The sequence below is a fragment of the Antedon bifida genome, chromosome 2, assembly GCF_963402885.1.
Source record: "Antedon bifida chromosome 2, ecAntBifi1.1, whole genome shotgun sequence".
Lineage (NCBI taxonomy): Eukaryota > Metazoa > Echinodermata > Crinoidea > Comatulida > Antedonidae > Antedon > Antedon bifida.
The window spans coordinates 14,091,785-14,235,963 of record NC_136227.1 but is presented as its reverse complement, the minus strand read 5'-3'; the positions used below and the strand labels follow the sequence as shown (position 1 = coordinate 14,235,963).

The window sequence follows — 144,179 nt, the reverse complement described above, 5'->3', positions numbered from 1 at the left end:
CCTGACTCTGCTTCGTTTTAATTAATTTTGTTTTAATTAATACAAAATAAAATTTAATTAATACAGTTTATGCAACAGTCTGAAGTTGAACACGTCTTTATTTGTTTAGCGTATTGTAAGGATCGACGTCAACCACAAAAAAAATGCAGTTAGGCCTATACAATAAATCGTAATACCGTGTTATACCGTAGTTCATAATGCTAAGTTATATTTCTATACATTATGAATTAATATTAGTTATTAAGGATGTTAATCATACTCCGCTAGTTAGTTAGTTTGTTCTGTTAGTGAACAAATAAATTACAATAACTGAATAATGTAGGCTAGGCCTATATCACAACAATTAAATAAATTTAAACTTCGTTCAAACACTTTACTACTTGGAAAAATTACAAATAAGTGGAACATTGATAATCTAAATGATAAGTGTAAGGTTTGTGGGTCAGGTGAAGAAGATGTTAAAAATTTCCTGTTTATTTGTAGTATTAAGTTACATTGTATTAGAATTGAAGAATTGCAAACACTTTAACGTAATCTTATTGCAATGAATACTTGTGTAGATACTTGGGTTAATTTTATTTTTGGTGACCTATCTATGTCCTAGGAAGCACGTTATTTCATAAAAATAATTCTCACGATATTTATGCTGTGTTTGACAGTTATTGTAAAATGTACACAAGCCGTGCTTGGAAACTAAGAAATGCAATTGTATTACAACTTTGAACTGTTTTATTTTAAAAAAGTGTTTTCTTTTCCATTGATGTTGCAACATTAGTAGTTGTATTAGTGTAGTTTTAGTTTGAAAATAAGTTTTGGAATTAGCGTCGAGTCAAATTTTATGTCATTATCTCAAATATGTTTTATTTTAATTTCAGTTTTTATTTTCCATTGTTTTTGAATTAAATTTTGTAATTGGTATGGACGCACCATCTACGCATGTGTGCCACTGTTCAAAAAGTGTTGTTTCAAATAAATATTATTATTATTATTATTAAATACACACGCGTAGAGCTCCTCACCAAAGGTAGATATAAGATCTTTGCTCCTCACCGATTAAAAAGGGGGATTTCCCTTTCTCATTTAGCAAGTCTAAAGAGTATCCAAAGATATTTTTTTGTAGTTTGTAAATAGACAATGTCCGTGTTCTGTCATATGCCTCGGTCCTACGACCTCTCCATAGAAATTTTTATTTTAATCGAATGTTTCTTTCACCGATGTCTTATATTAGGCATAAGCCGGTAAACAAAATGATCAAGGTTATTGCTTAAAACCTCGGTAATGCAAGGCAGTAAGTTCATTCTTATCTTTTTGAAGGAATCATGTAGCACTCAGAAGAATTGCAGCAATTGGTCTATCTGAAAACCATTAAAAGTAGGCGCATAACATATACAGTGATAGGCTTATCACATGTTTTAAACATAAAACATGAAGAATGAAAAAAAATATTCCGTCTCTATAAACTTAAGGACAAGAAATTTAAATCGTTTGATTTACAATCGATAGTATATTGAAACACACTGTAATGTCCTACCTTGTTTTTCTTTTTCAATTAGTCTATTAAAATTATAAGCTATAAAAATGTTACTGTTTTGTTATGACCTTTTATTATCAATGAAAACATAGAAAGGTTCCAATCTATTATAGTTACCATGAAATCATTAAAAGTATTAAATATCTAGGCCTAAATCTAATATCGAAATAAACTTGTTGATTTCTTAATATTGCAATTTTCTTTTATTTCATTAAATCACAATATCGTGAGCTATATTGAATTTTATAAATATTTCTATTTTTAATTTGCACATTTTGTATGTCTGTATATATAGGCCCCTATTAATGATAATTTAATTATCTTCTTCTATTCATATTTTCCGCAATTAGTCAATTTTCGTGTATATAATAGTTTCTGACAATTAATGATTATATTTTATGTGTTGCAATCTTTAGCTTCTTTTGTGGTATTTTCATTTTTTTTCAATAAATTAATGATTAGGCCTACATATTATGTTATGCTATTTTTATAGCTTAAAGCCCCCTTCCCTACGTTTTTTAGATCTAATTTAAGATCACAAACTATATTTAATGTAAAAATAATACTATATGGTCCTATTGCGATAACTTTTTTCGTCTTTAAACGGTTAAAAATGTGAAAAATAAGTCGATTCTAATAATTATAGCGGCCCGCTATAAATCCCAAAATGCATTGCGCGCGGATTGATATTTTTGTTTTTCACCTGTAATTCGCCCACTTTTCGATCGATCGTGAGGCCAAAACAAATGGAAGACTCCTAACTTTTCAGCGAAAATACCGGGTTTTCCCCAATTTGTATCAACGGAGTCTGGCAAAAATAGAATCCAGACAATTAATGCAGCAACTATACGACTTCAGGCTAGGTATATAGCTAGCGTACGATGTTCGTACGTTACCGATGTTTACCAGCTAGGCCTACAAAACTAAGCCTAGCTAGGCTAGGCCTAAGGCCGTCCACGAGAGGTCGATCGCCGCGAGCTACTTAGGTAGTGCATTGTTTCTCACTTTTTATCATAATTTACCATAAAACCGTACATTTAAGACAAGGAATGACATGGTTTAATGTTTTTAAAGTAATATATATGTATTATTTTTACAAAACGTCACAAATTGTAGGGAAGGGGGCTTTAATATTGTGCAATATTGAATTTGAATTTTATAAATATTTCTATTTATCTGGAAATTTTTGTTGAATATGTATTTTGAGCTTATTAAACTCCACATAAGTTTGACTCTGATGTGTTTGTTTTTATATACCGTACAGTAGGTCTTTGCTGAAAAAAACGTTAGAACCAAAAAGTCTACCTTGGTACATGGAACAATACTTTACTTTTAGTGTCTAATCGGGACAAAATAATTATCTAATTTCATTTAAAGGAATGTGAATAAGAATGTGTTTTAATACTAGGATTTACATATTTCTAAAACCTTTACTCTAATATTTTAGTAGGAGGCAATGTCAATCATTTCTCTATGACGTCACATCAAAATCATCTGAATTATATCTGGGAGATTGGATTGGATGAAAATGCTAATAATACCAGTAGATGTATGAGTAGTGTACAACAAATATATATATTATACATAATATTCCATTGCAAGACGTTGTTGTAAGAAAACAATCCATGTTTGATACGAATTTTATGAATATGAAGATACGACTCCATCATAAAATAATGAGACAGGAATGTGGCAGGCCGATACCACGCAATAGACAATTCAAGTCTAAAGTTGATTTTTCATTTTACAATTCTCATGATGGCAATTATAATGGCCACAGATTACATCGTGTTTGACTGTAGGCCTATTCATTCGCTCTGTGTTCATTTTTACAATTTCCAGTTGTAACGCCAAAGTTCCTGTATTCGAGAGCCATGGCAATTTCAAGAGCGTATGTATACAGTTCGGTAAGGACGTAGGTTTTTATAGGACGTATTTAGAGTTTTTAGTTTAGTTTTTTTTTCGTATTCGTATTAAGGACTTTTCAGTAAATCTTTTTCTCAATGCTTTAGAAAGTGGGTTCATACTTTCCATACTAAATTGTACCAGCAATTGAAAACCAATAGGCATACTAATTAAGTTGAGTTAGATAATTATGTATTGATGATTAGGCTAAAGCGAATTTAGGTTAAAGATTTGCCCCGAATATAGGTGCTTTTATATGTAAGCGTGCTTCGATGGTTCAAATACATACTTCCTTTAGGTTATCTTTAGGCCTACACATTGAAATGTGTGCGGTGAGTTCTGGCTGGGAAATGACAATATACATGAGATGACGTCATCTGGAAAGTACAACCTTCGAATTGGTATATAGTGTAGGCTGGTATGTCGTTTATATGAATGTCGTGTATATTTTTTGTTAAAAGCAAACTTTGACTTTATTTTATATCTTGATAATATAAGGAATGAAAAAAAATATGTTGCCATTTTTTCAAAAGACATTTAAAGGACCAAATTCAAGATGGCTGCCAACATTCAAATAACCCTATTAAAAATCAGAATATCACCAATAATACAAATTATGAATGTGGAACAAGTCCGTTTTGATGGTATTACTGTACCCATTATGCAATCATAACTATGTAAAGCGATAATCTGTCGGCCATCTTGGATTTCAAAATGGCCGCCACTAAAAATTAAATTCTTTAAATACTTTTTTTTAAATATGTGTGCATAAATTGTTGTTTGTACACAATGTTTTAAAATTGTCACTTCTCACAGGATTGTCTAAATATAAGGCTGTCTAAAGTTGTCAATGTTCTCTATATAACAGATATATAATACCCCACTATGACTCTTAAATTAAATAATCATTCAAAATTGGAGTTGCAAAAGTATGGAACAACTTACCAATTTATATCAAATATTCAACAACAATTACGTCTAACTAGGAAATGTAAACGATGGTTCTCGGAATGATAAAGACTCGGGTAAAAAGGTTTTAGAAGGACGTTCTCCTTGTACGTTTTCTGTCGGTCACCATTATTGAAAATGCTTGACATTCGAAAAACTAAACCTACTCTGTTTCACAGTGTCTTAGATGATTAATAACATTTTAAAGTATAGTATTTATTGTTTGGTAAGGCCCTTATAGGGCGGAGGTGGGGAGGCAGAGTTCATTTGAGGGAGATGCTTACTCGAGGGATTTTTTAGTTTAATAATATCGTAACATTTATAATCAAATAAAAAATAATGACAAATGCTTGGTAAATTGTAGTTAACAGTGTGATGAATTCTATTAAAAATAGTAAAATTGTGTTATTATAAATATAATACAATATTGTGTGTATAAATGTGGATGGGCGTTTATTAGATAGTTGGGTAGGTGGGTGTAGGCGATTATTATTCAAAGTGATGTTTTATTGGGGAGGCGTTTATTCAAATAAAAACCATCTCATAATACATTATTTAATTTAAACATCTTTTGAAACTAACTTCCGCGACAGTGTAGGCCGTTTCGGCCCAAGAAGGAAGATGTTTTAGATGGCTTGCAATATGGGCCCTAATGGGACACAGATAGCCTACAGTTATTCCTGCCAGCTTACTCAATAAAACTCGGCTATCGGGATTTTATTTTTTTTACTACTGTACCTTCACACGCACGGTCCGATCCGAAAATAAACAAAAAACTAAAATGGCTATAGCCACTAACGACCAACTTAACTGAAACCAGGTAGATGCAAGGTGAACCTGTGAACTCATCGTGAACCTGGAAATTACTTTGACCGCGTACAATTGAAATTGAGTTCAAAATCTACCGATGAAATCAGAAAAGTTTTAATATATTCCTAAGATAGAAATATGGAACAATATCGTAATTGTGAAAACTGTTTTACATTTCGCGGTACATCTGGGATAGGCCTAGTTCAGGTAGGTATCCAAGGCAGAGATTTGTTCCAAAGTTTTTCCATTGTGCTCGCCTATGTCAGAATTAACCATAATTTATATATAGATTCTAAATTACAGATCTCATTTCTTTTCATGAAACTGAAACTTGACAGGAGACAGGACCACAATATAAAACAAGTGCATTTATACCTTATTGTGAAATCCTGTATAAATATGATGTTAAATAATAAATGCGTTATTGCTATGTAATTCAATGTCTGAACCTTCAGGGCCATAGTCACCAGTATGGTTGGTAAGTTTTCAACCTGTCAACTTTTGGCAGAAGCTTGAAGGCAATACAGATACAGCTCATTCACAAGATTCATAGGCAGCATTAACTCCTACTACTCATCTTCTACAATCTCAACCGATTTCATTAGATATGTACCACCTACAGATAGACCACCATTATACACTGGTTTGATGAGTGCACATGGTTGTGGTTTAAAAACTCATGTACTAGGGAAAGACAAGAATGCCTAGTAAATCTTGCCTGAGATGAGTGGAGGTGGACAGAGATGACATCAAGAAGCAATTATTATGTCAACCCGGTGAACTATATGGCTTTTGGACATGTAGCATTGTGAAAATAGTGTTGAGGCCAGTGCTTTTGTTGAAACTGAACTTGTATTACCTATACAATCAGTGACACAAATATCTTAAATGGAAAACATCTTTAAAGGACAGACGCACACTAATTCTGCTTTCTCTCTACAACTTGCTTCTACAAATGCAGACATAGAAAGAGATTCTAAGTGAAGTATCATTTTGTTTGAAAGAGGCTGATCATAAAGATATTAACTTGAATACAGAGAGTCGACGAAATCTAAATGATGTGGTTAAACTATATCCCTATATATGTCCGAGAAGACACAAGAAAACGATATCTGCACACATGGAAAGTACACACGCTTTTATCAAATATTTCTTCGCTCATGACCACCTGAACTACGACCGGTTACTTCCGCTCAACAGATTACGGAAACAAATTACAGATATTGGAGTTTATGAGAGGACATGTATGTGTGGGACTTGCTGGATTTACATCAATTGATCAGGGTCATTGAGCATGGTATCATTGGAATAACATAAATTAATGATTTCATCAGAGCTGGAAAATCTAGTTGATGAGTTTGAAAGCCAACATTTAAAGAGAGATAATATCCCGATTAATGAAGAATGCTACAATTCGCACAAAGGTGTTTGTTGGCCATGGCATGATGATGAAATTGGCCAGAAAATGTTTGAGGCATTTGTAAAAGTCTTGTAGAAGGCAAGCTGTCTATATGGGATTCTAAGATAAGACGAACATTGGCAAAACATATATATGACGGTGAATACAGGTGACAAACTTATCGAAGTAAAAGAGGACTCCTATAGAGATTATTTGGCGGTGAAATGAGGTATTGCAGTACTTTTGCCAATTTGTTTCTGAACAAGCTTGTTGGGATTGCAGATCAGTCTGAAGTTGAAGTTTGATGGATACAGTAGTAGAAAACGAAGGAAGGTCAACTTACTGTATCGCATTCAAGATTAGAAATATTTCATTGAAGGAATTTGGCAGAGTTAGTTGTCATTTAACTGAAGAAGTTTATGAGATGTTTTAATATGAAGAAGTGTACTGTCAGTAGCCTACTATAGACCTCCTGATGGTCAACATTTTGTGTTAATCACCATGTTGTTGTCATAAGCATATCATTTTGTGTATTTCAATCTAATTTTATAACTTACACACGTTTTAATAATAATAATAAATCAACGTCATAACTTGCACATGTTTTAATAAGAAATTTAATCCATTTTAAAAAAATGGCGGCCATTTTGAAATTCAAAATGTCAGAATACTAATGAATATAGGTTTATAATAAATCTTATATAGCAGAGAACCCATATGAAAATATTATTCATAATGGGTGTTACTTTGTCCAATATGGTACATTTATTGGATATTTTACGTATTGGCGGCCATCTTGGATTTGACACCCTTAAGCTTTTTTAAAAAAATGGCAACATATTTTTTTCATTACTTTACATCCTAAAGACACTAAATCAGCTGGAATTTTGCTTTTAACAAAAAAATGACACGAAATTACATAGTGGCCTACATCAATAACTTTCTCCCTCTCTATAACCGGCTGCAGGTATACCTTTGTCATTATTTCTTTTTCATAACATAATAATTGGTATCAATTCTGTTATCAAATTGCAATGACACTAGGATTAGTCAGTTTAATCGTGTTCATTTTTTTAATTGATTTTGTATGATTGTAAGCATTATTCTGCATAACTTGTCGTATCATTATAAAAGATTCAATACTATACTGTTTTTTCTCTTTATGGGCTATACGATTGAAGTTATTTTCAACATTCAAATCTGTATGTTTAAATGAATAACTCGATGGGTAAAATTGATAAATTATAGGCTTGATAACAAGTAAAGAGCACTAGCATTCATTCAGATAGTTGTTAAGAATTGATTTATTTATCAAACCAGTTCTTTCTATCTTATGAATGAACTTCGTTATCTCAGATACAGATAAACAAATACTTTATTTAGAAAACTGACATAAGTTACATTTTCAAAGAGCACGTTTGATAAATACAATAAAATCAGCACAACATCCTTCTTTTTTAAATTTTAGGAAAACATCCTTGCTGTATTGATTTATACTCCCGCAATTTATGAACATGGTAGATAGTGTGATTTCTGTTATTATTAGATATTGTATGCTATCTAATCATAACACAGTAAACCGAACAAGTAATTGATAACAATGCTCGTATTGATTGATAGATATTAAGCTTTTTTTTAAAGCCGTTATCATTCTTACAACTAATATGATGCGTGCGCTTTTTTAAAACCATATTTTATTAAAAATAGAAACTACGAACGAATATTATATATTTGCCGGTGGTAAATATTATGAATTTTATGCTTTGCAGTAGGGTTGATGATAGGTTATAACAGTGCGAGGCATCGTTTTGAATCAACCACAAACAAATGCGAGGCATCATTATCCTTTATCAAAAGTGCGATGCAGAGGAGGAAATCAAAGAAATTGATGATGTAGACTAGGCCTAGTACGTGGACAATAATGAAAATCGCTCGTTCTACTAAAGAAATATTGTATGAATACAGCAATAATTATTATAATAATAATAATGTTGATTGTCGGACGATCGAGTCCAGACGATTGGTAATCACAACATATGCTCCGAAATGGCAGAGAGAAGTCTGTGCGTTGCTAAAAACCACGTGCCTCGTACTTTTGGAAATGATGAAATGATGTGCGTGGCATCATTTCATCAATCATCATATTCTATGCCTAAAATCACACTTTCGCAGCCTCACACTTTTTCTTTATATATGTGAACTTTATTCAATCAATCATACATTTGTTATAATGGTAACCATAATAAGATATAATATTACAGTAGATTTTTACAAAAAACAAAACCAATATAAATATTAATTATAAAATATATATAATGATTATTTACAGTAATGATAATAATAAAAATTAATTGTTTATATTGACTATTATTGGAAACAGAAGTTGAATAATAAAATACTGAAAAGTTTAATTAGAGGTTTACAATCAATGGAAAAGATGAAAACATATAATATTGTAAGTATTAAAAGTAGCAGATAGTGGTTTAGTAAGATTACTGTATATTGGCAACGGCCTACAGATGAACATGGTTATAAGCAAAAAATATATATCGATTGATTGAATCGGGCATCACTATAAGCAAAGCTTTAAAATGTGATGTCCTATGTAACAATTAAAAATTGGAAAAAATTAAATAAATAAATAAAATTACAATAAAAACAATAACAATAGGTAAATACATATGTAAACAATAGGGACAATAAGCAATAATCATAAATGATAGTTGAATAAAAAAAAAATATTATTATACATTTAATAACAATTTCAAATATATGACTAGAATAGATCATTCATTAAAAAAAAATCGATAATGATAAATATTTTGTTCATAATACGTTGTGATTTTTGGTATTAGAATATTTTTTGAGGAGATAAGTATGAATTGTTTTTTTAAATAGTCCTATACTCTTGATTTCTCTTACTGAGTTTTCAAGGCTATTCCATGTCTTGATACCCCTATAGCATATACTCTGTTGTCCTATTTTGGTTCTGTTTAGTACAGTGGTATAGTTTTTTTTATTCCTGGTATCATAATTATGTGTTGATTCAATTGTTTGAAAGTAAGTGTCAAACGTAATTGGGAGCTGTTTATTATGAAATTGGAAAAGTAGTATTGCCATATTTTTTTCATAAAGATCGAATATATTTAATGTGTTGGTTTGTATAAATAGCGGTTGGGAAGGATGTTGATAGTGGACTTTGCATATAATTCGTAGTGCTTTTTTCTGGAGGATGTGAAGTCGGTTTAATTTACTTGGTCCGAAGGAGCCCCATACTACTATTTCATACGTTAAATGGGGAAGGATTATAGATTTATAAATTTGCAATAGAGTCATATATGGTAAAAAATACTTTAATTTATTCAGAATTTCTATTATCTTTGAAACTTTGTTTGCAATGCCATCAATATGAGTACAAAAGGACAAAGATTTGTGGTGTTATTTACGTATAGTTGCATGTCTGTGAAGTCGGTTAAATTCTGGCGCCCACTAAAGATTATATATTTAGTTTTATTTGTATTGATTGAGAGTTTGTTAGCTCTAAACCAAGTGGTTAGTGGTTGTAATTCGCAGTTTAGTATATTACATGCAACTATGGGGTCATTATGTTTGAGGAATATGTTTGTATCATCCGCGAATAGAATAAGTTCGACAACTTTGCTTACAAAAAATATGTCATTGATAAATAACAAAAATAGCAATGGGCCAATGATAGATCCCTGTGGAACACCAACTTTTACTTCTCTTTTTTTTTATTTGTGTGATTCAATAGTAACATATAGTACTGAGTTCTTTGGTCTAGGTAACTCCTAAACCAGTCTAACACAATACCACGTATGCCATAGCATTCCATTTTATTGATTAGTATTCTATGATCGATCGTATCGAAAGCTTTCGACAGATTTAGGAAAACACCTGTAATTAATGAGTTGTTATCAATTGCTGATGTTATTTTTTCTAGTGTGTGTAGTAGAGCATGTGCAGTTGAATGTTTTTGTCGGAATACATATTGAGATTGATTTATTATGTTGTATTTATTAAGGTATGAAATGGTTTGGTCGTAGACAACTCTTTCATATATTTTAGAAAGACATGGTAAGATTGATATGGGTCGATAATTATTAAGGTTTTGCCTATCGCCACTTTTAAATACAGGTACTTTTTTGGCACATTTTAGTTCATCAGGGAATCGGCCAGTGGCGAGTGAAACGTTTATTAAGTGTGAAATAGGTTTTGTAAGGTAGACGGAATTTTACTTGATATAGTGAGCACTGATATCATCGTGACCTGGTGTTTTATCTGTTTCTAATTTATTAATGTATGTCATTATTTCGTATTCTGTTGTGGGCCTGAAATACATAGAATTAAGTCAAATATGACGTTGGATCAATGGCAGGGTTGTTATCATGATTAATTTTGTCAGCTAATTGTTTCCCAATATTAATAAAGTAAGAATTGAATGCATCGGATTTTGTTTCTGGGTTAGTGTATGTCTCTGTCCCATGCTTTAGGTTTGATGGCAGTTTGGATTTTTTCTTCCTACCTAAAAGTTGATTAATGGCATTCCACGTTTCTTTCATATTGTTTTTATTTTTTTCAAATTTATTAAAATAGTATTCTTTTTTTCGTTTTCTAATAATATTGGTAAGTACGTTTCTTTAGTTTGTATATTTAACTTTATTTATGTTTGTCGGTCTACGTTTGTATTTGCTATATAATTTGTTTCTAGTAACAATTGACTTAGCAATTGATTCCGTTATCCAATGAGATTGAAGTTTATTAGCTTTGAGTTTAATCTTTTTATTGGAAAGCATATATTAACTAATGATTGCAGAGTTGTGGAAAATGTTGATATGCTTTGTTTGCGTCATTTGATTCTAGGACATCCTGCCACTGTTGATTTGCAAGTTCATGCTTAAAATGATCAACATTGTACTGTTTATTTTCGCGTTTATAACAGTATACGTTGTAATGATAATGGTGGGTTTCGGATGTGTTTATGCAGAATATTGGAAGGTGGTCGGATATATCCGAATATATGATACCAGTATTTATGTTATTTGTTAGATGGGAATTGTAGAGAATATTATCTATTGTGGAAGCAGAGTTTTCTGTTATTCTTGTGGGCTTATTAATAAGAAAAGTGAAAGACTGAGACTGGATATTGTCAAGGTGGGATTCGATGTTTTTGTCTCTCATGTGTTGGCTAATGTCTAAGTTCATATCGCCAGTAATGTATGCTAGCTTATTTTCTTTGTTAATCATCTGCATGACTATTGACAACTAATCGTTGAAGGTTTGCACATTTGTATCAGGGGGCCTATATATTACTCCGCAAGATATTGTTTTATTTTCTATTTTAACATCAATAAATATAGATTCTCCTTCGGTTAGTATTGAAGTGAGATCATTTCACATCTCGTAACTAAGGGTTTCTGATAGATAGAGAGCAACTCCTCCTCTTCGTCCTACCCTATCTTTATGGATAAATGTATATGTTGGTATTTCGTACAGTGATGTTGTAGAATTTGGAGAAATCCATGTTTTTTCTAGGGCAATAATTGAAAAGGAGTGATTTATTGAATTAATCAGATTCAAAATATCATCGAATTTGTTGACCATGCTACGGCAGTTCAGGCTTAGAATGGAGAAGTGATTGGCATGTATCGAGTTCCTAAAACGTAGATTAAAATCGTTTATCTGGTAATATTTAGTTTCTTCAATATTAATATTATCATTGGGGTTAATGTCATTTAAGTTAAATATCATAATGCAATTTTTTAGTTTAAAAAAAAAGAATGGTCAGAGAAAAGATTTAAAAAAAACAAAAAAAACCCAGTATAATTAAGACTAATTTATCTATAATCAGGTCAACCGAACAATGTGGTTGCTCCGTCATATCGTCGATGAGGTGCCATTTAAAAATAGTTTACATACTGTACTTTTCCACCATGATCATTGGTATGTTTGTATTTAACTGTACTATCTCAATGACATCAAACAGCATAAAGCATTGTGTTTTTGTTCTTAAAACATTTATAGGATAGGGCCAATAAATTCAGTGTGACTACGTAATTGTGAACAAATAATTATAATTATTATTTTGTAGATATAATTTAGTCTACCGCATTTGTATTCCAGATTAGGCCTAATGGGAATAAATATTTATTGCATTTCCCTGTTTTATTTATTTATTTATTCATTCAATATATCGTAATCGCAGCACCAGGCTGAATTAAAACAATATTAACATGATAATGTACACATCAAAAGGACAAAAATCTAAAAATTTACAAATACTGTATAAAAATATAAAGGTTCAAAATTCAAGAATCTATAAGAAATATAGGCCTAAAAAATAGAAAATTTACAAAAACACAAACACGTGAGGAGAAATAGCACATGACGACCAATAAAACAAGAATCATTTGTCATTAAGGAGTTTGGCGAGAAAGGGTATAGCACTTTTGACATATCTTTCAGTTCGAGCACGGGGGATGAGACATTCGTTGGATTTTCTAAGGAGCATACTGTGAGAATGAGAATTAATAGGAAACCACTCTTTGAAGGAATTGAAATAGACGCTTCTCGTATCAAGGGCTGAAGATTAGAACTTTTAAGTGCGTTAAGATATGTGTCGTACTTAGGTCCTAATATAATCCGAAGCGCTCTTTTTTTAATTCGCTCAATCATGAGAGACTGTTTTATAGTAATACAACTATGCCACGCTGGTGAGGCATACTCGACAATAGGACGAACGTACCCCACATAAACGGACACCAAATCGCAAGCAGAAACTCCAAAACGCTTGAGACGATTAAGCATAATCTACGGCTACTATTAGAAATCATATTGCTAACACGAGCATCCCATCTTAAATTTGCTTGAATAGGGATACCGAGAATTTTTATTTCATGCACAAAATCCAGCAATTTACCACCTATAACTAAGTTTGGAGGATCGGAAGGGTCTTTTTTAAAACAAACTTGCAAGGCTTTACATTTTGATGGATTGAGTTTGAGAAAGTTGTGACTAGCCCAGTTATCTAGATCACAAACGTCAGAATCAACAAAAGTGGGATCACTATCACGACGGACCTCAACGAGACTAATATCGTCAACATACTTAAATTTAGATGATTGGGCGTTTACGGCAGCATCGTTAATAATAACGTTAAAAATAATTGGTCCACACTTAGTGCCCTGAGGGACGCCACAAGAGAGCGTTACCCAACCAGAGAGTTCGGAATGGTAACGAACTCTTTGGCGTCTGTTGGTAAGAAAGTCAACTACCCAGGGCAATATTTCATTCCGAACACCAAGATCAAACAGCTTTTGGATTGCAAGCGTATGATTGACGGAATCGAAAGGCGTGGTGAAGTCAGTCGCAACTAACGTACCGACTGTGTTAGGTTTGTTAGAGCCTTTATAAAGAGAGACAACATCTCAACCAGACAATGAGTTGTTGAGGATCCCTTAATTCCACCACATTGATGATGATCAATTCGGGTGGAGATATCGTTACAGACCCATTGTTTACTGTTAGTAAAAGGATTAACTCCAAAGGCAACATACTGACAAAATGACAATGTTGTGGGTATCAGTGGCTGGATCTCAACGGAGATACGAAAAAAGGCAAAAAGCTAAATCAAAACGATAAAGTAAACAGCCAGAAAAAAAGTGCAACTCAATGTTCCCTGTTTGTATCTTACTCCTGCCTGTCAATCATTTCGATATGACGTCACATCACAATCATGTGATCATCAATTATCTAATAGTGTAGAAACTAGAAAAAAGGCAGTAATCGGACGTGTATATTACGACAGTACGTATTGTCTGGTGGTATAATAACAATGAATTATAGGGAGCAACTTTATATTCAGCAAAAGACATCAGTCAATATATTACTGTACCAATAATGATACTAATAGTTTGTGATTATTGTCTATATATCTTTTCTTACTATAGTCTTTTGTTATAGAATCATAGGTAAAAGATGTCCAGGACATTTTCGAAACTTCTAAGAATGCCAAAATTGGTAAACATTCATTACATCTGTACTGTAATATGAATACTGATGGAGGAGGATGGACGGTAAAGTTTATCAACATGTTTATCAATTGTATACAGTATAGTAAAACACACATTTTTGTTCTGTAGTTCAAATGGGCTTCGTCTGACAACACGATCCGCATTGATACCAAGTGTAACCTCTTTTAATTGTGTTGTGGTACATATTCTTTAAACAGATATAAAAGAAGAGCTAATGTATGTTTAAGTTTTCTTAAAATTTATTTCAAACAGATTGTCAAAAGAGTGTTTATCGGTATTAGTCGATCCAGTAAAAATATGGTTGAACCTAGAACAAATTGCAACAGAATTTTTTTTGTTTTATTTGGTTGATATGGTGAACATGAACATCATATCCAAAGTTTACCAAAATCGGACATCGGGAAGTGGGTCAATTAGCATAAATTCAAAATGGCCGCCATTTGCTATTTTAAAGCCCTGTATCTCCTTAACGGTTGGATTTATACCACCTAAGTGCATTACGAGTAGATATAAATGTGATATTAAACATTCTAATTGGCATATTTAAATATCCATATGACGTACCGATGACGTCATATGATAGTTGTGACGTCATAAATTATGTTATAAATGCTTAAATGACATTATACTATGCGAACAATTTAGAAACTGCAGAAAAACAAGTTTCCTAACATTCTCCTTGTTGAAATGAACATAATTTCCAAAGTTTACCAAAATCGGAAGTCAGGAAGTGTGTTAATTAGCATAAATTCAAAATGGCCGCTATTTACTATATCATTTTGAAGCCCTATATCTTCTTAATAGTGGTTTTAGACCACCAAAGTGCATTGCGAGTAGATATAAATGTGACATTAAACTTTCCAATTAGCACATTTAAATTACCATATGACGTAAATATGACGTCATAAGGTAGTTGTGACGTCATATATTATGTTATAACTGCTTAAATGGCATTATCCCATGCTAAAAAATGTAGAAACTGCAGGAAAACAATTTTCTAACAATTTCCTGTTGAAATGAACATGATATCCTAAGTTCACCAAAATCAGACTTTAAGAAGGGGGTCAATTAGCATAAATTCAAAATGGCTGCTATTTACTATACCATTTTGAAGCCCTGTATCTCCTTAGCGGTTGGGTTTAGACAGCCTATGTGCATTACGAGTAGATATATATGTAAAAACCGTTGAAATCTATCATTAAGTTTCCATTTACAAAATCTTATGAAAATAGTTATTCTACAGAACCGTATAAAAGGTGATCATCAACTGTATTTCCGAAACTGATTTGTACTCAAGCGCACATCTTGTTTTGTGTTTCCTAAAACTACATCTTTTAGAACTTTATCTCTTTAAATTGGTAAAGGAATAAAAAAAATATTGTAATGAGGCGATTGTCTGTGGGTCAGGCTATTCAAACCCATCATTCCAACAAACTCATCTCAATTCCCCAACTGGAAATTGAGATGATACATGAAATGATAGATGTCATACTGTAGTTTTCGGTATAGTCAGCATCTCCATTCTGCTCTTTCAAAGTTGCTATTTCATTGCATCTGTTTGGTGTCGATCAATTATGAGACAACAACTTTTTATGATGTTTTATATAATGTTTATCTTTTGAATGATGTTTCCAAGATTCAATGAGCATATAACGACGACACTTCATCCTAGTGTTAACTAGGATGAAGAACCATCAGTTAAAGATACACATCAACGGAATCCAAAAGGGGTTGTTAAGGTAATAAAGTAATTTTCAAACTTGCCACTACTAATTACAGTATTTAATTTTTCGACAAGACAGTATTCAACTTCCTTGACAGAAAATGTCAGAAAAATGGAATAGAAACTTTGATGGGGATCTATTAAATATCTTACTTTGCCATAATTAAAAAAGCGATTGCGTTTTAAGACAGAAGAAGCAAAAAATAGTGGAATAATTGGTACTTAAAGAAAACATCTTAAGGAGCAAATTTGCAACATCTTTGTAATGCTCTGCACTTGCAAAGAAACAGGGGGATGCATTCTATTCGAAGCAAGAATTACTGTTCGGTCCAAAATTAAAAAAGACATCAGAAAAGCCAATGAAGTAGACTTGCTGTGCCTACATGTATGGTGGAAGTATTTTGACGGCGCCAACATTACATTTTCTATGTATGTACTTTGGATGGGAGACTTACTGTGATCCAACTCCATATTTAGGATGGGGTCGAATTATTAAATCCCAGACTCATTACAGAATTAAGAATCCTGTTTCTTTAAATATAATTGAGATATATGAGATATATATGCAGTTATAAAATGTTGCAGTTGCAGAAAATTAACTGGAATGTTCTATTGCATGTTGTGAAGGGTGGCCGAATAACTTCTGATACCCATGATCTTAACCTGGATGTGGTAAATGTTCTACTATTTTCATGAGATTAAAAACATTTTTTCCTTTCGGTTTCTATATTTTCCCCCTAGAATAATGCCAATTGAGCATTATTGTGACAAAATACATGACGTCATATGTCTTATGACATCATAGGTACGTTATATGGCAATTTAAATATGCTAATTATAAAGTTTAATATCACATTTATATCTACTCGCAATGCACTTAGGTGGTCTATAACCAAGCGTTAAGGAGATATGGAGCTTCAAAATGGTATGATAAATAGCGGCCATTTTGAATGTATGCTAATTAACCCACTTCCTGACGTCCGATTTTGGTAAACTTTGGAAATAATGTTCATTTCAACAAGGAGAATGTCAAGAAACATGTTTTCTTGCAGTTCCTAAATTGTTCGCATAGTATAATGTCATTTAAACAGTTATAACATAATATATGACGTCACAACTACCATATGACGTCATAGGTACGTCATATGGGAATTTAAATATGCTAATTAGAATGTTTAATATCTTATTTATATCTACTCGTAATGCACTTAGGTGGTCTAAATCCAACCGTTAGAGAGATATGAGGCTTCAAAATAGCAAATGGCGGCCATTTTGAATTTATGCTAATTAACCCACTTCCCGGTGTCCGATTTTGGTAAACTTTGGATATGATATTCATTTGAACCATATTTACCAGACAAAAAAAAAAAAAATTCTGTTGCAATTTGTTCTAGGTTCACCCTATTTTTGACTTATCTTTACTGGACTATATAGAGAGTAGTATAAACATGGTTTTGGAAATGTTTGTGGTGGGTTTTGGTTGGGGAATGACAATATACATGAGATGAGGTCATCTGGAAAGTACAACCTTCGAATTGATATGAAAACGGTTTCTGGTGAAGCATACTATACAGTATACGAATCCTTCAGAATCAGGAATGAAAGTGACGACTACACTTTGGAACTTGAAAATAAGGTGAGGTGAGGTAATTAAAATGTTCTGAATATTATGAAGGCGATTGGAGATTATTTTCATTGTCACTTAAATGGAAGGTGTGGTAACTCATTGCAGTGTTTTAAATTTAATTCCACAATATAATAACATATATACAGGATAAAATCAGTGTTATACTGAATAATCTAGACAAAACAATCTGTGATCGTCACACATCAACACGAAGCGTGCAAAGACTAGAAACATTATTCTCCCTTACCATGACAGTAATAAGCGCTTCATAACCCAATTTATCATGTGACTAAAAATGCAATGAACTGAAAGCAGAAAATGTGTTTTATTCAATAATCTATGTATTTACCAATAGGTTATTGCTACAATGACAAATTATAGATAGAATTGGCCATGGTTATTAAAATAAATTAATCTACTTGCTAGAAAACCATTCCGTACTTGTTGTGTTCTATCTGTATCAAACTCAGATCGTCCGGATGAAAGAATATTCTATTTATTATTTACAGCCTGCGTGATATGAATTTTTTTTTATTGTAAATTGATGTAAAATGTATTAATTTATTTTCCACACTTTTTGTGCTGCACCTCATGATTAATTTATCTTAGAGTCCTACGTGAAAACAACAATAACAATTTAACTATTATATTTTCATATAAAAATGTGTCTATTCTGCACTGTTTTATTAGTTCCTGTTATATTGCAATTTAATTAAAACTGCAAGAATAAATTAATTATAAAAACAGGAAAATAATAACACAGCGTGATGTATTGTACAAGATAATAATGATAGCACTACTTAATAAATATTTATTACGCGTGCGTGCCGAAATGTGCGTCAGTAAAATAAATTTGCAAACTGTTCTCATCAAAATCATTGGTTTGTGTTGCTGCAGTAAACCATTCTTAAAGTCATGATGATAATATTCATGTTGATGTAAGTTATAAGAACTCTGAATAAATTACATCTTTACCAATTTGAAGCCATTTTGCATTACATTAACATTATTAACTATGTGTTAGCAGTAATAATCAGATCAGGAGGACAACATTTCGACATGTTTTACGGATTCAATCTGATCATTATCATCGGTATCTTTATACTGCCCTGTATCATTTCAACCACATCAGGTAAGAATGCAAGCAATTGTTAACAGAAATTTGCAGAGGCATCGCAAATAATATTCATTCATTCAGGCTTATCGCCTGACTTTATTTACTTTAGGCTCTGGTCCCTAGTTATTAACAAAATAATAATTACATTGAAAAATAAAGCAATCAAAATAATAATTACATTGAAAAATAAAGCAATTTATGGTCACAAGATAAATGAATTAATTAATTTTGTTCTCTAAGCAAAACATATATCTTAACTTATAAGCATGATATTTAGATAGATTATCAATAATTATTGGATCCTGTGATGACATTAAACGGCAGAATTTAAAAGTATTTGGATTTTCAAAAAATAAAGAAGGTATACATTTTTTTCTGATTCCCTTGTAACGAGAGCAAACCGTAACAAAACGATATTCATCTTCAACTTCATTTATATTACATATTTTACATAGCCTATTGCTGGGCTCTATTCTTTTCCATCTTCCCTTTTCTACCTCTAGTTGAAGTGTGCCCAGTCTTAGATGAGTTTCAAGGGTCTGTAGTAACTATATCCATCTACTCCGAAATTGTTTTTGAACATTTTATAATATCTTAATTTTAAAGAAATATTTATGCTTTCATGAAAGGATTGGCGTTCCATATCGGTTAGCCTTTCTTTTATTTTATTAATTATAACAAAATTTATGAAGGACATTATTTTGTTAAAACCATAATATGTTTCCATAACCAATAGAGCATGACATATGTTTTACATCGCTTACCCAACAATTACTATTATTTTGCGCTTTATGAAGTTGAGATTTACAACATTTCTTCGCATATTTGTCCTCGTTCATATTTACTAGTCTTACCCAATAACGGATTTTAGTTTACTATACATTGTTTTTATAACTTTGATTATTTTACCATTTATACCAGATTTTCTTAGTTTACTTATAAGGAAATCGTGTCTAATAGAATCGAAAGTGCGTTTTAAATCTATAAACGCCATGTACACAGTTCCTTGTTTTTTTAAAAGATATTTGTTAACAATTGTGTCTAAAATAAATATGTTATCAATAGTACGACAATCTTTTCTAAACCCTCCCTGTTCTTGATGTAATATTTATTTTCTTCTGTCCATTTGCTTAATCTATTGCTTAGAATGTATAAAAACACCTGGCCTTGTTAAATATAGGAATAATAATGCTTGTTGCCCATTGTTGGGGAAAATTTCCAGAGGTAAAAATACTATTACGAATTTTCGTAATTGCGCTAATAGCAGCATTTGGCATACAAGTAAAAAATTCGATTGGGAATCCATCAATACCCGGAGCTTTACCCTTTTCTGTGCTTTAATTGCATAAATTACCTCTTCCCGGCTGATTTCTTCATTGTAACAATCGTTCTGTTCGCAATTGTTATCGTTATCGTCTTCTATATTGATTTCTTGTATATTATTTGTTTGATTTTGGAACATTGTTTTGAAGTAATCATGCCATTTTTTAAGTGTAATGTCTGTCAAGTTTTGTTGTCGTTTGGTTTTTAGGGTTTCCCAAAATGTTGTACTGTTATGTTCCTTTATTAACCTGATTCATTTTTTTTGTGATGAATTTTTATATTTATTTTCCTTTAATTTTATAAATTTTTTATAATTCTTTTTCTTTAACAGATATTCATTTAATAGGGTGTTAGTTTTGTATTTTCTATATTTATTAAGAATGCTACAAATAATAATTTGTTTGCATTTTTTTTGTAGTTGTGTTTATTTTTTTGTATTTATGTAAACATATTCTAAAGTTCTATAAAGGTTAATTAGGGCTTCATCAATATCTTTTTTTTCAATATTTTCATTAATATCATCAAGAAATTTGAAAATTTGTTCATCATTCCATTTGTCCTTGGCTTTATTCACCTTTTTTTCGGACCATTGAAATGTTTCATGTGTTTTCCAGATTTCTTTTTTTAAATCGTTCGTAATTTCTTTTTTGTTTTGTTTAGTCTGTAATAAAATTTCAAAATGTAAAGGCATATGGTCGGATTCTATCCTAATATCCACTTTTGGTCTTATTATTTTATCAAAATTAACTGGAAAAGTAATAATGTAGTCAGCAACACTTTTGCAAAATTTTCTAAAAAAGTAAAGCTAAATTCTCTATTTATCCTACCATTTACTATTCTCATCCCTGTTTCTTTACAATGATTTAATAAATTAATTCCATATTCATTGACTATTTGATCTTTATTACTTCTAACACCTATATTACTATCCATTTCATTATCTTCTTTATATATATATCATTATGCCAATTGGGTGGACATTCATCTTCTGTAATAAAATGATTCATTGTACCTGTTCTTCCATTAAAATCTCCCATACATATATATTATTTCCAAACTTTTTTTTGTGATTTGTTAGGTCATTAGAAATAGTTCCAAAAAAATCTTGATTATTTATAGCATGTGTTGCATTAACTGGTGGTCTATATACCACTGCTAAGAATTATGCTTGATAGATAACCAACATATATAATTTGATGTAGGCCTACTGAGAAGTTCTTTAACGTCTAAATTTGTTTTATAATAAATAATAATACCGCCAGTCTTTCTACCCCCTGCTTTATGTCTTATGGGCAATTTACTAATACAGTCATATCCTTCTATATAACAATTTTCTACAGGTCCCGTCCATGTTTCTACTAAACATACAATATCATATTTTTTATTCTGTAAACCGTTCACATTCCAGTGACATATTAGTGATCACACAGTAAAATGAATGTTTGAAATAACCAGAATATCATAAATATATTACATTTTTATATATATCTTATGATTTATATAATTATATATATCTTATGTTATTAATTAATATTATTATGTCAGTTATTTTCCGTCCTCATGATTGGTATACAGTAGGACAGTCTGAATTTTTATCATCTTTTTATCAATTTTTATCATCTTAATCATCTTTACAATTTTTTTATGCCATTATCTATCAATTTATAAATGCAAATCACGAGAAATTAATGCGAACGTATTATTCTTTACACTTGTAATTAATAATCGTCCTTTTTTCTTATTTTTTTTGTAACCAATCAATTTGTTTCTTTTTTTATCTATGTTATGTACTGTAATAAGTGTACTTTAGACGCCCATACCTGCTGTGCAATATGTCACAACACTGCTCCCACTAACTGTTTATCTTCTAACCCTTACAACCCCTACTACTGTTATAAATGCTTAAGCAATCTACTTCCTTTCAACCACATCGATGACGACGAAGAATTCCAACATGAAATAAGCCAACTTAATCATGATCAATCAATTAATTTCTCAAAATTAAAACACCTAAATATTAACCCATTCAAACTAAATAGAACAATTAACAACACTGACGATTATAATGACTATTTAATCAACAACGATGCCTGTGAATACTACTTTAATGATACATTTAATACCAGATTTACTAATGATAACAAATTCAGTATAATACACATGAATTCCCGTAGCCTAACCAAAAATATTGATTCTATAACTGACTATCTTTACACTCTTAATCATAAATTTTCAATAATAGGATTCAGTGAAACCTGGTTCAATAATAACAATGCTCCTCCTCCACTTACTAACATCCAAGGATATACAATGGCCCAATCCGACCGCACAGGAAAGAAAGGCGGAGGAGTTGCCTTGTACATTTCGAATGATCTAAAATTTAAGATCAGACATGATATCAACCTGACATCTAACCAATCATGCGAATCACTTTTTATAGAACTCGATACATCTCCAAAAAACACTATTGTAGGAATCGTTTATAGATCGCCCAACAGCTCAATTCATACATTCAACAACAACCTATCTACCTCAATTGATACCTTGTCTAAAGAGAATAAACATTTGTTCCTTTGTGGAGATTTTAATCTTGATCTTTTAAATTCTTCAACCCACGGACCCACCAATGACTTTCTGAATACAATGTTCGCTGCCTCTCTCTATCCTCTTATTGACAAACCTACAAGAATCACGACCAAATCATCCACCCTCATCGACAACATTTTCACTAACGTAATAAAACACAACATCACTCCAGGAGTTCTTTTCAACGACATAACTGATCACTTTCCTGTATTTCTTCTATTGAACACATCAAACGAACCCACAACCAATGCTAAAGAAAACTTCTACTCAAGAAAAATTAATGCCAAATCAATTGCATCACTAGGAATTGATATAATGACCACTGAATGGAATGAAATATACCAGCATAACTCAGCAAATGAGTCTTTTAAGTTATTTAGTAACAAATTTTCAATCTTATATAACAAAAACATACCTAGAAAAAAGATTAAAATAAACAAACGAAAAATAGCAAAACCATGGATAACAAAAGGAATTATTAAATCCATAAACACTCGAAAAAATATTTAAAATTACCAATATCAAAGAACAAAACAAAGTACATAGACTATAGAAACAAACTAACCAAACTTATAAAAATATCACGTAAACAACACTTCTCAAACAAATTTAACAGCTACAAAGACAACATTAAAAAAACGTGGCAAACAATCAACAACGCACTTGGCAAAAATACAACCAAAAATATATCTAATTTTTTTAATAACAATGACTCAAAAATCACCGACCCCGTTGATATTGCTACCAATTTTAACCGATACTTTGCAGAAATAGGTCCTACGTATGCCTCAAACATTCAATCATCTTCCGGGAGCCATTCTGATTTTCTAAAAGACCCTATTAAAAACTCTATTTTTTTCGCTCCTACTTCTAAAAAAGAAATTATTGACATAACCTCAAAATTCAAAAACGGTAAAAGTCCGGGCCTTGACGACATTTCTCCAAAAGTAGTTAAAGACATTGCACCTCTAATTTCGGAACCGTTAACATACATCTTCAATCTGTGCTTGTCTACCGGAAAATTCCCTACAGCCTTAAAAACTTCTAAAATTATCCCAATTTATAAAAAAGGAAACCCTCACTCTTTTGCAAACTATCGTCCCATCTCTCTTCTATCGTGTTTTTCAAAAATAATCGAACGTCTTATATATAATAGACTTTTTAACTTTTTTTCTTATCACAATATTCTTCAAGACAATCAATATGGCTTCAGACCAAACTACTCCACTGATCTTGCCGTTCTCGATATCTTTAACAAAATCTCCTCTGCCCTCTCTGAACATCATCACACAATCGGCTTATTCCTTGACCTTTCTAAAGCCTTCGACACAATTGATCATTCCATCTTACTATCTAAACTTTATCACTATGGCATTCGTGGGACTCCCTACTCTCTACTCTCTGACTACCTCCAAAACCGAACCCAAATCACATCCTTCAATTCTCACTCCTCGTGCTGCCTTCCTATGACTTGTGGCGTCCCCCAAGGATCTATACTCGGACCTCTCCTTTTCCTCATTTACATCAATGATATCCAACAAGCCTCAAGTTCTTTTTCTTATGTTCTTTTTGCCGACGATTCCAATATTTTCCTCTCTCATCCCGACCTTAACCAATTAATTTCAACTTTTAATTCCGAAATTCATCACGTCTCAAACTGGTTCAAAACTAACAAACTCTCATTAAACATTGATAAAACTAACTTTATTCACTTCTCAAATAGTAAAAAATCTAAAGAAAACCCCATCGAAATATTCATAGGCGATGTTTTAATCAAACAAGTTGATCATACTCAATTCCTTGGAGTGACAATTGACAACAAACTGAACTGGAAGCGTCACATTAATACAATTTCCAACACAATCTCTCGATCTATAGGTATAATAAACAAACTCAAATTCACTTTCCCACAAAACATTTTACTTTCCCTTTATAATACCCTTATCCTGCCACATCTTAATTATTGCAACATTGCTTGGGCTGTGAACTTTGTCCATGAACTAGCACAGAAACAACAAGACTTGACAAACTTTTTAAACTACAAAAAAAGGCGATCCGCATCTGTACCCATTCCCAACACCTCACTCATTCCAAACCCCTTTTCTACAAAGTAAAAACTCTTAACATCTTCGACATAAATAATTTACAGACTGCTTTGTTCATGCACAAATTTAGTAATCAGAAACTTCCTATCACATTTAACCGATTCTTTACAAAAAACAACGAAGTTCACAATTATAACACCCGCAACTCTAATAAATATATCCCAATCAATAACCATTCCACAGCAAGAAACTCAATTAAATCCACTGGCCCTATTTTATGGAATTCTTTTCACACCTCCCTAACTAACCGCTCTTTCGAATCCTTCAAGTTTAGCTACAAATCATCGTTGATATCAAAGTATTCAATCGATCTCCCCTAAGAATTCAGTCGTTATCCTCTAACCCAGTTTTTTAACTCTTGTCCAGCGTCTTCGTCCCTTCTGTCCTTGTTCTGTCACGTGTTTTTGTCCTGTGTCTTGTATGTAGCTTAAATTGTTTATTATTTTTTCTTTATTCTTGTTATTTATTTATTTATTCATATTTTATTTTCATTTATTTATTTATTGACTACTTTTGAAACATTTATTATATATACTTTTTGAATTATTTTTTTTCTCTGGTGGAACTAGCCTTAAAGCCCTCCGGGCTTATTTATGTTTCTCCAGCATAAGTGCATTCTAATTATAAAAAAAAAAAAACACACTGTAATATTATTTCACAATGATGTATCTTATGAAAATAAATTGAATTGAAAAAAAAAAATAGATCATTCCATGCTATCCATTCTAAATACCTTATTTTTCAAACTTTTGCATTCTTCTTACTCATCTCATTCATTTTTGTCTTGGTGAAAAGGGAGGGTATTTTATATTCCTCCCCTGAGTTTATAGCCTCTCTACTCGAACACGAAAACAAACACGAGCTTTATAGAATAATGAAAACTGTCAAAAGTACGTTTTTAATAAATTTTTATCGTCTTTTATTGGCATTTTGTTAATTATTTTATATATTTAAATTACTTTTTTTTAAATGTAAAATAACGAATGCAATGTTTTTATTACTTTTAACATTGTAACATTTAAACGAAAGGAAAAAATATGCTTAAAAAATATAATATTTATAACAGAGTATGATAATAAAAGTGGGACGAACTTACAAAAGACCAAAAAAAAAAAAAAGATTCAGATGAATCCCAAACCAGCCCTTTTGATACGCTCTTAATTTTTGGAAAGTGAAGGTACTACAGGTATCATCTTTCGTATACGCGAAATGGATTATCATTAAATGATTGGTTCTTACTCTAATTAAGATTATAATCCCGAATGATAGTTCAAAATATGCAATGTATTGTGATATCCATGCAAGTAATGCTGTGAAAAAAAACTAGGAGATCATTAAGCGTCCGATATAATGCACTATTAAGTATAAATAATCCATCATGATAATAGGTATATTAGAGGCTGTAATGTGTTTAAATATATAAAATCCCTTTTTTCCATTATAAAAAATAGATATAAATTTGTAAAAATATAATATTCTGCCTCTTTCGTAAAAAAACAAACTAACAAACCGCATAAACTCAAATTTGGCCGTTGCCATGGAAATACATGTGTGAAATAAAAAATACTTCATATTTGATTTCTCTCAACACATATATAACCATGTGCAAAATTTGAAAGAAATCCATTTTTTTGAGTCTGCCACTATTTTTGATATTTCTTTGATTCTTACAGACATGGCTCTTAATCAGTGTAGGTTTCATAGCTTTGTTATTGTGTTTTTCAACGGGCGCTAACGGTGTCTCGCAATTTCTAGTTACTGTATATTTTAAATGATTATTGTTGGCCGTTTTTCATCTCCTCTGCCCCATGGCTATACTAAATTACAATAATTACCATTTATTGTCTTTATGCTTCCTGTTTGTTTTTTTGTTTGTGTGTGTTTTTGTTCTTTTTTTTTTCATTATACACACAATTTTTTACATTTATTGTACCTGGCTTGCCTACCACAAATGTCAATTTGGAGTAATCCAATTGATGTATAACTTCTAGGGCTTTAGCCTCTTTTTTTAGCATTTTTTAAAAATTTGACAAAGTTTTTTTTTTTTCTAAGCAGAAGTATATTTATTATTTATTTTAATTATTTATTTTTGGCAAATGTTAACGTTTTATTTGAAAGAAGAAGTAATAAATGTTACTTGAAATGAAATGAATTTATAAATTACTATTAACTATTAAGAAAACAAATCAAATAGTTTATTCATATCAACGATATTGCAAACTTATTTTACAAGTCTTTATAGAGTATGAAAAAAATTATTTACATGTATGTGTTATTATTAACTTCTTCAAATTGTATTAATCTATTAATCAATTTTTCCTGTTGTAATCTTTTGTGGTCATTTTTAGATTTTATTTTTCTTGTGTTTTATGCACACATTATGTTTGTGAACAAGCTCTATTACAAAAATGATTTTATTATTATTATTATATTATAACTTATATTATCAAGGTTCTATCTTTTATTTTTAAATGAATCCCAAAAGTTTGAGACATGTCAGTCTGTAATAGTTTGATTCTTTCAAAGTTAAAATAAAATATATACTAAAAGGAAAATAATATGTGTTACTAAGTCACATATCCATGGTGATTGTGATGACAGGCCCCGACTCTATACTATACATGATATTACGATACTATCTGAATTCAATATTCAGCCAGTGTGCAAAAACTTCTGAATACTATTTAAGTCGATTATCAATGACTTAAACAATTTAGCATTCCTATAATGCTAATGCCTTTTTAATGTTTATATTATATAATGCTTTTATTTTTATAATTATAGCTGTTTTTAATGTTTTATATACACATTATTATACATGGATAAAAAGGTTAAAGAATACAGGAAAAAGGAAAGAAAAAGGGAGAATTACAATGGAAAAACAATTTAAACAGATTATAAAGATGCAATATTTAGAACAACAACAAATATTGCGGATTGAATTGTGTCTTGTTGTGAATGAATGATTTTTGGTCTTTATTTTGAATATTATATTGAGAAAGATATACAACAATGACAAAAAAATGAGGATTATATTGGATAACAATGATCAAATAGATTATGAAGATTGTAGATTTATGACAACTACTGTATTACATATCACTGATTAACTTATATTAATCATGTCATTGAATGAATGGACAAAAGTGCTGGTTCAAGCCACAAAAGAGAAAAAAGGACAGTGCTAGAACCCTGGTGCAGGCTGGCTGAAGGCGCTTGACCTTTGACAAGATCGCCAAAATTTTAAGTTTTTAACTTTTTTTGCTTTATGTACACGTCAACTAACGATCAAATAACAGTTTTCTCTCATCAAAACTTGTACAAGTTAATTTTGAAAACTACAACCATTTTTCAATATACATACCCATCATACAACGTACATTTCTAGCCTAACAACATTTTCAAAACTTTCTTTTATTTAAAAGTCGAAGATCCATTCTATTGTCGCCACAATCTTCATCAGTACTTCTACGAATGGATGATTAGGTGGGAACACGAACGCTAGTTGATAATACCCAGTACTGTTTTGATCGTACGATTAATCGGGAAACCATCTTACGACATGTATAAGAGAATGACAAAGTTGCATAGTGATTTTCTGTAGTTTGCAAAGCCCTTTTCATTAATTGGGTATGTGTGTTAATAGAGCATTGTCACACATTGCATACAAAAACAAGTCATGATATTATTTTATGCTCACAAAACTGAATTCAGAAGAACATCAAACATATATTTCTAAATAAAACTGAAACAAAATGAATTAGTAGTTTCTATAATTATTAAATAATATGGGATTTACACTACCCATCTGAATATACATATAGTAGGCCTGTTTAAGTGAACAAGTCCTTCAAATTGTGATAATATTCTGAAACTTTGCACAGTTATTCATTAGGGTGTCAAAAATATGAAATGGAAGGGTTGCACAAAATTTGGTCAGGGGAAAGCCGCCATTTTGGATTTCAAAATGGCGGACCCCAAATGTTCACTTTTCAGGTATATCTCTTCTAAAGAGGCACCTAGAGTTCTGATTTTAGGTGCAAATTATATGGTAGTGGGGTCACCAAACATATTGGTATAACTAACATTTTGATTGCATGGCGGCCATGTTGGATTTCAAAATGGCGGACCCCAAAATGTTCACTTTTCAGGTATATCTCTTCTAAAGAGGCACCTAGAGTTCTGATTTTAGGTGCAAATTATATGGTAGTGGGGTCACCAAACATATTGGTATAACTAACATTTTGATTGCCTGGCGGCCATGTTGGATTTCAAAATGGCGGACTTCAAATTTTCACTTTTCAGGTATATCTGCTGAAAAGGCACATAGAGTTCTGAATTTAGGTGCAAATTATATGGTAATGGGGTCACTAAACATATTGGTATTTAAATAAAATTTTGATTGCATGGCGGCCATGTTGGATTTCAAAATGGCGGACTTCAAATTTTCACTTTTCAGGTATATCTCTGCTAAAAAGCCAACTAGAGTTCGGATTTTAGGTGCAAATTATATGGTAATGGGGTCACCAAACATATTGGTATAATTAACATTTTGATTGTATGGTGGCCATTTTGGATTTCAAAATGGCGGACCCCAAATTTTCACTTTTCAGGTATATCTCTTCTAAAAAGGTACACAGAGTTCTGATTTTAGGTGCAAATTATATGGTAATGGGTCACCAAACATATTGGTATTTAACTAACATTTTGATTGCATGGCGGCCATTTTGAATTTCAAAATGGCGAACTCAAAATGTTTCAGTACGGTACATAAACTAATTTTAGGTACAAAGTATAATATGGTATTGAGGTCAACAAACATATTGGTATAACGTCTTTGATTGCATGGCGGCCATTTTGAATGTAGTTCAAACCTTACTGGCTTTACACTATTTGTTTTTGTTTATAATTATATGCATTTAACACGGACACTTATTGTAGTTGACATTTTCCCTGGCAACCACACAGCTCTGTACATCGTAAATCACTCTTTCTGCATTTACAGCGTCCAAGATCACAGTCGGTGTGTCCACAGTAAATTAAAACCTTTGTGACATCTGAAAGTTCCAGCAATGAACTCCAAACTGGACTAAATTTGTTGCTGTCCTTCCTCCATCCCCAGTTCGCTGGGTCTCCTGTTCAACCCTGAAGGCATCTAGACAGTTGTACCACTTCCTGGCTTGTAGAGCAGACCGTTTCACATGTTCTCTTAATGCCGCAGATGTTGGGGGGATATTTTCAATAGTTTACCTTCTTTCCATTAAATGTTCTGCAGTACATAGTTACAACAAACTTTTCTAGATAATCTGTGTCTGTTTCACTAACATATCATACAATGACATCCTCTAGAAAACTGAAGTCATACATGGCATCTTTTTCCAAGTCTCGTTAAATGTAGCTTTACCTTTTCCTTGAACAGATGAAGTTGTATCACAACCGCTAAAGGAATGAAAGAACAAGTAAGCGGCTGATGCATGTGGTCCAAGAAAAGAAGCAATCTCGTGTATTGGGATGTACTTCAAGTGCTTCAAACTCGATCCAAAGCTCGTGGATGCCAGGTATTCTGTGGAAATCTGACAATGCAATAACAACAACATCACTGTCTACAGTCTTGACAAGAATGCGCGGAACAATTTCAGCGGCATGTTTAACATGAACAAACATACGTTCATCTGCCTCTTCTATGTTATATGGCATCAGCGGTTGTATATTTACAGACTGGTTTGTTACAGCTCTGTCTCCCAGAGACCCTACAAACATTCCGTGATTTGTGTCAGCCGCTTACTTGTTCTTTTATTCCTTTAGCGGTTGTGATACAACTTCATCTGTTCAAGGAAAAGGTAAAGCTACATTTAACGAGACTTGGAAAAAGATGCCATGACTCCAGTTTTCGAGAGGATGTCATTGTCTGTAGTGGATGTTAGTGTAACAGACACAGATTATCTATCTGGTGTAACAATGTACTGCAGAACATTTAATGGAAAGAAGGTAAATGATGCAAGACGATATCTTTTTACAACAAGGGGAAAGACTATTGAAAATATCCCCCCAACATCTGCGGCATTAAGAGAACATGTGAAACGGTCTGCTCTACAAGCCAGGAAGTGGTACAACTGTCTAGATGCCTTCAGGGTTGAACTGGACCCAGCGAACCAGGGATGGAGGAAGGACGGCAACAAATTTAGTCCAGTTTGGAGTTCATTGCTGGAACTTTCAGATGTCACAAAGGTTTTAATTCACTGTGGGCACACCGACTGTGATCTTAGACGCTGTAAATGCAGAAAGAGTGATTTACGATGTACAGAGCTGTGTGGTTGCCAGGAAAAATGTGACCTACAATAAGTGTCCGTGTTAAATGCATGTAAATATAAGCATAAACAAATAGTGTAAAGCCAGTACGGTTTGATTTACATTCAAAATGGCCACCATGCAATCAAAGACGTTATACCAATATGTTTGTTGACCTCAATACCATATTATACTTTGTACCTAAAATTATAACTGTAGGTACCGTACTGAAACATTTTGAGTTCGCCATTTTGAAATTCAAAATGGCCGCCATGCAATCAAAATGTTAGTTAGATACCAATATGTTTGGTGACCCATTACCATATAATTTGCACCTAAAATCAGAACTCTGTGTACCTTTTTAGCAGAGATATATCTGAAAAGTGAAAATTTGAAGTCCGCCATTTTGAAATCCAACATGGCCGCCATGCAATCAAAATGTCAGTTATACTGTACCAATATGTTTGGTGACCCCACTACTCCATATAATTTGCACCTAAAATCAGAACTCGAGGTGCCTTTTTAGCAGAGATATACCTGAAAAGTGAAAATTTGGGGTCCGCCATTTTGAAATCCAACATGGCCGCCATGCAATCAAAATGTTAGTTATACCAATATGTTTGGTGACCCCACTACCATATAATTTGCACCTAAAATCAGAACTCTAGGTGCCTCTTTAGAAGAGATATACATGAAAAGTGAACATTTGGGGTCCGCCATTTTGAAATCTAACATGGCCGCCATGCAATCAAAATGTTAGTTATACCAATATGTTTGGTGACCCCACTACCATATAATTTGCACCTAAAATCAGAACTCTAGGTGCCTCTTCAGAAGAGATATACCTGAAAAGTGAACATTTGGGGTCCGCCATTTTGAAATCCAAAATGGCGGCTTTCCCCTCACCAAATTTTGTGCAACCCTTCCATTTCATGTTTTTGACACCCTAATGAATAACTGTGCAAAGTTTCAAAATGTTATCACAATTTGAAGGATTTGCCTAAAATATGCACCTTAACATGCCTACTAAATACACCTTAAAGACCCCTTCCCTGCAATTTTGGACGTTTTTTGGAAAATAATACAATAGTATCACTTTAAAAACATAAAACCATGTCATTCCTTGTCTTAAATGTACATTTTATGGTAAATTATGATAAAAAGTGAGAAACAATGCACTACCTAAGTAGCTCGCGGAGATCGACCTCTCGTGGACGGTCTTAGTAACGTACGAACATCGTACGCTAGCTATATACCTAGCCTGACGTTGTATAGTTGCTGCATTAATTGTCTTTCTATTTTTGCCAGACTCCGTTGATACAAATTGGGGAAAACCCGGTATTTTTGCTGAAAAGTTGGGAGTCTTCCATTTGTTTAGGCCTCACGATCGATCGAAAAGTGGGCGAATTACAGGTGAAAAACAAAAATATCAATCCGCGCGCAATGCATTTTGGGATTTATAGCGGGCCGCTATAATTATTAGATTCGACTTATTTTTCAGATTTTTAACCGTTTAAAGACGAAAAAAGTTATCGCAATAGGACCATATAGTATTATTTTTACATTAAATATAGTTTGTGATCTTAAATTAGATCTAAAAAACGTAGGGAAGGGGGCTTTAATCTGAATACCTTATCCAACATGAATACAGTGTTTAAACAGTGAATAATACTATGCCTTTGTAGATTCATTCCATAACATAGTTTCATTCCATTAAAACTACAATAGTAACATTATCGTATAACCTATATAACCTACCACTTTTTTTAATAGAATAAACCGAATGCTATCATCTCTTTTTTAAACTATTTAATACACAATAACATCTACCCGTCTATGATAGTGCAGCGTGTCAATCACAGCTAAAGACACCAGTTGTACACCTTTTTGTGTCTTATTATCCAATGCCTTCCAACACAAGGCACAAGACCCAAGAAACCACCTATATTATTCTACTTAAGTTTGCTAGATCATCATATAAAAGTGCATTATGATGGGATCAGATTTTATTTTATCCTTTATTAATAATTATAATATTGACAACCATTCTGATGTTTGTTCATGGTTGTGCAGAGCCATGATAAATACAATTGTCACAGATTGAATAAGGTGACAGGGAGAAAATTAATTGAAAACCTTTCTAAATAATATTTCTCTGCTCAAATGCTGGATTATAATGAGTTTTTAATATTAAATGTGTCCATATAATTTATTGTTTGTCAAGTAGGTCTTTTACCACACTGATGTTTAATGTGAAATGGTTAAATGTATTCAGAGTGAGATTTGCCAATGTAAATTATCTTAATTAAAATCATTTACATTAAAAACTTTGAATTGTATTTATATTTTTGTGCTGTTCTTAAAATACAATTGCAGTCTACCAAATCATGGAGCTACAGTATAAAGCTCAATGAGACTAAAAACTGTTAACTTATGATGTACACAGCCTATTTAATACTTAGTTGAAATGCCATTTTAGACATTTTTAACCATTGATTCATTTAGTGCAATTTATAAAACTTCATCAAAAGTTTTACAATGGTCATATGTGTTTTGATTATTTATATTACATATAACATATTAATACCAAAATATATAGAAAGTTACAATATAATAGCGATGAAAAACATCATGTTTGCACAATAAACATTCACTGGGTAAACTTTTTATTATGATCATGATTACATTAAATAATCTAACAATATATATATATTAAAAAATATTTTTAATTATACCACAATTATTAATGGTCATGCTTCTACTGTGCATTGCTAAAGAAGTTTGTTGTATGACATATTATAATCTATTTTTTTAGGATGGAAATTCACCACTATTGGATGCTGCAGCCAATGGTCAAACTGCATGCTGTATGACATTAGTTGATGCTGGTTCTAATGTGAACCAGCAAAACAAAGTAAGTTGTATACACAGTATATCTAGTAATTTCACATAATTATGCATGTATTATTGCATCGTATTGTAAATATCACAGTGTATGCAGGTATTGCACAATACTGTGAGGATTATACTATTTGATGCACCTACCCCCTCACCCTTTCGCTCCATCACTAGGACAGAATAATCTGGATTTTTTTTACCACATTATAATCCAAGTTGATCAGCTACCACCATTCAAGCCTGAATGTTAAATGTTCTTTAGGCCTATATTTGTTATCCTCAAATTAGTTCATTCTATTTGTGTACCACACTCTATGCAAACTTCTTATATCTGTACCTGGCTGGTACCAGACTATTATTGTAGGTATTATTGATTCCACTGTAAATTCACCAACCTATTTATAGAATCTTAAAGCAAAAAGTATATAAAACCATAGAGATATTGAGATAAAACCAAATATTTTATATTTTGATTCAAAAAGATTTGATGTAAAATAGTTTAAAAAGCTGACAAGAAGCTTTTATATAGCATTATAATGAATAAAATTCTAAGCTGAATCAATCATAAAGTATTATAACTGATATCCAAGTATACCATTTTTATCATCTGCAATTTGCAAAGTATATTGAAATTTCACTAAAGAACTATGTCCTTTAAATAAAAAGGTTTTTTCTCTCCAGATATCTTGCTAAATAAATATGCTCTTTTTGTATTCAGTAAATATAATCAATCAATATAATCAATCAAATGATAGATAAGTAATGGTAAACATTCAGTAGGTTTTGATTATATCATTTATAAATCATCCATGTTTCGTAAATGAAATTGGAGAGTTTTTACTAAAGGGTTGTATGTACAATCAAAATATAATATTCACAGTATTAGTACAGCTTGTGCACATTGTTTTTTTTTTCACTTTTTTCAAGAATGGAGACAACGCTCTGCATATAATTGCACAACAAAACCTTACTTATGAAGAGCACAAAAATGCCTTTGTGTTCTTCATAAAGGAAGGACGTATGGACATTTGCAAGAAAGATAAGGTTAGTTTGTTATTAAGTACTGTAATGCAATTATTTTAATAATAAAGTTTAGTTCTATTCTTTTTTTTTTAAAGTTATATAAAATAAAACAAATAGAAACAAAAAGGTTTATTATTATCTGTTGATATCAAGTTTGCGGTATACCATGTATATTAGTTCTGAAAGAAACTGTTGAGTTTCTCGACGTTTCGATCAATATGCTTTGATCGTCCTCAGGAGAACTATCATTGAAAATATTACAGGCTATTTTCTTCTTGTCTGACCCTCAAGCAGTCTATTGCCCATCCACCTTCTCACATGTTCCTGTATATTTTTTTGATGGAATGATTAATTACAGAAATATTAAAATGAATATAGTATATATTTATAGTTATTAACATTTCTTTTTTATTTTTCCATTACAGTATTCACATTGTATTGTTAAATTGTAAATCTAAAAATTGAATGGTTTAAACAGCATGCTTCCATTATTTTTACTTTTAGTCTCATATTTTACTGTAAACTGAAGTATACGTTATATAAATAAATACATATAATATAAATATTGAAACTACATTAAGTATTTGTTCTATATTTCTTTAAATTATAGTTGACATATCATTTGATATTAAATTTATCTTCTCAGTTGCTCATCATTAACATTTATTTCAGTTGCAGGTTATTACTTTTGGACTATTAGTAAGCTACATGATTTAGACCAAAAATGATTTATTTTCAGAGCATGTATTTAATTAGTTTAAATCTAATGGCATGTGTGGTTATTATATGGCTTATGAAATGATTTTGGCCCAAAAAACCCATAAATATTTTATTTCAGCTGATTTCACATCGTGCTTTGGATTAACGTGTCCGGCACCCTGGGAAAAATATCGTGAAAAATGGGTTTAGTGATATTAATGCATAAAATCGCATTGAGTGGAAGTAGATTTAGTCCAGTGGCATATTTTTTCCAAGATATGGCCAATAGTAAAGTTATTGACCTTTGAAATATCTGGAATTTGCATAACTATTATGAAATATATTTGTCATAATTTGATTTTTTTTAATGGCCAGGGTTATTTTACCTATTAGTATTATTTAGTTTGGCTTATCTTTTGGTTTAGTATGTTCTTGCAAATTATGAAATTAAGCTGAATTTTTAAATTTTTTTTAAAAGAGTAGCTGAGGGATGTATCATAACTTATGCTTATAACTAGAATTGCTAATATTGTTATTTTAAATCACAAACACTTTGATTGTCAGAATGGAATGTCTGCATCTGATATCTATAATGAAAATGTGTGCGATAAATACGATGGTGAACAGAAAAAAACAGAAATACTTGCAATTTTGAATGGTAAGTTAAAAAACACATTGTGCCTCAAATAAAACCATGAACTTCTAAAAATAGAATTAATGATCACTTTTTATCCTGTAGTATTTGTAGTCAGTCATATAATCAAACAAATTAAAAAATATGATTTATAAAAAAAAAAGTAGATTGATTCAAATAGCGGCTCATCTCAACACAGTTGGTACAGGGTATGTTCAGACTCGCAGCGTTAGGTTTGTTATCTAACACAAGGCGTACGGTACTTCATGGCATGCCAATGTGTAATATGGTTTCAGTTGTGCATTTTATCCTGTCTTCTATTTTGTGTGCTACTAATTCTGTTATAAATATCTACATGTTGGTCCCAAAGGTAATTTAAAAATATGTTTGTCCTTTATATCCTAAATTATTTCCAATCTGTAATTCTGCACTGAAAAGCTTGATATACACATTCATTTTACTTGTTTAGGTGGACCTTTACCTTACATCGAAATGACATCGTCAGGTATGAATATTCTTCAATTTCAATGCCCCACAATAGGGCTATTGTTTCCAATAAAAAAATGAATTAAAAAATTAATCTTGGTCTATAACATTAGCTATCTTTTATGTTCTATTTGTTATGGAGATTTTGGTATTCACAATATCTATAAATAAACTGGTTGTAAAAGTTACTTAAATATTATTTTACATAAGAAATATAAAAAAGTATTTTTTTTTTAGAAAATAAATAGTTTATCATTATTGAACTATTATTTTATTTACAAATTATAAAACAACTATAGACAAAGTCAACATTTCACAAAATTACATTTGGGTAATTTAGATCTAGAAATTGAGATGGGTAGGTGGAATCAAACAAACAAAATACTAATATTTTAGGATTTATTAGAATATTTTAAAAACAGTATAATATTTATATTTTATTTAGAAATTACAATTAAAGAATTAATATACATTGCCAATAACGCCGACAATAAATGGGAACTAATAGCAGCTAATCTTGGAATGACACAAGAAGATATAAATTCATTTGAACTACCAGATAGAAACATTTCTGAAAGGACTTATGACATGTTGGATGCATGGCAGTATAAGGTTACTAAGAAGTCCATGCGTTCAGAACTTGTTGCAGCACTCAGGAAAGCTGAGGAAAAAGATGTGGCTGATAAAATTGAAAGTAAGTAAATAAAACCGTAAGATAGCCTTCAGAATGAACTCTCTCATTTATAAGGTTCTTAAAGGCTTTGTAACAATATTCTGTGTGTTTATAATAATAAATGAAAAAACTTTTGAATATGCAGAAATGTCTACATCTAAATTTTGGTCGCATTTGTGAGCATCGGCTTATAAGCTTAAGTGTTGGCATATACCTTATTAGTACCACATATTTATCAAACCAATTGTTGCATTTGATGAAAATCAGTCATCTGTTTTTTGTGACGAATTGCTGAAGTATTTTATTCTATATAGAGTATACCTTAATCTTTGTACTCTGCTATTATGACCTTAATTTATTTCAAGTAATGATTGAGGTATTCATAAGACATTCTTAGTGCATATTAAACTGTTCAATTTTATAAAGAGTATTAATTGCTATCCAGTAGTATACAAACAATCAGGAAGTTATACAATAATTATTGTACCTTATATTTTGTTTTTAAGATGTGCATGTTCCAGAGGAGATATTGGCACGAGGACCTGATGCGGTGAAAGCATTTCAAAATGCACTTGAAGAAGGACAAACAGAGTTTAATCAAGGAAGAACTATTTTTGTAGGACTTGAGAATGTTGGAAAAACTTCTACTATCAATTCTCTTTTAAGAAAACAGTAAGCATACTTTATATCAATTACAACTATTACATTTAACCACTGTTACATACAGTTGTTACTGTATAATTACAAGAATAAGACATTTGAAACATTTTTCCTGAATAGTTTCAATTTATTTCACCATAAAATAATATCAAAATACATAGCAAATATTGATGAGAGTGACCATCAAAGTAAAGCTTGTATTCCGGTCACCCATACACATAGCTAGCCAAAATAGCTTAAATATCTTATTTTTATTGGGATCCTCATAATCTAAATATAAATAATCTAAATATCACAATGTAAAAGAGAAAGAATATAGTTGATTAAAATTTACTATTAAAATTGTTTTTAAAGTATTTGGCCCTTTAGTGTTCTTGGTATGTTGAGGGTTTAAAATAAGATTTTAATGCAACGTAAAAACAATGTAATTGCAGTATACCATCAAATTATTTTCTGTTTTATTATTAATGCAAACATTCTTTTATAATTATATAATGTCATTTTGTCATAGGTTTAATCCATTGCATATAATAACAGATGCAATGGTAAAAACAACGGTGTGTACACCAGATGCCAGTAACAAAGAAATGTTGAAAGAAACAACGCAGGATATTTGTAAGTATTCACTTTATTCAGATACATGCTGCAACCAAAATAGATGATTTATTTATATTTTTTAATTTATTTTGCAAAATTGCCAAGTATATCCATAAGCGAATTAATTCACTATCCTTCTTAAAGGTGGAAATCCTGTTCACAAGACCAACATACACAAGATGCTCTACATAACAATAAACAAAGTCTTATTACAAGTCTTTGGGAGTGGAGTTGTAATTTGTCATTAGAAAAAATCCTGACATATGACAGGACTTGAACCCAGGACCCTTGAATTGGTAGCCAAGCACCATAACCACCAAGCCACAACTCCACTCCAAATTTAAAATTCACCCCTGACTCATGCACTGTCATGTCACAACTTGTTTTTTATTTTTTTTACCAAATAATTGTTGTTCTTATATCATGTCATTGTAAATCAATTTAAAAGACACTCTAGGTTTAATATTTGCGTGACAATTTGTGACTAGTTCTTGCACACACTTTGATATTTCATAAATGCATGGAGAAAACCACTACCATATAAACATACACGTTATTTAAATTCAATTTGAGGATAAATTAGTTTTTAAATTATTGCAACAACATCATAAAAATAGTTTCAAAGTATGTAACTGTGTAAGAAATAAAATAATATATACATGATTTTATTAACATTTTTTAATTTAAAAGCTTTAGACATGTATCAGGATGCCGTCACTGATGTCACAGTTAAACAAATGTTGAAAAGTCCACGCCATACAAAAGGATACACACCAAGAGCAGGACCATCAAAGCAGGAAACAAAATCTGGTAAAAGATTTTAATGAAAGTTAATTCAGTAATCTGCTGTAAAATAAATTTAAAAGTATAAATATAAAAGGCACAAAATACCAGTCAATATAAAATTGGTACAAAAGAGATTTTTTTAAATAAATTTAATATAGAAGTGGATAAAAGAGAGGTTTATACAACATTTTGCTGTGATTACTTCTGTGACATTTGAATTCAAATAGAGAATGCAAAAGATACACATATTATAATAATGATGGCAAATTGGATCAGGTTGGAATCGGCAACAAATGATTCATTACACTAAACTTTGTTCTTGCCAAGTTAATTTGATTATAAAGCATAATGATGAATGTTAATACATTATGCTATTTATAACAAGGTAGCATCTTTAATTATATTAACACATTTTTCAGAAAGTAGACCTGAGAAAGAGAAAAACCCCACAGAAGCATTAACATCAAAACAGGAAGCCAAATCTGGTGAAACATCAAAAAGAACAAATCCAATGCCAAGCCCACAAAAAGAGGGTAAATATTTATTTTGAAATGTGTTTGATTTTGCTGTTCATACATATTAATGATATCAGAAATAAAGACTAAAGTGCTAAATATTGAAATGATTAAAGGAGCGGAAATTTAATCATAATCATCAGTGTCTGCTAATGAACATATATTATCTTGCAAGTTACTTTGACAGTTAATATTAATATTTGTATATTGTATGACACTGCTGTGTAATCTATTCAACTTGCAGTACAATGTGGTTAAATAAACTCATCACTAAACTATTGATTGGAAAGGATAAGGTTTAGAATACTTAAATATTGCATTGGAAATACTTTTTCTTTAAATAAAAAAGTTATAGTTGGTAATCACATATGAGACCTAATGCAAGTTGTTGTATGTGTTTTATCACAACAGAACCAGTGTATGAAGAAAAACCAGAAATTCCTAAAGGGTTCAGGAACAAATTTGTAAGCAAACTTCGCTCTGCAAGAGAAGGTGGTGACTCTAAAGTGGATAGCAACAAGTTTGTTATGAATATCTGGGACTTTGGTGGTCAACCAATTTACCATGTGATACAACGGGTAAATTTTATTGGTGTATTTAATTTTTATTAATAGAGATTAGTTTTGCCGTCAATATTCAATATACATGCCTTCTTCTGAGCTTCTGTTAGTTTCAATGTATACTTTGTCTTTTGGCCTTGTTACAATATCAGCACTGAAATCAAAAAGCTTGCTCACTTGATTTGAAGTTAAGAACCTATAATCTTCCTCCAAGGTGGATCTAATATAGTACAATATGTCAGTATCAGATATAAAATACAATTATTATTACAATATTATAAATTATTTTATTCTTCATTTAATTTGAATACAATCAACTTAGTCTCTAGTCTCTGATTACCTTAAACCAAAACCAGAATTGAGGTCAAAAGTTCCAAATTCTGTTTTACCTTTAAAAATACATTTGGAATATCAGAATTTCTGTAAACCCAGACATATTGCCAGCCAAAGGGTGTCCAGTTTTGGGAGACTTTAAGTAAAATAGTATTAATTGATGTAATATAATGTATTATTAGCAGAGAGGGATAGAAAAGAAAGAATGTGATATTAAACATTCATTATTTATTAAACCAATGATTAAGATTGTAAATGTTCCAAGGTGAACATACACTTTGTGAGGAAAACAAAAGTATCAAATAATCAGTTGTGCCAGTATCTGACACATGTGTATAAACAGTTTGTAATATTGACTATTATGATTATGTTTACTAGATATTCATGGTATCTTATGCTGTTGTATGTGTGGTATTCAACCTGAATGAAGGTCTTAATGCCCCAGCTAAAGTTTGTGATCCAACAACTGTAAGTAGATTTTACAAATTTCAAATGTTTATGTAATTGTACATAAATAAAATGTTTCCTTCATGTTATCCTTCACCTTAACACAAACTGTGCAAATAGCAGATGTCTGATATATGATTGTTGTTATTTCCACTTCCATGATAGTGTTGTTAATAGCAGATGCCTGATATATGATTGTTGTTATTTCCACTTCCATGATAGTGTTGTTAATAGCAGATGCCTGATATATGATTGTTGTTATTTCCACTTCCATGATAGTGTTGTTAATAGCAGATGCATGATATATGATTGTTGTTATTTCCACTTCCATGATAGTGTTGTTAATAGCATATGTCTGATATATGATTGTTGTTATTTCCACTTCTATGATAGTGTTGTTAATAGCAGATGCCTGATATATGATTGTTGTTATTTCCACTTCCATGATAGTGTTGTTAATAGCAGATGTCTGATACATGATTGTTGTTATTTCCACTTCCATGATAGTGTTATTAATAGCAGATGTCTGATATATGATTGTTGTTATTTCCACTTCTATGATAGTGTTGTTAATAGCAGATGCCTGATATATGATTGTTGTTATTTCCACTTCCATGATAGTGTTGTTAATAGCAGATGCCTGATATATGATTGTTGTTATTTCCACTTCCATGATAGTGTTGTTAATAGCAGATGCCTGATATATGATTGTTGTTATTTCCACTTCCATGATAGTGTTGTTTTTCTATATAAATTTGTGCTGCAGCTAATAATAATAGATAATTTAGCACAATGTTTCAAACTATAGAACTTTAAGAATTTAAAATGTAAATTTTGTTCATTTTTTTTTTATTTAGGGAAAAATGTATGAACATCGAATGACAAATCTTGACTTCATTCTGTTTTGGATTCGTTCAGTTTTTGTAAACGTAAGAAAAGGGCAAAATAACAAGATAATGCTGATTGGTACACATTATGAGAGCCTTGGTAAAACTGAACAAGAAAGACAACAAAGGGTACATATGTCATCACATTTCCTTTTAAACAGTACAAAATTGTATATTGTCATTAATTCATTGGAAACAATATGTAGTTTCATCTCTAACATTGGCAATCATGTATGATTGTTATATACGTCATGTCATGCGCATACTACTGTACTGTTCTGGCTTATGATTAACTGATTAACTTAACTTAATTTTATTTTTCATTTGGATATAATAAAACAAATAAAAGGGTATACAAATATCTATGATTTAGCACACATTTTGAATTTGTTTTCTTATATTGGCATAATTATATAATGTACACTGGGTAAGTAAATGCGTAACATAACTTAAATGAAACACTTTTTGCACTTTACAAAAGAGGTTGGGGTTGGCTAGGCACACTCTAAATCTTCCCCTGACGTAAGTATAATTCCAATATGATGTTATTTATTTTAGGTAAAAGAAATAGAGAATATACTTTGGAAAGCCCTGGAAGGAAAACCATTTGAGGACATGGTGTATCAAGGAGAGCTCTTTACCATTGAAAACAGTGTCTCATTTGAAAAGAGTGGTGCCTCTAAAATCATCCTCCAAATACAAAAATTAGTCCAGATGATGATTCTTACTTTGCCAATCAAATGGCTACAAGTACTGGTGGAAATACAACAGTTACGAAAAAACAAACTATATCTACCAACATCTGAGGTTAGAATAAATTTCTTTAACAAATTGATTGATGAATGTGTCTTTTAATGTTTAACATCCATTACATTTGAAGCAATAACCCCTGTTTTCTGAGTGTTGCATTGAATGGTGTTAATTAAATTAAAAAAGCAAACTTGTTTCATTACATTTGAAATTGTGTGGGATACAAGTTTGTTATTGATAGTAATATAACAGTAATCCCTGCTTTTTTGTCTGTGTTAATTGACTGTTTATGGTGAATCTTCAACAAATGTTTATCAAACAGGAACGGTGCAGTTTTAGTTTAAGAGTACCAAGTACCAAAACAAAAGGAACATTTTTTGTCCTTTAATAATTATTGAAATAAGTGGTGAACCTTGAGTTTACTGTTGGTTGGGAAAATTTTAGATTTCAAATCTACCCTTGTATGATAAAGTATTATGTCCTATATAAACAACCTTTCAACAACGAAACGAATGATAACATCAACAGAAAACCAGTTTGTAATTAATCAACATTTTTTTTTTCATTATGATATTTATTTACGTTTTAGATTAATGGTTTACTTGCTCGTTGTAAGATAACTGACAGAAAACTGTTTCTTGAGTACTTGCACGACATCGGCGAAATTCTGTTCTACCCAGATGACAAGATCCTCAAAGAAAAAATTGTTATAGATTTGATGGGAGTAGTTGACAAGTTTAAAACAATCATCACAGTTATAGATCCCAGCATTCAGGTTAGCAAACTTCACTCCTTTGAGTGGTGTCAATCATTGGTGAATATCAGACGTAAACATTGTGGTAATTTTTTTTTAGTGTGATGGATTTAGCTCTAAAATCTGCCACACAGAGAACGAAATTATACCTTATTAATTCTATTATATTCTAATATTAAAATATGTATTTGTAAACATATTACTGTAGCACTCTCATTAGGAGAAGACCCAACAAAGTAATTCCTTAATAGAGGTTAGCCATGGTGTTAATCTGCCTCTCATTCATTTCACAAGTAAGTTTTAATAAGGTTTAAGGGAAGACCCAACAAAGTGTCCCCTTAATAGAGGTTAGCCGTGGTGTTAATCTGCCTCTCATTCATTTCACAAGTAAGTTTTAATAAGGTTTAAGGGAAGACCCAACAAAGTGTCCCCTTAATAGAGGTTAGCTGTGGTGTTAATCTGCCTCTCATTCATTTCACAAGTAAGTTTTAATAAGGTTTAAGGGAAGACCCAACAAAGTGTCCCCTTAATAGAGGTTAGCCATGGTGTTAATCTGCCTCTCATTCATTTCACAAGTAAGTTTTAATAAGGTTTAAGAGAAGACCCAACAAAGTGTCCCCTTAATAGAGGTTAGCCATGGTGTTAATCTGCCTCTCATTCATTTCACAAGAAAGTTTTAATAAGGTTTAAGGGAAGACCCAACAAAGTGTCCCCTTAATAGAGGTTAGCCGTGGTGTTAATCTGCCTCTCATTCATTTCACAAGTAAGTTTTAATAAGGTTTAAGGGAAGACCCAACAAAGTGTCCCCTTAATAGAGGTTAGCTGTGGTGTTAATCTGCCTCTCATTCATTTCACAAGTAAGTTTTAATAAGGTTTAAGGGAAGACCCAACAAAGTGTCCCCTTAATAGAGGTTAGCCATGGTGTTAATCTGCCTCTCATTCATTTCACAAGTAAGTTTTAATAAGGTTTAAGGGAAGACTCAACAAAGTGTCCCCTTAATAGAGGTTAACTATGGTGTTAATCTGTCTCTCATTCATTTCACAAGTAAGTTTTAATAAGGTTTAAGGGAAGACTCAACAAAGTGTCCCCTTAATAGAGGTTAGCTATGGTGTTAATCTGCCTCTCATTCATTTCACAAGTAAGTTTTAATAAGGTTTAAGAGAAGACCCAAGAAAGTGTCCCCTTAATAGAGGTTAGCCGTGGTGTTAATCTGCCTCTCATTCATTTCACCAGTAAGTTTGAATAAGGTTTAAGGGAAGACCCACCAAAGTGTCCCCTTAATAGAGGTTAGCTGTGGTGTTAATCTGCCTCTCATTCATTTCACAAGTAAGTTTCAATAAGGTTTTCCCAAAGGAGAGGTTCTACTGACCAGAAGAATAATAATTACTTTGTTGCTTTGACAAATTACACTTTTGTGCTTATATATTTTTTTAGCCATCTCTGAAACAGCTTTGGAGAAATTTAAATGGGGGAAAACTAGATGAAAAACTGTTACAGGAAATATGGAAGGATGAGTCAGATGAGATGATTATTTTCTTTGTGTCTCTCATGCAAACCTTTGGGTTAATGTGTGAAAAAAGGAGTAAAGAGGTACTGTATTTTTATTTTATTTAAAATATTTAGTTCAATTATTTTTTCATATATTCCATTAATACTATTTAAGTTTCATTTTTGTTTCTATAGAATGTTGGACGAACGTTCTATGTTCTTTCACGCCTAAAGCCCCAACGTGATAATACAAAGGCTGTTAAATATGAAGAGAAGCGTGCTATTTCTCTCTTTCATGACTTTGATGGCTACCTACCAGATGATCTCTTCCAACGTGTTGCAACTAAATTTATCGAGGAATTTCAAATGGAAGATGTTGAGCCTACATTGTCTTATGAGCATGTAGAACTGAATGTTGATGGCCATCATCTTGTGGTTCTAAATGTAGCTACCATCAACAATTGCCGTTTGTTCCAGGTAGACTTGACTTGATAATATTTTCATTTTCATTTCATTTCATTTATTTCACTATCATCATCGCAGCCTTAGCTGAATTACAAAGATATTTACATTTTCTCAATATTAAAATTTGTATAAAAGTATAAAACCAATGATAATTATATATAAAAAAGGAGGCAATTTACACAAGAAATACAATACAGGAACATTCAACAAGTTTAGCATTAAAATATTAAAATAGAAAAAAAAACACCAAAAAGGACCAATAAGAATTGCATAGCTGTACTGGGTGATATATAATGATTATTCATTTAGAAGCGAGATAAGGTATGGTATTGCACTTTTTCTATATCTTTCAACTCTGCATTTGGGTTGTTGATACTTTACACGTCTTAGTTTCATGTTACTTACATTCTTCACTGGAAACCATTTTCCAAAATGAATACTTTTTGAACAATTCAGAGCAAACTTATAGCATAGATTATGCCTTCTATCAGATAAAGTGTCTAAAGAAAGATCATTGAGTGCTTGGTCATAACATATGTAGTCATTACACAATATTATTCTGCAAGCCCTTTTTTGGACAGATTCTATCATATCACTTTGTTTCTTAGTGAGACTAGAATGCCATACTGGGACAGCATATTCAACACTTGGTCTTATGTAACTCTTAAATACATCTACAAGATCAAATTTCGGAAGATTGAACTTTCTTAATCTACACAATATATGCAGACGTCTGCTGGCTTTGGATACAATTTCTTTAACATTACGGTCCCATTTGAGGTTGGCTTGTATCCATAAACCTAGTAACTTAGTTTCATTAACGATTTCAATTGTAGCATTACCAATCAAAAGGGGTTCATGTTCATATTGATTTCTTTGAAAGTTAAAATACATAGTTTTACATTTAGTTGGGTTAAGTTTTAGTTTGTTTTCATTAGACCATACATTCAGTAAAGCAACATCATTCTGAATTGAGGAAATTTCATCCTTTTTTACTATCTGTCCTATGCACAAATCATATTTCCAAGTTTTACATGGCGAGTCTTGCATGGCATCATTAATTAGAGCAAGAAAGATCATAGGCCCAAGGAGTGTGCCTTGAGGGACGCCACATGTTAGATTAACACTCATTGATAATGTAGATTTATAGCGTACTTGTTGGGTTCTGTTTGACAAAAAGCTAATTAACCACGGTACAATTTCAGGTCTACAGCCAAGTGTTACTAATTTAGAAACTGCTATTGTGTGGTCAACACAATCGAATGCTTTACTAAAGTCAGTTAAAACTAACTGACCAACAGATTTGGGAATGTTACTACCTTCATAGAACACATTTAGTAGATCAACCAAATTATGGGTTGTAGAAAAGTGTTTACGGCAACCATATTGGTTGTTATCAAGATTTTTCTCGATATCTGTTAAGAGCCATTTTTTAATGAAGCCCTCAGCTACCTTAGCTAGGATACATGTAAGCGAGATTGGTCGAAATTTGTCAACCCTAGTACAACCATTTTCTTTGGGAACCGGAGTAACAATAGCATCCTTCCACATAGTTGGGACATGACCCTCACTGAGGGAGGCATTTAAGATATTAGTCATAGGGATGCTTAGTTCGCATGCAAAATCTCTTATTAATCTGTTAGGCACATTATCAGGGCCCGGGGACTTATTTACTTTAACTTTTCTTAATTGATTGTACATTTCCCATTCTTTTACATTAGGGGGTTTATTGGCAGGTAAATACGTAGGAAGCTTACATAAATCAATACTAGGTCTGCTTTGGGAAGTTATAGCAAAATGGTTGTTTACAAAATTACTTATACCATGATAGTCATCCTGCGGAATATCCTCTACACTAATAAGTGGTTGGGGTTTAGTTTTATTAGCTAACATCTGCACGCCTTGGTGCCATTTATGGGGATTAGTGGCTTTTAAGTTTAATAAGCGTTCATTGTAAAAGTTCATTTTGTCTTTCTTGATCACTTTTTGTACCATATTCCTATAGAATTTCCATTGCAGCGATTTACCATGATTAGTAAAAGCGTGTTGACGTTTCATTATAAGATCCTTTGCTTGTTGCGAAATCCATGGCTTATCAGTTGGATGTATCTTAATGGATTTAACCGGGAAGAATGTGTTGATAGCAGAAGTCAATGACAAATAAAATGATTGCGTTTTTTCGTTTTCTATTATAAAATTGATGCTATAATACTGTTGCTAAAACAAAACATAAATCTAAAAGTTTAATTACCTCTCAGAAAATATCAGTCTCAGATAAAATTATAATAGAAACATTATCATTTTCAGTTAAATTCTCCATTTTAGATATAACATATCAAATTAACAGTAAAATGGAAAGAGACTAAAATAAAGAACAAACGCTTGTACAACCTTTACCTGAACAAAAATTAATATCTTTACAATAAAATTTAATAACAAAAAACATTAAATTTTATTGTAAAGTTATATAGTAAGCGTCTATTAATTCGTAAAAATTATTATAAATATAAATAGAAAACACTAAGCATTACATAGGGCAGACAAAAACATAGGGCAGAATATCGGTGAAAAATATAGCACTTATCTATAGAGATTATAGAATTAGTGGCAATTTATTTCATGAAAATTAAAGAGAAACAATTATAAAACAACTACTACATTAATTTTGATATTGCAGACAACAATAGTTAGAACAGACATCATGAATGCTGCTGGCCTTCCTGAAGATGATGATCCAAAACCTAGCATATGTAAGAAGGTAAGTTAATGTAAAAATAATATTAATGAGTTGGATATGTAGAGTATTAACATTTTTTATTATTAAAGATAATTAAACAATATATAATAATTAATAATTAAAAATTGTTTTGATCATTTATAAAACTTATACATAATGGAAAAGCAAATTTTGAATATTAGAGTACACTTTTTGTTGTACTGTAATGTACACTTAATAAATGTATGTTGTATTTGAATATGTTTTGGTGATCCCATTCTGAAGCATGCTTACATGTTGTCATTCTGCTCCATTTAGTAATTTTTAGTTTGTATAATTATTTTAAATAATAAATACTACTTTTTTTGTGGGTAGCAATATAATCAACCAAATCAAATTATTTTATTTTCTAGGTACTAACTTTTCTTGAAAAAGAATTACACTTTTTGAGTGAGAAGAATGCACATGGTGTTAAAGTAAAGATGTACATCCCTTGTGTGTGTGCTTCAAAAGGTGAACCTACTCATATGCATGTTGTACGCAAATTTGATCAAGATGTGTTGCCATGTGGAAGCAGAGGAATGGAAGTGAAACGTTACCGTAATCTGTTTGGAGACAATGTACTAAAAGGTAGAGAATTTGTGTTTGTATTATCCATCAGTTTCACTGATATAGGTTAAAATTTTAGGATGATGTAAAATAAAAAAAAAACTTTTTTCTCAACCCAAACAAAATGTATGAGGATTCAAGTTAACAATTTTGAAAATAAAGAATATATATATTCTTTATTTAATTAAGTATACTTAATGGATATTATAATAAGACATTTTATTTGCATCATTCATGTAAAAATGAATATTATTTGTTCTATTATATAAATGCCATAAAATGATTGAAGTAAAAAAAACCAAACCTTTTTTAGATTTATATAATAAGTCTGTGCCATCATCATTTGTGATAATCCACAGATTTAAAAAAAATGTTATTGTAAATGTACATCTAGTTTTATACAGTTTTTAAAATGTTGCTTTTCAATTTATTTTTATTTAGCATCTGAATCGAGAGATAGTACAAAACAAAGCATAGCTCTAGATTCTGACAGTGATGGTCATAGCAGTGCACAAGCTTCCACTTCAAGACTTCAAAGATTCACTCATAAAGTGAAGAGATTATTTTCCTCCAAGTACAAGAAGGATAACAAAGGTGCAGTTGATGGTAAAAGATTTATTATGAATATTTGTCATTATCATACACAATGCTAGGTTCAAACCATGCGATAGATTGAATGCAATTGAATTGAATTCACTATACACTATACAGCACAATATATGCCAACAAGTCTACAGTTGATGGTAAAGGATTTATTATAAATGAAAAACTGTTCAGCTGATACAGAAATTATCATTAGTGTATATTTTTGAAGGTCATCATTTTTAAATCAAATTCCTGAATTGCCGAACTAATGCATTCATAATTTACTTTGCTAAATTAAGTGTATGATTATTAGATCTAAAAGAGTAACAATACATAAAATAACAATACAAAACAAGCAATTGTACATCTTGGTTTAACTTTATCACTATTTTGTTTTTATATTGTCATTGTAGCTTCTACCTCAAAAGAAGCTGGTAGACAGAACAACATAGATCCAGAATCTGATACTGACGATACCGATACCGTTGCTAAGGCTCATAAAACATCTTTAAAATTAAAAGTTAAAGGATCTAGTAAACTAAGGAAGATGTCAGATGTCAAGGATAACAAAGGTATCAATTAGGATAAAATAATGATTATGTTTAACCTACTTTTTTAATAGGATTAAAAACACAATTGATTCATAATTTTGCTTTTTGATACAGACTATGTGGATGACCTAACTATTGACAAAGTGTCCAGAGAGATGGATCTTTCCTGCAGACGATTTGGTGTTCGTTTGGGGCTTACATGGTCTAAGGTGAATACTATATTTGATAAAGAACAGACAGATAAAGCTACAGCAAACATGGTAGAACATTGGAGAAGCGGCATTGGTAGTGACCTTAATCAGCAACAAGTATTATGTACTGCACTAAGACAACATGGTCGTAATGATCTTGCTAAGCAGTTTGAGAAATACATTAAGGATGAACTGCCAGAGATTATCAAACATTCAGGTATATTGCATTCATATGTATAGCCTGAATGCCAGCATCATTACTTTTTTCCTATAATTCTCAGAAATCATGAATTCATGAAGTTGATTATGCCATTAATTGGGGCATTTTAAGTGCTTCTAATAAGCATACAGCAATGGTTTTCTGCAATCTATGAAACTGAAATCCCTGGGTTTGAAACATATCAAAATCCTTGATTTTTTAGAGGGTTAGAGTGCTTAATTATATTTAGGAAGGGCAGCTATCTTATAGTTCTTTATAGAAAATAATTAATAATTACTGTAGGCTCATGGATTATTATGATTTCTACCTTAACCTGATAAGAAAAAAATCACTCTTACCGGCAATAAAAATAGAATGTCTATTAAATGTTTTATTGTTTAATAAATTTCCTTCTTATGATATAATTAATCAATAATATATTAATTTTAACAAAGCATTCTCTTGATATTATTTTTATTATTTCACAGCTTGTTTTGATGATCAAGATCTTCTATTCATCTGTGACAACTTAGGTGAAAGTTGGAGAAGACTAGCAGTGCGACTTGGAATCAAATGGGAAAACGTTGGTAAAATTGCAGGCAAAAACAAACATGTAGAAGATGCCATGATGGAAGTTTTGGTTCAATGGAGAAATAGCTGGCAACATGCAGAAGCATATCAACTACCTACAATGATAAAGGCTTTAAAACAACAAGGACGAGTTGATTTAGCTGATAGCCTGTGTACAAGGCATGAATACAAAGATGATGTCAGTTCAGAAGTTCCAGTGTTTACAGACCAATCAGGACAAGGTGGGTAATGATTATTATTTTTAAAAAAATATTATTTGTATACCTGATACTACTGTAGCAATAATCACTATTTTATATTGTCATCAGCAATCATTTAATAAACAAGAAATGTTTAAACATGATTAAGCTTGCTACCAATTTGGCTACCAATCCATGGGTCCTGGGTTCAAGTCCTGTCATATGTCAGGATTTTTTCTAATGACAAATACAACTCCACTCGCAAAGATTTGTAATAAGACTTTGTTTATGTAGAGCATCTTGTGTATATGTTTGTCTTGTGAATGGATTGCCAACTTAAATAATGATAGATATCCTTGGAAATTTGCTTAAATATATAAAAACAAAACAATTTCAGCACCTCAGTGTTTGAAGAAAAACAACCAAATGTATTTTATTTAACGAAGTCAATTAAATGTGTTTTTACAGGATGCTTAACAGACTTGGACTTCCTGATAATTTCTGAGAAGATGACAGAATGGAAGAGTTTTTGCAGGGGTCTTGGTATTGCTGATGTTGAGCTAACACAAAATGAGAGAAAATATTCAATGCTTACTGTAGAAGCAACTATTGAATCACTGGTACAATGGCGATGTAAGCAAGGAAGAGATGTGAACCAACGACAGGAAGTAATAAAAGCCTTGAGAACAGTTGAGAGAATGGATATTGTAGAATTACTAGAAACAGTCTAAAGTGTCTATTGAAAACCTACAGTAGACCATATGAACTGTAGTTGTATGGTAACTCAGTTAAACAATTTATATGAACAATAGGAGATACATAGTTAATAAAGGACAATAAAGAAGATCTATTGAAACAATGTTTTTAGAAGTCTTTAACTATGTCTTAATAGACCAAAGGAATACAAGTACTCTAATATAGGTCACGTACCTGACATGAGATTTCAAGTACGTGAATGACAAAATATTTATATATGTGTGGGTATTTTGTATCTGCTTAAATCTTAAATAAAAAATAATGCCTTTCAAAAAGGCAGTGCTCCAATTTTGGACGTGGAGTAGAACTAATAGACAGTGTAATACTACTGGTTGCTTGAACATGATCAGTCAACAGCCTAGACTCTTCTCAAGTGTGTGGTTACTCAATCTCTGTAACAAAAATAAATGCGCAAAACCAAATTGCAGTATTCAATTGTCTGATGCCACATACAGTGCCATACTGTAGTATATTTATTTGTCATATCACCCACAATGTGCATGTGATTTAAGATGTGTACTCAAAAATCCATACCACATACTGTATTATAACAAAACAATTATCAGCTGCTGTCTATACTAGTGTGTGTGACTGATCAACACGCTTCTGAAAACCTAAAACAGAATGGTCCTTTCTCCCCATTCATCACCAAAATAAGATATTTTTACTAGCCATACAGATGCCTCCAATCACATTCAATATTAGCATGTAGCTTGACTCATTTATGCTATATTGTGATGAAACTGCAATAAGTAATTGACTTTTTTTTGGCTTTTTTTTATATATATACAGTCAGTCATGTCAATGATAGAGATACATTGTCCAAGATGAGTCTTAGCAATTTGTGCGGCTATGGTGGCTATGGTTAGTGTTAGCGCTTGTGGTGTACCCAAAGTTTTACATGGGACATATGTGTAAATAATAACACACTGTATATTAATTAGCAATATACTTGACTGTTAACATTCATAATTGCGCTACATAAATTTAAAACCATTAAAAGTCAAAGATTTAAATGTTTCATGGCATAGCTTTTTTCAATCTTTTTTATTGACTTGACAAAAATTTTAAACTTATCTGGTAACTAATGTACAATTTTGTGGTTTATGCGTTAATCACAATTAAATACATCGAATATATACATTTACTAAAGCCAAATTAGTTGAGTTAGTTACTGCATAAATATATATTTCATATTCTATTTTAATAAATGATATACAATATATATTTTGTTTTGTATTGTATATTTGTTTGTCTATTTTCTTTTAAATCTCAATGCGAGTCACAAGTAAATTCATATAATGCTAAGGTAAATTGGTTTCAATCTTGCAAACATAAATGATTATTATTACATTATTTCTGAATTTAGTAAATGATTGGGCTATTGATTTTTATGCACTTAATTTAGGACAGACTAACTTTTTTCGACAGAAGCCTTACAAATTTGTAGTAATTAGACTTACAAATGTTGATTGATGGCCATATCATCTTTTTTTGATAGTTGACAGACTTGCTAAACAGAACAAAAGGTGCGGAGATGGGATAATTTACTGTATAACAGCAATTATTTTTTACCCCCGGTGTGTCATTTTTCAATAATGGTTGCCCAGGTATGGGACCTTTTTTTCTAAGTATCACTATATCTATAAACATTAAATATTTTGTATTTGAGAACTTATGGCGAAATTACTTTTATTTTGTTTGTGGAAATAATTTTTTTTTTAAATAATTTATATATAAATCTGACCTATTTACCAAAAGAACATAGTTCATACTTTGATACACCACTTGATTATGCAAATTATGTACTTCATTCTCTTGATTGGCATAGATAAAGCCTTGAAATACTATATTGCTATAATAACTGTTTTCCAAGGCTTGAGATGTACTTAACGCTTTTATTTATTAAAACTCATCAAAAAAATATTAAATTGTATTTGATTTTTTGTAAACAAGCCCTATAGGACTAATATTGTCTTGATTGGCATACAATAAAATTACACTATACTGCTGTCATAGTACTTGGCTAATTAAATCTAGGAAAATTTGGAGAAAGAAAAGGAACATTAGAAATGATTTTTAGTTGACATGGCATGACAATGTGTAGTTTTCAAACATTTCACTCTCGATGAAATGACAAGAATCTGAGTAACTGACCTGAACTGACAGGCACACAAAAGGCCATAAGCTCAGTTCCTTTCAGTTTTGTTCTATTCTTTTGGGACTGAAAGGAACTAAGTGCAACTTTAAATCATGTCACGACCAGTATAGCAATGAGTTTGTTGTTTCCATATAAGCTTACCTTTAGGTGTGTTATAATCATAAAGATAGAATATCTTTTTTGGCTTTATTATATCTATTTGTTATATTTAACCATTATGTCAAGAAATAAAATGGTCAAAATGCGGCCATTTAATAATAACAATGTCTAGTACTATAGTAACGTTTTCATGCAAATAGGAATGACGAATACAGAACGGCCAGAACAAACATACAATCTTGACTTACTGTATTTCCAATGGGGTTGGAAAGTTTTTTTAAACTAAGAGAAAAAAAGTAACACAAAGTTTAAATCCGCAAATTAAATCATATTCCTGAGAATAATTTTTATTTACTGAAATTAAATCGTTAGTTTTACATGATTTGTTTATAATAAAATTTAATATTTGGATAATTTCATATTTACTCATGCGTGAACACCAGCTGAAAGACCTCCACAAAGACCCTGAATTCTTACAGTGTAATGGATCTTAAGTTTTGTAATTGTATTATTGTTTGTATTTTGAATACAAATTGGTACGACAGCACACGCATGTAAATTGTGAATTGTGTCAATATTCATTTTTCTTTCAACATATACAGTAGACAATTTGCGGCATTTGACACAACCTTGATACTGGTGGTAGTTCCTGGATTAACATACTTAATCCGGACATAAACTGCATTATAGCCTAACTGGACCATGATACAGCAAACCAAGTAACACAATACCAAAAGCTATATCAACTGCAGGAGTTGTTGCAACTTGCACAAACTTGTTAATGATGGTAGTAGTTCCTTGATTTACAGGCTCCTCTTCAACACGTCTACCATTCTGTTGCTCACTAGCTATTGGTTTATGTGTACCACATTGTTCATTTGAGCTCTTCTTTTGAGATATTTCATCCCCATCTTTTTGTTCAATGTTTACTATTGTATTTCCCTCACTTCTACCACTATTACATTTCAGGTTACCATTTTCATGAAATTGTATTCTATAATTGTTATTTACATTTTCTGGTTCTTCAATTTCATTGATGCTTTTATCGGTAAACTTATCTCTCTTGTCTTGATCTTCAATTCCTTTACTGGTAAACTTATCGCTTTTGTCTTGATCTTCAACTTCTTTGGTGCCATTGCTTGAACTAATCACTGACAGGTTACTGTCATGAGGTTCATTATCCAGTGATACTGCTGACAGTATACCTTCTGTTAATATGCTATTGTTTTGTTGTGATTGTTCATCATTGCATTCTTGCACATCAGAATCAGCAAACTGGTAAAAATAAATGTTAAATTGTATTAAATTGTATCAAGAAAAAAATTATTAGATTAAAAATCATAAACTGAATGTTTATGATTTGAATACGGAGAATATTTCATGAAAATTAACTGATTGACCATTTAATGAGGCGGAACCAAGCACAAGCAATCTCTCAGTAAATGAAATATACTCTATTCAACATTATTAGTTTTATAGCACAGTACATATGATGATGTGTTAATTTAACATCATTAAAGTAAGTACATGTAAATGAGGATGTGTTAGTGATGAAGGAACATACTTCACATTGTAAAGTTTGTTGGTGCAGCGAAGATTGTAAATTGCGAGTTTTAAGTAAAGGCCTACCTCGTCTGAATTCAATTCATTTAATTGTTCATCTAACTTGCGTTGGTGTAAACGAATTGAATATCCAATCATAGCATACTGTATGACACGTGCTGCCTCATGTCGTCTCTTTACATCTTCTCTCACCTTCCAGCCTCTAAAACCTACAACATATCAATTACTAATTAGTGACTTGGCATCATAGCATACTGTATGACACGTGCTGCCTCATGTCGTCTCTTTACATCTTCTCTCACCTTCCAGCCTCTAAAACCTACAACATATCAATTACTAATTAGTGACTCAGCATCATAGCATACTGTATGACATGTGCTGCCTCATGTCGTCTCTTTACATCTTCTCTCACCTTCCAGCCTCTAAAACCTACAACATATCAATTCTAATTAGTGACTCAGCATCATAGCATACTATATGACACGTGCTGCCTCATGTCGTCTCTTTACATCTTCTCTCACCTTCCAGCCTCTAAAACCTACAACATATCAATTCTAATTAGTGACAATTAGTGGCTTGGTTTGGTAACAGCATGATGCCTGCAAGATATTTGTCAAAACACTATTACAATCAATACCTGCTTGAATGATGACCACAGCTGCCTCTTGTTTACTTTTGGTTGCCAGGATCTTCCTCCACCATATCTGTATTACACCAGCACTTAAATTGAATTCCTTCAATCTTGCAACTTCAAGTTTATCCAACTAAATGAAAAATAACGGAATATAATAAATATACAATGATGCAGATTCTTACTTACTTTTTTACACTGACAAGCTAAAAACTAAAAGCTAAAAGTATTATAATTTGGTGCTACAACTTTTTCATAATGTTATAAGATAGGAATTTTACTGATTTTCAATGACTTACACACATTTAACTGGGTAACAATTTTTTAATAAAATGGTATTTATTAAATTGTGTCAAATTGATTGTTCTTTTCTTTTTTATATTTATATACTTTTTTTTAAAAGAAAAATGCCTCAATTTTACATAATTATTTAGTCAATTTTGGTGAATTTCCTATCTTATACTACAAAAATAATTCTGTAGCACTACTTTTAAAAATAAAGGTTTATTTTACGACACTCATTCAGCTCTACTGCAAAGGTTTATATTATACAGATATTGCCGGCTTAGAGGTGAAATATAAAAATTGACATCCCCGAGGGAATGATATTTTTCTCGAGGAACTATATTACATCTGTTATATTAAAATATGTAGCAAAGTGTAAGTAAACTTGGCTGGGTCGGCTATCCTAAGTAATAAGACTGCCTAGTTCACCTTACCTTGGCGAAAAATGACCGTATAAAGTCAAATAATTGCTAATGATTCCTTTGCCATAAAATATTCACTTAAACTAATTAAAATTTAATTTATTCTACTGCAAATATAAAATAATTAAATTATTATTAAACTACTTTTAAGTACCTGTCCCTCTCTTAGGAATATCTTTGTTTTTCCAAACAAAAAGCTTTTCATTTTATTTTCTTTGTCTGCTTCAGCTAAAACCAGATTCGTAATAACAGCACATTTACTTTTTGTATCCAAATCTTTTACATCTTCTGAGTTTGACCTTATTAATAATTCATACCTCTTAAGAAAATCACTGTACAACATTCTATAAGAAAATTGTAGTTATCGTTGAGAATCAAGTATAACAAACAACACACTGGCAAGTGTAGGTGTTCAACATGTACAGTATGCACAGGGATATATATAGTACATATTATAAACATCACAGGCACAGAATAAATTCTAAACCACCTGGTGATATACTGAAATTTAATTAATTTATTTGAAACGATGAAGATGAGGAAATCTGTGAGAATGAGAAAAAGTCTTCCCCACCAAGATTCAAACCCGGAACCTTCTGCTTGATATGCAGATGTCCTAACCATTAGACCACTGGGGCTTTCATGGTATTGTTCAAACTCGATTGGATCGTCGTGGTACGGCGGTACAGCACTAGTCCCTCAGTTGTAGGCACACTCATCAGAGATCAAATTGATACGCCCTCATCTTTCAGTATATGTATTGTAAGTCCTAGAGCAAGCTGTTTAATTGGGATTGTAATAGTAAAAAATACAGGAAAATACAAATTACAACAAATAAGAAGGTTGTAACATGTTTAGTGCAACCTATAAAACAATACAACACAACGATTTTAGTTTTTGCTTAATTATTCAATATCGAAAATGTTTAGCCAAGGTATCAAACGAAAACAAATAGCTGTAAGCTGACCTGGTAGGGAAGCCTGTTGCACTAATCTGAATTGTTTCAAGTGAACTTAACTAACAAGGGTATAAACCAGTCATAGATGGGTACATTGTTAGTATAAAAAGAACACAAAACAATCCCTGTAAGCTGACCTGGTAGGGAAGAAGCCTGTTGCACTGATCTGAATTGTTTCAAGTGAACTTAACTAACAAGGGTATCAACCAGTCATAGATGGGTGCATTGTTAGTATAAAAAGAACACACAACAATAGCTGTCTGACCTGGTAGGGAAGCCTGTTGCACTAATCTGAATTGTTTCAAGAACACCGCAAGCACGTAGTTGATTTATAACATGAACGTTATCAAAGCTGTCTGGTTGACACTCAAGACTTGGTTTGATACAGCGGATGTAGTGAGGTGTTGTTTCATGTAAAGTAGCCATAAGACTGTCCAATGAATTCTAAGATATAAGATACAATTGTTAGATTGTTACCCCGAAGATTACATGTAAAAACTAAATGGTATCAACCAAAATAAGTATAGTAAATACAAAATGGATTGAGGAAATATGTCTGATAATCAAAAAATAAAATATCTTGCATATATTATAAGTTACATTTTCAACAGAAGTAAAAAAAAAATTGGGAAGCAATAATTTGAGTGATCTTGCAGATGTTTATTTGATTTATTTCAGCATCATAAAAACAATTTACAGATAAATTATAATTAATATAATATACAGGAAACAAAATATCGAAACATCAACAATATACAAAAACAGGGATGCTGAGGAAAACCCATAAAAGTCCTTGTTTCCCTGTTTCTCCTCTTTCAAGAAAAAAAATGGTCAAGAAAGCAAAAACAACAACAAAGCAAAAAACCTATCTTACTCCTAAAGCAAGAGCTCGGTCTTGAAGGTATTTTTTTAATTGATGTTCCATACTAAAATTCATCAAGATTCTAAATTAAGTTTGTATGAGTTTCAATTTTCAGGATTCTGTACCTTAAATTTTGATACCACTGTAAAAGTAGTCTTTTTGCCTTTTGTTTTACTTGGACTCTGAAAAAAAAATCATAAAATTAACCTATTTTAGGTTAAACAGAACTATTGACATAACTGACAAGATGGCATTATAAATATCACACATTTATTCGGCATTATTCTTTGTTTAAAAGTTTCATGATGTAACATTGATGAAGACAGAACTTAAAAAGCAATGGTATAGTGTTAGTCACTACATTGTTAGTTTGATGTTAGTATGGTGTTAGTATAGTACTATGGTGTTTAAAAACAAATGACAAGATCAATCACCTGTAAACTGGTAACATTAGCATCAACTAGTTGTTGCACAAACTTCTTGCTGCTCATTCTAAGCAAATCTACAAGTTCTGCTGGAATACCATCCTAAAAACAACAAATGATACACAATAGATTAATTAGTAAATGAACATTCACCTGTGTACACTGCACATTAAATCTAATGAGCAAATATAATGTAATAGCAATATAAGGTTTCCATTTGAAGTATAGGGATGCTCAGAAAAAAAAAGCCCCAACAGGGCAGGAGGGCAAGATGGTAAATTGATTGTTCTTAACTTGATGCAATTGTAATAATGCAGAGGATGTGTGGTTAAATAGGTTGAAACACTCTAGTCGTTTTCTAAATAGAATTGTGTTAGTGAACCAATTCTTATTTTGATATAAAACCAGAGAGATGTAATAAGCCGAAGGCTAGAGCACGTACTCCAGACTGAAAAGTGATTCAAACAGGAGTTTGAACCAACAAGATGGCGGCCGTAAATGTGTTCAAAAACATTATTTAATATAAAAAATAATAATCTAATATAATACATTAAGACAACATAAATTACAACACATATTCTTGTCACAGTAAAGATTTATAAAATTATTGTTAATCGCAATGGAATGAATAATTTCTTGGTAATCTAGCATTTTTTGTATACGAGGATCATATAGAATGCGTTCGCGTTTATACGCTTAACACGCTGCGTTGCGTATTGTTCTCACGCAGATAGGCTCAACACAGGCATATAGCACTGCGTACTGCGTAGGGCATATCTGATTGGTCGATTGCAGCCGCCATCTTGTTGGTTCCCTCTCCATGGAGAATCACCTTTTGAACTGCGATAACATTGTAGTTTGACATCTAGCCTTCGGCTATATAATATAATATTTGTATAAAACAAATATAAACAATTTGACTGCTGACCATTGTTTTTATTAATGACAGGCTAACCTTTAATTTGTTTCTATACACTATGTTGTATTCTAAAGTTGATAGTTAAATTGTCTGGTCCTTCCTCCTTGATCTCACAACAAGTTTTTAACAAATGAGCTAAAATAGTTTAGCAAAAGCTTTTCCCACTTAAGTCTTCTCTTCTTACACAGGTGATAGAGCATTCCCTATAGCTACAAACAGCCATTGATACATTTTCCTGTGGCTTTTATTTTCAGTTATAAGATTATGAGAAATGAGTTTAAACGAAGCAGATGCAGTATCCAATAATTGTAATGCTTTGAGAAACTATTTATGATTTAATGACTATTTCTATCCCCCATTTTTGTGAATGTACTGTAAAACTGGCTTTCAGTTTTAAAAATATTACCTTATTCTTTTCAATTAGACCATCCACTTGGTACGTAACTTTCTCTGCATAGTGATGCACAACAAAAGCTGGTGATGTCACTGACATGCGTGCACGAGATAAGTTTGCACTGCTGATGGTGTCATGAAGAAACTCACAAAATGAACTTGGATCTGAATGTCTGTTTAACTTGCATTGCTATAAACAAGATAAACTTGCAATTAGTTCATAGAAAGTAAATGACATAATAACATGATTGTGATCTTAGATGGACAGTCTCCACTAAGCACAACAACTTGTAGTTTGCAACTGGTTGTGGTGCTACTGTACTTTTACACCTAACTTGAAATCACTGGGCATAAGGTCACTCACCATCACTGATGTGCAGCAGGTGAATATTTTTAAATTGGGGTTAAGCTTGAGGTGCAAAAGTACATCAGCACCAGGTTTTCTAGTGTAAACTAGGCTCAAAAGTCCATTGTTTATCTTCTTACAAACTACAGTTTATTTTTATTGAAAGACAAACTATGGTTTGTAAGACAAACTATGCCTGTCTGGTAAAAATCACTGTTTCTCAAAATGTCAAATTCAAAATAGGAAGGAGTTATTATTTTACGACGTACTGTACTACGATTGAGAAAGGCGAATTCTTAATACATCTTTTTTTACAGAAGTTTATCTTTCAATAAAAAGACTACAGAATACAGGTCTTTTCCAACCATAATTGGCAAAAAACTATGACAAATTATTTTTTGTATTTTGCTGTGGAATAGCAACACTTACTTGATTCATAAGTGCAAATATACTGATGTTGCCTTCAATAATATCAAGACATCTTTTATTGTCAGTAAAGTCTTCAAATTTCCATGGAATTCCCTCAGATTGACAGTCATTCTAGAATAATATAAACATAGCTGTTTAATCAGCAGTATAATTATGTTTATAAATTATCACTGTTAGATAACAAAAGTGAACGATAATTCTCATAAACTTTAATTATTATTGTTATCTTAATTATTTTATATTGTATTATAATTATACTAGTATTTTGATATTATTAAGTTTTTACAAGATTCGTTTGATATAAACTAAAAGAAGTGCCATATTATTTTTCTTCACTTTTTTTAATGAATAAAAGAACTGTTGTTATTACCACTCTTATATGGTGAAAATAAAACACTGTTGCACCAACTGTATATTAGCATACTCTATATATAGAAATAAGTTTGTTGGAATACCTGTTCTGCTTTGAGGAAGTTGTGCACAAAATGTTGCTGAAGCTTCTCATTTGCATAATTTATGCATAATTGCTCCAAACTGTTAAATGAAAAACTTTCAAATCCGTAGACATCCAGTAGACCAATGTAAGACTGCCAACTCCTGGCCATGGTACTGTCATTGATGAATCCAACAAGCCAATCAAAAACTCTGAAACATTAAAACATAAATTTAGTCACAGTCTTCAAAGCTAGTTTTTTTTGTAAAACCAAAGCAGGGTTGAAAACGTTTGCATGTAAACATTTTCTCCTGTTACATACTAACTACATGACAAAGAAAGAAATTAGGCAGAAAGAAGTCAGGCCATGACAGAAAGAGAGATTAGGCAGAAAATAAATGAAATTAAATTGACTATGTATTAGAGTTTGCATGTAATGTATGTATGTTCATTTTATTTTTGTGAATGTTTAAAGGTGTATGTATGATTTGCTGTGGGCAATTCACCTTGGTGCAGCCCAGCATGCATATGGGGAAGCAAATAAAAGTTATTGGATATGTACAACATCTTCTGTTGGTTTGTTTTGAATGTATAACATGTCAGTAAAAAGGCAAATACTGTACAACAAGATCATTTTAAAAAGAGTAAGTAGGTTCCTTTCACTACAAAAAACAAATATTATACTTATAATGTTTGTAAAATACCTGGCATAGAGTAACTTTGCAAGGCAATCTCTCCTTGTGTGACATTCATCTTTTAAGCAAGGTTTCATAAAGACACTCTTTCTACGCTTGTGAGATGCAGTGATTTGTCGGAATGCTAGACATCTAGTTAAGGCATCAACATCAAGACCAAGTAACTGTGCAGCAGCATTAACAGAGGTGTCAACTCCTGATGAAGCAACATCAATAGTACAACAATATGATATATTGAATAATTAGTAAATTATAAAATCTTTCTTTGGTTGAAATATTTTATCAACATTTTTTGAAGATGGAGAAGAATATTAATAAGATTATTTAAGATTTTAAAATGACATAATTATTAATGATATTTTTTAATATATTTTTTGGCCAACCTATCAGAATATTAAGCTATTCCTTATGTCTGTTTTTAGTTATTTCTCATATATTATATTATGGTAGAAATAAAAACAATTTAAAAAATACTAAAAAGATATATAAACTGTTGATAGAATATTTTGAATCATAAATAAACGCCAATTTATTATAAATATAATCTATTAAAACTTAATCAAACTTTAAGCAAACTATAAATACTGTATGCAATCAAAGGTCGCAACTACTTTTAAGCTAAACTATAAATACTGTATGCAATCTTAAAGGTCGCAACTACTTTAAGCTAAACTATAAATACTGTATGCAATCTTAAAGGTCGCAACTACTTTAAGCTAAACTATAAATACTGTATGCAAACTTAAAGGTCGCAACTACTTTAAGCTAAACTATAAATACTGTATGCAATCTTAAAGGTCGCAACTACTTTAAGCTAAACTATAAATACTGTATGCAAACTTAAAGGTCGCAACTACTTTAAGCTAAACTATAAATACTGTATGAAATCTTAAAGGTCACAACTACTTTAAGCTAAACTATAAATACTGTATGCAATCTTAAAGGTCGCAACTACTTTAAGCTAAACTATAAATACTGTATGCAAACTTAAAGGTCGCAACTACTTTAAGATAAACTATAAATACTGTATGCAATCTTAAAGGTCACAACTACTTTAAGCTAAACTATAAATACTGTATGCAATCTTAAAGGTCACAACTACTTTAAGCTAAACTATAAATACTGTATGCTATCTTAAAGGTCACAACTACTTTAAGCTAAACTATAAATACTGTATGCAATCTTAAAGGTCACAACTACTTTAAGCTAAACTATAAATACTGTATGCAATCTTAAAGGTCACAACTACTTTAAGCTAAACTATAAATACTGTATCCGTGAATAAGCGCATTTTGTAGGACTGTTGTAGGTAATAAATAAATAATTTTGTTTGACAAATCCAAAAGAAATTACTCACATTCTTTAGCTTTCGCCATCTTGTCTGATGGCTTGATCACAAGTGATTCCGGAAAGAACACCAAAAAGACACTGAAACGGTCACCGATCGTAAATACACCCGGGCAACTAAAAAGGAATCAACATCCGAAATCCACAAATCCGCCATCACAGACCATGCAGCGCAAGAAAACCACATCATCGATTGGGAGGGGGCCAAAATTCTTGACAGAGACTCTAACCCATTCAAGCGTAGAATCAGAGAGGCAATCCAAATCAGAAGAAGGGGGGCTAACGCAATCAACCGCGACGAAGGGGCTGTATATCTCGATCACGTATACACATCATTGCTACGAAAAAGTATGACGTCACCTAGAAACAATAACAACAGATTTCCAGGAAGTAGCAGTCGACCGGATCACTTGTGATCAAGCCATCAGACAAGATGGCGAAAGCTAAAGAATGTGAGTAATTTCTTTTGGATTTGTCAAACAAAATTATTTATTTATAAATACTGTATGCAATCTTAAAGGTCGCAACTACTTTAAGCTAAACTATAAATACTGTATGCAATCTTAAAGGTCGCAACTACTTTAAGCTAAACTATAAATACTGTATGCAATCTTAAAGGTTGCAACTACTTTAAGCTAAACTATAAATACTGTATGCAATCTTAAAGGTTGCAACTACTTTAAGCTAAACTATAAATACTGTATGCAATCTTAAAGGTCGCAACTACTTTAAGCTAAACTATAAATACTGTATGCAATCTTAAAGGTTGCAACTACTTTAAGCTAAACTATAAATACTGTATGCAATCTTAAAGGTTGCAACTACTTTAAGCTAAACTATAAATACTGTATGCAATCTTAAAGGTCGCAACTACTTTAAGCTAAACTATAAATACTGTATGCAATCTTAAAGGTCGCAACTACTTTAAGCTAAACTATAAATACTGTATGCAATCTTTTTATTGGTATAATACAGAAAATAATTAAACAGCATAACCTTTATATCATTTACCTTGTTTTTCAGAATCAATTTCACATGGTCCAGTAACATCATCATCACTAATAAACTCTACATTTCGAAGATGAAGTATACCACTTAGAACCTACAAATAAACACATTTCAAATTCAATTCAATAATTCAAAAAATAGAATTATAACATTACTATTAGATTTATGTATAAAAAACATCAAAGTCTATTAAAACACTTATTTATATCCTACCAGTTATTTTTTCATTAAAGGCAAACCATAAATTTGTAAAAGTTGTTTTGAATCAATATACTATCATGATTGTAAAAACTAGGTAAAAGTTCACTGATGTTTACTGTCCACATGTGCTGGATTAGTTCAACCAAGGCATCTAAACACATTGCTTTGGTTCAGGTTCTACTAATAATATCACCACTAAGTTTAACCATGTTTTACCAGAGAATTTCACTCTTCCCTGGTAAAACAATGTTTATTAAGTAACCAGTTCTAATTAAGTAAAAGTTTCTTACTTTAAATAATTCTTGTTGCTGTGACCTGCTAAGTCCAACATTAGACATTGCTTGCTTTGTTACTATAAAATCTTGTTTATCTTTTTGATTACATGCATCTTCTGAATGGTTTAGTGGCACATAGTTTAAGTTGTCTGAACTCAATACATTTCCTAGTAACCAGTTCCTCATTTCCCTTTCATTTGCGCCAAACAGCATCTATGATAATTTGAAAGAAGAAATGTTAATGATATTATTAAAAAAACTAATACAGTAATGAGAATAATATAAACTAATAATATATTTCATGCTTTGATAAAATTAGTAGAGTGAGTGCTTTCTTTCGCTATACTACAAAATATTACAAAGTGACAATTTTGTTCCAAGATGTTTAATATCAGTACCAGAAAGATCCTTTTCACATCTGCCTTTATTGATCTCCAGACTTATTACATGTTTTCATATTCACACGCAAACCTTGTGAAATCACGGGAGAAGTATTGTCATTGTACAGTTGTGGGTGCTATCATTAGCGCAACCTCAAGTTTGTGAGAAAAAAAACGTCACGCTTCGATACTTTCAAACAGGTGTACGGTCAGTTAAATACCAGGACAAAGCACACATGCACAGAACAAACAAAAAAACAGGCCCCTGTGAATATCAGTAGAATTTGGACAACCTGATTACAACCAAAGGGTATAATAGAACAGGCCCCTGTGAATATCAGTAGAATTTGGACAACCTGATTACAACCAAAGGGTATAATAGAACAGGCCCCTGTGAATATCAGTAGAATTTTAACAACCTGATTACAACCAAAGGGTATAATAGAACAGGCCCCTGTGAATATCAGTAGAATTTGAACAACCTGATTACAACCAAAGGGTATAATAGAACAGGCCCCTGTGAATATCAGTAGAATTTTAACAACCTGATTACAACCAAAGGGTATAATAGAACAGGCCCCTGTGATTATCAGTAGAATGTGGACAACCTGATTACAACCAAAGGGTATAATAGAACAGGCCCCTGTGAATATCAGTAGAATGTTAACAACCTGATTATAACCAAAAGGTATAATAGAACAGGCCCCTGTGAATATCAGTAGAATGTTAACAACCTGATTACAACCAAAGGGTATAATAGAACAGGCCCCTATGAATATCAGTAGAATTTGGACAACCTGATTACAACCAAAGGGTTTTCTCTAACCTGCAGAAAATATGCAAATGTATCACAGTTTCCAGCAGTTAAGTTACACAGTTGGTTATCCGGTTTAAAGGTACACAAAAATGAAACATAACTAATACTAACTTGGTAAAAGATGTGAAAATTCCTGGCACCATCACATTGATAAACAACTCTAGTTTTCTCAAGAAGATATGTCTGAATAGAAGCACCAACAACATGATTTCCACTGAAAACAAAATTGGAAAGTTAAAATAAGAATTCCTATTGTGTGTAATTTCATTTTTCCCTGCTATGACACACAAAATGGCATATGTAGAAACTCAAAATTCATGGCCTGTATACAGTATGTTGGTTGAACGTTAACAAATAAAAATAAGGAAAGTTTAAACTTACCGACTGAATTGTAGCTGAATGTACTTTCCAAAGCGGCTACTATTGTGATTCCTGGACGTGCTAGCATTGCCTAAGAAAATGAAATAATAGTTGTCTAACAGAGAGTTGTAGGATACTGGGTGGTGATGATGATTAAAGAAAATTTGATATATTGATATGATATAAAAATGCTGATTTTGTATATTAACAAAAATAAAGGTCCAATTTCTAGCGATCTTAGGACCATAACAGTACATAGATGTTTTTACACTTTGAGAATGACATGTGTACCTTACTGTACTTGATTAAAGATAAACATAATAATTACCAAATGCTTCAAGAATAGGATTTGAGTCTAATATTCTACGTTCAATGCAATCTGCTGGTGATGGTGTAAAACCACTATGAACAAAAAAGACAACAAGTTATCACAAATAAGTAACAAAAAAGAAATAAAAATTGTAATTTTACACACATGAGTCAATGTTTTCTATTGATATTAAATTAAATGTGTTTATTTTTCATACCCAGGGTTACATACTGCTACTGTTGTCAGATATTTTAGTAAACATCTTGCATTCCATGTCTGTAATAAAACAATAATTAATTTGTAATTACAGCAAATAACAGAGAATAACAAACGTTTTTGTATGCTCACAAAAAATATTGACTAAACTGCCTTTGTGAAAATGGGTTGCCAACATTCCCTCTTTGCACGTCTGGCAAGCATTTAGTGACATTCAATACATGCTGATTTTGTAACAGTGTCCTTTGAAACAGTAAAAACAAATTATAGCACTCTCTATTACTTGTCTATGCTTTAGCCTCTCTATTTTTATTCAAGTTTGGGCCTTTGTATTATCAAAATAAACAAGAAATGGTTTTAAAGGTAGAAAATTGACTCTGATTACATTGGTGAAAACAAACGTAAAACTGAAATTGTTGAATTACCTTTCCAGAACCACTTTCACCGCTGACAATTATTGACTGATTAATCTTGTCTAGTCTTCTATTAAGATTACACAATGCTATTTCTGCAACTCTAAATACATGTGGTGGGTGTGCCTGACAAAATATATAAAATAAAGATGTATATTCCCCAAAAAACATGAAAATGAGGATTAATAAAATCAAGCCATTTTGCTCTTTTAATAAAGTTATTCATTTTAAAGAAATAAAAAACAAATATAGTGGTTTACTTTAAAAAAAGACAAAATTATTGGTTAAATTTAACCAAAAGCCCATTTTCCGACAGAAAATGTGACTGTTAAAAAAGTACAGTTTTTCAGGTAAATAATGTTTTTTTTCCCAATTTTTGGTCAAAAAGTGAATAACTACAGTATTATGTGACATAAAATGGCATATTCAGCAAAACAATTATCTTTTCAGGGAAGCTCAGCATATATCTCTAAGTTCTCACTTCTAAGTGCAACTGAGGACATATTAATATTTTTGCCCAATATTATTTGAAGATTAAAGTGAAGTCAAGATTTTAATAGTGATGTCACAAACATATCAATTTTCCTGAAAATCAATAGTATACTAGCAAATCGTTGTTTACCTTTTGATTACTATGGTAACGATGAATCATATGAACATCAAAATGTCCAGTTTCTTTGAAAGGATTCAAAGTAACAAGTGTGTTGCCAGTCTGAGTGTGGTATCTACCAGCTAAGTACCGCTCACGTAAACAGTTCAGCACTATGAACAGAAAACATTAGGTTAAGTAACAAGTGTGTTGCCAGTCAGAGTGTGGTATCTACCAGCTAAGTACCGCTCACATAAACAGTTCAGCACTATGAACAGAAAACATTAGGTTAAGTAACAAGTGTGTTGCCAGTCTGAGTGTGGTATTTACCAGCCTGAGTGTGGTATCTACCAGCTAACTACCGCTCACGTATACAGTTCAGCACTATGAACAGAAAACATTAGGTTAAGTAACAAACGTGTGTTGCCAGTATTTTGTCTAATTTTCTTCAAATTGTCCGCTGTTCTACTCTAAAAATGTATTAATACTGTAATTATAACATTTTATTTTAAAGTGGTCTTTAATTGCAGGGAAATTTGAAGGAAATTGTTCAGTTGGATTCATCCAAATTGTGGTCTCTGATCTCTAATTAGAGGGAGGCAGCAGCTAATGGTAAAAGATTTAAATTAGATTGAGCTTTTAATTAAAGGGGTCTTTAATTGGAGGAAGACCTGTATATTATTAACAACCATTGAAACATGTGTCTACTATTAATTCACTTACCAGCAGGTTCTGAGAGAGGATTAAGCAAAACAAGATCATCTGTATTGATCCAATCTGTTTGAGTACACAGCACTGGATAGCCAGCATGACCACGTATCACAACCTCCTAGACAATGAAGTTACAAGCAATATTTAAAATATATTATATAGAATACTTAGTAGCAATTATATTTTGTGTCTATAATCTTGCCATCACTAAAACATGAATTAACACACGCTGGAACCCAAACCTCTTACCTAGCCATTAGATTTAGTGAGTATAATCTTGTCATCACTAAAACATGAATTAACACACGCTGGAACCCAAACCTCTTACCTGGCCATTAGATTTAGTGACTATAATCTTGCCATCACTAAAACATGAATTAACACACGCTGGAACCCAAACCTCTTACCTGGCCATTAGATTTAGTGACTATAATCTTGCCATCACTAAAACATGAATTAACACACGCTGGAACCCAAACCTCTTTTTCATCATGTATCCACACCATTAACCCCTGAAATTACAGTTACAGAAATGTAGACAAACATTTAAAACAAATGTTTAAAATACACATGTATATAAATTATTGCTAAAGAGTAATTGTTGTAAAATCTTACAGCTTTCAGAATAAATTATTTTCTGTAGCGCTCAGTACATGTCTTTCTAAAGAATTCATTTGGAGCTTTGAGGCCTAATTAATATTTATTGAAAAGAGGATGTGTTTCATTTTGAAGGATCTAATAGTAATTATTCTGTATAAATCATTCATGAATACATACGTGTGTGACGTTTCAACTTGTTTTTAAGAAGTCTGGCAATGACTATTTGTAACCTTAGTCTGTGATTTTCCGAAGTTCTTTGCTTTTTTAGGGTGCACTAATCTACAACTAGCAAAGCTACAGTACTCCTAGTAACCACTAACATCTAGTCAGTTGCCAGATGAAGACTTATTGAAAACAAGTTGAAACGTTGCACATGTACGTATTATTTTTAAACAATCTACTGACTTAAAGAACGGCTTACACAGATGGAATTAGTAAATTAACCAGCCAATGTGTGGGCAACCATTTCATTCCATGTTTTTAATACCCTAATGAATAACTGTGCCAAGTGTCAGAATGTTCACTTCAGGTCTACTAAAGTAGGCCTACTATGCATGACACAGAGAATATCAATAGCATTTTCCTTTACCTTTTTGAAACGACATGCTGGTTTCTTTTTAACTTGGGGTGGAATGCATCTAGGCCTAGATTTAGTAATAATCTGAAAAAAAAATAGCGAAATGGTAAATTTGTACAAACAAATTTTTATAAACATATAACCACCTGTGACCTAGCCTAGCTAGGACCCGGAGAATTTAAATGGTTATTTGGCCCTACTACTATTATAGCCTTGACAGGCCTGCCTACTAAGTACTAGGCTCAGGCTAGGCTTGCAGAAAAGTGTAGTCGGCCTGATTTGATTTCAATTTATTAGGAAAATCATCATAAAAAATACATACAAAAGAAAGTGATAACATAAATTACTGACATTACAAATAATACAAAAAAGATTTTGCAGGATAGCCCAAAAAGCTTAGGCCTAAAGCGTTGTGAAGTTGGTTACTTATTCCTTATTCGACATTCCGGGTATTTTTTCCCCCACTGTTAGTTATAGTAACCTGAAGTATTAATTAACATTATTATAACAATTAAATATGTTATAATAATTTAAAATGTTTGCTTTCATGCTACACTTAAATGGATAACACTCATTCTTCTATCCATATTAATATTATATCTTGTCAATACGCTATGGTACTGTAGATTCATTCCTCAATCAACACATCAGTTTATAATAGGCCTACCCTAAAACATGTACTCTAGTATATTCACTTGTATTGTAGGCATAGAAAGAACGTCTTTATGGTAATAAATACTCTATTACTAATTATAAACTATTTTAACTATTATTAAATTTCTGATATTTTTTCCAGAAATAACATTTTTACAATGATTTTCAAGAGCACATATTCACAAACTTTTTGCCACCACCTGTAAAATAAATTGAAAACAAACATTTATATACATTATTAGGCCTAAATAAACATTCATCCCTTATACCAAACAAATATTGACCAGAACCAATTACAACCACAAAAGCGTATCAGCAACGCTCCATACCGAATACCCGATTTTATCGGAACCAAAATAAAACGCTATCGATTTTACCATATATCAAACATAAAACTACCGCATTGGGCCCTGCGCTAATACGATCAGGCCCAGCAAATGAGACGATAGAGACCAAAATGGTTCCTAACACATGAGACGATCGGGCCAACGCATGAGACGATTGGGGTCGGGCCAAACGCTGAAGACGATCGGGACCACGTTTTCTGGGACCACGTTTTCTGGGACCAAGACGATCGGGCAGCAAATAAAAAAATTTTACTGTGATAACCGTAGACTTAGAAATAGCCTAGACTTAGGTTAGGCCTAATAATACCCTACCCAGGCCTACCTACCTAGTAGGTCTAGTAGGCTAGGCCGGTAACGGGACGATTCGGCCCTGAGACGATTCGGCCCGGGACGATTCGGCCCTGGGACGATTCGGCCCGGGACTATTCGGCCCGGGACGATTCGGCCCTGAGACGATTCGGCACACTTACATTTATCGGCTTTGATAAGCATTTATAAGCATAAAATAAGCTTTTTTCCCCAAACTTTATTTTCAGAGAGACTATGGGGTAGCACTACTAGGGATAAAGATGCAATAAAGCAAACATTTTGAAAACATTGTCGAAAATAATCATTTTTTAGTCACGCGAACGATGTAAACAAGTTACGCCCTCTGTTGGCCGCTTGGCGAATGCACGAAATAAACAAGGTTTTCGAAGTAATAAATTGAATATAAAATTACGTTTTTTTAGTAATTTATTATATATATTATATCAACTTTGTCAATATCAATAAAATACGGATTGTTAAACACCTTTAAAAACTTGATAAAGAAAAAAAAATGAATATGAATTTGGTCTAAAGTGAGACGTTTCGGCCCACAAAGTGGGATGTTTCGGCCCAAAAGTGGGCCGAATCTATGGGCGGCCATTAGGGCCAAAATAGACAAACGTTGCCGTACGAACAATTCCGCTCCCGTAAGGCAAACTAATGGCGTTAAAGACACAATTCCTCGAGTGACAAACAAATATTGCCGTACGGACACACAAACACATTGCCATATGAACAAATTGCCGTATGGTTAAATTGGCGTAAGGACAAACATTGGCGTAAGGACAAAAATTGGCGTAAGGACAAAAATTGCCGAAAGGACAAAATTGCCGAAAGGACAAAAATTGGCGTAAGGACAAAAATTGGCGTACGGTCTAACTAAATATAAACGTTGAGGGCAGCATAGTAATTTAAAACCACGTGACTGAAACCACTCTGTTGCGTGTCCAGTCCTGATGGGGAATAAAAACATAATCATGGAAGGCTTGTGTTAAGCTAGCCAACAATATAGGCCAGCCGACAATAAGCCAGCCCACTTTTTTTTTTCCAGCCAACATGCAATAACTATGAAACACCGTTTGTGTATTTTTTACATTTTCAGTGTTACTTATGGTTTTTATGGTATTAGAAATGAAATATTTTTGAGAAAACGGCGGATTGCTCCTGGGAGTCACTTGGTGGGATTATACTAGGGTACCTCCTTAGTCGTCCAGTATAAGTTAAAGTAGGACCGCTGGTCCCGTTTACTCAGCATTTATCTTTTAAATCTGAGTGTAACTCAATTACGATTTTTAATATTATAGTGAAGTTTACTCAGCATTTATCTTTTGAATTTTATACTGTATTTGTGAGAAAACGGCGGATTTAAAAGATGAGGGCTGAGTAAACGGGACCAGTGGTCATACTCTAACTTTCACTGGACGACTAAGGAGGTACCCTAGTATAATCCCACCAAGTAACTCCCATGAGCATTCCGCCGTTTTCTCACAAATACAGTATCAAATTACACTATAATATTAAAAATCATAATTGAGTTACACTCAGATTTAAAAGATGAAGGCTGAGTAAACGGGAACACTACAGCGGTCCTACTCTAACTTATACTGGACGACTAAGGGTACCCTAGTATAATCCCACCAAGTGACTCCCAGGAGCAATCCGCCGTTTTCTCACAAATATTACATTTCTAATACCATAAAAACCATAAGTAACACTGAAAATGTAAAAAATACACAAACGGTGTTTCATAGTTATTGGTGTGGCTGGAAAAAATAAAAGTGGGAAGGCTTATTGTCGGCTGGCCTATATTGTTGGCCTTCCATGATTATGTTTTTATTCCCCATCAGGACTAGACTGGACACACAGAGTGGTTTCAGTCACGTGGTTTTAAATTACTATGCTGCCCTCAACGTTTATATTTAGTTAGACTGTACGCCAATTTTTGTCCTTTCGGCAATTTTGTCCTTTCGGCAATTTTTGTCCTTACGCCAATTTTTGTCCTTACGCCAATGTTTGTCCTTACGCCAATTTAACCATACGGCAATTTGTTCATATGGCAATGTGTTTGTGTGTCCGTACGGCAATATTTGTTTGTCACTCGAGGAATTATGTCTTTAACGCCATTAGTTTGCCTTACGGGAGCGGAATTGTTCGTACGGCAACGTTTGTCTATTTTGGCCCTAATGGCCGCCCATACGAATCGTCCCACCAAAAGTGGGCCGAATAGTCCCGGGCCGAATCGTCTCAGGGCCGAATCGTCCCTGAACCGGCTAGGCCTAGGCCGGGGCAAAGCTAGGCTAGGCCTAGGCCTAGGCGTAGCCTAGCCTAGATTTATTGCACCTGACCTGCATTATCCTACATTGCCTGTACCTAGCCTAGCTAGGCGCCGCCTAGTAATTGCATTAATTTAGTAACTTACTTTTTTGTCTACTGGAATGTAATTATTGCTTTTTTCCATCAAAATAGTTGTCATTTTGATAGGCGCGCCTCCTCTCACTTCCCCAAAACCAACAGTTTCTTTCTTTTTTTTTCAAAAACACCGCCGCGCGCCACCTATAATAAAGTAGCCTCCTAATCAAAGATCTTATAATCTAAAGATGTGACACTACCCGCGTTTACGCGTAACACTTTAGAAGCGTCAAATTATAGTGCGCCCCCTCGCTTAAACAAGTAACGAACTTTTGCGTGACGATCGCAATATTCTTTATAAAATGGGATTGAGAAGTCGCGCCAAAGTTTGTATGGTTAAGAAACACTGAATGAAAAGAGAAAAAGTGGAGGGATGTACTGTGCTGCAATTAATTGTAAAAGCAATTGAAAGGCCAACCCAGAACTTAAGTTTTACAATTTTTCCAAAGACAAGATCAGGTAAATTTATGTAATTAAATAGGCCTAAGTAGCCTAGTACATCTTAACATATGCTATGACTATGTAGGCATAGGGACTAGCCTAATCTTACTTTACTTTTTTTTACTATTCAATTTATACATAGGCTAGGCCTAGGCCTAGGCTATATTAATAAACTAGGCTAGTTAGGCCTATTATTAATAATTAAACGTATGAAATGATTATTATTATCATTATTAGGCTACTAGCCTAGGCCTAGGCTAGGCCTACTAGGCTAGTACATTAGTTATATAACAGTGAAATTACACTAATTTCACTGTTCCCTGGTTATATTACTTATCCTCTAACATTTAGGCTAGGCCTAGTACCCTTAACAAACAATTTTTAAAACTTTCAATTCAAGAAACATTTATTGACCAAATATATATCATTACAATTGTTGGCATATAAGTAAAAATTTGGTCGAAAGACTACAAGAAGCCCAATTGGCATGTCGCTGTAGGCCTAGTCCCTCTTTTTACATTATACAAAAAATAATAATAATAATACTTAATATAAACAAATTGTGATCTTGATTATTTCATGCTTTCCGTCTCATGGTTAATATTTGCTTTCTGTCTCATGGTTATTTTATTTCGTTTAATTTAACTAGCCGTTTACATTACAGTATATTAACGCATGAAATAATTCATTATTAGGCTAGGACATTATGATTAGTTATAATATCAGTGAAATTACACTATTTTTATTGTTCCCTGGTTATATTACTTATCCGTTGAGTAGCCCTAACAAACAATTTTTAATTGAATCTTATACTTAATATTTATGAAATTCAACCGTTAGTTAGTTAGTGGTTTTAGGTTAGGCTTAAGTATTTGATTTTAAGCCCTAACCAATTTGAAAATCAATTAGCATGCACGTAGACGTCCTATAATTACGTAAACGTTAATTATGATAAAGCAAAAACTCACTAGACAATTATTAATTTACAGGTGCGCAAAATGGGCCCAGAACACACGACGCGCGGATTTGAGAAGGAAACCAAGTTCCTATTTACACGTAATTGCCACTTCTTGTGCAATATTCATTTCGAAGAATCTCAAATACTGATTAATCAACAATCACGCCTTTAAGTTTATACTCACAGGCAGACTAAATCAAGATTGCCTTGAGAACTTATTTTCTATTGTCAGAGGGAGAGGGGGTCATCGCTATTACCCGATGGCAGATGAATTTAGAGCCTCCCTGAAGGAAGTTATGTGCAACAGGATGTTAATTCCGTCAGGGAATTCGAATTGCCTAGAAGACACTGATCGACAGCTAAATGGAATTGATGCAATAATGATGGCCCAATCATCATCATCATCATCATCGCATCATGTTGACAACGATGCTCTGACGACGACTGCTGCTTAGAAGACTTTGAGATGACTCAGCTAAATACTTTAGTATATGTAGCCGGTTATACGTCGTCAAGAAAGCAAGTGTAATGCACAATTGCGATATCTGTAAACAGTGCGATGCGAGAAACCAATCGAAAACTGGAAGACCCAAAGCAGCTAGTTCCTATATGAAGTTGAATGTTTGTTCACCAGCAATTGAAACATTGCTAATTGAAACGTACGTAAACCTACGCATATTCTATGCTGTTAAATTCTTCAACAGAGACATAATCAGTGATAAGAAGAAGAGTGAAAAATTAATTAAAGTATCACATTTATGAGGTATGCCATAAAGTTGTAGGAGGTCTGTACGCGCCTCAGTCTGTGCATTATCGGCTAGAAATGATGATCATTACGACGGTCTGGTATGATGATTGAATAATTATAAATATGATGATTTTATTTCAATGTTTCTACATTTTTTATATTTCCTCTGGGTGGCCCGTGCATCATTTTGCAATAGCTTTTGAGTTAATTTTAAACTGAGACTACTATAACATAACTAATTGCTATCTCAGGTTTTAAATAAATTATAATAACAAATAAATGTCATGGCGAATGATGGGTACATAATACAGTAGTCCTAGCCTAGTATGAATTGTCTCAGAATTGACTATCATAATCTGTTTCATGTCATGACTGTAGGCTTAAGCCAATGATTGTTTATAAATATATTCCTACAAATTACTGCAATAAAATAGTCGAAGTAGGGATTTTCAAAAAGTGACTTCTTGTTCTTTTTTAATTGTTTATAACACACTATTTGACTACTATATTTTCCTAATCTATACTGTTTTGCTGCTGGATGAAAAGGAAGAACATATCAAGAACAAAAACGGAATACGATGCGCTTAGTGTTGTTAATACCAGAGGGACCGACTCGCATAAATAAGTAGTAGTGATGTGAGTGATGATTACTCCTAAATGATGATTTTGAGGATGATGATAAACATTCAATAATAACAACAATATTCAGTAATTAAAACAAATAGAGATATACAAAGTACAGGAAATAATTTATTATAATTTAATCGCACATTACCGCAATTATTGTGATGAAAAAAATTGAGTATTCAGTTACAATACAGTAGACATATCTGATCCATAAATCTACTTGTTTGAGCGAGAGGGCGCCCTATAAAATGAGCTCCATGTGTGTTACATAAATTGCACGTAAAATTCCGAGAGTGTCCTATCTTTACTCCTAATAAAAAAATAAAAAACCGCTGTGTACCGCCCTCTCTGTTATGACTCGGTGACCTTAAAATAAACAACAGCTAGCTCCTATTACACATGTTTTTGTTATGATTTTTGCGATCAATCAATCAACAAGATAGAAGCCAAACAGAAGGGTGCAGGTCAAGTCGGCCCCAAACCGTCTCGGCCAAAGTCAAGTCGGCCCCACGTCAAGTCGGCCCCAAGTCAACTCGGCCTCAAGTCAACTCGGCCTCAAGTCAACTCGGCCTCACGTCAACTCGGCCAAAAACTAATCGGTCAACTCGGCCCCATTAAAGTATGGAACGCAAAAAGTGCTTAATATTATTATGATTATTACTATCCACACTTTAAAAAAATGAAGAAATAAGAAAAATACTCATAAAAAAAATGATCTTATTACCGATATGAATAGAAGTACCCGCGTGTTACAAAAACATGTGCAGGTACCGCATTTTAGTAAATCGAAGACGTTGGCCTACGTTCCACCTTTTGGCCATAGAAAAAATGATCGTACATCGTTTTGGCGTGCCTCGTTTTTGTCCATGATTTGCGTTTTTAAAAAAGGGGAATCCCCCGGTCAGCGAAAACATGTAGCAGTTGTAGATATCGAAATAGCTACCAAAGGCGCAGGGAGGCGCAGCTACGAATTGGTTTCAGATGTTGTCGCCTAATCAAATGGATATGCATACACTGAAAAAAATCTACGTGTGATTCAACCATGGAGTTAACATTAATATTTTATACCTCAATGATTCAACCAAACAATCTTACTACACCTAATAATTCATGTCCTCGCATATCGGACATTGAATTTTGACGCACAGACGAACATACGCGCCGACGTACGTGCATCATCATTATTGGGCCTACAATGTGTTCCTATTTATTATCCAAATGTTCATTGTAATCATTAGTAATAGTATGATTGCTTATCATTCTTATTTTTGTTGCTAAATGTATCATTGTCTAAATAATAATATTCATTAAAAGTCAGAATTATTCATAGGTAAAAAAATGTGAAGAAATATCAATCCCTTCCTTTGCACTTTTTGCGTTCCATACTTTAATGGGGCCGAGTTGACCGATTATTTTTTGGCCGAGTTGACGTGTGGCCGAGTTGACTTGAGGCCGAGTTGACTTGGGGCCGAGTTGACTTGGGGCCGACTTGACTTGGGGCCGACTTGACTTTGGCCGAGACGGTTTAGGGCCGACTTGGATCGAAATCCTACAGAACAGTAAGGGTACAGTTACGTAGGCCTAGAAAATAAAATGAGTCTTGATGATAGAAAGAGCTTCTATGTTTGTAGCTGTTACTACACCCATAACATATTTTTACCTAAGTTTAAACTGCATGTGACGTATATAGATGATAAAATATTTGCTGATATTTGGGAACCGGTAAAACCTGTTGCTGCCAAATCTTCTTTCTAACCAGACACCTAGGCATAGACAGCAGAGCCTGGTCTGGTCCTAGTTAAGTAAAACTAGTAGGCCTGTCTAAACTAACCCTACCCTAGACCTAGGCCTTTAGTCTAGGGGTATGCAGTATTTTCATAATTTACATGCACAGGTCAAAATTAACAAATTATACATTATGATGGTAGTAGCTTCCACAAAATTAACAAATTATACATTATGATGGTAGTAGCTTCCATAATGATATTAAGTGCTCCGTTCAAGCACTGAGCATGGAGGTATAAAAATATACCTCCATGCACTGAGTGAGTACATATATGGTATGTAATTTAAATGTGAATGGGAAATAGAGAGAAACAAGCTTCAAATTGGAGCTACTGTATAGTACATTAATATAATAATAATAAAATGTGAATTGTTTGTATTATTTTGTAGATTCTTAAAAACAAAGGGTGTGACAATGAAGAAGGATTCACAGACGTTCTGAGAGTCGTAAGTAATTGATGTTTTAATTTATGTAATTATGTTAAGTTATCTGGCTGATAATGGTACAAGTAGCAAAATACAGTTCATGTGTAGCAGAATACGGTACCTGTGTAGCAGAATATGGTACATGTGTAGCAGAATACGGTACCTGTGTAGCAGAATAGTGTACATGTGTAGCAGAATACGGTACCTGTGTAGCAGAATACAGTACCTGTGTAGCAGAATATGGTACCTGTGTAGCAGAATATGGTACCTGTGTAGCAGAATATGGTACATGTGTAGCAGAATACAGTACCTGTGTAGCAGAATAGTGTACATGTGTAGCAGAATATGGTACATGTGTAGCAGAATACGGTACCTGTGTAGCAGAATACGGTACCTGTGTAGCAGAATATGGTACATGTGTAGCAGAATACGGTACCTGTGTAGCAGAATAGTGTACATGTGTAGCAGAATACGGTACATGTGTAGCAGAATACGGTACCTGTGTAGCAGAATACGGTACCTGTGTAGCAGAATACGGTACCTGTGTAGCAGAATACGGTACCTGTTTAGCAGAATACAGTGCCTGTGTAGCATAATAATTGTACATGTGTAGCAGAATAATTATACATGTGTAGCAGAATAATTGTACATGTGTAGCAGAATAATTGTATATGTGTAGCAGAATAATGGTAACAAACAAGAAACGTAGACAAGTTATGAATGAAGACAAGTTGTGATAATTATTATATTATAAACATATATCAGTAAATGTGAATTGTCAATAAACTCTTCTAGGAATAAAACAGAATTTGGCTCATGCAGACAATTTTCCTCATAGTGGGACTTTCAAATGCAAAACTATATTTTCTTTATTTTATTTCATACCATTAAACACATGTTATCTCACTAACAATTCATTTCAGGTTAAAACAGAAGTAGAACGTAGAAAATCACTTGGCCGAGATTATTTAAAGAGAAAAGAGACAATTTTAAAACATTACACACCACTCAATCAAGAGATATACAAACTAAAGGTATGGAATTAAGTAGTACAAAAATGAAAAGAATATTTTACCTGTTAACTACACCTTGCTGATGGAATACAACTATGAATGCATGTCTGATTTTGTAAAGACCAACTATTACAACAAACGTTTATCTTGAATACTTGTCTCACTACAACGGACAAGGACAACTTCCCCCTTTAGTTATATTTTTAGTTAAATATCTTGACTAAAAATATTTGAAATAGTTGGAAAGTTTTTCTTCTTTATGGTATTATATTTTCTCATTGAAATTGTTGTAGATTTCATTTCTGAGCCTAACATTTCTGGAGTTGGTTGAACATAGCAAGCAGAAAAATGCATCAATGCAAAGTTTGATAAAACTCATAAGTACTGAAAAAGGTTTGTTGATAGTTGACCTAATCAAATTCTATAAAAAGTTAGTAAAGGATTCTCTGATTGCCATATAATAACTGTACATTGTGAAGCTCATTCTGCCATGGAACAGTAATCGAAAAAGATAAAAATCAAAGCTCCACACTAGTATAGCAGGCTTTCCTATATGATTAAAACTATTTGACAAAAAGGCATATTTCAAACACATTAAAGGAAAGTCAAGCACCCAAAAAATGGTAAAATTACATGTTTTTGCATTGTTATTTTGTGAACCATGGATGTTCTATAACTCAAAATGGCATTCAAAAACTTGCATATTTACTGTAATTACGTTTCATGTTTCACATTTAACTGTTTTTTTTTATGTAGGAGAGCGTATTTACTCTTTTCCAATATTTACTGAAGAGTTTTGTAATTCATTTAAAGAAGAAATAGAACATTTTGAAAACACAGATTTACCAAAAGGAAGACCAAATACAATGAACAATTATGGTGTAAGTGTGGCTACCGTAAATGCCCTGCTTTGCATAAACTACTCAAACCCCCCACCCCAAACTCAAATTAACTTCCCCTACCCCATAGAACATCATTTGGTATAAATGCCCTCTCATAAACAGCCCGGAACATTTACTTTTTTCCTCAAATAAATGCCACCACATGCATTACACACAATATTGTATTATAACACATTTGTATAATATGTAGTAGAATTCATTGACTTCCATGATCTACAATTGACTAAGCATTGTGATTTTTACTGTATTTTATCACTTCTTGATATTGATTTTGTTTTTAAAGAATTTATTTGATTTCTTTGTTATGTAGAAGGATTGAAAATAAATAAAAATAAAATAAAAGCCACTACTATTAGTAAAGCATAGACTTGCTTAAAATTCTCAAAATGTATTTTGTTGTAGGTATTAATGAATGAATTGGGATTTGATGACTACTTCATCACACCTTTACGTCAGAATTACATAACTCCACTTGCTAGGCTCTTGTATCCAGACTGTGGTGGAGACTTGTTAGACTCTCACAAAGCTTTTGTTGTAAAGTACAAGATTGGAGAAGATTTGGACCTTAACTATCATTATGATAATGCAGAGGTCACTCTTAATATATCACTTACAAGTGATTTCACTGAGGGCTCATTGTATTTTGGAGGCATGCGTCATGTAAGTAAAAACAATGCCTGAATGTATCTGGTTATAAAAAACAAAGCAACGATTTGTATAATTTTGGCACTGAATACCATAATTAAATGGTTTATATTCTATTTTAAGTAATACTTTATGACCAATATGATTTTTTTATTATGACCGATACAATTTTGTTATTATGACCCGAATACAATTTTTTAAAGTAAAAATGTAGCTATATTGGTGACAATCATATTGTATATATTCTCCCAACCACCCTCAGATTCTTGTTTTGAGTACCTGAACTTTTCTGTTCATACACATGATAAGGACAAGATGTTCCTAATGTCATTTCCTCGTGGCAGTCTAAAGCCAGTCTAACATTAGTCATATAAAATATTGCACACTAGGCTTCCATTTTGGCTTTTGTATACCTCTGTTGAATTGACATGGTTGTCTTTTATATAGCAACATAGCAGGTTTGTTAATTTTGTGTTGTTTTTAACAGCAACGAGGAATAGAAGAACCACAGCGTACTGAATATTGCCACAAGCCAACGTATGGTTTAATTCATCGAGGACAACACATGCACGGTGCTCTTCCAGTAGCAGATGGTGAACGGTACAATCTAATTATTTGGATGCGATCTTCCAAAATAAGGAATAAAGTGTGTCCAATGTGTGATAATAAACCTGAACTTATTAAGACTGTTGGATTCGGAGATGGATTCACTCAACCAGAAAATACAACTGTCGATGTTTGTTGTACTTTATAATGCATAGCTCAACAATTTTACAACTCAAATAATATATTTACAAGATTCTTCCAATGGACATGTGTAATTATGACCTCTCTGCGACCTAACTATGTGATATGTAAAGATGTCAAGAATGGTTAAGGCATAAAGATGTAGCAGAGACATTGGTTTGAAGCGTTTTTTGTTTGAAAAAGTGTGTCGACTGTGAGGTTTAGGAGGAGATAGAATATGGGAAAACATAGTCTCCATTAAAGAGAACTATTATAGTACTGTATATACATTAGTATATTATTATAAATATATATTATATATTTAAAAGAATAATAAACTTTTATAAAGCGCTATTTACTGATGTTTTACAGCGCTAAAAGACCAACAAGAATTATTAAAAAGGTGAGATTTTAGAAGTTACTTGATTTACTTAAGAGATTTACATTGACGGGTATGGAGTGGAAGCTGGTTCCAAACTAGTGACACTTGTGCAAAAAAACCCCTTGAAAATAAGCTTAATTATTGTTTAATAATTTATAAAAAGTAATTAATATATTGTTGATGGAAAATGTTTTAATAAACAAACGAAAATAAAGAACTAATTGTAAAATTGTTAGAAAAATGTTTTAATAAAACGAAAGAAGAACTAATTGTAACATATTGTTGGAAATGTTTAATAAACAACAATGAAAGAAACTTAAACTACTTTAGTTGTTGGAAAATGATAGAAAGAACATAAACGGCTATCTCTTACAGAGGCCTATTTAGTTCATTGTTGGCAAACTGCTTTCAGTGGTTTATTCAATTCATCGTAATCTGGATTCAATTTGTCTTCCACACGTTTCATCCAGTCAGCAATTTCCGGCTGGTTCTTCAGTAAACCTTTACCAGATGGACAGGCCAACGGTTGAACAAGCTGAAAGAATTTTAAAAATACTACTATTATAATGGAATATACTATAATACTATAATGAAATATTTTAATTGGAACGAATGAAATTTTTTCTTACTAATGCATGCACTAATCATGTAACATAAACTCCAAATATTTCCAAGAATTTCGTTTTTTTAATCGATATATTGTTTCGGGTTGATGAATAAACAATGATATGACAAAAATGCATCTTATAAAATCAAACCATGCTCCTTCAGAAGGTTGTCCGTTGTTGAATAAAGAGCGATAGGATGATTTGGACAATGGGAATGTATCGTATAAAATCAACTATAGCTCCGTCGGAAGGTTGTCCGTTGTTGAATAAAGAGCGATAGGATGATTTGGACAATGGGAATGTATCGTATAAAATCAACTATAGCTCCGTCGGAAGGTTGTCCGTTGATGGTTAATGAATAAAGAGCAATAGGATGATTTGGACAATGGGAATGTATCGTATAAAATCAACTATAGCTCCGTCGGAAGGTTGTCCGTTGATGGTTGATGAATAAAGAGCGATAAGATGATTTGGACAATGGGAATGTATCGTATAAAATCAACTATAGCTCCGTCGGAAGGTTGTCCGTTGATGGTTAATGAATAAAGAGCGATAGGATGATTTGGACAATGGGAATGTATCGTATAAAATCAGCTAGCTCCGTCGGAAGGTTGTCCGTTGATGGTTAATGAATAAAGAGCGATAGGATGATTTGGACAATGGGAATGTATCGTATAAAATCAACTATAGCTCCGTCGGAAGGTTGTCCGTTGATGGTTGATGAATAAAGAGCGATAGGATGATTTGGACAATGGGAATATATCGTATAAAATAAACTATAGCTCCGTCGGAAGGTTGTCCGTTGATGGTTAATGAATAAAGAGCGATAGGATGATTTGGACAATGGGAATGTATCGTATAAAATCAACTATAGCTCCGTCGGAAGGTTGTCCGTTGATAGGTTATGGATAAAGAGCGATAGGATGATTTGGACAATGGGAATGTATCGTATAAAATCAACTATAGCTCCGTCGGAAGGTTGTCCATTGATGGTTGATGAATAAAGAGCGATAGGATGATTTGGACAATGGGAATGTATCGTATAAAATGAACTATAGCTCCGTCGGAAGGTTGTCCATTGATGGTTGATGAATAGCCTAATTAGTGTAGGCTGGTATGTCGTTTATATGAATGTCGTGTATATTTTTTGTTAAAAGCAAACTTTAACTTTATTTCATATCTTGATAATATAAGGAATGAAAAAAAATATGTTGCCATTTTTTCAAAAGACATTTAAAGGACCAAATTCAAGATGGCCGCCAGCATTCAAATAACCCTATTAAAAATCAGAATATCACCAATAATACAAATTATGAATGTGGAACAAGTCCGTTTTGATGGTATTACTGTACCCATTATACAGTCTTAACTATGTAAAGCGATAATCTGTCGGCCATCTTGGATTTCAAAATGGCCGCCACTAAAAATTAAATTCTTTAAATAATTTTTTTTAAATATGTGTGCATAAATTGTTGTTGGTACACAATGTTCTAAAATTGTCACTTCTCACAGGATTGTCTAAATATAAGGCTGTCTAAAGTTGTCAATGTTCTCTATATAACAGATATATAATACCCACTATGACTCTTAAATTAACTAATCGTTCAAATTTGGAGTTGCAAAAGTATGGAACAACTTACCAATTTATATCAAATATTCATCAACAATTACGTCTAACTAGAGGGTGGGCTAGGAGTGTAAACGATGGTTCTCGGAATGATAATGACTCGGGTAAAAAGGTTTTAGAAGGACGTTCTCTTTGTACGTTTTCTGTCGGTTACCATTATTGAAAATGCTTGACATTCGAAAAACTAAACCTACTCTGTATCACAGTGTCTTAGATGATTAATAACATTTTAAAGTATAGTGTTTATTGTTTTGTAGGGCCCTTATAGGGCGGAGGCAGAGTTCATTTGAGGGAGATGCTTATTCGAGGGATTTTTTAGTTTTAATAATATCGTAACATTTATGATCAAATGCAATCTTCTAATATATATGAAAAGTGGTAAAAAATAATAACAAATGCTTGGTAAATTGTAGTTAACAGTGTGATGAATTCTATTACAAATAGTATAATTGTGTAGTTGCAAGGTGAACCTGTGAACTCATCGTGAACCCGGAAATTACTTTGACCGCGTACAATTGAAATTGAGTTGAAAATCTACCGATGAAATCAGAACTTTTGTTTTAAAACTCTTTATAATATATTCCTAAGATAGAAATATGGAACAATATCGTAATAGTAAAAACTGTTATTAAATTTACATTTCGCGGTACATCTGAGATAGTTCAGGTAGGTATCCAAGGCAGAGATTTGTTCCAAAGTTTTTCCATTGTGCTCGCCTATGTCAGAATTAACCATAATTTATATATAGAGTCTAAATTACAGATCTCATTTCTTTTCATGAAACTGAAACTTGACAGGAGACAGGACCACAATATAAAACAAGTGCATTTATACCTTATTGTGAAATCCTGTATAAATATGATGTTAAATAATAAATGCGTTATTGCTATGTAATTCAATGTCCTTCAGGGCCATAGTCACCAGTATGGTTGGTAAGTTTTCAACCTGTCAACTTTTGGCAGAAGCTTGAAGGAAATAAAGATACAGCTCATTCACAAGGTTATTCATAGGCAGCATTAACTCCTACTTCTCATCTTCTACAATCTCAACCGATTTCATTAGATATATACCCCTACAGATAGACCACCATTATACACTGGTTTGATGAGTGCACATGGTTGTGGTATAAAAACTCATGTACTAGGGAAAGACAAAAATGCCTGGTGATGACTCTTGCCTGAGATGAGTGGAGGTGGACAGAGATGACATCAAGAAGCAATTATTATGTCGACCCGGTAAACTACATGACTTTTGGACTGTAGCATTGTGAAAATAGTGTTGAGGCCAGTGCTTTTGTTGAAACTGAACTTGTATTACCTATACAACCAGTGACACAAATATCTTAGATGGAAAACATCTTAGAGATGATATCCCGATTAATGAAGAATGCTGCAATTCGCACAAAGGTGTTTGTTGGCCATGGCATGATGAAATTGGACAGAAAATGTTTGAGGCATTAGTAAAAGTCTTGTAGAAGGCAAACTGTCTATATGGGATACCAAGAAAAAGATGAATATTGGCAAAAAATATATATGACGGTGAATACAGGTGACAAACTTATCAAAGTAAAAGAGGACTCCTATAGAGATTATTTGGCGGTGAAATGAGGTATTGCAGTACTTTTGCCAATTTGTTTCTGAACAAGCTTGTTGGGATCGCAGATCAGTCTGTGGAAGTTTGATGGATACAGTAGTAGAAAACGAAGGAAGGACAGAAGCACACTAATTCTGCTTTCTCTCTACAACTTGCTTCTACAAATGCAGACAGAGAAAGAGATTCTAAGTGAAGTATCATTTTGTTTGAAAGAGGCTGATCATAAAGATATTAACTTGGATACAGAGAGTCGACGAAATCTAAATGATGTGGTTAAACTATATTCCTATATATGTCCGAGACACAAGAAAACGATATCTGCACACATGAAAAGTACACATGCTTTTATCAAATATTTCTTCGCTCATGACCACCTGAACTACGACCGGTTACTTCCGCTGTATCAATTTCAACAGATTACTGAAACAAATTACAGATATTGGAGTTTATGAGAGGACATGTATGTGTGGGACTTGCTGGGTTTACATCAATTGATCAGGGTCATTGAGCGTGGTATCATTGGAATAACACAAATTAATGATTTCATCAGAGCTGGCAAAGCTAGTTGATGAGTTTGAAAGCCAACATTTAAAGAGAGATGATATCCCGATTAATGAAGAATGCTGCAATTTGCACAAAGGTGTTTGTTGGCCATGGCATGATGAAATTGGACAGAAAATGTTTGAGGGATTAGTAAAAGTCTTGTAGAAGGCAAACTGTCTATATGGGATCCTAAGAAAAAGATGAATATTGGCAAAAAATATATATGACGGTGAATACAGGTGACAAACTTATTAAAGTAAAAGAGGACTCCTATAGAGATTATTTGGCGGTGAAATGATGTATTTCAGTACTTTTTCCAATTTGTTTCTGAACAAGCTTGTTGGGATCGCAGATCAGTCTGTGAAAGTTTGATGGATACAGTAGTAGAAAACGAAGGAAGGTCAATTTACTGTATCGCATTCAAGATTAGAAATATTTCATTGAAGGACTTTGGCAGAGTTAGTTGTCATTTAACTGAAGAAGTTTATGAGATGTTTTAATATGAAGAAGTGTACTGTTCAGACCTCCTGATGGTCAACATTTTGTGTTAATCATCATGTTGTTGTCATAAGCATATCATTTTGTGTATTTCAATCTAATTTTATTTAACTTACACATGTTTTAATAAGAAATTTAACCCATTTTTAAAAAAATGGCGGCCATTTTGAAATTCAAAATGGCCGCCATTTTGTGTTAATCACCAATGTTGTTGTCATAGGCCTGTCATTTTATGTGATTTCAATCAACGTCATAACTTGCACATGTTTTAATAAGAAATTTAATCCATTTTAAAAAAATGGCGGCCATTTTGAAATTCAAAATGTCAGAATACTAATGAATATAGGTTTATAATAATTCTTATATAGCAGAGAACCCATATGAACTTGAAATATTATTCATAAAGGGTGTTACTTTGTCCAATATGGTACATTTATTGGATATTTTACGTATTGGCGGCCATCTTGGATTTGACACCCTTAAGCTTTTTTAAAAAAATGGCAACATATTTTTTTCATCACTTTACATCCTAAAGATACTAAATCAGCTGGAATTTTGCTTTTAACAAAAAAATGACACGAAATTACATAGTGGCCTACATTAAATGAACGATACTTGATTCAGACAGTGGAATGTATGGTACATTATGTACAACTATGGAGGAAAATGATCAAAATTTCGAATTACTTATTTTTGTATTGAGGTAACATGCACATTATCTGATTCTGCGCATGCCAAACCAAAATATTAACCACAACCTAAATTTCTTTTAAATCTAGTGATTACCTCACAAATAGCAAACAAGTCAGCAACAGATATCTCGTCTCCACACAAGAACCGTTTTCCTTTGAGAAATAACCTATTTATCTTGCCGATGGACTCTTCAGCTTCTTTGACAAACTTGTCGACTGCCTCCTGATCTTTTGGTTTCCCGGTACGTTTTGGAACAAATATCTGTATACAAATATAACAGTGGTCTTATTTTGACTGGTTGTGTAAGTTTTAAGTTGCTCCCGTATATCTCATTAATCTAGCCGTCGTTTTTGTAACAAGCGTTTTTTATGGTTGCATGAGTTATGTATGTTTTAAACTTTACTTTTAAATTATGATATCGGATATCTAACTTTTCTAGAGATTTCTTCTTCTTATAAAAACTCAGATATCTTCTTTAGATCTACAAAAGTCGGATATCTTTTTTGATACATCTGAAAAACTCGGATATCTGGCTTTTCTAGATCTAAAAACTCGGATATGACTGTAGTTTTTGAGTAACAATATTTATGAAAAATAATAACGTTTAGGACACTGACTTAGGTTTCGCCTTATTCCAGCCCATTTTCCCTTTAATTACGTCATCTTCCCGAATTTAGTCATATGACCGTAATGTTAGTTCTTCATACCACACATTAGCAGCATAACATTGAAATGAAACATTACATTGTTATTTACCTCATTCACCATGACGTTAATTCCCGCTTTCCTAATACCTGTATGCTGCCAGGCTAAGTAGGCATCAATCTCAGCCCGAGTCTCAATATTTTTAGGATACCAATGATCTGCTACGTTGTATTTTGCCGCCAGATATCTCACTATTGCAGTACTACAAAGAAACAAACCAGAATTCAAAAGGGCCTTATTATTTATAGACTGTCGTTACCAAGTTTAAAATGTTTAGGCCTATAGATATGGGAAAGTGTTCGTTAGTAAACACTATGTTGTCAACTTGTAATTTCTGTGTTGTATCACCTGCAATTAGGGGATATTGGAGAAAATGATCCATAAAATTAAAAAAAAAAACTTCTTCACACTTGCTTTATTCTTTACAATGTAGCCTACAAGGTTGGACAAGGGGAGTAAGGCATACCTTTCTCCAAGTGTGAAATCACCATCTTTAATTGCTGGTACTGACTGAGCTGGCTGGATTGCAGTGTATTCCGGCATTCTATGCTCACCTGTCAAACAACATTATACGTTATTATTTTCTACAGTATATACAAAATGTCTAATACAATTTTTGAAAATAATTAAACAACTTTTAAGACAGTGGACTACATTCAGTCAATAAAGGCTCATTGTACTAGGACGATTACAAAGGTAAATATACATTTTGCTATTTTTCTATTTTCGTTCAATTAAATGACGTCATGATTTGTAATAGCAATACTATCGTGACGATATCACAATTTTATTGTTCTTATTGATCATGACGTCATTTTCATTTGATTAAAAAAAAAATCTTATTTTAGGCCAAAGACAGCAGCATAAGTGTTATAGTTTCGAAAATTTTCTAATTTTATTTTTAAAATAAATATCTTTGTTTTATATATTATCGTCGTTCGTTATCTTTCGTAGTATAACCGGACCTTAAATCACGAAGAATTATATTCTGGACAACCTACATAATTGGAGTATTGTAGTAAATGTATGAATAATTATATAATGAAATGAATGTTTAAAATTACAATATTCTTTTTGCTGATTCTTTCCGCAATTTTGATTATCCTTGAGATAACAAATATTTTGTGGCTCTGAAATGTTGACTATTATTAAAAACCACAGCAAAGGGACCTGTAACATCGATAATTAGACCTATAATATTTGTAGACCTAATTATCAAACCAGGCATACTATAGGGTTTTCATTGTAAACCTTGTTCCTATGAATAAATGAAAATCACTGACTCAAGCATGATTAAGCAAATTTGTCTGGGTTTTTTTAGAAACTCCATATAACTATTTCATGTGCACATGTGTATTCATAATAGAGGTGAGGAGGTCTTGGTCTTGGACGCAAAGTGAAGGGGTTCTTATTTTTTCCCCTCTCCGTCATCACCCTGATTCAGGATTTTTAAGGTGGACATACGTGCCGTCAACTCATTTTTTCTTTTTGAGCTGAGAAATGCTACGATAACTTGGAATGTGATCTATTAGAGTGCTGTTTCTAAAAAATATGTTTCACTTGCCAAGGCAGCATACATGGGTGGGGGGGGGGGGTAGTTGTGCTAGGGGGTAATTGTCCTTTAGGGTAGGTTTCCTATGGGTAATTGTCCGGGTGGTAGTTGTCCTATGGGGGTAATTGTCCGGGTGGTAGTTGTCCTATGGGTAATTGTCCGGGTGGTAGTTGTCCTATGGGGGTAATTGTCCGGGTGGTAGTTGTCCTAAGGGGGTAATTGTCCTATAGGGTAGTTGTCCTATGGGTAATTGTCCGGGTGGTGGTTGTACTATGGGAGTAATTGTCCGGGTGGTAATTGTTCGGGTGGTATGCGCTCTATTTAATGTGATGAGCAATAACGAAAGAGTAAAAAATCCTATATTTTACATTCGTGTTAAATTGAAATGTGGTAATTGTCCTATAGGGTAGTTGTCCTATGGGGGTAATTGTCCGGGTGGTAGTTGTCCTATGGGGGTAATTGTCCGGGTGGTAGTTGTCCTAAGGGGGTAATTGTCCTATAGGGTAGTTGTCCTATGGGTAATTGTCCGGGTGGTGGTTGTACTATGGGAGTAATTGTCCGGGTGGTAGTTGTTCGGGTGGTAATTGTCTAGGGGTAGTTGTCCGGATACGTTTAAAGCAACAGTATATTTTAATAGTGACTAAAATAAAAAAGCATACCTTTTGCCAAGTCGATGACTTTCTCATGGTAGGGTATCTTGTTATATTTGCAGAACAATACTACGGCACGACTAGGTTGAGATAATGGATTATAATACACTGTTAAAGCCATCTTTAGCTTTAGTAGAACAATTTAATTCTACAGTATTATCAGGGAGTTGCAACTCTCTGGTATTATCAAGTGACTGGAGCGGCTGCAATGCTAATGTCAACGAAGTTCGTGCAAAGAGTCAATTGAATATCATTCATGAGCGTGATCTGATTATTCAACCATATCAACTTCTTTTGTACATTTGACCTTGTAATCTCCTTCCGTTTTTCACAAATAAGAGAGCCTAAATAATAGAAGTTTGTTTGAATTAACAGTTACGGTTGTGTAATTGTAAACAAAAATTGTCGTCATAATTATTTATATTTTTTGTATACATTATTACCGTATCGTTATAGTGGAGGTCATGCATTTTTAAATGTGGGCTCTTATTAGGTTCTGTTTTCGCTACAAACAAAAAAAACAAAAAACAAAAAAAAACAAAACAACCGGTTAAAAACGTGTGATTATAAATAATTACCATCACATTTCTTTCCTGTCAACGTTGAGAGAGTTGCACTCCCATCAGACTATAAACATACACCCCATAATAATAACAATCAACCATTAAGGTAACAACAGTTTAACCACTAACGTAACCAACTTCATTAACCACTAACGTAACAACAGTTTTTAAACAACAGTTTAATAACGTAACTTAACGCAGAGAGATGTAAAATGAAAAAAAAAATCTCCCTGCTTAACGTAACAAACTTCATTAACCATGCTTAACAAAACAACAGACTAACGTAACAACAGTAGAAAATTCATGTAAGTTAAAAATCTTTTTTTTAAACTTCAGTTTCCGTCCGTTTGTGTTTGTCTATTCTCTATCAAACAGTGTCCAGCCATTGAAGTTTAAAGTATTTGGACATATACAAATGGAAATGGAACGGCTTCATCACAATAAGGTTTCCATACGGAATACAATGTGTGTCTTACGGATACAACATTTATTGCCCGTCGGACTAAGACAGATAATTTAAAATAGGCTGAAGTTTTAAGATTGAAATTTACATTTTCAGCTGTAAATCAACACACCATACGTCTAAAGATCAACACATTGAAGGATAGACACACCAACGTTGTCAGTATGATATAAACGAGGCCATATACATGGCTGCAGTCGCATGCTCAAGTTAGTGTTTACCGACCAACCGACCGACATAGTGAGCTGTAGAGTGGCTTTGCACGCGACTAAAAAATAAATTTAGTTAAAATTAACACTATTATTTATCCTCTGGTAGGAGGATGATATTTGTTGCGAAGGAATGCTTGTCTTTTGATTTCTCGAAGCGGATTTAGCACAGTGGCAGAATCTTCGTACCTTTAAAATTGGGGTTTTGTTTCCCAAAAGATAGAATTGCTGCAATGTGTATGGCCTTGCTGATGTTTTGCCATTGATGGTTAACATTGTCTGTGTTTTTTGTGTTTAGTAATTTCTTCTGGAACTCAGACTGAAATCTATGCTGTTTGTCCTTGTTACCGGCGTTAGAAGTGCAGTGAATTCAAGGAGTCTACGTCCATTACTGTTTAATTTCCCAACACCAAAACATCCTTTGTGAGGGGACCAGGATAGAACATCTGCCCCAACACGTGCATTGAAATCTCCAAAGATAAGTAGTTGTTCATTTTTCAGGATCTTCATGACAGCTTGATCTAATTGAGTATAGAACCCATCAATTACTTCCGTCGGAGCTTGCATAGTCGGAGCATAGATATTAATTAGGCTAACGACTTCAAGATTGGTGTGAAGCTTCATTGAGATCGTCCGTTCATTTCCATCAGTAGGTAGTTCTATAAATGGCAGGATAGATCTACTCGTTTCTCTCCATTATTTTCACCTTTCCAGAAAAGGGTAGGCCAATAGTTTTTTTCCTGCAATTGAACCAAGGCCAGGAAGTCTGGTTTCCTGGAGTGCAGCTAAGTCGATATTTAATCGCTGTAATTCTTGATCGATTATCGATGATTTTCTCAGTTCAGCATTCAGTGTTATAGTGCGGTCTACTTGCCAATTTTGCAGGCTCTAATCTCTAACCACCCAATCAGAGAAGGCGGACTATGACGGATCAGTACCTAATTGGTCAAGGGCTGTTCAGCTTGAGGCAGGCGGTAACTAATCACTGGGATTAAATAACCTCTCCTACCGTCAGAAATAATTCGTAGCGTCCAAATGTCACGCCAATACAATCTAGACTTATAACTCGTAACAATTACTTCTCGATTTATTTCCATCCTCAGATGCCAGAGTTTTCTTTTCCGGTGTGTGTTTGTCTGGGTGATGTTAAGAATCCATGGGTTACCCAAGCGCCACGAGTCCTCTCTCTGCCTTCCCCTCCTGCGAATTCCAAAAAAGACCGATGCTATACATTTGGTACAAGGTTGGTTGCAGCATCGATTTGCTATCATTAGTTGACTTCAATAGAAGGATGATGCGATCCCGTTTCAGTTTTCTGTTGCAGTTAACTCCCTTAGCTTTTAGCTTTACCTAGCCTAATCCACAAGGTAGTGGGTGCTAATGACCTATAGGTGTGCATTTTTACTCATGTGGGCTTATTTTACCCATAGGCAGGCCTATTTTACCCATAGGCAGGCCTATTTGCCCATACAGTAGGTGGGCCAGGGCGTGTCCACACTCCGGTGGGCCATGCGCCAGATACCTTCTATCGGGTTCCTGTTCTTCTGTAGCCCTTTCCACATCAGTTTCACTAGTCGCAATAGTAGCTGCTTACAGCGGGTACCGTACCGACGAGAAGGTTGTGAAATAGGACTTGTAAAAAGAAAGGATATAAATTCCCAATGGACTGTAATATATCCGCCATATACCAGTACAGGAGAGTAACAGGATAAAAAATGGTTGTAGTAGAATGAATGAAATGATGAGAAAAATGAAAGAGACTGATGGGAACCACAGACTAGGCCTCGTAACGCATCATTAAACTTCACCCACCTTCATCCAACAGAAAAACATAACTGAACTTGAAAATTGTCAACTTTCTTAACAAAAAATATGACGAAACAGTTTTTAAAGTCTAAGATTTCTTAACCTTTTTTTACTGTTACGTTGGTGGTTAATGGAGTTTGTTACGCGCACGCACGTTGGTTGTTAATTTTTGTTAATGTTACATTGGTAGATTGTTACATTAGTGGGTGTTTGTATACATGCGTCCGCACGAACCGCATTAGTTTTACCCTCACCAAGTTCTTTTCTGTTTTGTGACAATGATGAGAATGTAAATGATTACATATTATGTCGCCATAGGTTATAATATATATACATTGTTCATTTAATTCATTCTGATTAAAATATCCATATAAAGATACATACAGTATAGAAAAACAAAAACAAACAAAAAAATCCATTCTGAAAGTATCATAATACTACTGCAGCAGTACTAGACCTGGCCCACACTCCAAATGAGTGATAGATTAATTTAATTTACCTATGGTATAGTTAGAAATCGTTTACAAAATAATAACTATTGATTGTTCTAATTAAAACATTACCATTAATTCGTTTCATAAAGATTAGACATATACCCTCTGGTTAATATGGATCCCGTGTTTTCGAATTCTAGAAAATGGAAACAATCTCAGAAAATCTGAGTATTCTAAATTAAATCTAGAAAAACACAGATGTTGGCCTATGAGTTTTCTAGATGAATCTAGAAACTCATATATATCAGAGATCTGAGATATATATCCGAGATCTGAGTTTATATATAGACACCCTTCGTAGGTTATAAATAAAGATTAACCCTTTGAAGACGCGAGGTTTCTACCCCAAGTCACTGAGGCTAAAATAAGGTATTTTTAATAGGTTTAGGAAAAATTCAAAATACATTTTTAACTGTAACTTTCTGCAACTACTTTCTGCCTTCCAAAAAATGTCATTTTTTTACCTAGGTCAAAGTCAAATGCTCAAAAAGTGCAATTTCAGTGACCCCCAAAAGTCAACCCGTACATATACGGGCCTCGCGTCCTGGGAGAGTAAATTACCCCGTATGGGAAACGGATCACGTCTTCAAAAGGTTAAATAAGGATATAACCTCTAGTCAATGGAAAAAATATCATTAACGATTTAGTTCTTTGGAAGGAGACGCCTGTTTAGTTCATCATGTTTCATCATGAAATTAGAATTTAGCCTGTGACTAACGAGACAAAATATAGGCCTAATTCCAATAATTATTTTATATACAAATAAAGTCAGTACCGTACACTAAAACATTTAATAATTCTAGAATATAAAATGGCCATCTTCAATAAGTTCTACATTTGTCTGTGGCATACCATTCAGAAGATTATCAATTTCGTCTTCTCCAATGATGTCCCCTATGTCTTCCTCTCTGCTGTAATAATCGCATGTAGAGACTGGAATAAACTCCGTCAAACCAGCGTGTGCGTTGTCTACTTTTACACGTAGAACCTCATCTAATTTCCAGTAAGGATCTGTAACGTTCTCTCGTCCACATTTTTCTGACTTCTGAGGTTTATCTGAGGAAACTGACGTCATTGGCGTGTAAGGATTCGAGTTCTGCACATTTCTTGTGCTTTCCACGAGTAATGGAGACAATTGCAGTGCATCATCCTCACCTGTTTGTTGCAGGCGAAAGTATGCCGTGCTTCCCTCTTTAACTGCCATTTTGTCAGTGGTAACTGGTGATGAGTTTATAAAACCACTTTTCGTAACTGGTGAAACTTGGTCAATAGACGGTACAACCATGTAAATGTTTTTCCCTTCTATCTGAGAATCAGGACTAAACTCATGAAATCCTTGATCAGAACTTGTTGAACTGCGGTACGATGTAGGTAAGTCCGACTTCTTCGTCTTCAAGTCATCAAAAACTTCCTTTTCTACTGATCGTGGACGAACGGGGCTAATTTCCTAAATAAAAGAGATTCCTTTATTAAACATGTTATTTCACGTCTGTTATGACAAATACAGTGAATGCGTGGTTCTAAACAACATTTCATTACCACGCAAAGTGGATTGAATTTCGTGAAATACACATCTACGTCATTTAGCTAGCGGACCCTTAATATCATTTTTTAATATTAAAGATGACAAATAAATAATAAATTATTTAGGCTTCCTAGCTCTTAAAGATGTATTGTCCCCCAAAAACCTGAAAAATGAAGATTAATTAAATCAGACTTTGGATAGGTTATTTTGTAGTTTTACTAAAGTTAATCACTTCCATAGAAAAAAAAATGTGACAAAATGACAAAAATAAATTGTTAAATTAAACTAAAAACCATTGGCTGGCAGCCAATTTGACTATTGTTTGCTTTAAATTACTGATTTTTCAGGTAAATACATTTTTTTTTTCGGTCCAATTTTTGGTCAAAGTGGATAACTATTATGTGACATTAAAATGGCATATTTAAAAAAAAAATTTAAAAAAATATGTTTTCAGGGGGACAATACATCTTTAAAGATGTATTGTCCCCCAAAATCATGAAAAATAAAGATTTTTAAAATCGGACTTTGAATAGGCCATTTTGCAGTTTTAATGAAGTTGTTCACTTCCATAAGAAAAAAACGGGGGAAAAAAATTATTTCACCTATAAAAAGACAAAATAAACAGTTAAATTACCCAAAAACTCATTGTCTTCCAGACAATTTGACCATTTTTTGCTTTAAATTACATTTTTCTATAAAATAGGTAAATAAAATTTTTTCAGACCCAATTTTTTGTGAGAGTGAATAACTATTATGTGACATTAACATAACATATTCAACAAAAACATTTAAAAAAATATTTTTTTAGGGGGACAATATATCTTTAACTTGAAAGCAATAAAGACATGATATTTACCACTTTGAAGAATTTTGGTTCAGGCCATTCAATGAAAATTCGCTTACGTATATACACATTAAAAGCTCCAAAAAACAGCATAACAAATAAGATAATAATTCCCACCACAAGAAACGGAATGATAAATTCATCTGAAAGTACAACATATCATGAATTTTTGCAAATTTGAACATTGTAAAAGAAAAACAAGAGAAACAATCATTTTTTTCTCTATATGGATTGTGAACAATATACGATCACATCTAAAAAAATAGAGGTAACTTCTTTAATTTGATCACACAAATGCACCCAAAATATTATTCAAGCAGGTAGTAAAATTACGCTATTTTCAGATTAACGCATGGCTATTGGTAAATTTGCCATAAGAAAATATTATATGCAGTAGTGAGGCTATTTCTAAGCATTCAGTAGTAGAGAAACAACAATAAGTAGGCCTAACATTGTCGCAATTACACGACACGTGTGCTATTCTAAATTGTAATATTTGTTAATAGGTTTATTCACATACTAGGCTCATCTTGCACTGCAACTGTATTCAAAGTTACAGGTTGTCTCTCGGTCACCAAACCTAAAAAAATGAAATTGATAAATATGAGGCTCTAATGTCTATCTCTAGTTATACATTATGTCATAAAGTAAATTAGATTATGTACATTTGCAAACGTTAAAGTAAAGTAAGTGTTGAGCACTTTTTTAGAATATTACCGTAGCTTTTGAGAAGAAGCCAAATGATTTCCTTACTTTACTCAGTGATACAGAAAGTTGGTGCATACTTTTGGTTCTGATTTAACCATATAATGAAACCCATGTTTACTATTAGTTATATAAGGATTTATTGACGATGAAAACAAAGTTTGGGTAAACCATTTACCCCGAATTATGGGTGTTTTCCAAATACATGCACAAGCGAACCCTCTAGGTATCATAAAGAGACATAGGCCAACACACCTTGTTTTAAGCATTTGAACTCATATAATATTCTGGTTGGAGGACCTTCGACTTCGACTTCAAACGTGTCTACCTGAACACTCCTTAGCTCTAGATTATAGACAATGGTGTTCTCTGTGATGTTGTTGCACGGCACATTTATGTCAATGTTATTCAATGTTAATTCTTCCTCAACACTTTCATTTAGTGATTGTCCAGTATAAGTTCCCGTAATGCGGTATAAATACTGAGTTTCTTCATTTGGTGTTTCCCATTGTAGTGACAAGACGTTTTCGTTTTCTGACGATGTGACGTTCACGTCTATGATCATAGAAACTACAAAAACAAATTTTTCATTATTTTTAGACAATAAAAAAGAAAATATTCTAGTCACGTACGGTATATATTGGTCGAGAAGGTAAACTGTTCTTTTTATATACATTATGAGGATTTTGATATTTAATTTCATTTGGTCATTATTAATGCAGATATGATTAGTGAGCACATAAAGACAACTCTATTTTGCAGCTGTCACCAGATACTATCTAGCCAACTATTGTAAGACAGTTAGATACAACTCGAGGTGGATTAAATACACTATAGTGACAGCTGTAAAATTGGATGTAATGACCCTAATCATTACAAATGGTTATTTGAACATTGAATGCAATTTACAATCTTGTAGAAACGATCTAGGTACTAGGTATACGTATTCCAAATGACTTTAAAACTCACTGGGTAGTGTGACAATTGGACTCCAATCACTGAACTGGTGATGTAGGCCTAATGAAAACCTTGATCGCACTTCAAATTCATATTCAGCTACCGCTGTCGTAATCTCCGCAATAATGATCTGCTTTTTATGCTGTTTTTCAATCTAATAAAAACAATTCGCTTTTAGTCACCTTGTCAATCATTGGGAGCTACATGACCTTATTTTCTTTTGAAGCATTTTGTTACGTTTAAGAATCGTTCAATTTTCTAACGAAACTGTATGATCACGAGCGTCAAATGTTTCAGATGTGTTGTAGAAGATGACTGAATTATCATTGTCATGTCATCACAGTAGCTTACCACAAAATCAGTGCAAGTATTTTCACTTGCACTGCTGATGGAGGGCAAGTAGGCTACTACCCGAAATTTTGATTTAGATTTTTGCTTATTATATTTTTCATCTCCATTTGAGATCTAGCCACAGTCTTGTCATTTTTTAGTAATTTGCCTTTAGGTTAATAAATAAATTAAAATAAATAAATCCTGCATAACGGAATAACAATCTTTTAAAAAGTGGCTTTATTATTTTGAAGATTTGTTTAATGAAGCCAAACAACGTAATCTTTTTGAAGGAAGTGAGTCGAAAATATTCTACAAAAATGTTGTTTAACGATTTGAAATATATATTATACACAAACGTAATAAATATATATTTATTGCCGATTTTACTACATTCAAATTTAATGAGTTGGTACATTCGTGATATACGATAGTTATTCCACAATTTGTTGTCTCCTGATGATAAAAATATGACAAAACAAATAGTGAAAATGATTGTAACTTCATACCTCTTCTGTCCATGTTTCATTTAAACGTCTGTAACGAAGTTGAAACCATAGCGAGTTACAATAATAGCAATCTTCTTGTAATTTCCAGAATACTATGACGTTTGATTCCCCCACTGAAACTCTATCAATTAATGGTGACAAAGGTACGGCTGAAAATACAACAAAATGAAACGATTAGAACGTGCGTACAGCCATGAGAGTTACTTCAGTGAATCTTTAATTTAGATAAGTAACGTCTGCCGTACATCAAAAGACGGTTGTAGCATAACAACAGAATCATTAAGACATTCTAAGGTTACCGAACATTATTTCTTTTAGGAGACACAAAAGCAAACCTAACTTTACTGGTGTTTATTCCTCATGCTAATCTTCAAACAATTTAGATATTATTTAAGATTAAAAATTATGATTTTCGTTATGTTATACTTCAAAAGCTCATTGAACGAAACCCGTATCCCCGCCGGATAAATCACATAAGTCACGTAAAAGGGATAAGACATTTGATCTTCTGTGGTGCTTGTATATTTTATGAAATAATTCGATGGTAATGATCTATATTTTCCAAACCTGTGCTAAATATTGGCCTACAGACCTTCATTCTTAGAATCAAATGTGGATGTTGTATTGGCAGTACCAAACATATTTTCAACAACTACTCGTACTAGATGTGCTCTCATTGGATTACCATCATTTTCTGAAACTTTGCACGTGCTGTCGTTTAGCTTATTAGAACAGTTGATCCACACATTAGAACTGTTTCTAAGGGGATTAAAACAATTCATTGTTAGTAATCAAAATTCTATAAACAGTAATCAGTAATCTGTAATCAATAATCCGTAAATCCATAATCGGTAATCTGTAAACAGTAATCAATAATCTGTAATCGGTAATCTGTAATCATTAATCAGTAATAAATAATTGGTATTCATTAATTGGTAATCAGTAATTTGTAATCAGTAATTTATAATCAATAATCTGTAACCAATAATCTGTAATCAGTAATACTCAATAACTCAATAATATTTAATCAATAATCTGTAATCATTTAACATAATAGTATTATTTTGTTACTTTGTCATTTTTCATAATATTTGATTATGCACCTGCAGCTGTTGAATTTAAATAAAGGAGCGATGAACAGACAAAATGGTTGGTGTCACATTACGAGACACTGTGATAAGAGAAGAGTAAGAATGGCGGCCGACAACCGGCAACAGATGAAGGGAAGACAAAAACGCAGATAGAGGGACGACATTATTTCTAATACAGAAAAAAAAACTTTGGCTAGGCCAGCACAGAACAGAAACGAATGGCAAAGGCTTGAGGAGGGCTACATCCGACAGTGTTATGATGGAGCCGAGGCAAGGTAAGGTTATGCATTCTATATTAGAAATGAAACATTTCTTTAGGTATGATAAGACATTTATTATTTGTGAGAAAAGCAATGATTCTAATTATTTGTGTTATTTATCAATAATACAAATCACTTACTGAAATTGAAATGTATAGACACTTATAACTCCGGTGAATTCCGTTCCCCATGTACACACATAATCAACAATATTTGTCGATCTGCAGTTTAATGCTGGAGACGATGGCACGACTAAAAGATACACATATAGTAAGTTATATAACTATCTGTTATGTGGATTCTTATTACATGTAAGGAGTGGCTTTCAATAATAACAACTCTCATCTCAGTCTCCATCCACATACAATAACAGACGAAAACAAATGTTTTAAATATATCATTAATCTGGGACGGTGCGGCCATACTCGCCAATTGCCACATGCACCGCCGCAACATCTCTTTTTATTAACGGTGATTAATTAGATTCTAGGACTTCATAAAGGTAACATTCAAGATACACCTCGGTCCCGTTCATGATTACCCGTAAGTTCGCTTCATGGATCAATTATCGTTAACTTTGGTGGGATCAAATCATGTTTTCAAAACTATGTATGCCATTGACTAACTTACTACCAACTGTTAATGACGATTCTGATTTATTTGTCGTTACTCTTCCATTTTGTTTTTCTACAAGTAAAAAGCATTCGATCCAATGTTCATGACCTGTCATGATCAGGTTTGTTAAGGTAAGAATGGCTTCTGTAGTTGAGATTACGGCAGTATTTTTTCCTGAATTAATAGGTACTTCGTCAACTTTCCATTCAATATCCGAGGCATTGTACGATGTTTTTGTTTGATCTAACGTACATGTGAAATTCAGGGTGGAACCGGCCAACGAATATGGATCAACGGGCGTCAGTTTAAGTGCTGCAATAAAATAAAAAAATGTTTAGGTACGTACAGCATATAGTTGTGTCCGCACCCAACAATTACTGTACAACAAAGAAAATAATGGTAACATTGTAAAGAACAAAACAACGACAGTGAAATAGTTAATATTAAAAAATGTTTATTAAAGAAAAAAATTGAAAAAAGAAAGTCGTTATTTATTTAACATTATAAAGAAGATTTATTAACGTATCAAGCAAATATTTCTATTTTGAAACAGAGGTGTATTATAAGAAGTAAGTTCCATCGTTTCCTCAGAATTTAATCTTAAATAGTTAAAATAAACAAAATGATCGTGTCTACTTACATGATGTAACTTTGAAAGCGCAGACAGTGTTCAAAATAATCCAAATCTGGAACGTCCACAATAAAATGTTTAATGTGTAAGAGAGTTCTGCCATCGTCTTTGGAACAATAAAAAGCTAGTTGTTAATGATAGTATACAAAGTATTAACGTGATTGGTTGAAATGAATGATCGGAATGATCGTTCTAAATGATAATCGTACAGTATGACATCATCGAAGTACACAAACTAAAATGAGAGTGTCAAAATCAAAACATTAACTCTAAGTGACTGGAAACATTCTTATTGAAAGGCAAATGTAACCTTTTTTATGTAATATAACGGATATTGCCTTATTTTAAAGATATTCTATAACATTTGAGATCCTCCTTTAGGCCTAATAGTCAATATTTTTTCTCACCAGACTATAATTTCCATAAGCGCTACGCGATTCGAGGAAATAGGAATCCCTTCAGAAACAAGGCCATATAGATGGCTGCAGTCGCGTGCTCATTAGTGTTTACCGACCGACCGACCAACCTACCAACTGACCGAAATTACTGAACATGTTTAAAAATGTTGAAATGTTTTAAAAACATTTATATTTTTTTAATTTACACGTGCGTAGCCTGTCACTTTTGACGTGCTCGTATAACGTAATTTCGAGTTGAAAAGTAAGTCAAGAAAACAGAAATCGGGCAAAAAGAGTGCGCATTAACATTTAACGCGCAATTTTGTAAACGCTTAAAATTGCCTGAAACGTACTTTTATTTCATCGAAAATAAATTTTGAAATTTTAAGCGCGCGTACGCATGCGTTACATGCGCTATGCACGTAATTGTATTGTCATATGATGATTTATGCCCTGAAATTTATGAGTACCAAATTTTATTTAATTGTGATTCATGGTTGTGAAGATATGATTACAAACGTGATTTCGTTAAATCGTGCGTAGACCGCGTAATTTGTTATTGCGCACCGTGAAAACATAACCACATCGATTCCTGGCCATAAGGAATATACTGTGAAAAATTGACTTAGCTGGATTAAACTGATATCAAGATAAAGTCAGAAAGCGATAAAACGCATAGTGATACCGGACCGACAGACAGACCGACAGACAGACCGACCGACCGACATAGTGAACTATAGAGTCACGTCCACGCGACTAAAAATATGATTTCCTCGAAGGAGGATCTCATATGTTATAACACACCAAGCATGCAATATCTGCATAATTTCATAGCTATACAGAAAGAGAAACTTCACAAGTAAAATATATATATATAAATAAAGAATCATCGTATGCCTCTTTAAGGTTAATTAGGTGTTTTTAGTTGCCCATTCTTTGAACTTTCTAACCAATACTATGACAATCTAATGCGAGTGATCACATTACCTTCGTTTCGCTTACGTACTTGCGTTACGTCCAAGAGGAGAACTAAGCTTTATTTTCACTGACGTATTTTAAATGTATGTATGTAGGTAATAAGCGAGATTACTTTAACCCAATGTATACACACTTCTAATTATGATGTAAATTATTGTAAAAGTCGGCAGTACCATTAGGATAATTGTGTCATTTCGTTATCCGTGTACGTGAAGACCGTTACCTTATTATAAAATTGAACAAAATATATAGCATTTTAACACCTGCTACTGTATGAGTAGTACCGTATCTAGACGTGGCCTGCGTCTTGTTATAATCCAACACAATCCACGATTTTTGTATGAAACGCCATGTGTCCCAAATATGTATTATAAAATACACCGACTATGAATTACCATTTATAATAAATACCACATTTATAAAACCACATTTAATTAATTTAATCAAATTGTTATACAGTAGGCTATCCATATATATTTTGACTATTTACACCGAACTATTGCAGATCATGTACGGTGACATACATAACGAATAAAAATAGGCTTATAAACGTGCCTTCAATAACAGAGAAGTCTCTATAGGTATTAACTCCAATAACGCTTTATATATTTCCGATAAATGTGAGCCGACTGTGTCATTAGCACATGTTATCAAAGTCATCTTATACATGTGAGCCGACTGTGTCATTAGCACATGTTATCAAAAGCATCTTTATTCGGAGAAACAACATCAAGATAAACATAACTTAACTTAATTGGATAGCACTTAAAAAACAAATTGCGAAAGAATGTTTACGAAGTGGTATTGACTTTAATATGTCTATATAATAATAAACTAATTATTGGTATAAATCATGTACTACTATATAATTATCATAACTTAGTTAACAGGTCTAAAATGTAGGGTATAGCACTTACACCTAGGCCTAACTACATTATAATCTCACTATAGAGATTTAAATACAACGCCTACTATGTTTCCATTATGTTTGCCTTCCTACTAACCAACACTTTATAAACACAGTCATACTGATAGGCCCTAAGTAGCATTAACTCAGTTAATTAGGCCTACGCGTCCTCCACTAATAACATGATCATACTTACTCAAAGAGGTTTGGATACAGCGCCGACTGGGCAATTATTAGTATCAATCCTCTTAAGTTTATAAACACAGTCATACAGATAGGCCCTAAGTCGCATTAACTCAGTTAATTAGGCCTACGCGTCCTCCACTAATAACATGATCATACTTACTCAAAGAGATTTGGATACAGCGCCGACTAGGCAATTATTAGTATCAATCCTCTTAAGATGTATAATAAAATTATAGTAAAACACTCACATAAATAAAGTAACTCCGAAAACTATGTAAAACCATTGAGGAAATAAGACTCACCAGAGGTATAGAGCATGCACCGACTCTAGGAACAACGTACACCATTAACAATCAATTCACCCATCCATATAATGTTGTCATTCTCTCGATTTAATATTCAGTAATCTAGAAAGAACCAATATTATAAGTCACTGATTCCAGTGTGTGTACAATAACAATAGCAGCATACTAAACACAAATAGAACACAATTACCTTTGTGTATGTATAACGTTTGATTTAGCACGCCGAGTTTCAATTCTGAGAAAAGCCGAATAGGATATTTAAAGGATTTCCATAATCATAATAGCCATGGATTAATGAATGATAACCATGAATTATTACATATTTAAAATAGATTATGATTATTCCATAACTTACATGATATTAGTAGTATTTAATCAACATAAGGGTAACTCAAAAACACAGAAGAAGACTAACCGGAACACTTCTACAATAATTAAATATTGTAGACATGAAGGTGGGATTAAGATACCAGAATTTATTTGACACACCAAAACCTAATGTTTGAAGCCGGTTTTTCACTTAGCGCTAATCGAAAACGTCAGCTTATACGCATGCATGATTCCGTATTTCAAATCTCTTTCTGCGAAAAATCTCTATCTTTGAGTTTTTTGCTTCAGCGAAATTGGTAGTTTCTATCTATCTATCTAGGCATAGTTCATCCATAGTCCATCATCCTCCTCATAACATTTCTTGCTGTCCTAGTCCTTGCAGCCGTTCCAATGTTGGTTGTTAGATCATCTCTCCACCTTCTTTTCTGTCTTCCTCTTTTCCTCTTTCCTACCCTTGGTTGCCATTCTGTTAATCTGTATGTCCATCTATTATCTTGAAATCTTGCCACGTGCCCAGCCCATCTCCATTTTGACTGTCTTACCTTGTCCATTATATCTGTAAAACCTGTCTTTTTTTCTGATGATTGTATGATTTACCCTGTCTCGAAGCGATAAGTTCATCATCTTTCTTTCCATTGCTCTTTGAGTAGTTGTACGTTTCTGTTCAAGTTCCTTTGTTATTGCCCATGTCTCTGAACCATATGTCATAGTTGATAGCACACATTGGTTAAACAATTTCTTTCTCAGTGACATTGGTATATTTTTGTCAGTCAGCATGTGTTTGTGTCTGCCAAAATTCATCCCAAGATTTCACAGGGGTCCGAGAAAACACACTGACGAGAGGCCTGTTTTTTTTTCCGAGATTGTTACTGCGCGCGCATGTTTTGCCCTGGTATTAAAATGACAGTAATCATAGTAATCAAAATAGCGAGCGACTATGAATAATAATGTGATTATAAACATAGAGAAATTAGTTATTTCTCCATGATAACATAAAATAGGTATACAGTTTTATTTACAGAGCACCAACCTATTTGGGGATTGAGCAATAGCTATCCTCCTTCCAACGAAACGCATTTTTGGTAATGGAAGCCGAAAACAGTCCTCCCACAAAGTCATAGAACCGATCCTTTTCTAGACGTAGGTTTAGGCCTAATTATTGATAAAAGGTGAAAACAAATCTTACCAGATATGATAGGTGTATATCAATATGCAGGAATAAATAGGTATATGTATTTATAGATCAGATCATTGTACTTCGTGCAATGAACTGGATAGAATCATAAATAAAGGTATAGTAGGAAACGCACAATACAATTGTATCATGGCCAATTCAACATAACAGGATATAAAGGTATACAAAATCAGCGTGGGGAATTCAGTATCTGAACACCGATTAATTGCGAAGGAAACGTGGGCGGTTAAAAGTGCTTGAAATATACCAGACATTGCATAGAAACATTAAAAAAACACGCAAGTTATACATTCGCAACTTGGTGTGTTGTGCGCTACTTTTTAAAATTAAGACATAGTCCTAGTTTACATTTCATTTTGTTTTTTAGGTCCTTTTCATTTTCATCTATTATTTTCTTTGAACATATTTGTATAAATAAACTCCGAATACTTGATTATGATCAAATAATTTTCAAACATTTAATTATGACTTCCCTCTCATTATATGGAATTGGTTGTTTTATACTATTATGTTATTTAGGCCTATACATAATCCATACATTGTTTTTTTTGTATTTTAACCTATGTACATATTTTTATGACGAATAAACTTGAATTGTTACATGAACTGAGACGTACCACCAGGTGCACAATAGAAATGTATGTTTATACAGAATATGTATATAGATTTTAAAAAGTACAATGACTTCCGTGTTTAACAATAGTGAAATTATGGTGAAACTAATTCAAATACTTGAACCACGAAGGATAGAATAGAAGTGATACAAACTAAAATGATAAAACAACAAAATATTATTAATGATTTTGTTGTTGTTGCTTTTATATATTTTTGTAAATGCAACGTTGTACTTATGTTTTTAATGACGTTTATGCCATTTTCGGGTTTTATTAACTTATCCCTTTTTTAAAAGTTTGTTTTAGTTTAGGTTTTTAGTTCGTTAGTGCCATAATGTGTTACCATACCAAAGATGAAGTATTAAATAGATAAACTCACGGGTTCTACATCAGGGTTTACAAGTCAACGATACACATTTTTTTCAATAATAATATTAATGGGATAAATACCATTTTTTTCAACATTGATATTTCATTGTGTCGCTACTGTATATCAACTGCAGCTAATTCAACGTCATATGTATTTTTGCCGTCCTGTCTAGCAATAATAAGTTGCTTGATTGAGGGTGTAAATATGAATAACATGCAGTATTCATGTATATTCATTAGTCTTATTATTCATAACATGTCAAATATAGTTGTCATCATCTCAAACCTACTTATTTAAACAAGGCCTAGTAATAATGGCATTGGAACAAATACATCCTTTCAATATTCTCAGTATTCTATTGATTATTCCGCTATTCTATTGTATACATTACATTGGCTTAACAGCTCCATCAACTTATTGTTATATCTAAACTTAGCTCCACCTAGAGACTTAAGTCAAGGACAATTGATTGATTATTCGAACTGACGCTTGCGATTTGGTCAATGCGGCTCACGTCTTTGCGATGCGTCCTAGTGGGAACCAAGCTGCAGCATTAAAGACGCAACGCATGGACGTTAAAACGCAGCACAATAAGCAAGTTGACCAATGACAAGTGAGTATAAGAATAATCCATCGCCTGAGATTGGTCAATTCACTTGCGTTGTGCTATACGTCCTTGTTGAGTCTGTAGCGCGGGGACAAAGCATGTACAAGTCAACTCACACGCGTGGTGTCTACGTCGTTGCATTTAAGTGAGAACCAATATTTAGTTATTTACCTGGGTAAGTTGGCGAACTATTCGCACAGGTTAGAGATATGGTAGGCCTAATAACTGCGTAGTTCCCATTTTGCCAAAGTGTTTTTAATTTTAATAGTAGTACAGAAAAACAAAATAATATATGTCAGAATTCTATTCCATACCAGATAACAGTTTACAGATGCGAAAAGTACATTTTTATTCAAATTTAGTTGAAAATATTTCAACAAATCCAAAATTCTTCCAAATTAATTTTGTGCCCGCGTAGTCAGGCATCAAGAGATTTCTTGTATTTATTTTCATTTTCAGTTATATTTTTTGTTTCTCGTTTTCAATTCACATTATTAGGTTTTTTCTTCACTAACGACCATAGTGTAAAACAACGGTTGATTATGTATTTTTCGTAAATAAATGTGATTTTCTGTACTATAGTAGTAGGCATACTACAGTATATAGAAACAATCTACAAAATGTTCTATTTTTAGCAGCACCATTGCTTGGCAATTCTTGAAAACACATTGTGAAATGTATTCAATTCAGGAAATTACAATCAGTTTTTAATCGCAAGTAGATTGTTTAGTTTCCTTGTCTATACCTGGACAAAACAATATTTTACACGAAGGTAATCTAAAAACAGGACACTGAGCTCGCTTTGCCAAGATAGGAACTCGTAACACTCCTTTGATCTTATGTCTGGCTGCGACAAATACCACCAGTACTATACAATCAGTGTAGAGTGAAATTGTAATTTCACTCCTCCCTGTCAATACAATGTACATATTCTGATCGTGTCGTTGTAGCCACAGATCTCCGGAGCTCAGCCTTACGTCACGCTTGTTAGATTGCCTTGCTTACACTTGGCAAAAAATGCACATGTTGGACCTGCGGATTGAGAGTGGGGGAGGGGAGAGAATTATGAACACATGACTTTTTACTAATTTTACAACTCAACACTCAGTTCTATGTTTAAAAAAATGATGCATTTAAACTGGTAAAGTACATTATTGGTTTGAATATTTGAGTATTGATCGATTATTGAGAAGAAAAGATGTTATTTTTATTTTAATTAGATTTTTTGTGGAGAAAATGATTTGCAAATTTGTACAAACCTAGTTTTCACAACCTAAGTTTGCACAAATGTGAGTTTTTAGCATAAATGTGACATTTTGCACACGGTTTCAAAGCTTAACAATGGGTTGTCTTTGCTAAACCCCGACTTCAATTTTACTGGCCATTAATCAGTCACTGGGAGTTTTTAAATACCCGTCATTAATGTTACTGGCCAGTGGAACTTTACTAAATCATACAGTATGTAAAGTATGAAAGGATATTATGAGTGTACTGAATTCTATTTGTTGTAAAAACCAATAAGACATATTTTAACTTTTGACAAGTCAAAATAATAAAAATAAGTAAAACACTGTGTTATCTTTCATATTTTCCATCTTCTTATTGAGTTGTTATGGATGCCATTTTGAATTTTATTGCTTTCTGGTGATATTTTTGTATTTTCAGTATAATGATGATCCCAAAATATGAAAATCAGTACACAAACAGCACTGTGTTATTTTTCATCTTCTGGTTTAGTTGTTGATGTCATTTTGAATTATATTGCAGTCCGGTGTTAAGCAATTTTAGATGGATGTTTCTTGTTGAATATTTGTCCATATATGGTAATGGGTGTGGCTCAGTACAGCACTCAACACGTCTCATCCATTTAAATTAATGTTGACTTCACTTTTTCATTCCTAAATCTTCAATGAATTCCTCATTAATCTAAAAGAAAAGAAATGAATTCATAACATTGAATCTTAATGAAAAACATATATAATGCCAATGACATAATAAATAAGACAAGTTTCGGATAAAGACTATAACTGTAGGTCCAGTGTACACAGTTTTCCTGTGTGCACTTTAAAGAACCCAGTTCAACATTTGAAACAAGTAGGGGCTTACCCCTGTGAATTACAGTAGTTCATTAAATAGCCCCTGTATCAGGGGGATTACCACCTATATCTGATAGGACAGTGATTAGTTTACTATTGGTAATCCTTGGCCTAAAAACAAAAAATAAAAATAAATATCTTTTTAAATAGGTATAAGGGTGTGCACAATATGCTGGAAATAACCTTTGATAGTACCTTCATTTTACAGAATTTGCACTTATGAAAGTTCCTAAAGTCAAACTGCATTAGAAAGAGCTATATTTCCTGTTTCTTTCTTGACTGGTGGTACAGGCATTGTCACTCACTAGTGGTTTTTTATAAATATGCAAATAGTCAAAAATACTAATCATTTTAGTGAGGTAAAATGTGCAGAGGCTATGGAAAATGTTTATATAGATAGGCTAGAGCGGGGACTCCTGACTGGAAATTTAAAAATATAAATTTAAAATAATAAATAAAGACCACATAAATCACAAATATTTTTGATTTTTTATAAAATCAAATATATTGTTAATCACCATGGAATAAATAATTTCTAGTATACAAGATCATAATCATATAGAATGTGTTTATACGCTCAACAGGCTGCGAGGCATATCGTACAACACACGTGTAGTAGTGCGTGACTGCGTAGGGGCGTATACAATTGCCGCCATCTTGTTGGTTCGTTCTCTATAAATCGAATCATTTTTCTAACTGTGATAACATTGGAGTCTGCCCTCTAGCCAATCTATATTACCTTGATCACATGTACCATCATACCAGATTACTAAATCAGGCATGTAACGAAAATTTAAACAGACTGATATATTAAAGAAACTTCTGCATTATTAGTCAAGCAGTAGGCGTTGATTGTTTATCTGTCTGCATAGGCTGTTTTGTGCAGATAATCAACAGATCTATCTCCCCAAACTCCACGCTGTCTATGCGTGCAGTGGGAATAGAAAAATGTGAGCTGTTTGCGAGTGACCAGTTACAGAATTCACCTAAATAAAAGGGTTTTGATTTAGTGGGCTGCCTCACAACCTCAGCATTATTCATTCAAGATTGACAAATCACATTGAATTAGACTGAATAAGATTACCTTGTATTTTTCTTCTAGAAGGTCTATGAGATCATCTGTGACATCACCCTGTATAATGATCTCATCCTCACCAGTTACAGATGAGCCACAGGAAAACTTCTGTGAGAAACGTTTTGCCGCCGCAGGTAGTTCAATTCCTATAGAAAAATAATTCATTTTAGGTTTTTTAGTAATGGCACTATATATTTATTTCTAGTCACATTTGACAGCAGGAAACCTGCCACTAATAGAATGCATTGGTTATTATAACATTTCTTGTAATGTTATAAGATAGCAAATTCATCGAAACTGATATTTATGAAAATTAGTAAGTACTTTCCTTATAGAAAAAAGTATATAAATTGAAGGACCAATCAATTTTACACAGGAATATACTATTTTAATTAGAAAGAGTTATGTGGTTAGGGTTTTTGAATAATTGAAAATCAGTAAAATTCCTATCTCATAATTTTATGAAAAAGTTCTGTAGCACCACTTTAAAAAAAAAAGGCTTAATTTGACGATGCTCATTTCTGCTTTTTGATTATTATCAGTTAAATAGATTTATAGTTTATATTAACAGCAGAAATGTATGCCCTAATATGGATCCTTTAATTAAACTTTCTAAAAAATAATCTAACTTTATGTTTTTTCCATTACATTATGTGTTCTTTATTCACAAATATAAAATCAATAAAGAGCTGCTACAAATCTTACCATGCGTGACAAGACCTTTTATAATTGTAACGGTTTTCTTTTTGTTTCTTTGTTGTCGGCGTATTGTAATAGTCTGTGGTTCTGCTTTCTTTTTGGTTTTTAAAACTCCTTTTCCTCCTTTGAAAAATAAAAAATAAATAAAATACTTAGTGGAGTACCTGACATCCATAGAGCGGAAATGTGGGGTACCTCACATAAACGGAGCAGAAACTTTTGAAGTAATTTCTAGCTGTACCGTAAATAAATCGTGAATTACAATTTTCCAGGATTGAACCCTAGACCTTGGGATTTGAAGGTAAGCACATTTCAATAAACATACATTTAAACTCAAGACTTACAATGGACGGGAAAGGGGATTGAAAGTTGAAATGCTGGGATATGATCGTCCCTTCTATATTTGACTGACCTCGTTTTTGTTTTTTCTTCTTTTCACCACCCTCTGCATCTCCATCATTCAGCGACATCATAGATTCAAACATGTCTGGGAAGTTCTCCTGCAACCAGTCTTTACACTTTTCATATTCAGGACCGTATTCACACAATTCAGGTTGCATGGTACAATCTATAATCATTACAATAAAAAAAGAAGATTATTAAACAAACAAAAAAAATCCAATTCAGCTTTAATATTATGACATGACAGATTGAACTTGTTTAACATTTAAACTTAAAGGTACTCTACAAAACTTTAGAAGTTATAATTTTTTTTTAAAACATTATATGTACATTTTTATCTACATTTTCATTCTTTATTTCAATATAGCATTTATAATAGGCCTAAAAAATCCCCACTTGTTAATCTATGTGCATATAATGGTATTAAGATAGGATTATAATACACCTGAACAGATTCTTATTTGATTTGGAGGATTGTGGGTCACATGATGTTCAATAGACATACTACTTAACTCTTACGTCAGAGTGTGACGCAAGGTTGTTAACTGCGCAGTCGAAAATCCACCATTTAAAAAAAATGTTCGTTAAGAGTACAGTAGGTGTGAAAAAAATGAATGAAAAAATTTTGTATTTGTGCAATGCAATTTTATTCCGTGAAAGATGAAATGTTTCACAAAGTATTTGGCCCATTGCATGCACTCTTAAACATTCATTATTTTTATACTATAGCATACAATAAATAATTGAGAACAGCACTCACATCCACAGTATACAACTTCTAATGGATAAGAAATTTCTGCTTCTACGTCTGCCATCTTTATTTATTAGCTATAATTATTCTAAAAAATAAAAACAATTGATTAAATATTTGAAAAATATTGTAAATTGTTGCCATCTCTAAAGCAATGTTCATGGGCACGACTCAGGTTTGATTGATTGATTGATTCTTTTTTTATTTTTCACACAACATTCATAAAAATATAAATAAAAAATTAAGTACAATAAAGTGTGAAAAACAGGATAACCACAAGAAAGCAAAGCTTTTAATCTGTGGCACCCTAACTTAAAGTATAAATTTACAAATATATTACAAAAATGTTTTCATGTAGTAAATAAATGAAGGAAAATACAACGTACTATAATATAATATATATATATATATACATCACAGTCTCAGAATATATACGAAAATGTAATTAATTAAGTTAAAGTTAGACATATTTTACAAATGTTGTTTTCGCAAAGATATATTGTTTCTTTATAACTATTAATGCATTTATTTAGTAATAGTTTTTTAAATATTGATATATTTTCACTCTCTCTTATATTTCTTATAAGTTGATTCCATAGCTTTATACCAATTAAAGTACCGGCATTGCCTACATTTTTCAGATCTAATTCAACGTCAAAAACTAATTTAATGTAAAAATAAATAATATAACATTGGTCAAATTGAGATAACTTTTTTCGTCTTTATACGGTCAATTCTAATAATTTTAACAGCCCGCTATAAATCCCAACATGCATTGAGCGCGGATTGATATTTTTGTTTTTCTTCTGTAATTCAAAGGTTTGTGATGCAAAACATAATAAAAAAGACACAAGTTTAGTTATACCTTTTTAAAATACCATTATTTTAAAGCAATATGCATCTAACAACAGTGATGTGTTAGGATAAATAATGATGTTTGATGTTCCCAAATTGTGGTCAGAAATTGTTTACATGTTCAGTTTGGGACAGAGAAAGATGCCTTTAAATGTGACCCGATCTCGCAAAACCCTCTCTTTGTCGGCAATTCAAAATTCACGTAATCAGTCAAAATACGTCCAAATCGACTACCCTGGCAGATTACATGTTTTTGCATTTTCGAAATATTTCACTATTTAAGAATACGTCTACCTGATTTAAACTTCCGAAATTTAATTAAAATTATGAAAAAAGAGAGTTTTAAAAACATGTATTTTCCTCAAGCCTAACAATTTATTCACGATCTACGCTAAAATTTTGCGTAAATTCAGTTGAAAGTTGCAGAGTTTGACGACATTTTGATCGCCAGTTCGCTGCACAATGTTGAAAGGTCACACATCAAAATAAAGCTCATCTATTTGACATTCCAAATATGGAAGTTTTAGGGCGGAGTTTGAAGAATGAACCAATGAAAACTTTGATTTACTATGACATAATTTCAGAAAATTCGGTTCTTCGAAGTTTCTGGAACAGCGAACTGCGTGTGTTGCTATGGCGCATCATCGCAATAACAAACGTTATTGGTCAACGCGCTAGATGTTATACGCTCTACGCGCGGAAATAAAAAGTTGTTTACATTTTTGTGAGGTTTATTTTCATTTTACACACAGCATGTCGTAAATTGGAATAAAAACGATTTTAATATTCAAAGTAAAGTGTTCTGAAATAGCTGTAGCCTGTATTTGTTTATTCCATAGTAAAATAGACAAGTCAAAACTTAACAATTCACGTCATAAATTCAATTGTATTTTCTATATTTTTTGGGCTATAGGCCTTAATTTTATTATGGTTGTAGGCCTACTAGTACTACTACTGGGCCTAGCTTTATTGTCAATAAATAATTTTCTTTATACATTTTATATATCCAATCGGCTCTTAATTATTTATTTAATTTATTGTCCAGTCCTTTCATCTTAAATGTTTTTTAAACTCATTCAAGTCCAAACATTACAGCGAATCTTCCAAGTTATAAAAACAAACAAATGTATTAAATCGTCAATACAATGTAAGTAGCTAGCAAGCTGTGACTCTGCAAGGCGCCAAACTTGTCTAGGCTAGTTTACTACTAACGCCAGCCCCAATGTCGATGCACCGCTGCCATACACGGCCTGATGAACACCCATCAGTAGGGTACAGGCGATGACGGCGAAAATCTGAATAGGCCTAGGCTAGCTAGGCCTGCTTGGTTTTTCGCTGTTGATATCGTAAACACCTCCGAAACCAGTTAAAATAAGCTTGACGTTATAATGCTGTTTTTCAATAGTGCAAAATAGTTAATTCGAGTGACTAAATAGGTTAAAACGGCGTCTGAAATCAGTCAAATTGACTATGATGTGCACGCTGCTATTATATCGCACACACTTCCTGGTATGACGTCATTGTGCCTTAGACCAAAATTCCGCGTTGCTACGGAGTGAGTTTTCAGCGCGTATCAAAAAGAATTTCATTGCAAACTTCAAACGCGATTTTCTCGTAAACTAATTGAATGATTTGTAAGTTTTTAAAATGTAATAACTTTTTAAATATTTACTCAATTTTTATGAAATAAACACCACTACAAAGCTTATGATTCAAATAATCCAAATATATAAAAAAATACAAAATGAATATTTCCGACAAAAGTAGGGTTTTGCCAGATCGGGTCACAAATATACTTTAGTAGCAGTAACAGTTTGTCTGAGCAACACAGATAGTTTAGAAACCCATGTGAAGTGTGTTTTGGTCATGTATCATTGCAAGTGGCCTAAAGTACCATTACTAAGCAACTGGGTAAGAACCAGGACAGATTTTGTTTTAAAAAGTATCTAAAAATATGGTACCATCCTGAATCTTCTGGTTGCAAATAGCACAGTAAATAACATTCCCTCCAGTGGTGTATCAATACAAAGTTTACCATTGACTTTTTTTGACCAGCAGGCTGCTCAAAGTGATGTAATAAAGGAGATACGGGTTGTACAGTATGGTCTATTCCCCAGACAACAAATTTCCTTTACACACCAAGCCGCTAGACAGAAACTTTGATATGGTATCACGTTTCCCTAGCCATTAGCATATCTTTTACAATACAGTACAAATAAGCTGCAGTCGCGTGCTCAAGTTAGTGTCTACAAACCACCCAACCGAACGACCACATAGTGAGCTGTAGAGTCACGTTGCATGCGACAAAAAATGTATGACATGGATGAGTTTTCAAGGCTCCCGTAGCGCTAGCTATTGATAACTTTTTTTTAAAACTCCCATGCTTTTGTATTTATGTTTTATCTTTTATTCTCTTTTTTTTGTTATTGTATGTTCTGAGAGGCGGTGGCCCGATGCTGTTGGTCGGTGATGGTTGAATATGACATACTTACTCCTTCTGACTGGAGTGAAACTTGCAAGAAGTAGCCTATAGTGTATTCATAGTTTGTCAAATTTAAGTTATTATTGACATGATAGAGTTTAAATTTCTTTATACCAATTAAAGTACCGGCATTGCCTACATTTTTCAGATCTAATTCAACGTCAAAAACTAATTTAATGTAAAAATAAATAATATAACATTGGTCAAATTGAGATAACTTTTTTCGTCTTTATACGGTCAATTCTAATAATTTTAACAGCCCGCTATAAATCCCAACATGCATTGAGCGCGGATTGATATTTTTGTTTTTCTTCTGTAATTCAAAGTTTCCCCCAATTTGTATCAAGGGAGTCTGGCAAAAACAAAAAGAAAATTAATGCAGCAACAATATAACATACATTTAAGACAAGGAATGGCCTGGTTTAATGTTTTTAAAGTAATATATATGCATTATTTTTACAAAATGTCACACATTGTAGGGAATGGGTCTTTAAGGATTGTTAATAATATTTTAAAGAAAAAAATTCTCTCAATAAGTTATTAAGTATTTAGCTGACTTTCCATTTACTATACATAATACAGTGGCAATATATTTTACTCCAGCCGGGGTACAGTAACTTGGAACGGCAATAATCGACCAATCAGATCAGATGTCAAAATCTTATGCCCAGTTTTAGGTGCGAAACTGCAGTAGCAGCGGCTATTATATAGGCTAGATCCTAGCCTAGGACAGGTTAATAAGACCCAATATACAATAACCTAAAATTCATCCTCTGATCGGATCCGACAATCTGTTCACCTACCTAATAAGCCTAGCCCTTGGCCTACTACTAGGAATAGCCTATATCTAGCTAGAGCCTGGCCTAGGCCTACTAGACCCGGTCTAGCTATGGTCAGCTAGCCTACTTAGGTTATCAGACGATCGGGACCACGGACGATCGGGCCCAGACGATCGGGCCCACTTCAAGACGATCGGGCCCAAATCGTGAGACGATTGGGCCCATCAAGGGTGAAAGACGATCGGGCCCAGAGACGATCGGGCCCAGACGATCGGGCCCAACAAACAAGACGATCGGGCCCAAAACATTCGGTTTACGATGAAATCGGTCGCGTCTGAAATCGGTCGCGTTTGAAATCGGTCGCGATAAAATCAACTTCCGGTATTTTGTATGGCGCGCCGCTAGAGCTATACTTTTGATGAAATCGGTCGCGTTTGAAGTCGGTCGCGCTATTTTGTATGGATCGAGCGGGATGCATGCTAGAGCGGGATAAACATTTTTCGTTTATATAGATTTAATTGATATATTTTAGGAACTAGATTATTTATGTGGATATTTTTTACTTGGTTAATAAATATTTATTATCAATCATTAAATTAATTTTTTTTTTTTTGTATTTCACAGGTTTCGGAGAAGGACTGTGTCTGTTCAAAATGGCCATTTCTAAACACGTTTAAATATTATATTAGGCATAATGTTATATTAGGCATATAATAATTTACCTCTATTTATATGTAGGCCTACTGTAATTAATATATTATATAGAGAATACACGTCTGCCGTGTCTTTTATTATGCAAACAATTACGTAAAAGAGAACAATTATTTATTTAAAAACAATAATTTTTACAATATAGCCCGTAAAGACAGCGTATCCATTTTTATACTTATGCATACTGTGGCAGATTATATCATATCCATGTCGTTAACAACATACTATTCGATCACCTTATTTTTATTTCCTTATTTTATTTCTATCCGTTATGTAGGATAATATTAAGTGTATAATGATTATTGTTGAGGCAAATCACGTGTATATTTTTATTTCTAATGTTTAAAATAGTTTTTAGTAAAATGATCATTTATATGCGGATGGTTGAAAAGCGAGTAACTGAAATAACCCCCCACATAAGCCATATCGGAGATGCGCCTTCTATGATCGTGCAGCTGTTTCCTCTAACAATACGTTATTTTACTGACGGGGTTTCCCCTTTTAAAAAAACACGCACTTGTTAGTGTGTCAACTCATGGACAAAACACGTACGATCGTTGTCCATGGCGAGGTAAAGATGACAGTTGACAGTATGATTTATATATAATTTACGTAGGCTATATACGTCGGCGATACTATAGATTTTAATTTGAATAGCTTTTATTTCTTCATTTATAATACAGTAATCATTTAATGTAAATTTAAGTAAGTGCAACTCAGTGTCTCACATTCATACGCCGTTCGTAAATATAGGCCTAAATGTTTAAATAGTGCAGATTACCTCTTTGAGAATCGTGTCCACCTTTATTATCCATACATTATTATTCTCACATCAATCATTGTACATCATAGTCCTACTGTAGGCCGGTAGATTGATTTATATCGGCATATTATCTATATATTTTATTAATATCCTAAAATCATACGTAATTGTTTGCATAATAAAAGACACGACAGACGTATATTCTCTATATAATATATTAATTACAGTACATATAAATAGAGGTAAATTATTATATGCCTTATATAATATTATGCCTAATATAATATTTAAACGTGTTTAGAAATGGCCATTTTGAACAGACACAGTCCTGGCCGAGACTTGTGAAATACAAAAAAAAAAAAAATTTAATGATTGACAATAAATATTTATTAACCAAATATAAAATATCCATATAAATAATCTAGTTCCTAAAAAATATCAATTAAATATATATAAACGAAAAATGTATATCCCGCTCTAGCATGCATCCCGCTCGATCCAAACAAAATAGCGCGACCGATATAATCAAAAGTATAGCTCTAGCGGCGCGCCATACAAAATACCGGAAGTTGTTTTATCGCGACCGATTTCAAACGCGACCGATTTCAAGCGCGACCGATTTCATCTGACACCAAACATTCTCGGAAAATAAAAAAAAATAAATACGCAAATACAAACAACACAATAATAACAATCAAATCAATCACATTTATTCATAAATTGAGAGTATTGGTAAGAAATTCTTAAAACCAGCAGTACCTAGGCCTAGTGTTAATTAGCGGAAAATTATGATAAAATCAGAACAAAATCTAATTAACCTTTTTAATTAAAATCTTAATTACGCAAGAAAAGCATGTTGACACTAGCACTAGGAATTAAAAATGATGAAATGTGGCACATTATTTTATATAACACAAACGACTATCGGGCCCAACGCTACTAAGACGATCGGGACCAACTGGTAAGACGATCGGGCCCAACGTGGTTCTGAAAACACTGGACGATCGGGCCCAACTGGTATGACGATCGGGCCCAACGCTGAAGACGATCGGGACCACGTTTTCTGGGCCCGATCGTCTTGGGCCCGATCGTCCGTGGTCCCGATCGTCTGTTCCCCACTACTTACAGACCGTACTGGGCCTCTATAATAGCCTAGCTAGGCCTAGGCTAAGCCTACACTCGAGCTAGCTAGGTAGGGCCTAGCCTAGGCCTAGCAATTTGATGATTCGTCATCAAATCGACACAGTTTAAAAAATACATCATTCCGCAATAGTTATAGATTACTGAATTACAAAAATTGGGTTTGACTTGTTTATTACCTGAAAATCTAAATTATCTTTTGCTGATGATAAATTATGTTTTTTGTGGCACAACCTATGGGACGTCAATTTAAAAGTATGGCACGCAATTTGCTACGTGTCTTTTTAAATAATTTCATATCAATTATTTATTTTTAAAAACCCGATATTTCAAAAAGTTGTTGAAGTTCAAACACACATTCAGACGAAACAATAAGATCAAGGCAATGTCGATGGTCATATAAATGTATTGGTCCATGTTTGTGTATTATAAACCTGGAATAAATAATGTCTTTATTTGCATGTTAATGTACAAGGGGTATCAACGTTGGATAAAGAAATATATTATTACAAAAACGTAGGCTATTTCTTCATTTGCATGTTCAAAACACGTTTCATTACGTAAGTTCAAGATCAAAGTTATGAATGTACTTGTCTTAAAACTATAACGTTAGAATTTTAAAGTAAAGATTTAATTTGTTCACAATTAATTTTTTAGGAATTTTGGCCTGTGGTTTTAGAAATTATCAAAGTCTCTTTTCTCTTTCAAATTAAAAAATAAATAAATAAATTTCGGGATGCTTGGCGAAATGGTCAACATGGTCAAAATTAGGACATTACATAACATGTATTGGAATATTATAATTGGTGTCAAAATACTCAGAAGACCCATATTTCTATACACTCTAATGGACACATTTTCCAGAAGTCAACGGAAACCCCCTTTCTGACCAACTTAACAAAATGACCATAACATCAACCACTGGTCAAAAGGTGATAGTTTTGGTCGCAAATTACTCGCAAAGTTGTTATATTTTTCCATAAAATCCACAAAATGCCAATAAACCATTTATTTTTACCAACCTATAGCTATAGGTCCCCTTCTTATTTAAATGTGAAACCACCAGGTCTAACAAGGTTATAATAGCATCATCGACCCCTCTATTACATTGATATGCAAATTGTTTATTATCCATAAAATCACTACATTAAGATATTAGTTGATTTCTAACAATCTTCTCAAGAATCTTCATTAGAACAGATGTTAATGCCACTGGTCTGAAGTCGTTAATGATTTTAGGGTTACACATTTATTATCACAGGTATTATCTCAGAGACCTTCCATAGATCAAGTACCACCTCCGTGTTCAGCGAACACTGGAAAAGCTGGCTTATTATTGGTGAAAGCTGAGAGGCACATGATATAATCAAACGCCCTGATACACCGTCCGAACCCTTTGCTTTACTAACATTTACACTTTCCATATGTTTCTTAACATCATCTACATCAATTTTTATTGCACTTTTATCATTCATTTCATTTTCAAACCCTTCAGCAGATGCAGTCATTTCACATTGAAAATTTATTTCATCAAATCTAGAATAAAAAATATTAAAATCATTTGGTTTGAAACTATTTCATTATTTTTCTTACCCATACCTGCCAGTAATTGTCCTAACTCCATTCCAGGCCTAACGGGTGTCCCGACATTTGAATTTGTTCTCAATTTTTTCTCTATATTCTTTTTTACATGCTTTGATTTTCTTATTTACACATTTTTGAATCTTTTTCTTTTCCATCTCGTTGATTTTGTTTTTTTGGATGCAATTATAGTTCTTAAGTAATTCCCTTCTTACATCTTTTGTGAGCCAATGCTTATTATTATTAAATATTCGTTTTAGGTAAGATCAAATTTTGACAGAATTGTATGTATTCAACAATTGCTAAATCAAATGAGCTAAGAGTATGAACATAGTATTGCTTGTTATCATTAATTGTATAAGTATTGACTTACAATATGAAAAAAGTGAGATGAACATAAAACATTTAAAAGAAACAAAGACCGATACAAAATAAATGTCCAACAGGAGTGGCGTTTTTCCCCAAGCAACCGAAGGTGGGTCTCGCGCAGGAGACAAACCATTCTGATTCACCCCTGACTGATCCCCATCTTGGTTGGCATAAAAAATGCTCCTGGAAAGACAGCGTTAAATAACGGGCAGTAAAGCTAACGAAAAGTTAAAAGCAATCTGCAAACAGTAATTAAAAGGCGTAGTTAAACTAATCGAACGGCTTTCGGATTGCAAATGGTAGAGTAGGTTAAAGATGTATTGCCCCCTGAAAAATAATTTTTTTAAATTTTTGTTGTTGAATATGCTATTTTAATGTCACATAATAGTTATTGACTTCGACCAAAAATTGGATCGAAAAAAAAATTATTTTCCTGAAAAAACTGGAATTTAAAGCAAACAATGGTCAAATTGGCTGCCAGCCAATGGATTTTTGGTTGAATTTAACCATTTATCATGTTATTTTATAAGTGAAACATTATTTTTTCAGGTTTTTTTCTACAGAAGTGATTCACTTTATTAAAACTACAAAATAACCTATTCAAAGTTTGATTTAATTAATCTTCATTTTTCATGTTTTGGGAGACAATACAACGATTCATACTAAAATATTTTGAAAATGATAGTAGGTCAAGTGTTATAACGTTCGTAAAAGCTAGTTACTTATTGGCAGTAGAGGGCGTAAATGCATAAAATGTTATTGCACTTTGACCGGAAGAAATAGAGGAAGTCCAGGCTAACATGTTGATGAAATAACACCTCAATTAGACAGTTATTACGCAAATTATTGTTATTAAACTATGTTTTTAAAAAAATATTTGAATTTGAATAAACCAACTTCACAGACATACAAACCGCGGATTGTCCCAGTTGTAAACATGAATAAGGAAAAAATTATTCGTTTCTATAAACTTAAGGAACGAGAAAGTAAAATCGTTTATTTTACAATCGATATAGGCCTATTATTAAAAAGACTGTATAATAGCATATCTTGTTTTTTTAATTGTCTGAGTATTATGTTGAAAATGCTGTTTTTTTTATTATATCCCTTTATTATTATTATAAAAATATGTAGAAAAAAACCAGTGAAAATAATTTCCTTAAAATAACATATTCTTTTCTGTGACAGTTTTTTTTGTTGGAAAGAAAGAAAAAACTATTCGCCGGTCCTTCTAAAGGAACACCAAAATAGTCTTGAATAAAAAACTAAATTAATTTCGATTGTGCTAAAACAAAAATAAAGTGTGGCTACCAAATCCTACTAATTTCTTCAATCGGCGCATTTATAACTCTCATTTACTTTCGTTTTGCTTTAATACTGGTGACTTCCTTGGATAAACTCATAAAAGCAAATGATAACGTACATTGCACGATAATTGTTTTGATACTAAGATTAATTTTGTTAGTGATACTAAAAGCTGGATTTATGACGCGCTTGCAAAATTTATGACTATATACAGTAAAAACAATTTTATAAAACGTCTGTTATTTTAAATCTTTGCCAATGATAGTCAACAAATTTCGCTTGACAGCAGATTAATGATCGTTTGTTGAAGTACGATAATAGAAAAAGAAGAAGAAGAAGCATTATTGTTCAAAATGGTTTACGGATTTACTCGTATAATCGCTATCTTTGTAATGCACAGTATTATTATTATCCCAATCACAACTTCAGGTAGGACGAAACACTTTTATTGTCAGATAAAACAGGTGATGTTTAGGTCTTGCATTATTTTTCCCCTCTGTTGTGGCGTTAACCACTGTTTTTATTCATTCTAAAAGATAATTTAATCAATCTTGCTATTTTTCGTTATTTTCCTCTATCTGTAGGCCTAATTAAGCGATTTGATAAAAAAAATGTTAATTAATAGTGGTAATTTAAAATTTATATTTCCATCTTATCAACTAAAACTTTAACATTTACTAAAGATCTTGTATCTATATATAAATTATGGTTAATTCTGACATAGGCGAGCACAATGGAAAAACGTCGGTACTAATCTCCGCCTTGGATACCTACGTCTATCTATCTCAGATGTACCGCGAAACGTAGATTTGATAACATTAGTTTCCACTATTACGATATTGTTCCATATTTCTATCTTAGGACGATATTATAAAGGGTTTATAAGAAATTTTCTGATTTCAATCGGTAAATTTTAACTCTACGCGCGGTAAGTAATTTCCGGGTTCACGGTGTGTGAATCACCTTGCAAGTTCCCTGCATGGTTGTTTTCAACCAGGGAGTTGTAAAACAACTCCCTGTTTCAACTAAATTGGCCGTTTGGTTTTTTGTTTATTTTCGGACCGCGCGTGTGAAGGTACTGTAGTACATAAAGATCAAATTAAATATATTCATAAAACATAGGAGTAAATCGTGGAAAATAATTATATAAAATTACATCGAGAGAATTGATGATAAGAGCTTTTGAAATCGAATGAAACCCCGATAGTCGAGTTGTTGTAAGCTGCCAGGACTTTATGTATACTATGCGCTATCTGTGTCCCGTCAGGACCCTGGGATACTTCTGCCCATGTTGCAAGCCGTCGAAAACGTCTTCCTTCTTAGGCCAAAACGGCTCACTGTGTCGCGGAATAATGTATGAATTATACCAATTAAGATGGTATTTATTTGAATAAACGCCCGGAACACCTCCCAAATAAAACATCAATTAATTTAATTATCGCCTCTCTCCCCGCCCCCCCCCCCCTTCCTCCCATCCAAATACCATCTAATTAACACCCTTCTACATTTATACACACAATATTGTATTATATTTATAACACAATTATACTATTTTTTGAGTAGATTTCATCGGACTGTTATCTAGGCCTACAATTTACCAAGCATTTGTTATTCTTTTTTACCACTTTTCATATCTACAATAAAAACTATACTTAAAACGCTATTAATCATCTAAGACACTGTGAAACAGGTTAGTGAGTAGGTTAGTTTTACGAATATCAAAAGCATTTAAATAATGGTAACCGATCGAAATCGTCCAGGCCAGAATGTCCTTCTAAAACTTTTTACCCGAGTCTTTATCATTCCGAGAACCATCGTGTACACTTCCTAGAGCAGGAGCGAGCGAACCGAGCTCACCCTCTAGTCTATATATAAATTATGGTTAATTCTGACATAGGCGAGCACAATGCAAAAACTTCGGTACAAATCTCCGCCTTGGATACCTACCTTATCTATCTCAGATGTACCGCGAAACGTAGATTTGATAACATTAGTGTTCAGTTCGACGCTATTGTTCCATATTTCTATCTTACAAAGATATTATAAAGAGTTTTTTAACAAAATTTATGATTTCAACAGTAGATTTTCAACTCAATTTCAATTCTTCGCGCTCAAAGTAATTTCCGGGTTTACGATAACTACACCTTGCAACAACCTGGTTTCAACTATTTTCTCTCTTTTATAGGCCTACACAAGGGAGCAGTTAAAATAATAGATTTGACTGGAAATAGGCACTTTCCATCAACCAATACAGTGTCCCTTTGGAAGACGAAAAAAAAATCAGATAGTAGGACTGCAGCTTAAGTTGACCATAGTCATAGCCATTTCAGTTTTTTGTTTATTTTAAAACATACCGCGCGTGTGTGAAGGTACAGTAGTTAAAAAATAGAAATTATACTGCAAATTAATAAAGATCAAATTAAATATACGCCATAAAGAATCGGAATATATTGTGGGGAATAGTATTATAAAATTACATAGGGAGATTTGATGATAAGACATTTTGTTTAAAATCGAGTGAAATCCCGATAGCTGAGTTTTTTTCTGAGTAAGCTGGCAGGAATAACTGTAGGCTATCTTCCTGTGTCCCGTTAGGACCGAGATGTCTGCCCATGTTGCAAGCCGTAATGTCTTCTTTCTTGGGCCCACTCTGTCACGGCAGTTTCAAAAGATGTTTAAATTAAATAATATATTAATAAGTATTAGGATGGTATTTATTTGAATAAACGCCTCTCCAATAAAACATCACTTTGAATAATAATCCCCACCCCCAACCCAACTATCTAATAACCGTCCATCCACATTTATAATAACACAATTATACTATTTGTAGTAGAATTCATCGCACTGTTATCTACAATTTACCAAGCATTTGTTATTCTTTTTTACCACTTTTCGTATCTATTAGAGGATTTCATTTGATTATAAATGTTACCATATTATTAAAACTAAAAAATTTAACATATATCCCTCGAATAAGCACCTCCCTCAAATGAACTCCGCCTCCCCAAAGGGCCCTACCAAACAATAAAAACTATACTTTAAAATGTTATTAATCATCTAACACTGTGAAACAAAGTAGTTTAGTTATTACGAATGTCAAGCATCTTCAATAATGGTAATCGACAGAAAACGTACAAGAAGAACATTATCCGAGAACCATCGTCTACACTTCCTAGAGGGGGAGCGAGCGAAGCGAGCTCACCCTCTAGTTATTCTTAATGGAAAAAGATTATTATTTGAATGTTGGTGCCATGCGCTGATTAACACATGATATCTAGACTTTCCCTTCATTTTATGGGGGAAACCACGGATCTGAAAATTATCCGGTTTTGTTTCTCATCCCTCGATTGTGGGGGCATGTTGTTTTAAAGAAAGATGAATACATAGTGTTCTGCCCCACCAAGGCAAAGGGAAGTATGGGACAACTTGATAGTTTTGAGTAATCAAGCAATGTTTTTGTTTATGGTGAAATGTGTTTATATGGGCTTATACAGGTAATTATGAGACTATTCTAGGTATATTAGTACAACAATTTAAAAAGTGTTATTTTAGCTCAAAATGTCTCTTACTTCCTTCTGCTTTGGTATTATGAGTGCACTATGTTGGACAAAACCATATTGAAGGAAGCAAATCCACAATAATTATAGTAAATCAAGGTCACATAAGAAATACAATTAGGGCCTACAAATTAATGGTAAGAAGTATTCACTACATTAAGTATTACTTAAAACCAGTATATCAAACTTTGATTTACATAAAAATAGATATTACTTAAAATATGACATAAAATATTTACTACAAATTTTGAAAAGCGTGTTGTACATCCCTCGTAGTCGTTTAAAATTCTGTGCGGTTTCATTTTATAATTCTACTTTAACTTAATATATTTTAACCTAAATACAGGCCTATATTTGAATTGAACATTGTCATTATCCAGTACTAATATCTACGATGTCTGTCACCTTTTATTTTATTATAATTATAACATAAAACATTTGTATTTATTGATGTAATAATATTCTATGAAAACAAATGCAAACAATCATAAATTAAAACATTTGTTGGTATTTTGCTTAGAATCTTTTTTAATTTTGGATTAAATTCTGCAATAAATAAATTAGTTTAATCAATGGCTTGGAAAAAGATACTTCCATAAGATAGCCATAATACTGCTTTCTGATTTATAGCGCTTACATAATGGTACAAACATGTCCCATACTCACTTAATTGAACTTTTTATGAATAAATATTTTGAGCCTTTATTTCCACCTAAATTTGCCTCTTAAATGTTTGTTAGATGGTTTTTATGAAGAGCTAAACTTCTCAAAAATGTTAGTCCGACTTGGTACATGGAATAATACTTTACATTTATGGTGTTTTCGGAACAAAATAATTATTTTATTTCCGTAAAAAAATCTAATACTAAAACAGTGTGTTTCTCTTTGTAATTATTTTTTTATTGTTATTATTTCGCTCGTGTGGGTATTCCTTTCACGTTAACTATTATTTAAAATAGGTAAATCCTGTATTCGATCTACAATTTTCAAGAAACATTATGATCTGCAAAAATCTGAAGGAACTGACTTGGCGTTTTCTACTAGAACAAGAAGTGTAACTCTATGTTCTGTGTTGTGTCTGAGTCTTAATCCTCACTGTCAATCATTTCGCTATGACGTCACATCAAAATCATGTGAATTATCTGGCAGTTTGAGATTCGGAAACACTGGAGATAAGGGTGTATACTCACTTCGAACAAATGTACGTATTTTCTCCAAGGGAGTAGTTAATAAAGAAGCTTTGATAATTCGCATGACGTAGTTAGTTCGGTCGTCCCTATCACTCCTTAAGTTAATGTTTTTTTTACACTTTGATTTGAATATCTCATTAAAAGAAAAAAACTTCAATTAACCATAGTCATGACAGGAACTCATGTGCACCTCGGTTTGCACAAAAGTAGTGGGGGTTGTAGGAAAATTCTCCCACATAATTACTATCAGATATTGACATTTTCAACAAATTGTGTATTGTGGAGTCAAGCCATCGAGCAATAATTAAATACTTATTTTTCCATATTGAAAAAAAATTTTAAATCAAAATAAATGAGAAAAATTAAAATGTTTACTGTCGTAGGCATACTATTAAGAGTTAATTTACGTGTCTCATCAACCGCCTTTTATTGCCGTATTTTTATTTAATTTAGGTGAAGGATTGCCAGGATATTTTGAAAACGTCAAGAAAAAGTGGAGTATACCCAATTGCCAAAAGTGGTAGAAACGGATTGCTTGTATACTGTGATATGGACACTGATGGAGGAGGATGGACGGTAAAGTTATTCAACATGTTTATCAATTGTATATAGTCAATTGGATTTAACCATTATTTTATTCATTCAATTCGTCCAATAATTTCAAACCTGACAATGCAATATTCACAGGTATATTAGTTTTGTAGTTCAAATGGGCTTCGTCAGAGTTGGGACAAACATGATTTTGAACATAGTTACAATTTGTATTATTTACATAATTATTAATAGTTGCTAGTAACACGATCCGCAATTGATACCGAGTGTAACCTCTTTCAATTGTGCTGTGGTCCAAATTCTTTAAACAGAGATACAAGAACTATTGTATATTTTAGGTTTTCCAACGACGTGAAGATAATTCAATAGATTTTTATCGGTATTGGGAGGAGTATAAACATGGTTTTGGAAATGTTTGCGGTGAGTTCTGGTTGGGGAATGACAATATACATGAGATGACGTCATCTGGAAAGTACAACCTTCGAATTGATATGAAAACGGTTTCTGGTGAAGCATACTATACAGTATACGAATCCTTCAGAATCAGGAATGAAAGTGACGACTACACTTTGGAACTTGGAAATCTAAGAAATAGCAACACTGGTAAATGCAGATTGTTATTATTAATAAGCCTGCACTATTAACTAACTTTCAATAAAAGTTAAGTAGACTGGAATATGAGAAAAAAATGTTATTATTATTGCTGTGTTGTTATGTACTTAAGAAAAGAGCAATTTTTAAAGTTTTGGCTGTATGGCGATTTTCCAATTTTTAGTTTGCGCGTGAGATGATGTGGGCCTAATAGTGTGTATAACTTAGTTTCGTTTTTTCTATCTCTTTTTATTTGTTTCATCACATGAAAGTGGCTGGACGTTAGGTTTATACCCGTGCTGCATTTTAATGTAATCTATAATGTATTGAATAATCTTGCTGACAGTATAGGATTATTTTCATTATATTGATTACAAGTCAAAATTAGAATATATCATTATATTATGCCTATACATCTTGCATCACGTGCCGTTTGAAATCTACCTTTAGCGGAAAGTGATATTTATAATAATGGTTCACGTTCAGCTTTTGGTTTAAAAAAATGCAAGTTGGTGTTTTTGTTCAGAAAAATAATATAGTCGTATCAGTCTATACATCATTCGGGACTTATTCGGGATATAAGAACTTTTAGATTAAGTGGACATACATTGACGTATCAGTAGTGAACGTATGACGTATTGACCTTCGGTTCTGACCTTGTAACCTCTATAATAGCGCTCACTGTGGTGCTATTCCACCGCGCTGGGCCGTTGAAAGTACACGGACTTAGGCCTATCCGAGATCCTTAATTTTCTGAACGAAGGCTGGCGTCCTAGTGATAAGACCCAGGCCACAACCTGTATTATTAAATGTTTTATTTAAAATAACCAATAAAAATCAATAATTCACAGTTTGCAAATATATTTTGACTGAAATTCACTTTACTACATTCTCAGAAAATCATCGCGAGATTCTCGGCCATGATTTTTGGTAAACTTTTGCAGTGTTATGACGTCATACGTCCACTGGTACACACGGAGAGAGAACGTAAAAATGCCACTGAACAAGCGCTCAGTCAACGTATCAGCCGCCTACCACAAGCGCATAAAAATGACGTAATAGGGTAGAGGTCGACATAGCGGACGTGAAAATCTAAAAGTCCCTGTTTTCTCCAAGAAGGAAGACATAGGACAGTGGCCTAGCCTTCTACACAAATACAGTTTTAGACTACACTAGGCCCATGCTTTTGAACTAATACACAAGAGTAATAAAATAATTAATGTTTTCGCGCCGCTGCTCTAGTCAGCTATGTTCCATGAGGACATATTCATTAATAAGTTGTTTCATAGCGGTAGTTTTAGTATCTAAGGCCGACAGTTTTGCGAATTTGCAAACTCGACTATAATTTATAGGTTCCAGCTGCTGGACTCAAAAAACGTCTGGGAAAAGAGAGTCTATGAGGGCTCACGGTTGAACGATTTTGGATTCTTGCCCTTTGATTGGTTGACGCGAATAAACAGATTTTCACTTCTTTTAAGTAAGTAATAACAACATTTATTCAACATCAACAGACAGTTTACATAGTTTATGGTCAAGACACACAGAAGCCAAAGTGGCTTGTCTTTGTAGTCACCAAGGATAAAACATGAAACATAGACGGACGCATTACAATTACAAAAAAAGACATTTTGAGACAGAAAAAGAAAAAATACAAAGTGAGATCGAGCAAAATAACTCCATGATGCAGTGAGTGTACTCCTCCAATTTGGACCACCGTCGGATTTCAGAGTTCTCGCTCCTGATGTCTACGGCTGACTTTGGCAGCCAGCCGCAGCCGTCAGTCAGTCATGGACATCCCCGGCGTCCATTTAGGCTGTACAGTGTGTGTACACCGATTGGATGAGGAATGGCCTGGTCCATAATTGGAGGGGTCATGCGTCTTAGGCGTTAAATCTAAAATATAATGTAAGCATGAGTCTATATTATAGTGTAAGCACACAAGCACACACGTTGTCTCTAGAGGGTATTCAGTTGCATGCCTACAACAGTTCAAGTTGAGGTCACACACCCGGGTCACACACACACAGGCTACAGCACATTAAAGTTCAACATTGACCATGTTTAAATGCCATTTTTTAATTAGTAGATTAATATTTGTTGGCAAATAATACATTGTTGTAAAGGTACACATGTCTTCTTTCAAATGCTGTGTATACAATTAAATAGTGAAAAAATGGGCATGTGATTAATAATTAAAGAACTATCTGTGATTTGTATGTATCGTTGCGATTAAAGGACATCTTTTTAATAATTAATCATAAATTAATCAAAAGAACAATGATTAATTTTAAAATGTCGGGCGGCGTTTTTTGTAAAAAATATTTCTTGTTTATATATTAAGTATATTGAATGGAAAGAATATTTCATTTGTTGAAAAGTTCAATAGAATTCAATAGAGAATTCTTTCAATTCGTGAAATATTTTCACCATCAACTCAAAACATTTATTTTATATACTGTATAAGAAAACACGTTACTTTGTTTCTAACCAAATTTAGGAAAGTATGTAATATTTATTTCATTATAACTATATTCAGATTTATTTATTTACTATTATTTTTTAGTTGATGTATTAGAGCATGGTCCAGGGCAATGTTTTTCGACACGTGACAGAGATAATGATAACAGGGATGACGACGAATGTGCCAAGAAATTTAAAGGCGCCTGGTGGTATCAAAGTTGTTTCTCATGTCATTTAAATGGAGAGTATGGAAACTCATTTGAATGTTTCACTGACACTAGAAATCCTCTGGCCCTGAGTTGGGCCGAAATGAAAATGAAGCGTGACTAGTACTCATATCATGTTTAAAGATGTTTTGACTCACAAAAACACAAACAAATTAAGATGATTAAAATCAGACTTTGAATATGCCAAAAACAAACAAAAAATGGTTATCAACAAAAATGTGTTAATACTGACAGCCCATGCAATATTTTTCTTCTTCATTATAATATCATCTTAATATATAATTTTCTACATAATAATTTTCCATATAATATTCCATTATAACATATTTCACACCTGACTCTGCTTCGTTTTAATTAATTTTGTTTTAATTAATACAAAATAAAATTTAATTAATACAGTTTATGCAACACTCTGAAGTTGAACACGTCTTTATTTGTTTACAAATAAGTGGAACATTGATAATCTAAATGATAAGTGTAAGGTTTGTGGGTCAGGTGAAGAAGATGTTAAAAATGTCCTGTTTATTTGTAGTATTAAGTTACATTGTATTAGAATTGAAGAATTGCAAACACTTTAACGTAATCTTATTGCAATGAATACTTGTGTAGATACTTGGGTTAATTTTATTTTTGGTGACCTATTTATGTCCTAGGAAGCACGTTATTTCATAAAAATAATTCTCACGATATTTATGCTGTGTTTGACAGTTATTGTAAAATGTACACAAGCCGTGCTTGGAAACTAAGAAATGCAATTGTATTACAACTTTGAACTGTTTTATTTTAAAAAAGTGTTTTCTTTTCCATTGATGTTGCAAAATTAGTAGTTGTATTAGTGTAGTTTTAGTTTGAAAATAAGTTTTGGAATTAGCGTCGAGTCAAATTTTATGTCATTATCTCAAATATGTTTTATTTTAATTTCAGTTTTTATTTTCCATTGTTTTTGAATTAAATTTTGTAATTGGTATGGACGCACCATCTACGCATGTGTGCCACTGTTCAAAAAGTGTTGTTCCAAATAAATATTATTATTATTATTAAATACACACGCGCAGAGCTCCTCACCAAAGGTAGATATAAGATCTTTGCTCCTCACCGATTAAAAAGGAGGATTTCCCTTTCTCATTTAGCAAGTCTAAAGAGTCTCCAAAGATATTTTTCTGTAGTTTGTAAATAGACAATGTCCGTGTTCTGTCATATGCCTCGGTCCTACGACCTCTCCATGGAAATTTTTATTTTAATCGAATGTTTCTTTCACCGATGTTTTATATTAGGCATAAGCCGGTAAACAAAATGATCAAGGTTATTGCTTAAAACCTCGGTAATGCAAGGCAGTAAGTTCATTCTTATCTTTTTGAAGGAATCATGTAGCACTCAGAAGAATTGCAGCAATTGGTCTATCTGAAAACCATTAAAAGTAGGCGCATAACATATACAGTGATTGTATTGGAGATGTGATAGGCTTATCACATGTTTTAAACATAAAACATGAAGAATGAAAAAAAATATTCCGTCTCTATAAACTTAAGGACAAGAAAATTAAATCGTTTGATTTACAATCGATAGTATATTGAAACACACTGTAATGTCCTACCTTGTTTTTCTTTTTCAATTAGTCTATTAAAATTATAAGCTATAAAAATGTTACTGTTTTGTTATGACCTTTTATTATCAATGAAAACATAGAAAGGTTCCAATCTATTATAGTTACCATGAAATCATTAAAAGTATTAAATATCTAGGCCTAAATCTAATATCGAAATAAACTTGTTGATTTCTTAATATTGCAATTTTCTTTTATTTCATTAAATCACAATATCGTGAGCTATATTGAATTTTATAAATATTTCTATTTTTAATTTGCACATTTTATATGTCTGTATATATAGGCCCCTATTAATGATAATTTAATTATCTTCTTCTATTCATATTTTCCGCAATTAGTCAATTTTCGTGTATATAATAGTTTCTGACAATTAATGATTATATTTTATGTGTTGCAATCTTTAGCTTCTTTTGTGGTATTTTCATTTTTTTTCAATAAATTAATGATTAGGCCTACATATTATGTTATGCTATTTTTATAGCTTAAAGCCCCCTTCCCTACGTTTTTTAGATCTAATTTAAGATCACAAACTATATTTAATGTAAAAATAATACTATATGGTCCTATTGCGATAACTTTTTTCGTCTTTAAACGGTTAAAAATGTGAAAAATAAGTCGATTCTAATAATTATAGCGGCCCGCTATAAATCCCAAAATGCATTGCGCGCGGATTGATATTTTTGTTTTTCACCTGTAATTCGCCCACTTTTCGATCGATCGTGAGGCCAAAACAAATGGAAGACTCCTAACTTTTCAGCGAAAATACCGGGTTTTCCCCAATTTGTATCAACGGAGTCTGGCAAAAATAGAAAGACAATTAATGCAGCAACTATACAACTTCAGGCTAGGTATATAGCTAGCGTACGATGTTCGTACGTTACCGATGTTTACCAGCTAGGCCTACAAAACTAAGCCTAGCTAGGCTAGGCCTAAGACCGTCCACGAGAGGTCGATCGCCGCGAGCTACTTAGGTAGTGCATTGTTTCTCACTTTTTATCATAATTTACCATAAAACCGTACATTTAAGACAAGGAATGACATGGTTTAATGTTTTTAAAGTAATATATATGTATTATTTTTACAAAACGTCACAAATTGTAGGGAAGGGGGCTTTAATATTGTGCAATATTGAATTTGAATTTTATAAATATTTCTATTTATCTGGAAATTTTTGTTGAATATGTATTTTGAGCTTATTAAACTCCACATAAGTTTGACTCTGATGTGTTTGTTTTTATATACCGTACAGTAGGTCTTTGCTGAAAAAAACGTTAGAACCAAAAAGTCTACCTTGGTACATGGAACAATACTTTACTTTTAGTGTCTAATCGGGACAAAATAATTATCTAATTTCATTTAAAGGAATGTGAATAAGAATGTGTTTTAATACTAGGATTTACATATTTCTTAAACCTTTACTCTAATATTTTAGTAGGAGGCAATGTCAATCATTTCTCTATGACGTCACATCAAAATCATCTGAATTATATCTGGGAGATTGGATTGGATGAAAATGCTAATAATACCAGTAGATGTATGAGTAGTGTACAACAAATATATATATTATACATAATATTCCATTGCAAGACGTTGTTGTAAGAAAACAATCCATGTTTGATACGAATTTTATGAATATGAAGATACGACTCCATCATAAAATAATGAGACAGGAATGTGGCAGGCCGATACCACGCAATAGACAATTCAAGTCTAAAGTTGATTTTTCATTTTACAATTCTCATGATGGCAATTATAATGGCCACAGATTACATCGTGTTTGACTGTAGGCCTATTCATTCGCTCTGTGTTCATTTTTACAATTACCAGTTGTAACGCCAAAGTTCCTGTAATCGAGAGCCATCTGGGCAATTTCAAGAGCGTATGTATACAGTTCGGTAAGGACGTAGGTTTTTATAGGACGTATTTAGAGTTCATTTCATTTTCATTTCATTTCAGAACATTTATTTCTCTTCTCTTTTCTATTAACAGTGTTTGTAAAAAACAATTTTAAATAAGAGAGGCGAACCCCAGAAAGTGTAAACTTGTGGTGGGCTGCCAAAACAATAAAAAAAATCAAAAAATCATTAAAAAAACCAAAGTAAACAAAAAAAAACCGATTGAAAATATCAATGAAATTTGAATTAATATTATTAAGGATTCAGTGATTATATGTGGATAATAGATGCCTTTTTAGCTTAAAAGTGAAATGTTTTTTTGTTGGCGATTCAGTTATGTGTTTGGGTAAGTTGTTCCAATATTTTGGCCCTGAAAACTGAATGTTATGTTGGAAAGATAGTGTTTTGTGTAATGGAATATGTATTTTATTTGAGGTTCTTGTGTTATGACTATGATAGTTGAAATTGAATTTGAACAGGGGTTGAAATTGAGCGGGGATTAGGGAATTTAACCAAGAGTATACAAAAATACATTGTTGAAGGCAATTTATATCGTAAATTTTTAAAAGGGAAAGGGATGCAAACAACGGATCTGAGTGGGCTCTTGGAGGCGAGTTTGAAATGTTTCTAATACATTTTTTTTGTAGTAAAAGAAGTTTGTTTAGGTACGACGGATAAGTGTTCCCCCAGACAATATTGCAATAGTGGAGATAAGGAAGAATAAGGGAGCAATATATAGTACGAAGGATGTTTTGAGGAATAAATGCTGAAAGTCTAAAAATAATACCAGAACTTTTAGATATTTTGTTTTCGATTTCGTTAATATGGGCTTTCCAGGTCAATCTACTATCTAAATAGACCCCAAGAAATTTTGTTTTATTCACTAATGGTATTTGGTAAGTGCCAAACTGGAGTTGGTTTGGGCATCCTACTAGTGGTTTGGGCGAATTCCGAAAAATCATAAAATTGCACTTCTTAAAATTTACGGAGAGCTTGTTTGCAGAAAAGTAATCAAGGATGCTGGGTATGCTATCAATGGTAACTTTAAGGAGCGAGTCTAAATTTGTGTCAGTATATAGGAGGGTGGTATCGTCTGCATATAAAAGGAATGAAAGTAAATTTGAGGATCGGTAAATATCATTTATATATAGCAAGAACAGTAGAGGGCCTAACAGGGATCCTTGAGGGACTCCACATGTAATGGGTTGGAGATCGGATATGGATTGTTTAAATTTAGTGCATTGGTAACGGTTGGTCAGATAACTTTTATAAAGATTATACGCAGGGCCACGGATTCCATAATTAAATAATTTTGTCATTAGGATATCATGGTCTATTGTGTCAAATGCTTTGGAAAGATCGATAAAAAGGCCAATTGCTAATTTGTTTTTTTCAAATGCTTGTACAATCTCGTTTGTTAATTTAAGAAGTGCAATAGATGTGTTATGATCCTTACGGAAGCCAAATTGATTTTTGTATAATATGTTATTCTGCTGAAGAAATGTATATGTTCTGTCATAAATAAGACGTTCAAGAATTTTGGAGAAGATTGGCAGTACTGAAATGGGGCGGTAATTTCCAGGGTCGTGTTTATCACCGGATTTGAAGATCGGGGTAACTTTTGCTAACTTGAGACTATCGGGAAAGAAACCGTTTGATAAACATAAGTTAAAAATATAGCATAGGGGATCTGATATTTGATGAATAACTTGTTTGATAATAGATGGACTTATATCATCAATGCCAGGGGATTTGTCATTTTTGAAATTTTTAACTAAGTCGATTATCTCATCGCTGATAACAGGACTGAGAAATATAGAATTAAGGATAGGAGGGGGAAGATAAGTTTTATAGTTTACATTAGAAGTATTAATGTTTGATGCGAGATTAGGCCCAATATTTACGAAATAATTATTAAAGTGGTTGGAAATGGTAGTAGGGTCATCTGTAAGATTACCCCCGCAGTCAATTACAGATTCACCGTGATCACTCACTACACTTTTTTTAATTAAGGTGTTTATAATTTTCCAAGTACCTTTAATGTCATCTCTTTTTTGGTAAAATTGATCTTCATAATAATCCTTTTTAGCTTTTTTTATTACAGAATTTAGTTTATTTCGAAATTTTTTGTATTCAATTATATTTCTATTAGTTGGGAATTTGAGAGATTTAGAGTACAGTTTATGTTTATGTTTGACGGAAGTAATGAGTCCATTGGTCATCCAAGTCTTAAGTTTTTTATGTTTATTAACCCGATCTTCAAATGGAAAATGCTTATTAAATAACTGTTTAAATTTTGTTTCAAAGGAGGAAAATGCAGGGGTAGGATCGTCAGTTAAATAAATATCGGTCCAAGACACTCTCTCAAGTTCTTCTCTAAAGTTATTTATGGTGGTGTTATTGATCTTACGAAATGATTTTGGGGAATTTGGGCATTTGTCGTGTGAATTGGTAGAAAGTGATGTAATATTAAAAATTGGTAGGTGGTCACTAATATCGCTGTAGATCAGTCCATTAATATTAGGGAATTCAATATTGTTGGTAATTATGTTATCAATTAACGTTGAGGAGGTTTGTGTAATACGGGTGGGTCTGTGGATTAAAGGAAGGAAGAAATTACTAAATAGTAAGTTGACAAAGTGTCTTGACTGATTATTGGACTGATGTTTTAAAATGTCAATATTAAAATCCCCCAATAAATAAATATGTTTGTTTTCACTGGACAAGTTGTTTAATAAGGCGTCAAACGATTCAATAAAGTTATTTGCATCTAAAGAGGGGGCCTTGTAGATGACACCAACAATAATACTTTTCCCAGATTTTCTTTCAATTTCGATAAAAAGTGATTCGTATACGGAACTATCAGATAGTAGATCGACCCTTTCTTTAAATTTAATACCATTTCGGATATAAAAGCCAACACCTCCACCAGCCCTCCCAGGTCTGTTCTTATGAATAAAGGAATAGTGTTCAATTTGTGCTAGGGGATTATCATCCTTTAACCAAGTTTCTGTAATACCAATTACATCAAAGTTATGGTTAAGGGATTTTAATAATATTTGAATGTTATTTATATTATGTAGTAAGCTTCGGGCATTGATATGGAGGGAAGAAAATATTTGTTTATGATTGTCACTTTCACTTAGACAGGCGATTTGTTCAGGTTGGTAGTATTCACAATTTGTTTGGCTGGAAGAAAAAAAATAGGAATCTGGGTTGAGATTTTGTTCATGTTTATCATATGATGAATAAGGATTAAAAATTTGATTATCTAATCGGTTTTGTTTATCATTGTTATTTCCAGTAGGTAAGTTCATTTGGTTTTGTTTACACAGACACACACAAAACTAAACAGGAAGGTCGAAACATGGAGTAGACTAGCGATGTAAACAAAAAAATTATCTTTAAAGGTCACTTTAAAATGTGAAAAATTGGAAACAGTACTCGTAGTAATAATAATAACTGAGTCATAGAGAGATATACATTTATATTAAGTTCAACAAACCATAAAAACCGGTGTCAATGGAGTACACCAGCATTAATGGTGAGGTGAAATAAATCAATTGTTCAAGCAAGATAAAACATTGTTCAGGATACAGTAACGGGAACCAGTGCTGTAATGAAAAACGTCTGTAAAGTAAAAAAGTTAGTATTTAATTTGAAGAAGTTCAGATTTTGTCAAGTTCAGTTAGTGAAGAAATAGAAATAATTACTTCCCTGTCGTTCTTGTCCACAGTTGCCGAAATTCTCCCATCTATTGACCAAACATTTTTTATTTTTGGGTGTTGTTTGGCCTTAGCAAGTAGGTTACGCTTCATCAGAGTCAGGTCCTCTTGTATTGAGATACCACATCCTTTGAGCTTCCTGCGTGCAGATATAACTTTCTTCCTACTCCTGTAGGATGTAAATTTTACAATGATGGGTCTGGGTCTGCGTGCATTTCCATTCCTGGGTCCGGTTCTATGGGACCTGTCAATATCTAGATTGGTAATATTAACTCCCAGTTTACTGCTTGCTAGGTCAAGTACGATTTGGTCTGTATCTTCTTGTTTAGTTTCAGGTATTCCAAACACTCTCAAACAATTTCGCCTTGAGTATTGTTCTAAGTCGTCAATAAGTTCACCTTGTTTTTTTATCTGCCTCTGTATTTCATCCATAAAGGAATTTTCAGACGCAATGTTGCATGACATATCAGCCATTTTATTCTCACAATCGAAAATTTGACTTTCCAGGTGGTCGAGCCTATCCATTGTTTTCGCCATGATCTTGTTTACAGACCTATTAATTGCATCGGCGAAATTATGACTTTCGAGGGCTACGGATACTTGTTTGCTTATAAGATCAGCTATTAATGGACCTTCGAATGCCTTCCTAACGCTGTCCTCAATAAATCTGGCTAGATCCGGACTACTTATCACGTCAGACAATGCTTTGGAATGTCTTGTTGCCTTGCCTGCGTTAGTGGCGGGAGCTTCCTTTGTGTTGGTAGCCATGAGGCTAGCTCGAATAGGCACAGAGTTGAGACTAAAAAACAGTAGTAAAAGTACCTTAAATGCTCCAAAACTTATATGTATCAGTATAATATGTTACTTAGCGACCAGATAAGCGATAAAAGTCAAATTATAACATCGGAATTAGCCTCAAACTTAAAATGAATGAAAAGCCTAGCGGAGCTCGGTAAAAAGCACGTCCGTTCGACACAGAGGCTATTGTAAGTTTTTAGTTTAGTTTTTTTTTCGTATTCGTATTAAGGACTTTTCAGTAAATCTTTTTCTCAATGCTTTAGAAAGTGGGTTCATACTTTCCATACTAAATTGTACCAGCAATTGAAAACAAATAGGCATACTAATTAAGTTGAGTTAGATAATTATGTATTGATGATTAGGCTAAAGCGAATTTAGGTTAAAGATTTGCCCCGAATATAGGTGCTTTTATATGTAAGCGTGCTTCGATGGTTCAAATACATACTTCCTTTAGGTTATCTTTAGGCCTACACATTGAAATGTGTGCGGTGAGTTCTGGCTGGGAAATGACAATATACATGAGATGACGTCATCTGGAAAGTACAACCTTCGAATTGGTATAACTTTCTCCCTCTCTATAACCGGCTGCAGGTATACCTTTGTCATTATTTCTTTTTCATAATATAATAATATTGGTATCAATTCTGTTATCAAATTGCAATGACACTAGGATTAGTCAGTTTAATCGTGTTCATATTTTTTAATTGATTTTGTATGATTGTAAGCATTATTCTGCATAACTTGTCGTATCATTATAAAAGATTCAATACTGTTTTTTCTCTTTATGGGCTATACGATTGAAGTTATTTTCAACATTCAAATCTGTATGTTTAAATGAATAACTCGATGGGTAAAATTGATAAATTATAGGCTTGATAACAAGTAAAGAGCACTAGCATTCATTCAGATAGTTGTTAAGAATTGATTTATTTATCAAACCAGTTCTTTCTATCTTATGAATGAACTTCGTTATCTCAGATATAAACAAATACTTTATTTAGAAAACTGACATAAGTTACATTTTCAAAGAGCACGTTTGATAAATACAATAAAATCAGCACAACATCCTTCTTTTTTAAATTTTAGGAAAACATCCTTGCTGTATTGATTTATACTCCCGCAATTTATGGACATGGTAGATAGTGTGATTTCTGTTATTATTAGATATTGTATGCTATCTAATCATAACACAGTAAACCGAACAAGTAATTGATAACAATGCTCGTATTGATTGATAGATATTAAGCTTTTTTTTAAAGCCGTTATTATTCTTACAACTAATATGATGCGTGCGCTTTTTTAAAACCATATTTTATTAAAAATAGAACGAATATTATATATTTTCCGGTGGTAAATATTATGAATTTTATGCTTTGCAGTAGGGTTGATGATGGGTTATAACAGTGCGAGGCATCGTTTTGAATCAACCACAAACAAATGCGAGGCATCATTATCCTTTGTCAAAAGTGCGATGCAGAGGAGGAAATCAAAGAAATTGATGATGTAGACTAGGCCTAGTACGTGGACAATAATGAAAATCGCTCGTTCTACTAAAGAAATATTGTATGAATACAGCAATAATTATTATAAAACATTGATTAATATATTTTCTACATAGGCCTCTAGGTTAGGGCTAGGCCTAGAATATGTTGATTGTCGGACGATCGAGTCCAGACGATTGGTAATCACAACATATGCTCCGAAATGGCAGAGAGAAGTCTGTGCGTTGCTAAAAACCACGTGCCTCGTACTTTTGGAAATGATGAAATGATGTGCGTGGCATCATTTCATCAATCATCATATTCTATGCCTAAAATCACACTTTCGCAGCCTCACACTTTTTCTTTATATATGTGAACTTTATTCAATCAATCATACATTTGTTATAATGGTAACCATAATAAGATATAATATTACAGTAGATTTTTACAAAAAACAAAACCAATATAAATATTAATTATAAAATATATATAATGATTATTTACAGTAATGATAATAATAAAAATTAATTGTTTATATTGACTATTATTGGAAACAGAAGTTGAATAATAAAATACTGAAAAGTTTAATTAGAGGTTTACAATCAATGGAAAAGATGAAAACATATAATATTGTAAGTATTAAAAGTAGCAGATAGTGGTTTAGTAAGATTACTGTATATTGGCAACGGCCTACAGATGAACATGGTTATAAGCAAAAAATATATATCGATTGATTGAATCGGGCATCACTATAAGCAAAGCTTTAAAATGTGATGTCCTATGTAACATTTAAAAATTGGAAAAAAATAAATAAATAAATAAAATTACAATAAAAACAATAACAATAAGTAAATACATATGTAAACAATAGGGACAATAAGCAAAAATCATAAATGACAGTTGAATAAAAAAAAAATATTATTATACATTTAATAACAATTTCAAATATATGACCAGAATAGATCATTCATTAAAAAAAAATCGATAATGATAAATATTTTGTTCATAATACGTTGTGATTTTTGGTATTAGAATATTTTTTGAGGAGATAAGTATGAATTGTTTTTTTAAATAGTCCTATACTCTTGATTTCTCTTACTGAGTTTTCAAGGCTATTCCATGTCTTGATACCCCTATAGCATATACTCTGTTGTCCTATTTTGGTTCTGTTAAGTACAGTGGTATAGTTTTTTTTTATTCCTGGTATCATAATTATGTGTTGATTCAATTGTTTGAAAGTAAGTGTCAAACGTAATTGGGAGCTGTTTATTATGAAATTGGAAGAGTAGTATTGCCATATTTTTTTCATAAAGATCGAATATATTTAATGTGTTGGTTGTTGATAGTGGACTTTGCATATAATTCGTAGTGCTTTTTTCTGGAGGATGTGAAGTCGGTTTAATTTACTTGGTCCGAAGGAGCCCCATACTACTATTTCATACGTCAAATGGGGAAGGATTATAGATTTATAAATTTGCAATAGAGTCATATATGGTAAAAAATACTTTAATTTATTCAGAATTCCTATTATCTTTGAAACTTTGTTTGCAATGCCATCAATATGAGTACAAAAGGACAAAGATTTGTCTAAGGTCCTAAGAATTTGATATGGGTTACCTCTTCGAGTGTGGTGTTATTTACGTATAGTTTCATGTCTGTGAAGTCGGTTAAATTCTGGCGCCCTCTAAAGATTATATATTTAGTTTTATTTCTATTGATTGAGAGTTTGTTAGCTCTAAACCAAGTGGTTAGTGGTTGTAATTCGCAGTTTAGTATATTACATGCAACTATGGAGTCATTATGTTTGAGGAATATGTTTGTATCGTCCGCGAATAGAATAAGTTCGACAACTTTGCTTACACAAAATATGTCATTGATAAATAACAAAAATAGCAATGGGCCAATGATAGATCCCTGTGGAACACCAACTTTTACTTTTTTTTTTATTTGTGTGATTCAATAGGTAACATATAGTACTGAGTTCTGTGGTCTAGGTAACTCCTAAACCAGTCTAACACAATACCACGTATGCCATAGCATTCCATTTTATTGATTAGTATTCTATGATCGATCGTATCGAAAGCTTTCGACAGATTTAGGAAAACACCTGTAATTAATGAGTTGTTATCAATTGCTGATGTTATTTTTTCTAGTGTGTGTAGTAGAGCATGTGCAGTTGAATGTTTTTGTCGGAATCCATATTGAGATTGATTTATTATGTTGTATTTATTAAGGTATGAAATGGTTTGGTCGTAGACAACTCTTTCATATATTTTAGAAAGACATGGTAAGATTGATATGGGTCGATAGTTATTAAGGTTTTGCCTATCGCCACTTTCAAATACAGGTACAGTTTTGGCACATTTTAGTTCATCAGGGAATCGGCCAGTGGCGAGTGAAACGTTTATTAAGTGTGAAACAGGTTTTGTAAGGTAGACGGAATTTTACTTGATATAGTGAGCACTGAGATCATCTGGTGTTT

General features: G+C 32.7%; 7 protein-coding genes and 1 long non-coding RNA gene across 9 annotated transcripts; 4 read left to right on the top strand and 4 right to left on the bottom strand.

Moving 5' to 3' along the window:
- Positions 1–40,374: 40,374 nt before the first annotated feature.
- Positions 40,375–41,015, top strand: LOC144834956 (uncharacterized). The gene is made up of 2 exons (XR_013611027.1): positions 40,375–40,402; positions 40,796–41,015. It is a non-coding gene; the product is annotated as an uncharacterized LOC144834956 (long non-coding RNA).
- Positions 41,016–48,770: 7,755 nt separating this feature from the next.
- LOC144835460 (uncharacterized) lies at positions 48,771–54,237 on the top strand. Its single transcript, XM_078690544.1, has 7 exons — positions 48,771–48,827; positions 49,199–49,415; positions 49,836–50,000; positions 50,393–50,551; positions 50,645–50,938; positions 51,409–51,732; positions 52,159–54,237. The coding sequence occupies exons 1-7, from the start codon at positions 48,771–48,773 to the stop codon at positions 52,419–52,421; spliced, it is 1,479 nt and encodes a 492-aa protein (XP_078546670.1). The 3' UTR covers positions 52,422–54,237.
- Positions 54,238–54,394: 157 nt separating this feature from the next.
- LOC144835060 (unconventional myosin-XIX-like) lies at positions 54,395–77,737 on the bottom strand. The gene is made up of 24 exons (XM_078690077.1): positions 77,673–77,737; positions 74,601–74,749; positions 70,884–70,955; positions 70,102–70,206; positions 69,707–69,812; positions 69,017–69,156; positions 68,407–68,520; positions 67,983–68,041; positions 67,784–67,857; positions 67,477–67,546; positions 67,207–67,309; positions 65,914–66,111; positions 65,426–65,516; positions 63,077–63,263; positions 62,395–62,584; positions 61,940–62,050; positions 61,178–61,354; positions 59,862–59,954; positions 59,553–59,609; positions 58,831–59,009; positions 57,762–57,951; positions 56,907–57,033; positions 56,336–56,478; positions 54,395–55,981 (listed from the first exon to the last, which is right to left on the bottom strand). Exons 2-24 carry the CDS (start codon positions 74,652–74,654, stop codon positions 55,391–55,393), a joined length of 3,231 nt encoding a protein of 1,076 aa, XP_078546203.1. The 5' UTR covers positions 74,655–74,749; positions 77,673–77,737; the 3' UTR covers positions 54,395–55,390.
- Positions 77,738–78,936: 1,199 nt separating this feature from the next.
- Positions 78,937–83,403, top strand: LOC144835148 (2-oxoglutarate and iron-dependent oxygenase domain-containing protein 2-like). Its single transcript, XM_078690205.1, has 7 exons — positions 78,937–79,086; positions 79,540–79,596; positions 80,499–80,609; positions 80,882–80,981; positions 81,345–81,469; positions 81,893–82,150; positions 82,623–83,403. Exons 1-7 carry the CDS (start codon positions 78,958–78,960, stop codon positions 82,887–82,889), a joined length of 1,047 nt encoding a protein of 348 aa, XP_078546331.1. The 5' UTR covers positions 78,937–78,957; the 3' UTR covers positions 82,890–83,403.
- Positions 83,404–83,475: 72 nt separating this feature from the next.
- LOC144835170 (glutathione S-transferase theta-1-like) lies at positions 83,476–91,994 on the bottom strand. Its single transcript, XM_078690231.1, has 5 exons — positions 91,722–91,994; positions 89,977–90,064; positions 89,562–89,712; positions 88,899–89,066; positions 83,476–83,778 (listed from the first exon to the last, which is right to left on the bottom strand). Exons 1-5 carry the CDS (start codon positions 91,831–91,833, stop codon positions 83,632–83,634), a joined length of 666 nt encoding a protein of 221 aa, XP_078546357.1. The 5' UTR covers positions 91,834–91,994; the 3' UTR covers positions 83,476–83,631.
- Positions 91,995–94,983: 2,989 nt separating this feature from the next.
- Positions 94,984–105,605, bottom strand: LOC144835281 (uncharacterized). Of its 2 annotated transcripts, none has more exons than XM_078690352.1 (11): positions 105,486–105,605; positions 102,724–102,820; positions 102,099–102,395; positions 101,609–101,720; positions 100,710–100,876; positions 100,118–100,266; positions 99,291–99,432; positions 98,577–98,891; positions 98,137–98,196; positions 97,629–97,759; positions 94,984–96,694 (listed from the first exon to the last, which is right to left on the bottom strand). In XM_078690352.1, the coding sequence occupies exons 1-11, from the start codon at positions 105,528–105,530 to the stop codon at positions 96,047–96,049; spliced, it is 2,163 nt and encodes a 720-aa protein (XP_078546478.1). In that variant the 5' UTR covers positions 105,531–105,605; the 3' UTR covers positions 94,984–96,046. The 2 variants fall into 2 exon arrangements, with proteins under 2 accessions (XP_078546478.1, XP_078546479.1); XM_078690353.1 differs by lacking the exon at positions 105,486–105,605 and adding an exon at positions 105,344–105,424.
- Positions 105,606–108,751: 3,146 nt separating this feature from the next.
- On the bottom strand, positions 108,752–120,662 carry LOC144835279 (density-regulated protein-like). The gene is made up of 6 exons (XM_078690350.1): positions 120,537–120,662; positions 113,637–113,715; positions 112,887–113,042; positions 112,481–112,597; positions 111,785–111,921; positions 108,752–110,530 (listed from the first exon to the last, which is right to left on the bottom strand). The coding sequence occupies exons 2-6, from the start codon at positions 113,689–113,691 to the stop codon at positions 110,489–110,491; spliced, it is 507 nt and encodes a 168-aa protein (XP_078546476.1). The 5' UTR covers positions 113,692–113,715; positions 120,537–120,662; the 3' UTR covers positions 108,752–110,488.
- A 7,282-nt stretch (positions 120,663–127,944) lies between these two features.
- LOC144835459 (fibrinogen-like protein A) lies at positions 127,945–130,439 on the top strand. Its single transcript, XM_078690543.1, has 5 exons — positions 127,945–127,960; positions 128,132–128,373; positions 128,816–128,938; positions 129,253–129,517; positions 130,402–130,439. Exons 1-5 carry the CDS (start codon positions 127,945–127,947, stop codon positions 130,437–130,439), a joined length of 684 nt encoding a protein of 227 aa, XP_078546669.1.
- Positions 130,440–144,179: the final 13,740 nt, after the last annotated feature.

Bases quoted from the DNA above. Each gene is read 5' to 3' on its own strand.
- LOC144835460 (XM_078690544.1), top strand. From the start codon at position 48,771: ATGAATGCTGCTGGCCTTCCTGAAGATGATGATCCAAAACCTAGCATA. The intron at 50,552-50,644 runs GTATCAATTAGG...TTTTTGATACAG, and splicing joins AGATGTCAAGGATAACAAAG to ACTATGTGGATGACCTAACT. The intron at 51,733-52,158 runs GTGGGTAATGAT...GTGTTTTTACAG, and splicing joins TACAGACCAATCAGGACAAG to GATGCTTAACAGACTTGGAC.
- LOC144835060 (XM_078690077.1), bottom strand. From the start codon at position 74,654: ATGACAACTATTTTGATGGAAAAAAGCAATAATTACATTCCAGTAGAC. The intron at 61,355-61,939 runs GTAAGTGTTGCT...TCTTGTTTATAG, and splicing joins TATTTGCACTTATGAATCAA to CAATGCAAGTTAAACAGACA. The intron at 57,952-58,830 runs GTCAGACAGCTA...ATTTTCTTATAG, and splicing joins GCAACAGGCTTCCCTACCAG to AATGTTGTACAGTGATTTTC.
- LOC144835148 (XM_078690205.1), top strand. From the start codon at position 78,958: ATGAGTCTTGATGATAGAAAGAGCTTCTATGTTTGTAGCTGTTACTAC. The intron at 80,982-81,344 runs GTTTGTTGATAG...TTTTTTATGTAG, and splicing joins ACTCATAAGTACTGAAAAAG to GAGAGCGTATTTACTCTTTT. The intron at 82,151-82,622 runs GTAAGTAAAAAC...TGTTTTTAACAG, and splicing joins ATTTTGGAGGCATGCGTCAT to CAACGAGGAATAGAAGAACC.
- LOC144835170 (XM_078690231.1), bottom strand. From the start codon at position 91,833: ATGGCTTTAACAGTGTATTATAATCCATTATCTCAACCTAGTCGTGCC. The intron at 89,067-89,561 runs GTAAATAACAAT...ATTTGTATACAG, and splicing joins TTAACGTCATGGTGAATGAG to ATATTTGTTCCAAAACGTAC. The intron at 83,779-88,898 runs GTAATCACTAGA...AAATTCTTTCAG, and splicing joins ACTTGTTTGCTATTTGTGAG to CTTGTTCAACCGTTGGCCTG.
- LOC144835281 (XM_078690352.1), bottom strand. From the start codon at position 105,530: ATGGTGTACGTTGTTCCTAGAGTCGGTGCATGCTCTATACCTCTG. The intron at 102,396-102,723 runs GTAAGTAGACAC...ATTTTATTGCAG, and splicing joins CGCTTTCAAAGTTACATCAT to CACTTAAACTGACGCCCGTT. The intron at 98,892-99,290 runs GTGAGTTTTAAA...TTGTTTTTGTAG, and splicing joins TCCAATTGTCACACTACCCA to TTTCTATGATCATAGACGTG.
- LOC144835279 (XM_078690350.1), bottom strand. From the start codon at position 113,691: ATGGCAGACGTAGAAGCAGAAATTTCTTATCCATTAGAAGTTGTATAC. The intron at 111,922-112,480 runs GTAAGATTTGTA...ATTTTTCTATAG, and splicing joins AAAAGGTCTTGTCACGCATG to GAATTGAACTACCTGCGGCG. The intron at 110,531-111,784 runs GTAATCTTATTC...CTTTTCTTTTAG, and splicing joins TTCTAGAAGAAAAATACAAG to ATTAATGAGGAATTCATTGA.
- LOC144835459 (XM_078690543.1), top strand. The intron at 128,374-128,815 runs GTACGTATTTTC...TATTTAATTTAG, and splicing joins TATACTCACTTCGAACAAAT to GTGAAGGATTGCCAGGATAT. The intron at 128,939-129,252 runs GTAAAGTTATTC...TGTATATTTTAG, and splicing joins CTGATGGAGGAGGATGGACG to GTTTTCCAACGACGTGAAGA.